At 39.5% G+C, this 144179-nt stretch overlaps 1 protein-coding gene and 2 long non-coding RNA genes across 16 annotated transcripts; 2 read left to right on the plus strand and 1 right to left on the minus strand.

The window, feature by feature from the left end:
* Positions 1 to 1998: 1998 nt before the first annotated feature.
* UNC79 (unc-79 homolog, NALCN channel complex subunit) lies at positions 1999 to 120071 on the minus strand. Of its 8 annotated transcripts, none has more exons than XM_037395496.1 (52): positions 119945 to 120071; positions 114305 to 114425; positions 108327 to 108631; positions 104702 to 104872; positions 101645 to 101737; positions 100284 to 100339; positions 99520 to 99649; positions 97908 to 97972; positions 96019 to 96107; positions 94825 to 94865; positions 93538 to 93566; positions 92253 to 92482; positions 91758 to 91929; positions 89163 to 89393; positions 86975 to 87165; positions 85953 to 86076; positions 84601 to 84741; positions 83069 to 83290; positions 82240 to 82467; positions 80690 to 80831; positions 80201 to 80280; positions 79968 to 80116; positions 78744 to 78901; positions 78221 to 78402; positions 76743 to 76944; positions 74849 to 75028; positions 73721 to 73786; positions 68471 to 68757; positions 64589 to 64771; positions 63615 to 63777; positions 60509 to 60658; positions 57818 to 59035; positions 55524 to 55631; positions 51144 to 51260; positions 49082 to 49165; positions 46599 to 46701; positions 44666 to 44806; positions 39866 to 39904; positions 38814 to 38926; positions 38642 to 38727; positions 37532 to 37705; positions 35664 to 35732; positions 34948 to 35058; positions 27752 to 27856; positions 21916 to 21993; positions 19354 to 19443; positions 14722 to 14897; positions 12893 to 13079; positions 10708 to 10905; positions 8433 to 8510; positions 3791 to 3832; positions 2514 to 3057 (listed from the first exon to the last, which is right to left on the minus strand). In XM_037395496.1, the coding sequence occupies exons 1-52, from the start codon at positions 119964 to 119966 to the stop codon at positions 2857 to 2859; spliced, it is 8121 nt and encodes a 2706-aa protein (XP_037251393.1). In that variant the 5' UTR covers positions 119967 to 120071; the 3' UTR covers positions 2514 to 2856. The 8 variants fall into 8 exon arrangements, with proteins under 8 accessions (XP_037251390.1, XP_037251393.1, XP_037251392.1 ...); XM_037395495.1 differs by having other exon boundaries at positions 60509 to 60661; XM_037395493.1 differs by having other exon boundaries at positions 1999 to 3057; positions 60509 to 60661; positions 79968 to 80280.
* LOC119151503 lies at positions 10914 to 89158 on the plus strand. 7 transcript variants are annotated; one of them, XR_005105439.1, is made up of 5 exons: positions 14821 to 14904; positions 22344 to 22533; positions 84672 to 85733; positions 85917 to 86831; positions 89081 to 89158. It is a non-coding gene; the product is annotated as an uncharacterized LOC119151503 (long non-coding RNA). The 7 variants fall into 7 exon arrangements; XR_005105441.1 differs by lacking the exon at positions 89081 to 89158 and having other exon boundaries at positions 84672 to 84873; positions 85607 to 85733; positions 85917 to 86815; XR_005105443.1 differs by lacking the exon at positions 89081 to 89158 and having other exon boundaries at positions 84672 to 84805; positions 85607 to 85733; positions 85917 to 86815.
* LOC119151504 lies at positions 63768 to 66878 on the plus strand. The gene is made up of 2 exons (XR_005105446.1): positions 63768 to 64408; positions 65252 to 66878. It is a non-coding gene; the product is annotated as an uncharacterized LOC119151504 (long non-coding RNA).
* Positions 120072 to 144179: the final 24108 nt, after the last annotated feature.

Consider the following 144179-nt stretch of genomic DNA (forward strand, 5'->3'; position numbering starts at 1 on the left):
GGCTTTAATGAGATGTTACAGAAATGTTACGTATAAGATAAGGCACGTATGTAGATAGTAACCGACGTGCTGCAAAAGCCTTTTGTCTGTGTGACCCTGAGCGTAGCTGAGGCAGCAGCTTTCTCAGCAGGCAGCGGGCGAGCACTCAGAGGCACCCAGCGTAGATGTTCACCTCGCTCTCGGGACACCACGTTGCGTAACGTAGCGGCAGGACGGCACGGTGGTGCGGGGCTTCAGCCGTCGCTGCAGCCAAAGTGCCCAGCATTGCTGCAAACTTCACAGCTCAGCACACAGTAAATTGATTCTTTTACTGGGTCAGGCCTGGTAACGGGCATTGATTTAAGCAGCTTATTGCAACAGATGACTAAACGCTGTTCCTAAACGGCAGCTCTCTGTGAGCAGAGGATGGATTCTGCTCCCAGTGACATATCCCCAGAGACACAGCTGTGCTGGGAGCGTGGCAGAGCAGGGAGATTGGCCTCTGCTATTTGGTAGCATTTTCGGGGGGCACCAAATGTTGTTTACTTCCTAATCTTCCTACAGAATACAAAGAATTGCTGCTTTGGGCTATTTCAGACAGATAATGAGAATGACTCACTTGAGTTGCGTATTGACCTCAGGCACTGTAAAGATACATTTTACAGTGTTTTTAAAAACAATCAGTGCAGATTTCTGCACTTCTGAAGAGGCCTAGAGTGCACTTAAGAGATTTCCATGAGGTGTTAAACCACGCATATCTGGCCAAGCCCCATTTTACTTGTTATTATTAGTCAACACATCCCTAATTATTGGTCATACCATCTTCCAGGCTGTATTCTCTATGCTAGAGCAGCTTCCCAATTCATTGTTACAGTTTTAATTTGCTTCCATATAACAGCGCTACAAGAACTGTATTAATTATAATCAGTGACTAAACCCTGTCTTCAGACATGGAAGCAGATTATGTCACCAGCTCTTAACCTCTAAACCCTGAACCAAAACCAGATCTAAATTCCCACAAAGTCTTAAAAAGTGTTTAGTTATGGACCTGGATTCAGCAGGTCTGGTTTTGGCTTGTGTTTAATTTTAGTAACTACCCACCACTATATCTGCATTCTTCTTGTGTTTTGCCAGTCTGGACACTAGATACTTTGCAGCAGAGATTTTGCTAGGCAGGGAAAGCGCCTGCGCCACATTGCCCACACTCATTATCTACCGAGTGAGATGCCCAATCATGGCTTCTGCTTTCTGGAAGTGACTTTTAAAGACAAACTTCCTCAGGCTCTGCTCTTTGCTACAAACCGTCTGTCTTCCTCCTTTACGTCTCCACAACCTCCATTATACCCATCAGAGTTCACCCACCCCAAACCAAAGGGCCTCATACTCTCCCTCCCTGCCTTTTGCCCTTCAGCTGTCCTTCAGATTCACCAAGTCACAGCAGATCAAAACATCAAAAATATCTCTCTCCTACATCATTCAGGGGTCCCATAGCACTTTCATTTCACTAGGGTGACCCCAGACCCTACAATAAGTGAACCTGGGCCTTAGGCAGACACAAACACAAAGAAGATGCATCCCAGGAACGGAGGAAGTCGGTTCCACTGAAAACACAGTCCACATCTCCTTTTTGTCCAGAGGCCAAAGTTACAACTGCCAACTGCTCAGCTTTGAACTGCAGCCCTGTGAGGGAGTGACAGACACGTTCAGTGAACAAAGGGCCTGGGGTGACGTGACTGGAAGAGATCACAACTGTGATTGCACAGATTTAAGTATTAATTACAAGACGGTAAATCATGGTGCTCTCAAGATTTCATATAAAATCCACTGAATTAATTGAGTCCCCTTAGAATCCAATGGGCTTTGGTAGAGTCCCTTAATGGTATTAAAATCAATTGTTAATAAACATCACATTTAATACAATAGTATGCAAATGCTGTGATTTTTAAATATCATTATGCAAAAGTTCAGATCCAGTCATGATGCTCTTGAAGTCTGCAACATAAATTCTGTAGACATCAATAAGAATAGGTCTGGCATATCTATTTTTAATTGCACTGTATACAAGTATTGACAGAAGAATACAATACAGTAGTCACAAAATAAAAGGTTTCTATGAAACCTACAAAGAGCAGCACAGAGTCAATGAAGTAAAAGCAAGATTTTAAAAAACAATAAACCAGACTTGGCAGTTTTCGAAAACAGTACTGAAGAAAAAGACAAATGAATTGGCACAGTTTAACAACCTAATTTCTAAGTGCACTTTATAATAACTCTCCTTACAAGCTGCTGTTTTCCCAGAAGATGACAAAAAGCCTCATTAGAACATCACTGTTTTATAGTGACAGGTTTTATTGCATTGCCAGCTGTGAATCTAAAAAAAAAAAAAAAAAAGATACCCCCCCAAAAAAACCTCCTATAAAGGTTCCTAAAAACCCTGTTTTCTTTTGTTATTGTCAAAAATAGCAACATAACACTTCCATATGTTTGTGAATACCCACAATTCTATTTAAAAAATATATAGGTTAAAGAAAATGGATTTTTGTCTTAGCTTCAAAAATAATGTAAAGAAACATTTAAGAACAATGTATTTCAATGACCAGAGAGTTACGTATGATGGGATAGATTCTAGTCCAATCCTGCAAATAGATGTTCACGAACACATACTTGAGAACCTGTGGATCCTGAGTAAGTGTAATTAAAGACTGGCAGGATCAGGCTCTTAGCTTCACCCATTATAAGCTTTTCCACAATCTGTCCTAGGCTAAAAAGTATAGATACAGTATATACTCTGTATACTGATTTATACAAAAGGTCTTTTACAGCTCTAACCCTGTTATTGCTAGGCTAAAAATGAACATTTGGAACAAATTACATGAATCATAAAGGATAAAATTGAGAGGCAGCTTCTGACGACTGAATTTCTACTTGAGCCATTTTAAATTGGGTACACTGTAGCCATTTGCGGAGCACAGATGAGCTATTGTTCATTTGCCCTGACCCCTGTAACATCCTTAGGCTGTGATGGTTGACGTTGCTCTGAATGGCTTGGAGGCGTAGCTGGAGTCCAGCAGATAAATGCTGTTGAAATAATGCAAAACATTCAGTTTCTTTCCTTTAATGCATAGATTAATACAACACTGTGAAAGGTACTGGTTGCTGGCCAGGGAAAGTTCCTCTACAGTGCCAATGTCACATGTCTTTCTTCCACATCCTGCACTGTAGCATTGCCATGAAAGGCAAATGTGCTTACAGAAACAACTCCATACACAGACCAACTCCAACACTTTTATTTTCACCACCAACATTCTCTTGACTGGCAAACCACACTGATCCACCTTGCTCTCTCTTACAAACAGGGCCAGCTGCCACAGTTTTTCCCAAGCAAGCAGGTCTACAGTATCTGCTACAGAACCCAAATCCCACTCCTGAGTCAAGAGTCCCACTCCCGAGTCAAGAGTCCCAATCCTGAGTTCTCAGGGGACTCTCAAGCCTAACACATCAAGAAAACCACAGCTCAGGGAACAACTAATCTCAGTAAACATGGCCCTGCCACAGAACCTGGTTATAGGAAAGCGTTTCAGAAGGGAAAGGGAGAGCAGTACTGATTACAGAACAAGTATCTTAGCTGAAGATGCTCTGTGTACGCTCACATTTGAGACCTTCAGTGCTGAGCCATCCAGTGCATCTGGATACACTACAATGATCTATTTTCAGTGTCTGAAGATCACATCTAGTGATCTTTCTTATTTCTAGAATTTACGGAAATTTATAACATCAAGAATAAAAAGATAAAGTACTGGAAACAACTTACCTTTAGATTTGACTGTATCATTGGCAACCACATTGGTATGAGCTGTAAGAAGAGAGGTATATTTTGTTATTGTAGAAGTGACTGTAAACATGAAACAGTTACTGTGCAATAGAAGGGTGTATCTAACACATTTAGATGTCCAAATGGACATAGCCTGAACCAAAAGTCTGAAAATGTGGTTATTTTTAAATGATGCATATAGTTTGGGACAGATAACTCTCAGAGGTAAAGAAACCAGCTTCCTTTGTTTGTAGCTTGATGAATCACCAATAGCAACTACTGATACTTTGTTTAAGGCAACCATGAGAGTACAAAATAAAAACCTGTTAAAGGAAATAATTCCTTAATTTCCTTGTGAGGGTGTTTCTGTATGTGCAGGTAAGCAATACTGGAATAAATACAGTAAACATTCTGCACAGTGAGGTACACATCAAAAAACGCAAAAAACATGCAGCAGAAGTTCCTAATAATAGGCTGGATATTTAAATGGTAACCAGCATTTTATAAGCCACTAGTCACACCAATGCTTCACTTCAGAACGTGACCTGTAGGCCTGGGAGCACAGGTAAAAACTCTATCTGGAATACCAAGGTGAGGAGGTCTGCGAATCTGTCACCCATGACTGGACTGATACGTATTTCAGTCTCCTGCTCTTTAGAGAACTTTTCTTTCAGAGTAAGTATAACATGACAAGCTATGGAAGACAGAAAGGCATTTCTAGCAAAAGCATTCATGCTCTCCAATATTAATTTAACCACTGGGGTTATTGTTCTAAAATGTTCCTCCAAATGGCATTAAAATTTGCAATTTGTCAATTATGCTACCGGGACCTGCAAGTTAAACCTAATCACTATTGACAACATTAGATAAAGTGCTGTCTCCCTTGCGCAAGGAACGATAATTGTTCCAATTTCAGTGCTGTTTTGCTGGAGAATCATATGCAGCTCTGTCAGGACTGATTACTTAGTCTACCACATGAAGAACCATATTCAAACCTCAGCATTTACAGATAGATGAATGCCAAAACAGCTGGAATGCAGCCAGACGCAGCAGACGTGCGACTTCTGTGCATCCTTCAGTGGGCTCTCACACTAATGAAGTGCTTAGTAAAATCCAGCAACCCCAAGTCCTGATGGGTTTCTTGGAGAGGAGGGCACAGGCAAGCATACTAAGAAGCCATGCTCCATGCCCCACTGCCATCAACAAAATGTCACTGAAAATTTCATCCAGCATTAATGAAGTTCCTACAGAGCTAGCCAGGGGTGATAGGACCAGTGTCAGAAATAAGTCAAGTGAGGAGGGAAGCTAGGCAGAAAACACAGGGTACCCCTCTGCTTCAGAACCAAATCACTTGACATCTTTTACAGTCAGCTGAGGGATTCAACCACTTCTCACATCCAGTTCATCTCGTCCCAAAGCAGGTATCTAAAATAGACCAAGATGAATCATGTCCAAAAATACCTGTTTATCTCCACTGACTATAAAGGGCACTCACAGAAACTAGCTCATATTGATATCTACGCTGTAGGGGTCTAAGGTTAGATACAGATCATTGCCCTCCAGCACTGCTTCTGTCTTCCAGGGTCTGGGCACATTTACGGAAATGAAACATTCTGCTGCAGGCACAAGCAAGCAAACTCTCCACTCCTACAGCTGCCAGTTAGACAAATGAGACAAGAAGACATTTTTATTGAAGCACTTGAGTTTTATTACCTAATCCCTAGCCAGCCTTTTCTTCACAAAGGAAGAATACATAAAGCTAGTTAGAAGGAACAGCTGGAAGAACAGAGTGCTGTCACACACTGTCAATTTTCTGGAGTTTATATTCAACAGAACTATGTTGATTCCAGGGCAAGTTTTGATGGAAGTCGGGCTCGAGAACAGGTTGGTCACTTTGCTTTTCTGACTCCCCAACTCTGCTGCCTGACTAGTTCCTTAGAAGTCTACCCAACAGCTGCTGGAGCTGCCCAGAACCTCTGGGTCTCTGGAAAAGATGCCGCAGTTTGCTGAGCTGCTCCCTTCTCTACTGTAGGCTCCCAAATTCCGCAGACATACATCTGATGGTTAGACAGAGCGCTGTGATCAGCAAGGAGCTGTCTTCAGATGACTATTTTCCCAGTTCCTTTGACATAGAAAACCAGGAGGAAAGCTGAACACTTCATCTCAGCCCTCCTTAATGGGTAAAATGTTTTCACATGAAGGAAACTTGATTTTCTTGCCAGACTGGTAACGATAATCTAACAGCAGATCCAAAAAAATATCCTCTGAGGATACAGGGAATGGCTCAAAGACTACAGGAAGCAATCAAGACATGTCTCAGTGCTATCAACGTGACCTTAATTTAATAGCAAAGGCCAACACAGTACCAGGAGAAGGAAACCTCACAGCACCAACACAAGGAGGAGATGGACTGCTTAACATGCATAAAGCTCTTCTTTCAGTGAAGGAGAGCTGAATTGTTTACATCTTCTCTTTCTCTCTTGTTTTAGGATATATTTTCCTTTTATTTGTCATACAGAAAATGGCCACCTAAAATAGCTATCCTATAAACCACCTGGCATCACATGACATGCACCACCTTCTTGTGGTGCATTAAAAAATGTGTGTTGAATGATGCAATGACTCCATTAACAAAAGAAGGTTTTGGAGCACCAGAATCCTTAGGTGAAATAAAAGACACTGCAGTAAATATAATTATATGAATGATAAATGGTCATGATTTATCAGTGCTACTGTGCTCAGTTCCAAGAGGAAGTAACTGGGTGTTATTAATTTTGTTGAATTTCTGAAAGAGTATTAAGAACATTGTTTAAAAAAAATCTCTCTCACTACAGTATGTCCTTTCCTTCATGGAAAACTAAACTTTGTTTGACAGGCTTGTATCTAAAATATAAAAAAAAAAGCTTTAAAGCACAAGAGAAAATTGTTTCATTATCAAAGGCAGGGCAATAAAAGATTTGTCTAGAATAAAACAAGCTACCAAAAAACTGCCCAGTCAACAAATATTCAAAGACTTGTCATCCTTGCAGATCTTTTTTTAAATTATGGAGATGCCACTCACTTACTGGTTCCTGTGTGAATAACCTCTACACTTCTGCCTCTTTGAAGGACTTCAAACATACAGTAAGTCTTTCCCCAAATCATGACAGTTACTTTTCAGATCTACAATAAATATTTTTACAATTAGTTAATTTTGAAAAAAATTATTAACCTGGGACTATGAATCCTATAATACTGTTATGTATGTACATTGTTCCTGCAGGATTTCACTTCAGGGCTAAGTAAAGAGGATTTGGTCACCTAGATTCTTCTGTTCCATCTCCCACCCACTGAATATGAAAGAAAGCTTAGCAACTTAGCTCTGAACTTCACAGGTTTATGAGCTTGATTTTGTAGTAATAACGTTCTTTTAACCTGACTTAGCGTATTATTGATATATACTCTCAAATATCCTGAAAGCATTCATTTGAATTGGGACAGGAATTTGGCCCTAAAGGCCTCTCTTCACAGCTGTAAAGCTATTCCTAATCCTTGTCACATTCTGGACAACCTGGACTGGCTGAAAAAGAAGCCTGTATGGCTTCCAGGGACAGCCACGATCACTTTAGCATCCCATAGTATCAGAGTTTCTGTAGTGAATCAAGTCATTACTATAAATCTGTATTTTCACAATAGGTGCGAATAGTTTCATGCCAGTTGACATCAAGACCTTCAATATTATCTACTTCAATTTCAATTCCTGCTTGACCATGAAAGACTGGAGTTAAATAACAGTCACAAGTTTCCTTTATGGTAACAGAAGAACTATATAAACCAACATATTTCAGTTAGATTCACAGTGTGTTTCACTACTTGATTTGTTGTTATGTGAGCGTTTAACTACTTGATTTGTTGATATTTTATGTGAAAACTCCCTTCAGAATAATGCAATGGGAAAATATTTGAAAAAGGCTAGTAAAATCAAATTATGCTTGTGATGCTACCCCAATCCTTTGCAAATCTGTTCTGAAAATGCTGTGGTGACCCACAGGAGACTGACCACTGGTTTCCAAAACCAAGAATTTCACATGAATGGAACACGAAGGGTTTGATTCTCTAACCAAAGAATACCCTGTTGCACATTCTAGGGGAAGAAGATTTGCTATCAAATAATATTTGACTAAATCAGACATGTAGGCATATAATAACAAGAAAACCACTGTAGCATGAAGGTTTTGTTGTCAGCCTAAAAGAATGTGAGGATTAGAACAGCGAGGTGATCTGCAAAGGACCTACGATGACGAAAAGTTACAGAATGGCTGAAAATATAGACAGTACCTAAAGGTTCTCAAAGTTAGTGACACCAGTTGAGTCTATTAGAGGAATAAGACCATTACAACAGTGGAAGGAGGAATTAGATCAGAAATACTTTTTAAAACCATCAGGAGAACTTGGATTTGAGATTATGGTCTGGTCTTACTTCTTACCAGACATTTCGTTTTCTCTTATGCTCTGCTAGATTTTATTTCTGCATTAGCATTCAACCTCAGCTTCTTTCACTTTCTTTTTTTGAGTGGGAGGGGAGGCAGAGCACAGTATGTCTAGAAATCTCAACAGACAGGCAGTTATCGGCAACTAAATATTCACAGTGTGGTTTGCCTACCTTTACAAAGATAGTAGAGTTGCATTCCTGTAAAGCCTCCATTAAACTAATCACATGCAGGCACACCATTTCCACCATCTTGGAAAAAAAATAATCAAGCATAAAACCAAATTAGTGTCCAGCATAACAGTGTTGTAAAATAAACCAACAGTCTCTAAAAACAATCTTCCCATATTTGCTTGGCCACTATACTGAATCACTAGATGTGCATTTATTAACAAATTAACAAGATTAAATATTACATGAGCACACAAGGGACTTCTTTCTTTATTTAGTTTTCCCCTGATGTGGCAACACCTATCTGTTAAATATTCCAAAGTGCCTGATGTACTTTAATTTGCATCACACATCAAAACAAGTTCCCTTCAGCTCTGTTCTTTTCAGACATAATAAATCCTTTTACATGCCTTTGCTGTGTAGTTCTCATCAATCAATGTGTCAGAAATTGATATTTTTATTTACTGAATCTTTGAAAATTAACATACCCACAAAACCCATCTTTTTATTTTCCCCTCCATCAAGAGACAATTCATTGTTCTGAACTGGCAGCTAGTCCATAATTCTTCCATTTTGTACCATGAATTATAACAGATGCAAATATCAGTTATTTGGCCACAGACAACATTTTATGTTTTATATTGTGTAAATTCATAGGTACAAGACAAATACCATGAGCCAGCAGTGAGTATTTACTGTGCCTGTCTGAACTATGTGTAAATTCCCCTTGATAATAATAAATTTAGCTTTTATGTGGTGCTTTTCATCTTCAAAGTGCTTTACAAACACTGACTAATTAACCTCACAACACGCCTGTGAGACGGGCAAGTATTATTATCTACATTTCACAGAGCAATAGTTGAGGCAGAGAGTTTGATAACTTGCACTAAAGCCACCTAACGAGATACTTTAAGACTAAGGATTGGAACTTGGGACTTCCAGGTCATATTCTTGTCCTAAGGCCTGACAAGAAGCCTTTGTGTCTGACTAAACAACTGGCTAGTTTGAAGTGTTATGCACATTTCCCATTCACTCAAATGCAGCTTCACTCCCAGCAGTGGCTTGTCAACCACAGAGACGTCACTAGATGTCAGAGGCTAAAATATCATTTAAGACAGCTTTAGGTGGTCCTTGCCTGATACAGACGAGACAGAAGGAAATAGTAACTGGTTCAAAGACATTCAAGTGCAGCCCACACAATTACAATTGAAAGGGCAAAGGTCCATACCTGCCTGGGGTGGAAGATGTTTCACATAGGGAAAGGGGAATTACATAAAATAATTTCCATATAAATAGCAGGTCTCCTTTTAAAAAGAAAAAAAAAGCCAAAAAAACAATGAAAATCCCAAACCTTAAGAGCACCTGACTTGGAGGACTGGGCCACGTGTAAAGAATCTTTCTCTCTCAAAGGTATTATCAGGTTCTGCAGAGCTAGAGCTACTAGTTACAATCTTAGTTAAAGTTTAAAAGTTTTGGCAAGTCATGACAAGCTTGTCATGACTTTCTGGGAAATGGGAAACAACGTCTTGCCCATCAGAAACAAGCTCTCAACCCTAAGCCTGCAGGCACAGAGAATCAATAGTCAATGCAAAGCAAAGGCAGCACCTATGAGAAGGCTGCTGAAACCCCTCTGGATTCTTACTGTACAAAGCTGCTCCAACACCAGTGAGTAGTGAAGATAAATAAGTGCTTAAAAGTTATTTCCAAAAAATGGTCTGGACAATTTCTTGACAGAGGGAACATTTCGCTTTCAAACCTTATCTCTAGAGATACCTTCTTCAAGTCATTCATTACTCAAACATGTTTCCAGAGATATTTATGTAGTTTATTTTTGATAAGCAACCAATGGGTTATGAGTAGTCAAATGTCAGCATTTGTGTATTTTTTCTACACCACATGGTAAAAAACATTTAAATGGATATTCATAGAATTATCCTAAAACACTTAGTTGCTCCTGTACAGCAGAATCAAGTGAAACAACAGGGCCCCTGAGAAGAGCAGGAAGACATATGAAACGCGACCTGATGCAGGGAGCCCTTAATCCAACGAGCAGAAACTCTAGCTCTTGATACTGTTTCAGGCAGATCCTGGCTAGATCCTGTTTCAGGCCCACTGCGAGGTTAAACACTACTAATTAGCTTTCCCTTTAATTTCTCAAAAGCATCAATGCTGCTTTATGACATTATTCATAGTCTGATGTATTTCACTGAAACACCAAAACAAAGCCAAATCCTCTGAGTTTAATCTGTACTAAATCTGTACACAGCACCAGACTCACCACTTTGTTATGTGCCATTAGCTGTAGGATGCTAGGTGTCACTCGGCTCCAGAACTCCAGGGCTGTAAGGATTGCTGTAAAGCTAAATTCATTCTGATTCTGGACTGTTGGAGCTACTGCTGTTTGTTCACAATACACTGTCCAGAGCTGAGCAAATATAAATGCATGGAATAGGGAACACATGTGCAGAACAGATGTCTGTAGAAATAGAAAATAGAGGAAAACGTTTCTTTAAATAAGTGTATTGGGATACAGTGCAGAGGCCTTCATCAAAGCACTTCTCTATGATGCATCCCACTGTGCAGTCTTGCCCCTCACTTTCCCATGTTTCCCTCCATTAGTAAACAGTAAGTAAACACTTGATAACATCATCTTTGTGTTTAAGAACTGTTTTTATATTTACAGACTAAACACTGCATTTGCAAACACATATTCCCATGCAATCTTAGCGTACGTCATTAAGGTCAGTACATTTAAAGAGGTTAGTTTTGCAAACAGCTAGTCAGGACTACTGGGACTTTCTTGATGGAAAACTCCACTGCAATCTGTGAAAGGCCTGGAAGATCTTGCACAAATGACTCCACTTCAAAAATGCTGCTGGGGTAAGTCATTCAAATTCTGATCACCTGAAAGGAAGGCTATTGTACAAAATACATCATCTTACATCTGTTCTCATTATCTGTCATCCATTTCTACCTTGCTGGGACAGAACTGCTCACAGTCAAGGAAAGTAAGCTTTGAAAAGCTAACAGAGAATTCATTGTGCATACTCAAGCATGGCTCTGCTAATACATGTTATTTATCACAGTGTCTGAGCCTCCAGGAGTGCTGGACATTAACTACTTCATGACGATAAAGATGCTTCGGGTCAGAGATGTTTTCTCAATTTACTAGTGCAACAGTGATTCATGCTCTGTGGCAGTATGACTGCACCAAACATTGCAATGGTTGCTTGGCAACCAGAAAGAGGTATTTGAAAGAGCAATTAAAAGGCCCAGGAAATGAATGGGAAGCAGCAGTGTCTTGGCCAGGTGAGAGGACGGGAAGCAGGATTTTATGTACGAGATATATGCACGAACATTCTGCTTCTGTTGCTAATAAACACCTGGTTGGTGTCAAAGAGTGCTGCTATATCTGTGTTAAACTACTGTCACAAATGGCTTATAATTCGCAACAACTCTTCTTGTCCAGAGCACCTTGAGAAAAAAAGTTATGCTTGAACCATCACTGTAATTAACTTTTTATCACAACATTATTTATGATATCCAATTCTACTATATAACTAGAATAAATAACTTTCTCAGGGGATTTGCTATAGAGATGTTCATTGCTAAAGCTTCAGTTTGGAGTTCAGTTTTTCCTTCCTCACTCCTGTGCTGAGATAATTTGAAATAGTTGAATCTCAAACTTAATTGTAGTGATTTCATCACCAGTATTGCATACATCAAGAGACAGCTACGCAAGAAAAACTACAGAGATTTCTCTCCCTAGGTCCCAGGTTTTATTAAGGTGTACTGGTCTGGCTGAGCCCCACAGCAGCCCCCACAGTGCTGTGCTTGTACTGGTAGCTAGAAGGGTGGTGATAACACACCAGAGTTTTGGCCGCTGATGAGCAGTGCTCACATAGCATCAAGGCCATCTCCCCCATCTTCCCCCCCCCCACCAGTAGGCTGGGTCTTAGGAGAGGACACAGCCAGGACAGCTGACCCAAAGGGACCATGGGATATTCCATGCTATATGACATCTGATCAGATATAAAAGCTAAGAGAAAGGAGGAGGAAGGGAGGACAACAGTTATTTATGATGGTTGTCTTCCAGAGCAACCATTATGCATACTGAAGTGCTGCTTCCTGGGAAGTGGCTGAACATCACCTGCTCATGGGAAGTAGAGATTAACTAACGTCTTTTGTTTTCCTTCGCTTCTGTGGGCACAACTTTTGTTATTGCTTCATTAAACTGCCCTTACCTTGACCCACAAGGGTTTTTTTCCATCTTATTTTCTCTCCCTCTGTTCTGTTGAGGAGGGGAGTGATAGAGCAGATTGGTGGGCACCTGGTGTCTGGCCAAGGTCAACCCACCACATAAGGTTTTACCCCTCTTTTTTTCTTACAAAGAAACAGATACATGTTTGCAATAATAAGGCAAATATATAATGCATTTCCACTTAAAACACAGAATCCCTTACCTTTGATTGCTCTGGAAACCCAATCAGAATAACAATAAGGTGGTCAGCAATTTGTGAACCTGCATCCAGTGGAATAGGCATGCAAGATGATGGAGAATTTGGACAGACAGCATTGTGTGTCAGAGACCCCAGAAGTAGCCAGGACAGCAAACGAATGTGTGAGACACATTCTATGAACTCTTTGGGCCTGTCAAGAAAGAGTGGATTTTACAATGATGCTAAGTTTTCTTGTTTTCCCCAAAATATGGCGTCTCCTTATGCACACTAGGCAGATGCAGTCTCAGTGTGCTGGAGGCACAGATCACTGATACAGCTTATGGGAAGACTAGAACCACACAGAACTTATTGGACTTGACATATCATTAATAAGTCCAACAGAACATATTTTGTGGGTCTAAGGAACAGTCTCTATAAAAGGCTAAAACATCCACAGATTCACTGGTTCCATATGCAGTGATTTTTCAACAGAAACCATCAGATGGGAAAGGCTAACCAAGCAGAAATGCTCCTCTCAGCTCCCCCAAGACAGCACACAGCTGACAGGGCAATGGCAGAAGATTCTCCATTCCACAGCAAGCTCCGAGGCAGGTGCCATGCCTTATCTCCACCGTGTTCCACTTCTCCATTGGTAAAGTGGAGTTAGTTTCTCTTTTCCTTAGCCTCTCCTTGGACATTTGGACTTTTGAGGGCAGGGACTATGCTTTTTTGTAACACTTAAGGATTCATCCACTATCTAGATGCAATGTCTGATTGTTAAAAAAAATAATAATAATTTATGTGCTTATATAATCTAAAAAGGAATAACACTTTTCTGCTGTCATCCTATCTGTCCCCTTGCTGCTACCAACTTCATATTACATACTCATTTGAATTCATAGATAGAAGGGGGGGGGGGTATTTGTTTTCAATCAATAATCACTACTTAATAGACCACTCTCACTACTGTTTTTAATTTCTGATTTGACGTCACTGTCAAGGACTCATAGCACCAGAGAGGCATTACATTATTTTTTTAAGTAGATTGCGATATTTTGCTCTTCCTCAAGTACCTATAGGGTCTCAAAGGAATTCACTGCCTTCAATTGAGAACACATAGTCCTTCTTTTACATATAAGAAACTAAAGCGCAAGGAGATGATAATGTCGTATTTCCAAAACTAGATATGTCCTACGTGAAAGTACATGCAGATATATCTACAGGACTGGAGCCTTAGCAGCTTAGAACTTAGCCTAAGAATCCTGGGGCAAAGTCTGGGACAAAGCTGGGACATGAATACAGGTTTCTTGAAACACAGTCCCACAATGCTCTACATTCAAAACATTTTGTTTGCTGTCACTGTAAGACAAGGGACAGTCTCTCCCTTCTTTCTGAAGATAAAACACTGCAGATTAGGATTTCTCACACTGAAAAGGGATAAAAAACATGTCTTGAAGAGCAGGATTTCTCTTATCTAACTTTAAGCATATGAAGCATAGTATAGAGAACCACTGTATTCTCAATTCCCAACATATTTTCTGTAATTCTAGGACTGATCAAGTACCTGTGTGCTTTTCACTGTCTGTATCTAGATCCAGAATCAAGTTAATTTCCAGGGTAACTCCAGTCAAGCCAGTGGAGTTACCTCCACTGTCCCTTTGGCATGTACTTTAAATAACACATTGATGAACTCCTCGGTTAGGGACCAGGAAGCTGCTGACCAGCTGTTTCCATGTCCCACATCCACCATTTCCTACTGCAGGTCTTGTCTATGGAATCTGGCAATAAACACAGAATTTTGTGAAGATTTCTAACTCATTTTAGTATTCCTTTTGGTGGAAAAGTATTCTTACCCTTGTTGCATTGCAGAAGGAGGATGGTAAAGCCAAGGCAAGTATCGGATCACAGCTTTGTTGTCTCTGTGGTTTCCCCGTGTGATTTCCATAGCAGCAATCTGAGCTAAACCAACTTTCAGATGTCCACCAAACGTGTCTTCATGCAGTGGCTGAGAACAAGTCTTCATGTGACTCTGCAAGGTAAAGATCTGATTTCCTACCTGAAAAGAGTACTTCACTGGAACAAGTTCTTGCAAGCAACAGTATATTGTATTTCATTTCCCTTCAATTCCTTTCTCAGGAAGGAAACTGAAGAAGAAATTCTCTTCTCTAACTGTGTCTACAAAACTACAGAACAAAAATCAGAAATAGATTTTTAAAAATTCTCCAGTTCCTATATTAGTAACAGCTTTATGATGTAGATCTTTCCATGGAGAGCCACGTTTTCAAGAGCTCCCACAAAACATGAGTTGTGTAGAATGTATAGGCACCTTTTGTATCAGCCAACTCAACAGCTGATGAATACAAACTAACAATTGCACATCCAGACAGCTTAAGTGAAGATGAAAGAATCTAACATCTTAACAAGACAGCATATGGGCAGGAAATGCCTTCCCTGTGCAATATTCCATTTACATGTACAGAAATAAGCTGTCACTCATTCATTGGCAGCGTGACTATGTTGCACTATTCAACTGCTACAAATGCCTTTAAGCCCTGGAAATAGAAGAGCTAAACCTTTTATCAAGAAACACGCAAATATTTATGCCTGGAAAGATAATTTATCATCCTGCTTTGTCAGCTCTAAGGAATGTTTCATTGGTGCTTCTTAAGACACTTCTGTATTTCTAATTAAGCTAATTTTGCATTACTTTTGTTACTAGACTAACAAAACACATGCCGAGTGTTTTTCCTTGCTTAAAGGACAGCCATATGCTTTGCACAAGAAAATCCAGGTCATCAGTTACTAAATTATTATAACAAGACAAATAATATTTTGTAACAGATAAGTATCTGACCCCAGCAACTTACACTCTCAGAAATTACCTACCTGAAGTCTCTTTCAAGAGGAAAATAAAAACCAGTACCATCATGAATATCTAATAGAGCCAGATAAAAAGGATAGACAGGCATGCAGGCAGATACATTATACTTCTTCAAAAATTTGAATGGAAAATTCAAAAATGGAATTTTCTAAGTAAAATGTTGCTGAGTTTTAACAATTAAAATGTTGTCCCAAAGGAAAAAAGATAATAAACTGGAATGTGATTACCTTGAGAATTAACATTTATATCTTTTTTATAATGCAGTAGTTGCTGATATGCAGGACAAATTAATTAACCTCTTTCAAATAAACTATTCTCAGACATGCAAAATGAGATATTGGAAATGAATAAACAACTAACTATTTCTGTTTACTGAATTTCTACAGAAATTAGAAATTTCAAAATTTAAAAAAAAAGATTACACTTTTGCTGTTGGGATTGTTACTGGTCATATAAATTATATAGTATACTTTGCGTTAGTTTGGTAGTCCAGATGCAGTCAATAATACATACTTGTAGTAAGAAACTGTACAACTCTATATTCTTGGGACTCACTTCTGAGAAACACCTTCATCAATAAAACATAAGTAACATAAGTAAATATATTAAATGAGCTTACAAGAATGTCAATCTAGATGTTGATGATTTCTTTAAAGTTCTGACTGTTGTAAACTTAGAAAGGCTTACAAATATTTTCCCAACTATGTTGGAACTACAGAACAAGTTTATCTGATCTGGTTAAGTAAGATCTGCCTTTTCATTTCCCAAAGACAGCCAAAGCTTATTCTTTACAGTACATAAAATTAGTGTTGTATTTGACTCCCCTGTTATGTTTATCTTGTTCTCAGATTACTGTATTACACGGCTAAATCAAACCAACATGACATTGTAGACCATTTGGTTCTGATTTAGTTTTAAATGGCCAGACTACGCATTTGGGAAGCTTCTTGCCTAATTTCAAAATATAAAGGCGAAGAAATGGGTAAATTTTTAGTTCATGTCCTACTTATATCCATGTATAACATTTTAAAAAAATAAATAGTCCTACTGAGCTTAAGAAATTATCATCTTATCAGACTTCAGCATTGTAAGAGCACTTCTGAAAACCAGATTACAGTTCAAGGGAGAAATGGGGCAGAAAGAAATAGCGCAAATGGCAGACAGCTTTCTACAGAAACATTTTACACAGGAGAAAAGAGACCTGCAAGTATTTATAAATAAATATTCCCCACTCCTGGTTTAAGATAAGTTCATGTTTTCTTGTGGAACTGGCAAACCAGATGTCTCTCTCCCTCATTTATGATTCATTTGCCTACCTATTCTGAACTGTAAAAGAAACAGGTGAATAACTTTAAAGAATAGAGTGTGAAGGCAATCCATTTCATCTGAAATGATTTATTAGTCTGCGCTCTGAAGTAAATTTCTACTCCAGCAAAAAAAGGCTTCTTCCCTTAATAAAGTTTTGGGGTTTTCTTAAACTCAATGGGATTCAGGGCATATGGCCAACATGGTAAGAACTTAATAAAGGGGATATTCTGTCCAGTAAAACAAGGTTACTGCAAGTGTCAAGAGATGAGTTTCAGTTTAGTTGGGAATTCTTCTTCCTCTGTAGTATTATTAACTTACAGTAAAGTATCCCCTCTGGAGCATGAAGTGGGGTGGAAGGAGCAGGGGGACAGTGAGAAAGTCACTGTGTGAGAAACTAGTAGGGTAAAAGTACTCATTTCATTGCTCCATAAATAAACTCCAGTATTGAAATTCATAATTAGAGGTTATCATTGATTCTGTCTTGCCTGCCACAATGCTTGTGTGAACCTGTGGCATGAAACACTGCAGTGCATTTCCAGTAACTTTCAGCTGAGAACTAGTGAAGTAGTAGAGGGGCCCTTTCAGGGAAACACTACACTGATTTATCAGGAAAACAGACCATCAAAAACCTTTAATAGCTGATGCACCCCATGTTATAAAAGCACAGTGACTCTTGAGCTTAGAAACAAATGCAAGACCTTGGTCAGAGAACTTCCCTAGACCACATACACCAAAGACCAGGCATGTAAGTAATGGCAATATGATTCATACTAGCCAGAACAGGACAGCACTGTTTTTCTGTACCTGTCAACTGAGCTCTAGATCACATAAAAGCAGCTTGCCAGCTACTTGACTGTGCCCAGTGATGAAATGACCTCTTTCAGTTGACGAACTCCCCTTGGATCATGAGTTGCTGGTGTACAAGGGTTAAAACTCTACTGCTAGACTTCACAACTGGCTGCATCTTTGACAGCACAGACTCTCCTCCGTATCTGTAACAGTCCCTCTGCTGCACTCCCACAGCATTCATTTGTCTTGCCAGCTTTGCAGAAGTTAGAATCATCAAGGCCTAGTCACACCTCTGCCTCCATTTTACGCGCTGAAGGAAATCCACCCTTGTGCAGAGTACCGGTGTGTAACCCAAAAGGATACGCTCTAACTTCACCTGGCAGTGGCACATGGTTCCACTGTAAGACAGGTGTTTTCCCTCTACAAAAAGGAGGATTTTAACCACCAAACTTTCACCTCCAGCTCAGTGCTCACTTAGTACTCAGCTTCAGATGGTACAATAAAACTACCTAATGGGATAGCGTTACACTAAATAGAACAAATACTGCTCCCTCCACAACATTATGACTACTACTGGTATATTAGTTGAAATATTACATTAATTATTTATCTAAGCTATTAACAATAGATACTACTTTGCTAGCAATTGAAACAGTTAGACTTCTATTATTTCCTATTATATAGCAGCAATGTTAATTAGCCTAGTTCTTTTTTAAAACATCATAAAGAATTTCCATTTTGCAGGAAATTTAATAGATACTGGCTTCCTCTATGACACAGAAATTCCAGGTTTTGATCAGGTAATTATTACCAGGACATTTTCATGAAATTCATTCCTAAATATAATATTTTATGTTGACAGAAATATTTTCCTATTGCTCCTCTTACAATTTGGCTCAAAGTAATGAACAGAAACCAAAAAACAGTTTGGACTACAGAAGTAAGAAGTACTCAGTTTTCCCCACCTCAACATAATATAACCTGACAATGAACTCCGCAGCATCCATAGGAAAAAGGACACACACACACCTTTTTCTTTTTTTTTTAGGTCAATTACTGCATTTTAATAACCTCTGAACTTACAACTAACTTAAGTGTCTGTGTATATAAGAGACATGGAATTCCTCCAGAAGAGTGCAACTAGTTGTACAGGCAAGGACTTTTATGTTTCCATGGATTATATTAAATGCAACTACTTCTCACAGCGATTTTGGTATGACATTAGCTTATCACCAACATTTCAGGAAACAACAAGCCTGCGTTTTTATTGTGTGCTTACTATATCTGAATAAGCCCCCATTCCAACACTGCATAAGCTACTTTTTAGTGATTCCCCAGAAATGTCTAATCTATAACAGTACTAACATTTTTTTAAAAAAGAAAGAAATAAAACCTTCAGTCATCCTCAAAGACTTCCAACCATTTTTTCCAGGCAGGTTCATTAGAGAAAACATATTTTTGTTTAAAAAGTACATGTGTTTTAGATCAATGTAGGTCCAGAACCAACCTTTAATTTGGTTAAGGTATGCATATCTGCAATGAAATCCAGCACTTCCCCAACATATTGCCTCATGCATTCCATTGCTGCTGTTCCACACTAGAACATAAAAAAAATAAGTTTAAGTACCAGGTTTGGAATATTCATGTTTTTGTCTTTGTTTCTTGTTCACCAGAACACAGATTGTCTGCCTCAAATTCTCTATTTCACTTTTTAATTAGATTAATTAGGAATAGGTGGTACTCTTTGAGGGTTTTCTTCTCACTGTAATATGCCCTCTTATCTGATGATAGTATAAAAAGATAGCCCAGTCACTGCAGCTTCTTCGTGCATCATAAAATACTCTTATCTGTGACAGCAAAAAAAGATTAACTGATGAAACTTTCAAGAACATCCTTGTCAGATTATCCTGAACTTTACAGTGGTCCAGAATCAGTCTTAAAAAGTCAAAAAGAGTTTAACTCAGTTCTTCAAGCAGCTGAGCACTACTGCAAGTGGGACCAATCAGCTACAATCCCAGTGAACAAAAATTCAGTCACAGGCACAGATGCCCTTATGTTCACATTAACAATGAGGGAAAAACAGTTTAAATGACTGGCCTCAGGTATTTTATGTATAAACATCAGTAAAATGAAAACCACTGAAATTTAAGAGTTACTTCTTTTTTCCTGAAGCAAAATCATTCAAAATACATGACTCTAATAGCACCTATGCTAGCTTCAATTTTGAAAAGGGGAGGCAAGGACTACAAGGGATAAATAAAATCCTTCATGAACTGCTCCAGATTGATCAAAAAGGTGTACACATTGAGAAGTGATCTGTGCCAGAGCAAGAACAACCTCAAAGGGAAAACAAAAGGATTTAATGTGGTGCTTGTACTCCCACAGTACAAATATTCATAATCCTTTTCCTAAAGCACAGTGAGAAATGAGAATCTGGCCTTCAGCTAGTACATGCGCCCAAGGTGTGCAAAGCAGTCAACTGAACAAAGCTGTCAGATTAAATAAAGGCTTTGACCAGACCAAAGAACCCCGGAGAGAAACTTCTAAAAGGTGATACAACTCACCCACTAGGTATCATATAAACTTCTGTTTACATGTTAATAGTCTGAGGTGAAGATAATGCTAGCTGAATTCAAGAACTATGAATGCTTCATCCTTAGGGGCCAAGTAAAAGCAATGCTTAGCTTTTGAGACTAAGTGATGGAATTATCAAATTAGATATCTTTTTGAAGCTGCCAAAAACTACTGTATCCGAAGCCACAGGCTCAGGGCAAGTCATTACAATGAAGTTTACAGGGGAAAACCACTCTTTGACCTCTGTTTCATTACCTACACTTTGAAGCACGGAAGCCAATTACACTATCTGAGTATACAAATGAACCAGATTTAGTTGTGATCACAAAATTATTAAGCCATAATTGAGTTTTAGTGTCTGAAGTTTGAAAAACTGTTACCATTCTACTTTGAGCAACTGACCTGGGTGCTTCCCATTTTTGTGTATTAATATCAATCTACACGGTGTCGAACTATGCCACCTTCTGGCTTTTCAAATGCTATTTCAAATGCCTGTCAGTTGCCTTGACAGCATAACAACCAGTAAAACAAGGTCACTGGCAGCCCCGTCAGCATATCCTCCATCCAGTTTATGTGGAACTACGGATTCCACATGGGTTCTAAAATATTGAATAACAGAATTATACAAGATACTATACTCAGACCTCTGAAAATAATACTCAGTTGCAGAAGACTTCTCTCCAGCCATCTGTTACGATTCATTCAAGCAGCACGCAGCCTGATTCTCTATGATTTCTTCTGAAATGACCACTTTCCTATCATACCTTGTAACACCAAAGTTACTCTATCTAAAGCAAGTATAAACTAAAATATTCTGTTGGGAGGGAAGGTATTATTGAAGATTTGCTTTTAAAAAAAATCACAAAATTCAGAAGATATATGGGAAAGATCCTATAAGGTCATCCCTAAAGCTGACAGACGCACAAATAAAGGGAAACGAGCCTTCCTCAGCTTGTGGAGCAGACCTGAACTAACCCTCATCTGTTTGGGTACTCAGTCACACGTGTCATGGAACAAGACCTCCAGCTGTGCTACTTCCTCACATATTCACCAGGTGCATATCCAGCACCTGGGCAATTATGAGTACTGGTAATTTAGCTACACTCATCAGCAGGATATAATGAATGTCCAGAAAAATACTGTTAACTCCCTTCATTAACTGGACAATCTTTTGTCAGAATGGAGCCAATAGCTTGTAGCTTTCCTCCCTGTTACCACTTTTTGAGGCATTCAGCTGGTCTGTTCCTCACATGCTGTCTTCTTGAGTACAGGCTCCAACTAAAGATGATCAGTGAAAGAAAGGGAAGATATATCAAATTCAGAACTTTTCCAGCATTAATAAAAAGGAAGAAGAATCTCAACCTCTGCCTGCAATACACCTTGACAACCAGAAAAAAAATGAAAAGAACATTACAATGAAGGAAAACAAGCTGAATAAGATACTTTTTTTAAAAACCAAAACTAAGAGATGGAGTTTGATTCACTCAGTACTTACACCAGGCATAGAGGCAATCATCTGTTTATGCAAGATTGTAGACTCAGCTAGTTTTGTTCCAGCATCTGCACAAACAAACTAAGAAGAAATTAAAGAAAAGTTATTTTTTCATTATTTTTGGAAGAACCTGAAGACATTAATAGTTTATTCATGACTTTATTAAAATCACTTCAGATCTCTTCTTGCTTTTATTCATGGTAATTTGCCTTTAGAGCTCTCTTTCTTTATAAACAACCTACTTAACACACCATTATAAATGAGCTAATTTTAATGAAAAAACATATGACTTTAATGTCCTTAATTAACACATATATGCTGTGCAGAAGCAATTTGAAGAATATTATATAATAAATCAGCCTTTCTTTATGAGTAAAAATATACATCTTTGCTATTCCTTGCATATATCAAATGTTACTCTTTCATTACAGAGTAAATCATGACAGTGGATGGCAAGGCAGCACGCCATTCTTCACTGTGACATTACAATACTGTCACTGAAGTTCTACAATGATGAATTATATGAACAATATTGAAGTTGAGAACATCCTGGTATAGTGTGGTATAACTTCTGCATAACACAGACCACAAGGCTACAAAAATGGAAGCTGTTTCTGAGAGGTCAGTATCATCCTGTTACAGTAGAATCTTTCTAATTGGTTTTCTTATGCTTTTACTTTCCTTGCCTTTTTTTTTTTCTTATCTCCAGATCCCTTGACCCAAAATCTCTGATGTATATATCATTCATATGTTAGACCTGCTAATACTGTTATTTGATTATCATAAGCTTCATTCACGCATTGGACATCTTGGAAATGATTTGCTTGTTCCTAAACTTGTTGTCCTAATACTGTATTTGCACTTGAGAAATTTCTGTCCATAGTGATGCAATGCAACATTCCAAGAAACAGCAGAGAGAAAAGAAGTTAGACTAACATCTGAGCCTTAATCTTCTTTCTTGAAAATTAACATCATGGTACCTTCACAAATTGAGACAGATACTGACTACACAATATATTTTACAGTTGTCTGATGAATGTGTGTTAGCAGTACTCTCAATGACTGACCGCTCTTGAAAATATTTCCAAATATTCTTTACAGACCTAGAATTTACTCTCACACTTCCACACACTTTACCTTCCAATGACAGACTTAATCTGAACTCAGACTGTCTACCAAGACTACTTAACCTATGTTTTGATGAAGAGTGTCTGTTCTCTGGGATAAATACCAGAAAGACATACCTGAGTTTAGATTAGTAATCTAATCAAGTATCCTCAAAAACAGGCCTGGCTTCAGTTGATTCTTCTTCTGGTTAGAATTTATTTTACACCAGAATAAGTCAAATGGAAAGAAAACAGTAATCTAACTCATATTTCAGTTGAGAAGGCCTGGTGCCTGGGTTATGGGCTGTATCAATCCAGTAAAGGCAGTTCAGTCTTACTTCACACAGCAGCCATGACTCCACTTCTCTTTTAAAAGAAAGGCCATCAATGGACTTAGGCAAATAGATGACAGATTTTCTACTACTGCACCCTATCTCAGAAAGAGCAATGTTGACACTGGGTCTGCTGGACAACAGATATGTTGTTTTCCTGTATGAAGGATTTCTCACTCAACCATTTGTGTGTAGTTTAGGGTTCCCTTGTACGACATCAGATGCAAAAAAGGACCATAATACCCTGAAATATCTGGCTCAGTGTATATATAGCATCCAACAGTGAGTTCAGTGCACTGCTACAAACATTGTACAGCACTCAACATATAAGTCAACCAAAAAACCTTGCCAAAGACAAACGTAATTTATTTCAGGCAACATTTTCTCTTAAGAGCAATAATAAGAAGCCGCAGTTCAAGCAAGCTCTACTGGCCTTCCATAAGCTTTCTACATCGGCACAGAGGAGTTTAAAATTAATATCTGTTATATAACCCAATCTGACAAAGTCTAATCCATGTCTAACAAAAAATTAGGCCTTGTTTAGTTTATCTTTCTCATTATCAGACTGCCAGTTCCAAGGATCCTTCCAAAAGTTGCAATGCAGTCAAAAGAGGATGGGGAAACCAAACTCAAAATGAAAAATTTCTTACATTTCCAGTCCAATTCACTGTCACTTATGTTGTCTCCCTCTACAAATACTATAATATATTAAGACATCACTGGCAAGAGATTTAATGCCATATGTAAAGAAGAAAGGAAAGAAAAATACCCCCATCCTGCAATAAGACGAAAAACAGGGCAAATAATTGCCATGCTTTTTATTAGCATTGTCTGTTAAGATACAGCTGCAAAATCATTTCTAAATGGGAGTGTCTGCTGACAGGAGTGAATTACCTATATACCATAATCATCTGTATTACACCTCCATTCATAACCAGATTTTTAAAATCTATCAGATCTGGCCACCATGGAGCTAATTTTCTCCACAGCAGCCCCCACAGTGCCGTGCTTGTACTGGTAGCTAGAAGGGTGGTGATAACACACCAGAGTTTTGGCCACTGCTGAGCAGTGCTTGCATGGCATCAAGGCCATCTCCCCCACCTTCCCCTCCAACCCCCACCAGTAGGCTGGGGGTGGGCAAGATCTTAGGAGAGGACACAGCCAGGACAGCTGACCCAAAGGGACCAGTGGGATAGTCCACACCATATGACGTCTGACCAGCTGTAAAAGCTAAGAGAAAGGAGAAGGAAGGGAGGACATCCATTATTTACAACAGTTGTTTTCCAGAGCAACCATTATGCATACTGAAGCCCTGCTTCCTGGGAAGTGGCTGAACATCATCTGCTGATGGGAAGTAAAGAATAACTTTTGTTTTCCTTGCTTCCGTGTGCAGCTTTGTCATTGCTTTATTAAACTGCCTCCACCTTGATCTATGAGGGGTTTTTTCCATCCTATTTTCTCCCCTCTATGCTCTGCTAAGAAGAGGAGTGATAGAGCGGCTTGGTGGGCACCTGGCACCCAGTCAAGGTCAAACCACCACATTAAAATATATATTCTTATAAATGTATTATATGTAACTTTAAATCCTTCCATTCAGTAATTAGTAGATCAGATCTTCACAGAAACACAAGTGGAACCACTAGACATACACTGATTTACATTAGCTGAAGATCTGGCCTAAAAAAGGAGCCATCTAAACAAAACAGATCAGATATACTGAACCTTAGAGCCTAGCTGAACAAGCAAATCTTAATGAGACACTAATATAATTTTAAGTAATGGAAATCCTGAAGATGTGTGCTGGTGAAATGTGAGCAGGAGAAAAATCCTGGGAAACAAAATGCTGGGTGAAGCAGCAGTTCCTATGGAAACCCATGGAACAGCAGCACGTACTTGATGGCTTTCATGTGCTAGGACAAATCAAGGAGACAGCCTTTCCGTACCCTTTATCATTCAGGACATATGTGCAATAATGGGGGTGATCTGGTTAAAATTCTCATTCTTTGTAAAGTGCGATAAAGTTAAGTCTCATCTTAGCACTGATGTCACCAGTGACACTGACGGCACTATGTAATCTGGATGCATGCGGGTGTCAAATGTACATTCCTAGGAATTCCTTTGTTAGCCAGCCTACGACTGATCTATCATTAAATTAAAGGGCTCCTAGCTCCTTTATTATCTCGAACATTTTGACTGTGTTCTGTGTGCACTGTCTGTATAGAATCTTGTATACAGGCTAACATGTCCGTGGAGACATGACTGTCCTGGAAATTAAAACCATTTCCGTTTAGTGCTGTATTAACCGTGCTATAGCTTCATGGATTCAAAACGATGCAATCTGAATCAATATTGTAGTAGCTTTGTGTGGTAAAGAGGTGAACCAATCCCTTCATTCTATTAATGACAGCAAAGAAAATAAAAATAAGCAGAAAGATATGGGGTTTTTTACTACTAGGTTTCTTAAATTACAATGCTGCTTAAGATGGGCTTAATGGTTATTGCAGTATTTAAATTCAAAAGGCTGTTGAATGATTCAGACCACATACTACCAAGGGCTGCCAATTTACACAATCAATGGGAGAAGTAGTCATCATGCCTCCAGTAGGCATCGATAGCAGATGGTCTGAATACAACCCCTATTCTTTACCATTGACTGCATAAAAACAGAAGCTGGCTGCTTTGGATAGCAGGAAATATGAATCACTTCATCAGCCTCTGAAAGAGAGACATCATAAAAGACATTTATATCCACATTAGGTGCTGTTAAGGTATGAATACATCCCAAAGTGAATACAGCGTATGGGAACAATGCTAGGAGGAAAACCAAGCAATTATCATTTTATCTTTATGAGATGATGTAAGAGAGAATTTTGCTTACTGTGTCTATCAGGCAATTGGCTCAATGTGAAGGACAAGTGTTTACCAGCTAAATCCCACTGCCAAAACTCATCTGGCATGTTCGCATTCTCAAATGAAGAGTTCAGGATTGACTAGACTGTGGGACTGTCACCCTTTGGGGCAGCCATGGGACTAAGTTATACAATGGAGCTAGGCAGAAAAATTGATTTTGTAATAAAAATAAAATTCAGTTCAATTCAACAAACAGTGATGCACATGGTATCAATCTGCATCACCAGCTGTAAGCCAGAAAAGAGGCTGGTGGTTTTTGTCGATGGTCTTGACTGCAACCAAAAAAAGAAGTATTCTGGGCTTTAAAAAAAAAATTTTAAAAAGAATGCTAATTTCAGCTTTTTAGACTAAATTTTTTTTACTATCAAAATAAAGACCCTGAAGTGTTATTCTTCCCCACGCCAACTTCTTCCCCTAACACTGATGGCATTGTAATTGTTTTCAGAGTTATCCTAACTGCTATATAATTTCACCTGTCAGTATTATTTCTCTGTCAACTGGCAACCACTTATTTACTATGAGTAATGTACCAGTGCTCAAAAGAAAGCGAGCCCATAGTAAGCTATATGAACCTTTGACACTTTGACACCATAATGAGAGGGGAAAGAGTGAATGGAGCTGTGATGCTGGGAGCATTATGAATGGTCTACATAACAAACATCTTGCTTGAACCTTATGGAGTGCTGTTGTGCTGGTCCCCTGTCATTTATAGTTACTAAACATATGTAATGGTTAGATCATTGTAAACAATGAAAGCCCGCTACCTGCAATTAAAACTGATGGACTTCAGTAAACTGTTTTTCAAGGACAGGCTTGAAACAGTGCCAGACAGTGCCACACTTGGCATGTTGGAGGCAGAAAGATTTTTCACAAGTTTGTATCTTACTCAGATTCTCCTATGAAAAAGCTAGCTTAACTCCTACCTCAGCAATTCACAGAATGAAAGGAACAGAAATACTGTCTATGTATTCTTTGCTGGAAAATTCCATGTTTAGAGAGAATGGTCTGCAGGGACTGGTGACAGCTTACTGCCTGCCTAAATAGACAGAAACTGAGTTCTGGCCCATGATCAGCTAGCACCTCCTTCCCACACAAACTGCTCACCGGTTTCGGAGCTATGATATGAAGACAAGCACCTGGGGCAGCCTGGGACATGGTATGAAGCTCAATGGACTCGATACTTATGGGTCCCTTCCAACTCAGGATATATTCTATGATCCTCAATACATCAGCAATGATGCACAGGTCATTATCACCTTGGGAAATGTGGATTCCCAGTTTAGTTTCATAAATTTTAGTATGGGAGTCTAAAGGTATGCACCTATGGTTACAAGTGTAACTGGATTTTGATTCAAAAAATTCTTGCTTCCCCTGACATTGCTGGTACTTTCTGCAACCATGTTGGATTCGCCTCCACCCCCCATCCCCACCCCACCCTGAATTTGGGCTGAGACAGGATCGGTATGAAAATTACATAAGAGTCTCCTGTACCTGCACCAACAGCAGCAGATTCATGTCTGGTAAGGGTGACTTTAACTTGAGTGCCTGCAGTAACTCCAATATGACACTGCGCGTCAAGTAGAATTTGTCCCTTTCCTATAACAGGAAAACAGAGAATTATGAATGTCCTGAAATTCACTGACACCCACTAGTAAACCATAAAGATACTTTTTATCTAAGTTTGAGAATAAAAAAGTTACAACAGTGTACTGGTTTCTCCTGTCTTGAAAAAAGTAGACATCATTCGTCATTTATGTAATCCTACAGACTTGATTGAACAGACATTAATGAGGGTGATTCTCTTTTGACTTTGTATCAGGCACTATATCCAATATTTCAATATTATGCCTGTGAAATATAGACAGATGTTATAAAAGAGTTATAAAGTTTAGGCGTGCAGTGTAGTTTTCACTACGTAGGTCCATATAAAGGGAAAAGGGGAAAGCAGTTAAGGATTGACACAGGAGAACAAAACTGGCAATAGTATTTAGCATTATTCTTTCATTAAACCTGTCAGAACAGGTCTACATTTTACCATACTTTTTTTTCTGTTGTCACTCCCCTTAAAATAAGGGTGCTTGCACTAAGACAGCTTGTGCAAGTATTATTAAAGTAGCAGTACTTTTCCACTCACACAATAAAAACCATCTTGGCTACAGCTGCTACAACAGAAACATTTTAAAACACAGGGGAAAACCAGCCAATGGAGATTAGAACACAGAAGCCTAAGAATAGAGCTGTAGAGCTGAGACAGCAAGGAGGTACCAGAGATAAGACGAGCCTGTTACACATCTTACTTTGACATTCTCTGACTTTGGATGATAAGATAAAAATGTGGAACAAAAAGTCAAGAATTTTGATCAGCAGGAAGACGTACACTTTCAAATGACCATTAGAGATGAAATAATGTTGTCTAAATAAGATAGCATATCCAAAGTGTGCTTAAGATTTAAAGCCTAGTATCGTCCATCTTGTAAATCTCAGGCACTTGACTGCTCACTTAACTTAAATGTGTGGAACATTTCACTCAGCCAGGGCCTCTGTTCCTCTATGACATCTATAAAATGGGATAATAAAGTTTGCCTCTTCCTCAGAGAAGTCTTGGGAGGTTTAGTTAGTGAGGGTCAGTTTGAAGGCCACATCCAGCTGAACACAGTAGCAAGTGCAGCTACAAAGGAATGAGTTGGAGGCGATGAATAGCTGGAAGTGAGAGTAAGCTTTGGTTGCAGCAGTCCAAGAAGCCAGTCACCAGCATTCCTCCTCAGAAAGCTAAGGTCACCACGTTGTATCTGCCCAGCATACTGCCGAACAAAGCTTACAGCAACACTGTGTCTCCCACAACACCCACATACCTTTTAATGAAAACAGATTTTAAATATCAGCCCCTGATTTGGGAAAAGGTGCCAAAACAACAGAATGGTATGTCTTTCACGGATGTTATGATGACAGCCTGTGAATCAAGAGAACTTACTTCAAGCTCCTAGTTTGATCTTCAATTACATGGAATGTAAGGACAGATAACACATTTACCTGATGGAATCAGCTCCAAACTGCAGCGGTCCTTGTGTGACTACATTGCTGCAGTCTAGACAGCTAAACTCACAGGAAGCTAACACTTCAAAATTAAACTTAAAACAATAAATAAATCATTCCCTTATGGGAGCAGCAAACATTGGACCAGTTCAGCTGTATTATGAAACCATTATCTGAGGGTAGAAGTGCTCAAAAGTCACACATCCCACATGTGTGAGTGGTGCTCTGGTAAGAATAACACAATATAAGAATATCCAGGAGAGGTCAGACCAGAACAAATGTCCTCAGTAACTTATCTCCAACAAGGCCAGATGCAAAAGGAAGAATAAAAACAAGGCAAGCATGTATAACTCCACTACTGCTCTCCTAGCCACCATTTTCAGCTCAGGCAACTTCTGAGCTCAGAATGGTTTCTGTGTAATTCATATCTCTCAGTGGATTTCTTTTCCATGTATGTGTCCATTGACATCCTGGATGCATGTCAACTTTCAGTACCCATAGTACTTGGCAAGGACTCACACACTGTTGAAGAACCACTCCCCTTTACTTGCTTTGCCACTGGTTCCTACAGTCTCGCTATGTTCTTGTTCTGGAAAGGCAAGAAATTACCCATCCCTGCCTGGGTCACTTGTGACCTCTCTCACATTCCCATCAGTTGTTTCAGACTGAAGAGCCCTAACTTAGTTGCTCTGTATGTGGAACTCATCCCACTATTTGATCATTCTTGTTACCATTATCTGAACTGTCTCCAATTCTACTATATTCTGACTGGGAATGTGGAACCAGAACAGAGCACAATAGTCAAGGTGCAAACAGACCCTGATTACTTGGCTAGAATTCACCCACAAGAGTGAACCTTCCTGTAGAGGAATGAAGGTGGGTCAGTTATCATTGACAACATACAGCTGTGGGCTGGCTTCAGGGGCGGTGGGTTGGCTGATGTAGATAAGGGGCAGCTGTGGCTGGTTCTGTTCAGTGGTGGGGCAGCCAATGGAGAGAGAGCAGCTGAGGAAGAAGCAGAGAGAACATGCACCCTGGGTGAGAAGGCAGCAGAGGGACTGGCATGAAGAGTATGTTGGTATGAGATGGCAAAAGTCCTTGTTGCAGCTTGATAGTTTGGAGAGTGCTGTGACAATTGTTGACCCGTGTGAGGCCCTTCAGATTATGAGACTGAGTGTAATGAGCAGCGACAGCGGTGATGGCTGTGCTGGGGGACATCTGAAGTTTTGAACAGTGACGGCGGTGCCCAATGTAGCAGAGACAGGCAGGGATAGCCTGCGATCCAGATCATGTTGAGATAGGTGGGAAGAGCCTGGGGATCCAGATCAGATACCGGTAGAGGTGAGCCGTTGGGATCAAAGAGAAGGAAGCCTGACTGCCGTGGAGTTAAAGAGACTGAGGGTAACGGGTGATAGCGGTGAAGTACACGGCCAGACGTGGCAGCAGCCTGCAGCAGCAGCAGGTCCAGAGCAGGTCTGGCCAGACAGTGGTGATGGCTGTGCTGGGGGAAGGCGTGGGAGCGGCGTGGTGCCACAAGCGGCTCCTGCCATTGCTGCTGCTGCTCGGCCTGGTGGTATTCTTGCCAGTGTTTATGTGCTCATTGAAGGTGTCTCCAGTCGTAGAAGAAATGAGCGACCACAAGGATGTTGAGAATCTTGTTGGAACACTGAGTAATGTATTAGTGCTGTATTCTAGATCTGCTGCTGTTGAAAGCTCATTCAGGTTACTGTCCAGTGTGACCCAAGAGGTGAAAGGATGAGGTACTATAAGTTCATCAGAACCCCACTCTGAAGAAAACAAAATCCCAGATTTCAAGAAAGCAGATGAGAAGAGAGGTGATCACCTTGCAGAAGCTGAAAAGCTCAATATAAAATTGAAGAAGGGATATGTGTATAAGTTCAGGGACAAGTTGTCTGGACTGTATGAAAAGTTCTTGTGAAAAAGTTGTGATGATTGTTAAATACATAAGGCATGAAATGTTAAGAAGAAAAAAAGAGTTCAAGGACAAGTTATCCAGACTGTAAGAAAAGTTTATTTGTAAAAAGTTTGTGATGATTGGTAAAAACATGAGGTATGAATTGTTAAAAAGGAGAAAGAGAAAAAAAAAGAAAAAAAGATAAAGGGGGGAATTGTAGAGGAATGAAGGTGGGTTAATTATCATTGATAATATACAGCTGGCTTCAGGGGTGGTGGGTTGGCTGATGTAGATAAGGGGCAGCTGTGGCTGGTTCTGTTCAGTGGTGGGGCAGCCAATGGAGAGAGAGCAGCCGAGGAAGAGAGAGGAGGAAGAAGCAGAGAAGAGAGAACACATGCCCTGGGTGAGGAGAGATGAGGAGAAGGCAGCAAAGGGACTGGCATGAAGAGTATGCTGGTATGAGATGGTAAAAGACCTTGTTGCAGCTTGATAGTTTGGAGAGTGCTGCGACACCTTCCAACTGTCATATGCTTTCACAGTCTTAAGACACACATAATGCAGTTCCATGCTCAGACAGCTGACAACCACATCCTGCAAAACACTGGACAGAAGTTCCTATTAGTAACTCACTACAGCAGCCTGCACATACTGGGAAAGAAGAGAGGTAAAATTCTTTCAGAAGCATTCAGCTATTTTACAGATTAACACCTATGCTACCCAGGACGTAATTAGACCATACTGGATTGCTCTGTCAGAACACGGGGAAGGAAACATAACCTTCATGAATCCCAGCTTTCCTTGGCTCTAAGGATAATACAACACTGAGCTACCCTCTTTGTTAAAGAAGTGTCCTGTCTCACAATCTAAACTCTTAATGTTTAAGTACATGCAATGCAGAGGGGAGAAGCAAAATCAAGCAAAATGTTTTTTTGGCATCTGACCTCTTGCTTCCTGCACTGTAAATCAAGAGTGATGGCACTGAAGTCAATAGCCCAGAGTACCCTTCCTCTTGAAGTCTACTTATTCTTGTCATTCTGCTGGTGATAAATATGTATAAACTGTGTTTATACATATTTAAGAACTTTATACTCTGCCACAACACTGTGAATGGGTACTAGTTCCATGAGAATGAAGTCCAGGGGAGTCACATGTGTAAACCTGGCACCAAAGAGTCAAGAATACAACCTCTTTAGCCTCTGTTCAACTAAATTAACCCTCTCAAGTGTCTACATCTCTATAAAAAAATGCCTTGCAACCTCCAAACTGTGACTTGCCAGAGGTCTATGTGTAGAGCGTGAAACTACTAAATAAGTAATTTAGTAATAAGAATAGTATATTTGGTTCTTCAATGCAGTGGTATGTGATCCTGCAAGTAAGCCAGTATAAAGCAAAATTCTTTATTTTATCTCTGCTGCTACTACAGTAGAGTAGTAGCAAATCACAAATACTGAAGAACAGCCACTTCAATATTCTTTAAAGAAATTAAATAGCAAAATCATGTCATGTCCAATGCAGTGGCATTCTGATTTACTTAATAAGGGTCAACAGAATGCTAGTCAAAGGTTAAGTTTAGGTTCAAGCTGTAAGAGACAGCAAAGCCAAAAAGTGTCCATTTCTGACCTTAAGATACTTGAAAGTAAAGATTACTACAATCCACAGAAGAGATGATGCTACTCTCAACTGAGAGTTCTAAAGGTGCTGAGAAAAATCAAATTACTGACCTGGAACAGAAACTCAGACAAGGAAATATCAGACTGATGTGAGTCTTCAGGCTCCAAGACAAGAGAAACTGAGATATTCCTGCCACAGGATATTAGGAAAATTTTGGAGATAAAATAAGATTTGGAGTGGTTGTACAGCATGACCTCTACAAAGTGCATGTCAGAGTAGCTTGGTCTTTGAAAACACAAGGATCCTCCACTGCTTAGCTGAAAGCTGGTGGTTTGTTCCAGCCAGCACATTCAAAGTTGCAAAACAAGTAATTAAATCTGAATAGTTTCAATGGTTACAAATTATTTTCCTTCTGGAGTTCACTTCTATGTGGTATTCTATCACAAACAACGCTCTTACTTGGCTACAGTGATTTCCACTGTAGAGAAACACAGACATCACAATGGATATTCTTTCCTAACAGCAGTCATCAATTTGATATTTCTAATGCAAAACCATTATAAGCTTTCAGAAATAACAAAGATAATGTAGTGTGGAGTTCCACTAAATTAAGCATTTTGTGGCTATGAATTGCAGACCATTCACTAATGATTCCATTTCTGAGTCACCAGGTTGTATTAAACTAAATCAAGTAGGAGATTTTACCAAGCACTATAATCCAAGCTTCCTGTGTGCAATTAAGTATGCAATATATTAACAGAACATTGAACCAGGAAGCAAGCAAGAAACGCATGATACCAGGGGCTTAATAAATTTTTTTTTGAAATAACCAAAACTGTAGAGCATGAGGGAAGTAAAACTGTTTTATTTCTGTATTTCACAATTTGCTTTAGCAGGCATATGTGAAATAGTCTTATCAGACCATGAATGCAAGAGGAGTATTTTTGCTTCAGTTTTAAATGGCACATTTTTTGTTTCAATGAAAAAAAAAAAAAAACATGTTGGACTTTATTTTTCTCACTTTGCCTTGCCCAAAGCCTTAACTATAGATCTGGTAGCATTTGCTTGCTGTAATTAAACATACTGTTAGTTTCTATTTAATGCTTCAAACTATTACATCCAGTAAAAGTTTTACTTATTTTCTTGTGGTGCAGTTTTTGTGCTAGAGTTTCGTTGCTTTTATCATTTCTTCTTCACTGTTTGTCCAGCGATACTTTGTCTTACCAAGACTGAAGCAACACATGTTCCAGTTGTCCATTATCAATATAGAAAATCATGTAGCTACTTATGAGAGAATGTTTCCTGATGATTAATTACTGTTTTGACAATGTACTGAGGATGGAAAACTGTGCACTTTAGCAGTTGAAGCAACATTCTTGTTCAGTACCTTAACAATCTACATAATGGAGCATACAGGGCCTGAGTGAAAGGTCTGATTGGTTTTTGTAGATTTTGTTGTTTAACTTCTCACCAATAGCTACAAAATGAACTTGAGTGTTAACTGAGTGTTATTTGTACACACAGCTTTCACCCAGAAATCTTACACATTTTTTAAAGGTACACACATACTTACTCTCTTTTCTACGCAGCTTACAGCCATGCACACTGAAGTGAGATACCTAATACAGGATGAAAGAGGATCTAATCTGGGAAGCTCCTGACTTGGAGTCTTCCACTTCACTTAGCTATCTGTTGCCCTCCCTAACAGCTGTGCTCTCAAAGGCATTACCAGAAATATTTAAGCTTTTACTGCACAAGTTATGTGGCTAAACTTGTGCACTAGGAAAGATATGACTGTATAGACATTTCAAGTCACGCATGAATACCAGGCATCATCTCTTCAAGAGAAAAAAAATTCCAGGTCATGAAAACACACCAAAATACTTTTCTAAGTAATGTTTTCGGCAGGTTCCCTTTATCTGTGTCTATAGTGTAAATGTGAAACTCAGTAATAATAAAAGGCACTGAATCAAAATCACTTGATTAGCCAAACTACATTAAAACTGTTGACACACCTGAAACCTGACACTGATTTAATCTTAACTTACAAACATATTACTTGAGGGAAGTAGGACTTTGTCTGTCCTATTTCCGTTATCCCTAGAAGTAGACATAGTCTTATTTTTACCTTAGTGAAGGCTCGGTAGCACAAACCACACAGTTCCACCAGGTAGGCCAGAGTGAAGACAGCATTCTGAATTACAAAGCTTAGTAACTTTGAAAAAGGCTCCAGAAGACTCTGCAATGACATGATTTAGAGAAATCAGTAACCTGTCGCTCAGCAAAACAAAATGCATTCGACTCTGAAAGCCTGAAAGGAACAGCTTTATTTTTATCTCAGAGGCTGTCTTGCTGGGATTTACACTGTTGCACTCAATGGCTATTCTATCTAGCATTTGCCTTCATGCTCGTATGAGAAATTAGAAGCAAAACATCAGAAAATAGTTTCCCCTCTGACACAGTGTTTACAAGATATAAGAGATTCTATTGTGTTTATGCAGAAAAACCTCACTGACCTCAGTGGAATTGTACTGCAGAACTTCTAAGGAAGTTCATTACTATTTTTATTATTTTTTCAAAAGAAAAGAGGAGGAAGAAAAAAGGGAAAAAAGAGACTATCAAATCTTTAAGAAGATATAAATTCACACCCACACAGGAACGTAATCTCACCCACACTTTACTGTAACCTAGATTCGTAAGCTCTTTTCATACTCCAAAGGGTGTCGGACTGCACAATTTTATGCTTATATAGAATACTTTCCTAGCTAGGGGATAACACCACATTCATAGAACGGCACAGGCTGGCTAAATCTGAGGCAACAGTTTTCTCTTCTTGGAACTTACCCTGGTGGCACTAGTGGTAGATATCTTCAACAAGCAAATCATGATTCTTAAACTAGAATCTAAAGAACACTGTGAACATATTTCAAGGCAGGAAAGAAAAGAAAAGAAAAAAAGAAAAAAAGAAAAAACCCAGAGTTAGTACCTTTCTGTACATGTCTTGCTTTTAGTGGTAGCAGCTAAGAAGAAGTTATAGGTGACGTCTAAAAAATGATCCCTGATGATTGACCTTTACTTTGCCAAAACTCGCTTATTTCTGAATACACAATCATACTCCTTCAGTGGTAACACACTACAGCATAGGCCTTGAGATCAGAAAATTTCACTAAAGGGCTAGTTTAGAAAAGTCAACTTTATACCTTTTATGACAAAAATTTCCTAGAAATATATTTTCACTGTAATAAAACTGGTTTGGAGGAAAAAAAAAAGAGAGCGGACAAAAAAGAGTGAGTTAGCAGGATGTACACACCATCTACCTCATTTTATATTTCTGTGGTTGCCCTGGGCTATGAAGTTTTCCCTCACAACCCAAGACAGGGCTGCAATGAGTATCCCATAACATCACAAAGCCGCCTGGCAATAGCTGCTCCAGGTGCCCCTCTAAAGTCATTCCTTATGGTATAATTGACTTTTCCCCTGAGTAAATCACACAGGTGGCAGCAGTGAATGGGACTTTTCAAGGTCTATCTGCTGTCTTGCCTCTTCCCTGCTGTAAACATCTAGAACAGCCAAGAGTCATTTATGACCCTAGAGGAAAGAACAGGAGATGGAAAATTCAGGAGCAAGCCTCCCATGAATAAAAGGGAAAAAAGGTAAACACTCCATCTAAACGTTCCGTGAATGGCAGACATGCAGCTGGAACTATTAAGATTCAATGTATTTCTCTATTTATTTCAATTAGATGAGATACAACAGATTGGGGTGGCTAGTACGCAAAGGGAATGGCTATTGCCTGTTTGGCTTAGTAAGTGTTGCAGGATAGTGCCTCAATTTACCAAAGCCTAAAGAGGTTTCAAGATCTGACTATTGCATAGTAGTGCCAAGGAATTTACTATTATTCATGTAATTTGGTGGTGACAGCCAATTTAAAAGACAATGTTATAAGTCACAAAGTTAGATCTTGGATTCCTCAGCTCAGGCTGAGCAACACTGCTTTGCACAGAAGAAATTTCCACTGGGCTCATACAAGCCATAGGAAATAAAGTCAGAATAAAGGCATCAGAATAAGGGCATCAGAATCCCATGTTTACTGGAAAGACTCAGAATAAGTTTTTGCTGTGTTTACTGAAAAGACATCTGGAAATACACACATTAGGAGATAAGATTAGGAGGAGGACTCAGAAATCAGAGCCCAGTTCTTCTAGATTCAGTTTCTGCAACTATATTCTGATTACAGCCAGAACTACAACCTGGTCAGCCAAACAGGCTAGGCTCAGTTCCCAGTAGTCTCAGTTCTCTCTGCCTGTCTGACTATTGTGTACTTTTAGCAAATTAATTAGGTGGTGTTGCTCTCCTCGGGAGTTTTATTTTCTTTTAATAGTTAAAACAAGATGGATTTTCATTGCCAAAATGCTGATTCTCTCAAATGCAGTATTCTAATCCGACAAAGACAGGGCATAGAAAGTACAGATGAAAAAAGCCAACAAAGAGGTGAAGAGTACTCTGGTCAGAGTTTTTATCATTACCCATGGAAAATATAATTAAAGGGATGGATCAGATATACAATAAATCCAGTCCTCTGGAAACATTAGTCAAAACATTAGAAAATATTCATAACAATCCGCTCTGATTTCTCTTTCACAGCTTTCCCACTGTTTGGTATATCCTGACCAATGGCAGTATAGCTCATTTCAGATGTCCATACATCATACCTTAAGCGGCAAAACACAAGGGAGTTTAGTAAGGAAGGTCTGAAACTGATTACTAATTGTGGTCCAGAGGTTGCTGGGTGAATCCATTGGCAAGGCTTCCATAAAGGTAGCAATATTTTCCAAACAGCGTAGCATCGCACCCCCTGCTGGTAAATTCTTTTTGTTGTTTAAACCCTGGGAAACAAAACAAGAACTATAAACAAATGGACATGTGCACAAAAGGGCCCTTAAACAGTATTTGAAATGCTGAGGTTAATTTGTTCAGACAAAATACTACTTACCTCTTCTATAAGGCTACAGATAAAATTTTGTGCCAGCAATTTGAACTGTGTCTGTGACAGTTAAGTCTATTTCAGTTCCTTAAGTATTGACCAAAATATTTCGAGCCAAAAATGTTATAAGTAGAGTCCTAACTCATAACCTCCTTAGACTGGAATAGTAGTAAAAAAAAAAGCTGAACTCATAAAGTATTCATCAGGGGATTGCCCATGTTTTCCTTTGAACAGTTTTCAACAAGATATGTTCATTAATGTTCAGCAGACCATGTATGCTTTTTTGGCTTTTCTACTAGGATCAGGCCTGGAAAGATATAAGCAGTTTTAAAGTGATGTCAGTATCTTTGTATGAAGCAACCACCATGCTCTTGGAAGAGCAGGATACATGCAAGTGACTAGTGCAAGTGGGAGGATAAAAGTTACAGTAGAAACAAGCCAAGAAGGCAGGCAGTGAAAGGCAGGCAATAAATCTTTGGACTATTTAAAGAAAATGCCATCAGATACAGCGGAGAGGGAGAAGCAAAAATGTTCCTGCAAACCGAAAATTGTGCTAGGGGAAGGGATGGCCCACACTACCAATGTGTAGGACAGATCCAGGAGGTGGTCTAAGGAAAAAGAAAAAAAAAAAAAGACACACCAACCTATCAGTGAGAGCAAAACCCACAAGGAAAACTGTGAGGACAGTTTAATCCTGCTTCCAGGAAGGACAAAACAAAACTTTGCATTGCTTTAGGTGACGCAAGTTTGAACTCTTAATGAATGAGGAGAAATTATCTAATATGCTTGATAATGCTAATAAAACTAGCACCATTAACAGACCTGGTAGTCAACATACCTCTAACAGCTGGCTCAGAGCAGCAATGGAGCTCAGCTCACTGAAGTCCATAAGAGACGTGGCCAAGGTCCGTAAAAAGCTTCCATCTGAAATTTGAAAGACATTTTTGCACTGGCTGTCCATACGGAGGTAACTGAAAGGGTCAGAAATGCACTCAGATACCACACATTACCTTTAATATTGCTCTGGAAGAGCTGAGGGAAGATGCCATTGGGAGCCAGCTGATGGAACACACAACGGAGGAACTGCTTGGCCACACCTGCAGCATTTCCAGGGATCATCATACTGAAACGAAGGGAAGGAAAAGGAAGAAGAAAGAAATGCATTCTAGATGAAACACTTCTCGAGGCTGACTACACAGAGAAAATAAAGATGATGCTATTCTTTTTAATTATGGAAGTATTCAATCAAAAGCAGAACTGTCCTGATACCAAAAAAGAGTTCAGCATGTTGATTTTATGACTTCAGCTGGATTACGCAGAGCTGAAAGTTATGTACACATAGCTAAGGTATTTAAGTCCCAATAAATAGCTCACAGTTTTATTTGTGAGTCACCTGAGTCTGAATATAGTCCTGCTCTCTCATCGTGTATTTCAGTGATACCGGATGAGGTTCTTGGCGTTAACATAAAACACATGAAGAACAGGTCAACACACATTATTTATATATTAATTTGCCTCTTGCATTTTCCTTCAAGAGATGAAGTACTTTCTGATCACTCATAAAATGAATGGTTTCATTTAAAAAGCTGAAGTATTACCAATTTACTCATAAACTGCACATGTTAACATGTTCTACAGCTTCGCAAAATGAATTTATCCTATTCAGCATCTGACTTACACAATGAGACATCACTACCAGGGGTTCTCCATGGCCAAGGATGATTCACTTGATTCAGTGTATGGAGACAGTTTATTAAGACAAATACTGAACACAGAACAGGCTAGAAAAAGCTGCACTGAAATTACGGAAACCAGAAGGCATCTTTAAATTATGTCTGAACTTGATTTTTTACAAGTTCAATACATATGAATATGGGTTCCTGTTCACCTTCAGAACACATGAGATATTTGAAACAAGTGGGAAAGGACAGGTTTTTCCTCTTACTGTCACAAACCTTAAATAAATTTTTAAAAAGTTAAATTTAATTGATTTCAGGGCTAGGGAGGATGGTGCTTTAGATTAATTGTTTCATTTTGGCCAAGGTATCTTTTGCTACCATACCTTTCTGCTTGATTAGAAAAACTGGTACTTGATGCCAACCTGGAATAAAAATTAAAAAAATAAGTGAAGCTCTCACGCTTTTTTTTGTGTTTCATTTTAAAGTAAGCCAATACATCATCTTTTTTCTGAAAGAATAAAAAAGAAATTTAAAGAATATTTAAAATAACCCCATAAAGGTCTTCAGAAAAGCACATAAATTCAGTCAAATAATGTTTGCATGACATATAAACTCTGTTCAGGCTTGCAGTCTCACAAATACTTAACAGCTCTAAAGACAAATCTACTTGCTTCCCTATACTAGCACGAAGATAATGAAGTAAAGCTATTGCCTTACATGCACATCATGGATAATTACTAACCTAGAGAGATTTGGAGAAAAAAAAAGTTTGCCAGAAGCTGCCTAATGACTGAATTCTTTCTGATTAACACACGAACATAGACTAAGCCCAAATTCTCTACTTGGCAGTCTGAAGCGAGGCTTCTACTTCCAGATTTTGACACTTAAATAACTGGCCTAATTTCAGAAACACTAAATACCTGTGAGCTCTTATAAAGTCATATAAGAAATACTGGGTTCTCAAAAATCAGGTCATGTATTTTAGTACCTAAATATAGACTTTGAAGGCAAATATGGGCACTCAGTGATGAAAACACTGAACACAATATTAAAGCAAAATCATGCCCTTCAATATCCAGGACATGTAAATAAACAGAATTGGGGCTTATAATACCAAAGCAGCACACCTTTAATACTAAAAAGCAGTTACAAAGATGTACATTGGCAACATCTCTTACACAGAAAATACCATGCAATTTTTACTCTCATCTGCTGCGCATCAGTATTTCAGCTGGTATAAATGGATAGCTACCCAGAGGGACTTTCACAGGCTGGAGAGGTGGGCCTGTGCAAACCTCATGAAATTCAACAAGGCCAAGTGCAAGATCCTACACCTGGGTTGGGGCAACCCCCAGTATCAATGCAGGGTGGGCAGAGATTGGCTTGAGAACAGCCCTGAGGAGAAGGACTTGGTGGAACTGGTGGACCAAAAGCTCAAGGTGGCCCAGAAATGTGCACTTGCAGCCCAGAAAGCCTACTGAATCCTGGGCTGCATCAAAAGAAGCATGAACAGCAGGTCAACAGAGGTGATTCTGCTCCTCTACTCAGCTCCCACGAGACCCAACTAGATTACTGCACTCAGCTCTGGGGCCCCCAACATAACAATGACATGGAGCTGCTGGAGCAAGTCCAGAGGAGGGCCACAAAGATGATCAGAGAGCTGGAGCACCTCTCTTACGAAGACTGGCTGAGAGAGTTGGGGTTGTCCAGCCTGGAGAGGAGAAGGCTCTGGGGAGACCTTCTAACAGCCTCCCAATACCTAAAGGGGGCCTACAAGAAAGCTGAAATAGGACCTTTTAGTAGGGCTTGTAGTGATAGAACAAGGGGGATGACTTTAAGCTGAAAGAGGGTAGATTTAGATTAGATATTAGGAAGAAATACTTTACTGTGAGGGTGGTGAGACACTGGCACAGGTTGCCCAGAGCAGCTGTGGATGCCCCATCCCTGGAAGTGTTCAAGGCCAGGCTGGATGAGGCTTTGAGCAACCTGGTCCAGTGAAAGGTGTCCCTGCCCATGGCAGGCGTTTGTAACTAGATGATCTTAAAGGTCCCTTCTAACACAAACCATTCTACGATTCTACGATATGTCTAAATGGAAAATTCATAGAGCTACACTAATTTGCTCACGATATGGCCTTCAATGTTTATCTTTGATTCATGATCCTTTTAGGGTGGATTTAGCTGTAGCTCAATCCTCAGTCAGCCTCTGTTCTGAAAACAGTGTCCTCTCTAGTCACCACTGCAAAATCCAAAAATTACTCTAAGGCAGCTCAGTCAAATGCGTAAGTGTAAATCAAAATGGATGGTGATTTTCATTAATGATGCATGACATGCTGGGAATACAACATACTTTCAACAGTGCAATACTCTCAGGGGATTGAAGATTATATTCTTTTCAGTTGTCTCAGCTTAAATCAGAAAAACTGCCTGACTCCATTACTGTTAAGACGAGTCCACACTAAAATACAGCATATTAATTCTGGTGTGCAAAGCTAATTCTGGGTGAAAACAGGTCGGAAGCTACCTTCAAGCAATACAGACCTTGATTCTGGAGTAACTGTAGCATCTGCTTACATTAAAGAACATGAGGATTTCTGTAGAATGCAGTGAGAACAATCACATGCCCAATGGACATTACATTTATTTTCAAAAATCTACTGAAGCATTCAAATACAACAGCGTACAATATTTCTTCTAAAATAAATAAAAGTCCGATGCAAAGTTTTTCTCTCCTTTTGAATGCAATAATGCAAGTGTGGTTTTTATGATAAACAGAACTTTTGTTTTCTAACTTCGGGAAAACTTCATGAGACATGAGCTACACTTAACACTTGGGAACATCTGAAACTTTTTGAAATGTACAGCCTGTATGCATTTATCATTACCTCTCTAAATTTGTCACACAAAGGCCATGAAGCCCCATCATTACCTCCACTTTGCAGACCACAAAGCAGAACAGTAAATGGACAGTAGACAGTAAATGGATGCGTTCAAATTTGTAAATGTTAAGAACAGAAATTTTTCAAAGCTCCTCACTAACTCAAGAGCCTAAATGCCATTTTCAAACAGGACTTTGATGCTTGGAAAGCTAAATCTCACTGGATATCAATAAAATACAAATCAACAAGTCAAAAATCTTGATTCAGGAATGAGAGTATAAAGTTAAGGGCATGCCAGAGTCCTATCAATCTCTAATTGTCAGTAACTTGAACCTAGAACTTTTTCTCTTCTGAAAATCCCAATAGATGCCTATGTGTACCTGCAGGTACCCAAATAACTTTTGAAAATCTGTGTATTCTTTAGCTATTCTGAAAGGCCCTGGATTTCCTACTTCCTTGTTTCCTTTTCTAAGCATGAAAATAGTAGTTCTTTTTCTAAGAATAAAAATGCAAGAAGTCCAATTCATTCTCACCTCTGCTGGAGGTAATGACACAGCACTGCTTGCTGAAAGACAGTGACTTAGGTTATACATATGAGGCACCTGAATGCCTCTTTGCTTGTATATGCTACTTATTTTGCATGTATTGAAAGTAATTCCTTTGTGAGAAGCCTCTTACTGGACTTAGAATTTGTCAAAAATGACAGAAAACTCAGGACATTTACCAGGAATATTCATGTTGCATGCCATCTGCTGCTCTAAAACAATCAGCTGTCTCCCTCTAAAGATGCAGCATTTCCTCCTCAAAGCACAGAAAAAAGTAGCCCACTTGGCCCTCATCCCTTGATAATTTATCTTCCAAATGATTTCCCCTCTGTGGCTGTAGTACTGTTGTTTTTACAAGAATCACAGAGAATGGATAGCATCTGTCTAGATTAGAAACTTTGCCTCCATCACAGTTCATTAGCAATGACAGCAGGGAACTGCAGCCTTGAAATTAATGGAAATGGAGGACGTGAATAGCTGCTGTGTTTAAATGGAATTTGGAGGTAGTGGAGAGGCAGGGATGTGAAAAGCTGTACCCCTGCAGAAGTCACAGTCAAGCAATTTTAACTTCAGTCACTGGAAAGAACATGGAAAAGGAAATCTGTGCATCGTTTCTGCAGTTCTCATGCTGCTCAGAAGTTTATTCTGGAACACCCCCAACACATCCCTCCCACCTCTTAGGCAGGAAGTTGTGGAAGTGGCCAAGGCAGCAACAAGAAGAAGAACAATAGTAACGGTGTAATTCCCTTATCCCGTGCACACTGGACAGAAGTAACAAGAGAAAAATAATAGACACCAAATGTTTAAGACATTATCAGAGACAATCTCATGCTGCAGCTAGTTAGAAAGCCTCATAAGGAGATGCAGCTCTTTACTTAATTAGCATACAAAATATGGTCAAAAAGCCTGAAGAGCTTCAGGTATGCTAATGAATAATTATTCCTACGAGTCAACAGTCCTCCAGGAGGAAAAAAAAAATCCAGAAAAACTGACCATATTTGTGCATAACTTATAAAGCAGGAACTACATAAAAGTGTAAAAGTCTTTCAAAGCAGCAAAAAGGGGTAGCCAAGAGAATTCAGTCTTTACAAGAAGCACAGAAGCTCTTTAAGAACATAACACTACAAAGACTGGGCCAAGGTACCCCACTTGTTAAGAAAGCTTTCAAGAGAGCAGAAGAAAGGAAAGGTGAGGGAAGTTATTAGGAAAAAAAGGCAGCTTCTTTCAAGAAGCTGAAGTCATGTCTCAAATAAAAGCAGAAAAGAGCATAAATTCTGACAAATCCAGTGTAAAAACAAAAGGAAGGTGGACCAAAAAATGGTTCAAGGACCAACTAGCAGAAGGAATAAAAACAAACAGTAAATGTTTCTTCAGATAAAATGGGATCAAGAAGCACACCAATTATTGCATCAATTGCTGTTCAGGTAATAAACAGGGTCCTCAAGGAAGATAAAGGTACTGCAGAAAAACTTAGTTCTTCACATCGCTGCTCACAGTGGGACAAGTTGGGGAGATTCCCAAGCTGGAACCTCCATTTGGAGGGTTAAAAGGGAGGACATGAAAGGAGCTGACCAAACCTGAAGCGACAGTGGAAGAAGTTACATAAGAAACTGATAAAATGAGTAACACAGCAGACAGAACCAGGTATCATTCAGTTAAGAGTTCTAAAACACATAACTTTATATAGTGTAATAAATTTACCCAGCTGCAGGCACAAAACTCTTTCAGTCATATCAGAGAGAGGAAAGTCCTGAATTTACCTTCCTACAGACTGCATGATGTCCAACAGCAGAGGAGCAGCCAAGTCTGGACTAAGGTGAATGAAGGTTGAGAGCACAACTATGGCCAGGCCTAGTGTTTCTTCATCATATTCTTCAAGAATAGCCCCACAGTCATGGCATCTGCAAAGAACAGTTTTAAAAACTGACATTAACAAATTTTAAACAAAGTATTACTATATATACACATACTTGTATAATTATGTCTCTTTAAAGTACTATTACTTAGCGCATCCTGTTTAAAATGTATTTAGAAAGGTAACGCAATTGTGATCTTTCTATAATTAATAACAGTCTGTGGCTTTCAAATATTAATCAAGCTTCTCACTAGCTGCACTGGCCGTTTCTTCACTAACAAATGAAAGAGGGCCACAGGGCAGGCCTTCTTTTCGGTCCTGCATTGGCAAGTGTTGGCCAATTCCCTCACTGTATTGGACTTCTTCAGTTTCCACTACCCAAGAGAAATCTGAAGCAGTGAAGACCAGCCCTCAGCAACGTGAACACCAGCCAGTTTATGCAACTCAGGCTCAGGCAAGGGCTCAAATCCCTGGCACTCCTCTATTTAGCAGCATAGACACAAACAATGACACTCATGGATGATCTTAAAGAGATGGAACAATTTCACACTGTCCTTCCTGTCAGTCACAAATTATGAATAACGTATTATACGATTAGGAAACAATGATCTGATTGGTTCCCACAGCAGTTATAGCTATTAAGAAAGAAATGAAAGGACCTCTCAGGGGCACAGAAGCTTAGATTTCAGAAAAGTCTGCTTTCTCAGGGCTGATTTGCTGCTGAGTCACTTACCCTTTCTGAAATGCTCAAAAACAACTGATGTAGTTCTGAAAGGGCTCCATAATGTCTAATTATAAAGGGGATGTCAGATTTAGAAGAGATGAGACAGGCTTTCACAACCCACAAAAAAGGCAAACCAATGTGGGAAACTGGCTTATCTCAGCCCAGTAGGAAGGCTTGCTTAATTGGATCAATCAGTTGCTAATGAGTCCAACAGATTGTGATATTTTAAGTTAATGGAATTGTATAGGCAATTTTCTTACCTTTGAACAGTAAGAAAATATGCCAACAGAATCGTGAAAATCAAGCTCACCCAGTCTATATCTTAATAGGTGGTGCTAGAGCTTTGGTGAAATGGCCAAAGGAGGTGCCAAAAATAAGCCTAACTTTTGGGATGCTTCACTTTGCCACACATTAAGGTCCACTTCCAGTCACAACCTGCACAATGGCCCTGTCTTTCTCCAGTGATCACCCTGGCACATCCGTCTTACTGAACTGAGCACAAAAACACAAGCAAGAACTTCTGGCTTTTCTTCCCAATTTTTGACCAAATCAATGCATGGCTCCCTGCTGACTGCTTTACTTCTTCATTAAATGAGCACACTTAGATTTAACACTTCCTTTTGAGGCATTTAACCAACCAATTTAGGTTTGCAAAAGCTTTTGGGATCAGTGAGTATCAGCATTAAAAATGCCACATTGGTTACATATCAACAGTTACCTATTCCAAAAGAAAAGCCGAAGAAATTTTAAAAAAGAACTTTTATTTTTCTTACGGTGAAATTGGGTTTTGATGGATCACAAGGAACCCTTGATTTAAAATAGAATGGAAAGTGCTTCCCCTGCCCTCCATGCACACACAATAGCCTAAGCCATCATGTCACCTGTGCAAACTCACACAGGTGCTAATTAATTAAAAGCACATCTTGCTAGCAGTGTTTAGAAAATGTTAAACTTGGGGTAAAAAAAAAAAAAAAAAAAAAAAAATCAATCATACAAACTTAGCATACAAATAAATTATATAATGGACTTTATATTTCTATAAAATATATCTACACTTTACTTGACCTATTTGAAGTTCAACTAGTTCTTTGAGAGGAACAGGAAAAGAACTTACTTGTCAGTCATCACAATGGGCTGGTCATCGGCAAATTCTTCTGGTGCTGGTACAAACATACTGACTATACTGGGTGCTGACAGCAAGCTAGATTTTGTGGCACCTTAAGGTAATTAGGAGGAAAAAAAATAAAAAACAAAAAAAAAGGAAAGAAATTCACTAAACAGAAATCCAAACTGCTTGAAGAGCAGACTTCTAAAAAGCAGCCATAATGGTTTTACTGTGCACAGAAATAAGAAATAAAGTGTGTCTACAAAAGGATATAAATCACAGTCCTTGCTTCTCCCAGATTATTCTTATTACTTAGCACTATTATTTAAAAAAATTACCAAAAAAGCAGCCTTGGAAAAAAATTAACAAAGAACAAAAATTCCAGGAAGGTGGATGTAATTGTATTTAGTCATATTTAGGGAGAGAGGATGATTCTACAGTTGCTATGAGACTGGACACGAGATTTGCAGTCTTTCCCTGTACTTCTGGGGAATTACCTTCCCATAGTTCTCCGTGACATGAAGAAGGAAACAAGTTCATATGTCTCAACACCAGGTTATCAATCTATTCCTACCATCCCTAAGAGAAACATAGGAAAGAAATCAGGAAAGGACAGCTAGAAGTAATTCATAAGGAGTTGAGAAACGTTGAGAACACTGGAGGCTTAATGATTAGAAATGTTTTCTGTTGAAAGTCTTCACAAGCATCTTTATTCTCCACAGATGAGCTGTTCAGCTGGGCATAGCCACTGTGATCATGCCAGCTTATGGGGTTCCCTTTGCTTTTGGCTCTTTTTGTGTACCTGATTTCTGATAGATGCTTGTTTCAACAGGAAAAGTTATGGATAATGGAAGATTCAAACTCTTGGCTTCTCCGAGTTCTGCTTTCCTGAACTACAACAATATAGGGTAGTCCAACAGTCTAACATCTCTCTAGTATGGTGGTTTTCCTCCCTTGGTCCCTTTGTTTTCATTAAACAGAAAATAGCAATTGCAGGAAATAAACACAGAAGGAGCAATTCTCCAGCTCATCTGGTTGCTAAGAAAACCTCAAGAAGAATAATCAGACTCATTCATGAGCTATCAGAAACTTGGATCAAAGCTACTATGATGTACAAGCTATGTCATTGATCTGAGATGCTTTGTGATGATCATGCAAACAGTTAGCAGTTTCATTCTCCAGGTCACTAAGACAGAAAGTGATTCAATTCCTTAAGAAAAGTATCTGTTTTGGTGGCCACATGTAGCTGAAACGATTGAGACAACATTACTCTTGTTCCCAGACAGGTCAGCTCCATTAATGACTTCAGGGAATTCAGCCGTTATCATCATCATTAGGTATATAAGATTAGGTATATATGCCCCAAGGGCATCTCATTTTAAAGACCAATCTATGAAAAGTTCATTTTGTGAACCAGTTTTTAGAAGAGTACCAATGCCCTTTTGATGCCAATTCAACCACAGATTAAGTAATCCATTTTATCAACTTTCTTGCTGGATGCTTCAGTCTGCAGATTCGGATTTCATGTTAACATTAGCCTGTTCTGATAACTTTTAACTATGGAAAAAGGAGGAAGGTTCTCCAACTAAGCTAGGTTCAGGTGGAATTTATGATGAGATAATCCCAGTTACTGCAGGAAAAGCAAATTTAATATCAGGTTTCAGGAAAAACAATCTAACAAGCTCCCACAATTTCTGAACTCAAAATATGTGGAGTGATGAGGGCTTGTTTCACAAGAATAAGATAGGTTTTAAACAGTCATTTTACTAGGAAGAAAATGTTTCTTTTACATATAGAGTTTGGTACTTCATAACTGTCCCCTGAGATTTTGGTGGATATGAGCAGACACTTCAGGAAGTCCAGAATACTCTTCAGAAACATAGGACACCATCCAGAACACAAGGAATAGGAGCAAATTTACGCATCTTTCTAGCCAGGTTTTTTTCTTCCCCCCTCACAAATGAATAAAAACCCTCTACCGTGACTTCGGAAGTTTCGCTGTCATGTTCTCTAGATGTAAGTCACATTGCAGCACACAAATACTAAAAGCTGTCATAATGCAGGTTAAAATGTTGGAATAAGACTTAACTACTTAAAATAAAAATGTCCTCTCTTGTGCACTGAACAGTGAGAAAAATCATGATTTAGGCAAAGAAAGTAGGTCACTGCCCCATTGCAAGGCTCTAAGAAAGTCTGGATGTATTTCAGCTGTGAAGGAGGAGAGTTCATAAAGAAATGAAATTTAACCACACTCTACATAGAGTCTTTTATTTCCAGGTTGACAGCCAAAACAAGAACTAGCAGAAAGCCAGTACTTCTTACCAGTTGTCCCTGTCTTGCAGTAAATGTCTTATCTAACAATTTTCAATAACCTACATTCTGCAGGACAGTACAGGCAAACGGAACATACAATTCAGCACCATTTAGTACTAACCAAAATACTTCCTGACAGTCTTAGCAGAAAGATTAGGTCAAATGGACACTGAACTAACCTCTGATTCTTAGTGGTGGTCCCTCCAAGTCAGGGTTTAGGCAAACGGGGACATTGCATAGCCGCTTTCCATGCTGTATCTGCTCTGTGAATAAATACAGAACTTCAGTCTCCAGAAATACGAATCCAGCACCTGCCACCAGCACCGCAAGACTTTTAACAGTTAAAACAAGAGAAAGACAAACAAAACAGATACTGAAAAAAGGAAAGAGTTAATTTTTTAAGCACAGAAAAGGGGGGAGAGGGAGGGGGAGAAAAAGATGAAAGAAGTCCACAAAGGAAAAAGACACAGATAACCTAATACCAAAGAAGGCATTTTAGGGAAGTGTCATTAAACAAGAAAGGAAGTGCTAGCCATAAAGATTCAACAAGATATGGAAGGAGTCACAAAAAGAGAAAGACAGTGTTTAGAAACACCAAGAGACTAGAAGTCAGGTATAGTTTGTGCTGACAGAAGCAAGATACAAAATTATTTCATTGTACAGATAGCAAGCTTGGGGAAAGAGTGGTTTGGAATAAGATATTAAATAGACACAGACACATGCTACCTACCAATGTAAAAAACAAACAAAAAAGCATGCATGAACCAAGCATGCATCATACACTTATGTGGGATAAGACTATTTCCTAGTTGTTATACCTGCAAACAATGAGTACTAAAATTGTGGTGTGACATTGAAATGACAAAGTCACATTGAGCACTTGTCCTGAAAAAAAACCACCTGTTTTCTGTCCAAATATTAATTTTACTTTGAAGCTAATTGTTGAAAGAGAGACTGAGATGCAAAGCTTTCCAGAAAAGAACACTTCATTTTGCATCTCCATGCCTGGAGGCCTTTAGCTGGAATGAATGTTAGAGAGAAAAGTCATAGATGTTGTGAAAAAAGCTGGTGGACTCGGAACAAGATCAACACAACAGGGTTCCTAAGTAGTTTTGAGTACTGACTTGTTCCTCTTGAATACAGGCTAACTACTTTTTGCAGAATGAAAGCGATAACTTTTTCATCTCTAAACCCTTGCCTGAGAAAGTAGGTGATACCAGCTAAGTCTCTTCAATAAATAAACTTACCTGCTGATATGACAAAGAAATCCATTGTTATCATTGAGAAATTCTGACCTTCATGATTTAAAGATCTCATGCTGAGCATGCTACTCAGACTGCAGTAGAAAGGAGAATCCTGAACTATATACGATACCTTTAGCCATTCTTCAGCTACAAGATTTAGTTTGACAGAACTCTATGCTGAAGACTGAATTAAGCAAAACTTTTAATTCAGCTGTCCACAACTGGCAATGAGACATTCATTCAGCATGCTAAGTTCCATATAATGTTTTAACCATTGCTTTCAGTGGATGCATCTGGACCTGCTGATAAATTCCTAAGAGGCATGACTCTATAATGTCACTAATAGTAAAATGGGCATTAAACTATCTAGCATTTATTATAAACTAGAATGAAATCATCATCTAGTGACAACTGCTATAAATTTGGCCATAACAGAACATCTTTCGTAGAAGAAAAAAATCAGAACACTTGAGTAATAAAGAAATTATGTGCTTAATTCAGTTTTCATTGCTTTGCATTCATTCTAAAGGGAGCAAAAGCAGGTCAGTGAGTGAACAGAAACTTCAGGTGTTCAGCATGAGCTGGCAGAAACTTCTCTAAAGAGAAACAAAACGCTGATACGAGGCGTAACTCCTTGGGTACCAAGACCATTGTAAACATACATGCAAATAAAGGATTCCATGCACCAGGGATAAAATCCTATGTCTAATGAAATCAACAGTGATAGTTCCATTTCATTCAGTGAGGCCAGGAAATAATCCAAGTGATATGCAAAATTGCAGGGACATCACTGTACTAGAGAGACTACCTCCCAAATATCCAACTGCTCAAATTCACACCAGGTGAGAATCTGGTACTCACTATAAAGTTTCACTTTAGACTTGAGACTGAATACTTATCTGCAATGGTAGAATAGAAATAGTCACTTTTTAAATGGATTGATAAAGAAAGTAATTGGTTTAGGAAATAGAAATAAAGAACAATAAATGCAGCTCACCAGTATCCCAAGTGCTGATATTGTGGGGAGCACTAGACTGGTGTTCCAGCTGCCTCTTCATTAGCTGGTTCATTGTCAGAGCTCCCAAAGAGCCTCTTTTCATTTGTCTGAACTGAGCTGCAAGTCAGAAATGCAAAAGGATTTCAGGGGCTCAGACAACATGTAAAACTACCCTTATTTCCTGATCTTACAAGCCAGCATGAGATAAATACTGAAAGGGCAATGACTGCTTGCTCTAAGGATCTTGCTCAAGTCAGTATGTACTTTTCACACAACTACACCAGGTACAGTTCTGGCCCCAATGACATTAGTCATAAGTGACTTGGATTCAGGATCTTATCCACTGTGCCAACTGTCAATACTTTTTTGTCTCCAAATATCATAAAAGCTCTTCAAAATACTTGGTATCTATGAAGTGTAAGATAGTACCCCCAAAAAAACATGCTGACAGGTGATAAACGTACACTTGAATCTCACTCACATACAGTGTACCAAGGAAGGAAACTCAGTGTCTTCCCTGCGAAGTTATGGAGGACTGCTCGGTCTGTGCTCACCATGGGAAAACAAATTCACTGACTCTGTAGCACCAGCACCCTTCATGGGTGATGCAGCCTGAACAGGACTCCTAAATACCCACCACTCAGGCATAACACCTGCACATCTCTCTGAAGTGTGACACCAGCATGCCTTTGAAGATGGGTCCCTTTTGTAAATTCTCTGTCATTCTTCTTCTTACACAGAGCTATCAAGCAGCAAGCAATCAATTTTTCCTCATCCAACTATTTACAATACTTCTTTAAATGGATATTACCGTTTGCTTTAAGAGATGTGTCTTCACTGGATAATGCTCACACACACACACACAAAAAAAAAAGAAAGAAAAAACCCAACCACCACCAAAAAAAACCCCACCAAAAAAACAATTGTAGATTTAAAATTTAAGACCTTTTTGGTCATGTATTTTCTCAGTGCTTAAATGGAGGAAGAAACACATCATATATAACTCTTGACTCTCCTTTTTCTCCATTCATAGGAAAATTCAAATTGAATGAAAATAATAGATTCACTTTCACAATTGAGTCTGAGCAATAAACTTCCACCACTAAAACCAAAATCACTGTTTACGGTATGAAGACGGAGTTTTAAGGCCTGCTTGAACAAGGCATGTGAGACTGCTGAGTTGTACCTTCATGCAGGCAAGTTTTTAAAATGTTACCTTAAGCGTATGTTTACCTGCTTTCCTCAACAGGGCCTTAAAGCAAGGGCAAAAAAGCAAAATCTTCTCCTAATGATTATTTTCAGCTGCAACTACAGTCAACATTGTTACAAAGAGTATTAACATAGTATCAGGTAGTTCCATTCTAAAATTCCTAACACCACCCAGCTAAGCTCTGAAAACAATCCACATTTCCCATTATTAAACTTGATGAAGAAGTACAGACAAGGGATAAACTACAGCTTTCAGAAAGCTCTGAGGGGTTGAATGCCTTCTAAACTTGCTCTAGCTAGTTTCTTTCCAAGAGTTTCAAATTCAGAGAAAGCAGAGTACTCCCTAACAAAAGAAATACGGGCCTTCAGTAGTAGTAAACACAATGATAACTTCAGTGGGAATCTGCACACTCCAATTATTTTATTAGGTAAAGTATTTTACATTTTCCCTCTTTATATCCTTTCAATATATCACAGTTCATTTAAACTCTGTTTTTGGTCCAAGTACAAACTTCTCCAGCATTGCTGCAAACCAGACATTGTATAACTGAACTTCTGAGACTGAGCCAGACCAAGAGACCATTCCATGTTTCACTTTTAGAAGTTACACTGCAGCTGCCTTTTACAGCAAATTATGAGAAAAATAAGATTTCCATTGTTTCCAGGGCAAGGATTTTTAAATAGATGCTTTATCACTTTATCAGGCATAGAATTTCCTGATGAAAGAACAGCAATTAATGTTAGAACTGACAAGACTGCTTGGAGTGCAGATGACTGTCAAAATATAGAAAATTATCTCTGAATTTTCTTAACAGCTTTTGCAAATGTAATTAAAAAAATGTCATGCATATTTCACATAATCAGGCTATTATTGAGCAGGTCTGGATTTCCAGGGTTATTTACTTGATTTCTCAAGGACAGCCATGATTTCAAATACTGATAAGAAAAAAAAAAATCTAAAAAACCAAAACCCCAGGTTGCTGCCAGCCCAGTGTTGGAGCCAGGCTGATTTCTGTGGGCCAGTACATGACTTTTCATGCCTATGACTGACTATTGGCATAGGGAGGGAAGTTTTCCTTGATCAGGTTTTCTACAAGAAACCTGAAAATCATGACAAGATCAGTTCATTTAGTAGCTGGTGAGCCTTTCAAATGTTAGCTAGCAATCTGGTCAATCATCCCTCCGTTGCTGTGGAATTCTCTACTCCAGAAGAGAAGTCCAAAGTCAAAATCTTCCTATCACAGTTTGATGAAATATGCCTTCTATGGCCAGCCACTGGCTGTACAAGTAGTGTTATCTGTTTCTGTTACAGAAATGCCTTGTGCTCACAGTCCTGATTAGGGCTTATTATGCAAAGCACTGTAAAAACACATAATAGAAGTCAAAAAATATTTCAGTCTAAATGGATAAGAGACACAATGGAAGCATTCATGTCCCTTTTTGCAGTTGGAAACTGAGGCATACAGAAAGAGGAAAGGCATTTTTACAAAGGAATGTAGGCTCAATGTCATATAGATACTATTCCCAGTTTCATATATGAGAATTTACAGGAACACCTAGCACTCAGTGAAACCAGAGAGAGATTGGTCTCTAACGGGCACCTCTTAAGCTGCTTTAGCAAGTGACATCTGTATCATTAGGTGGCCAACAAATGTACTCAGACTACGAGATGCACACGAGACAAGATTCTTGTGGTAAAACTGGAGAGGCAACTTCTAATTTGGAGTGCTCATCTAGCATGTCTAAAACAACATCTTCCTTTAATAGGCCAGACACCCCTTACAATCAAATCAGCAAATGCTGAATTCCAGAAACTGAAATTCAACATTTCTACAGCAATCTGAAATCACAGCTTAGCAAGACAGTTGAGCTGATCTAGCAGCTCACTGGTATCAAAGCAGGTCATCACGTCCCCTCCCTTTTCTACTAGTCAGTCTTGTCTCACCAACCTTCAGATGTGTTACTTAACTTTACCTAGATTGACACACCATTCTGGATTTTGTCAGAGTTCTAAGATGCCTGCACTTTCCAGTGTTGCCTACATCTGCTCTGTTAAGCCATGTGTCAATATCTCCTTAAACCAACCCAGTTCACTTTCCACTGAAATGGGTATGGGAGTGCATTGGGTCTGGCTGAGCCCCACAGCAGCCCCCACAGTGCTGTGCTTGTACTGGTAGCTAGAAGGGTGGTGATAACACACCAGAGTTTTGGCCGCTGATGAGCAGTGCTCGCACAGCATCAAGGCCATCTCCCCCACCTTCCCCCCCCCTCACCAGTAGGCTGGGGGTGGGCGAGATCTTGGGAGGGAGCACAGCCAGGACAGCTGACCCAAAGGGACCAGTGGGATAGTCCACACCATATGACCAGTAATAAAAGCTAAGAGAAAGGAGAAGGAAGGGAGGACATCCATTATTTACAACGGTTGTTTTCCAGAGCAACCATTATGCATACTGAAGCCCTGCTTCCTGGGAAGTGGCTGAACATCATCTGCTGATGGGAAGTAAAGAATAAGTTTTGTTTTACTTCACTTCTGGGCACACGACTTTTCCTATTGCTTCATTAAACTGACTTTATCATGACCCACATTTTTTTCTCATCTTATTTTCTCCCACCCTGTTCTGCTGAGGAGGGCAGTGATAGAGCGGCTTGGTGGGCACCTGGCATCCAGCCAAGGTCAACCCACCACAGGGAGTCTCAGATAAATAGTTGCTGTATTTCAGTGAGCAGCTGAGGAAGTAGCATTTCAAGGCATTTTAAAAAAAATTACAAGAGCTTTTTTTCCTGAACTACAGCAAGAAATGTACTGAAGACCATGCTAACAGCCCTATGGAACCCTCATCCTCTGCTTCTGTGTACTGACAGTTACCAATGCTTTCGCTCACTGGAAAATAAACATTCAGCTTTAATGAAGTACTGCTTTTAGCAGTTACCTATTCTAACTCAAGAAAACCACATTTGTCAGATTTACCACACCACAACAGAAAATCTTGCAGCCACTAACTGCTAAAATCCTGCTGACCATCAGAGATTTAACAGGTCTAATGATATCCAACACAGCTGTACTTCCAAGAATCAATGAAACTCAAGGGAAGGCATTTACCATACATGATACACATCTGATGTACAAATACAGCAACTTAGATTTAATCCTCAAACCAGAGGTAAACTTACTTGATATGGAAGAGTGACTACTTGTCTCTGGGACACCTGCTTCAAGAGTCGGTGCAGATGATGACTCTCTTGGCATTTCCAGTGTTGAAAGTCCTTTGGTAGCAGGATCTGCGTGTGAAATTTGTGCTTAAACTTTCAGTATTTAGAATCAGTGTGAATGTCATAACAATTTTTATAGAGGCACAGGAATCTACTGGTTAAAAACACTTTTATAAGGAGATTTCTACCTGTGCTTTTTAGAGCTCAGAACTAATAAATGCACAAAGAGTTTGATTTTGATCCCACTCATAGAGCGATTATCAGAACCACCAACACAGAAATAAGAAAGGTACCACTGAGGTAAGTTAAAGTGACAGCTTAGCACCTTTTAAAAGCCTTATCCCCAACATGTTACCAGTTTTTATTCAAAAGGCTGCTGATCAAGCAGTTGATCCTTAAAGAGTCAAAGAGTTTAAGATTCTATCATTAAAAAGAAAAATAAGCCACTAAAGCTAAAGTTTTTATTTTATGATGACTGATACTGTCAATATGTGAAGAATAAAGCAAAAAAATTTTCAAGTGATGGCTGGTTTCAGCATAACCTATAAAAAGTCTGTGCTGTAAAAAGTCTCAGGCAGGAAACTGTGTAGCCCAGCATCACGCACTTGAAGAAACAACCTGTTTGGATATTTAATTCAGAGATCAGTTCTTCTGAAACATATGGAAGTATATTAGCCAGAAAAAGCTTGACTAAGACTGAAATTATCATCAGCCCATTATGATGGTGATATTAAGCCTACTAAAATGAATTACAACACATAAATTTTAAAATAGTAATCAATAAAGCTAAACAAAGCAAAACAGAACATAAGAGATACATTAGACTACCCAATACCTAGTTATCTGAATTGCTAAGTGAGCACTTATTAAGTCATTGTGAATGTTTTATGCTCCCTTTGGATGACATACTTAGATGCATGCAGCCAAATGACCATCATATAATCCTAGGTTCCATGTGCTGTTTCAGAACTGGGACAGGTCTCCCAAGCAGTTTCAAGGATGACAGTCTCAGTTACTGCATGAAAACTGGCCCTTACTAACAGTTAAAAAGGCATTCTAGTTTAACTGCTCAATTATTTTCATGGCCACTCTTCTCTAAGCACCTCTGAACAGTTCAAAATCCCTTGGCTTTTTGTTTTTACAAAGCTCCAGTAGTTCCTCAGCTTACTGGAACCACAACTGGGATGACAGGCCTGAAACATAAAGGGAACAGCATAACTATGATCACACTGAAGGATTTCTCCTTGTAAATGTGGAATATTGCAATAGGAAATTATAATATGGTTCCCTCTGAAGCAATTAAGAAAGAAGTAGTAAGGTCAGGAATGCATAAATACTCCCCCTTACTTCACCAGCAACAAAGAACTGAGGCCTGAAGGACTCTTTCTTTTTTTAATTAGTATGTTAAAAAAAGACTAGTACAATTCTAATAACTGGAAAAAAACCTGAAAAATCCCAGCAATAGAAGTAAAGAGGCAGCAGCATACAGTTCTTGCATCTGTTTGACACATCCAGTTGGAAACAGAGGAAACAGCTAGAACACTTTCTTTCCACCTGAAAAACTTAGTAACAAAACCCTGTATTGAAATGTCCTGAAAAAACTTGGGATACACAGAAATACTGTATGGCTTTCCCCATGCTTGAACTTTAAATCTTTAACAAGCACAAGCCATGTAAACTTTGTGGATACCCAATACAAAGAAGGCTACAAAAAAGTTTTACTGTAGAAAAACAAAATATCTGCGTGTGCCTGATCCTAAATTCAAACTGTGGTTAATTCCAAGAGCTCTTAGTTCTGAAGTCTAAAGCCAGCTCAGCTTTACACTTCGTCATCCAGTCTGCTTTCCACTGCCTTGATGAATCCACTTTGCAGATGAAATGAAAGCCAAAATCACTACACATAGAAGAGAATCAGTGTAGCATGGACTAGATTAGCAGGATAAAAGGCACAGAAGTATGACAATTTTTATGACTCCCCACATAAAGAGGCCATGGAATTTCACTCCCTAACTTGGATATCAGAGCCGATATTTTTGTCACTGAGCTCTACCTCCTTTTCAAGTGTGCCCTCACACATGCACAATACCCATATGGTTAGTACCCTCACTGTGAGAAGCAAACACCTGAGAACATTCAGCTAGCTCAGGCCACATTAGATGCTATAGACACATACAGACATCTCTCCTTACACTGGTCTGTTACTAAAACCTTCATGCAGTAATAAGCCTTTTGACTGAGTCAGTGATTGAGCTCACCTGTCTCCTTCTGCTCTCCCAGCTTGTCAAGGATGTTAAAGGAAATGTCCAGGTATTCTCTCTGAATAGCACTCACAGCAATCTTCCTCTGCTTCCTCTGGCGAGGAACAATCTGAATCTTAAATTCTGACTCCTCAGCCTCCTCTTCTTGTTTCTGCTCCATGGTTTGTTCAGTGTCAGACTCTGCGTTGGTATCAAGTTTATCACTTTCTGTTTGGTTTTCAGAATCCTCGGGGACTTTAATAAGGACTGTCTTCACATTTGGGCTTGGAATTGCTCCACTAGGTCTAATTTCTTCCACACTGAGCTCAGAGTTATCATCAAGGGACATTTCTGGAAGGGCAAATGACTTCTGCAGCAGGTCTCTTTTCTGTTTCAGTGTTAGTGGGTTCCCACAGGACATGTCCTGAAGTTCTGGCTTAACTGACTCTGAAGAGTCCTTTTGATCTTTGGGAGAATTGGAAAGGGTGTCTTCTATTCCTGCTGAAGTACTGTTGCTTGTATCCTTAGAACTAAAGTCTTTGGAGCAATCTTCAATGCTGAACTGGACCAGTGGAGTTGTGCTGAGGCTGAGTGCAGAGACATTGATAGGAGTTGAGGGAGATGACACAGTGGTTTTGCCGGAGACCTCATCAGCCAGCTGGTTTGTTGTTTCTTCTTCATCGCTCTCCACTATTCTAAGGGGAGGAAGTGGTTCAAAGACTAGAGAGTCACTGTCTGAAGTGGAGAGTACTGAATGCTTTTCAGGACCCGATGTTGAGTCAGAGGACAAATCTATCAGATCTAAATCTTCTTTGGGGCCAGCAGGCTTAACTGGAGAGTCCACTTTCACTTCATAGGTTTCCATGCAGTTTAGCCTAACTTCTGGTATGACAGGTCTTCTTGTTTCCTGGAAACTCTCTGTACGAGGAAGATTTTCTTGTGTTTCTGCATTTTCAGCTTTAGTAGAAGAATTCTGCCGAGATCTTCCATAATCACTCTGCCTGTGCATGGCATAAGGAGCAGGGACAGGTGGTTTTTCTAAGTCACACCGGTCTATGCAGGACTTCCTGCGATGTTCATCTAATGAAAACAACAGGGAGTCTGCATTCCCTATATCAAGAGATTTTTGTTTTAGAGAGCGTAGTTTTTTTTTCTGAATGCTTTCTTCTCTCACACAGCGTAGAATACTGTCTTGTAAGGCCCCAGTCTCTCTATATTCAGCCAGCTCTATTTCACCTGATTAAAACAGAAAGAGCTAATACTACCTCAGTTGGAGACTTTTGGCAGATATCTTAAATTTTATCTTACAATTTAACATGACTGGCATTTCAAATACAAACTCAGCATTACTCAAAATTGTCTAGATTTTGTTTTAACCTTTAAGCCACATTACATAGATTTTTACAATGAACAACAAAAAAACTACTGTTTGGATAACAGGGTTTATCTAAATTCCATCCAAATTATAATAATCCTGGACAGATGTATCCTGAAGATAGACTGTTTAACCTTACGCATTGAAAAGAAGATGGCACAGGCAAGCAATTTCTACAAATGCTTGGGGACGGCTGCACGTCACGGTTGAGGCATGAGAGATGATGGAAGAAATGAGCTACACAGAACACCGAAGAGGTTTCAAAATAATTTTGGACTACAGCATTATGGACATCATTTGAACACCAGCATATTTTAGAGTGCACCTGCATGTTATTTACTGCAGCAAAGTGGGCTTGAAATGGATGTTATTAACTCAAGAAACAAGGGTAGCAATAGCAGTGAGGATGTAGCAGCACAAGCCTGAAATCAGACAGGTCTTTAGAGAATTCTTCCCCCAGTGATCCTAGACCTCAGCAGAGTCTAGCAACTGTGACACCAACATAGTCATACCTCCCCATCCAAGGGAGGAGTAAAGTGAGCAGTTATACTTGCTGGTACTACCACTGCATTGGTATTTTGGTAGGTGAATACATTCATTGTGAACATTTTAATAGGCTATCACTGTTGTTGTTACTATGAATAACATATTTTCACATAAAGCTGAATATTCCTGATCATTATTATCCCAGTATTTCAAAACGCTCCACATATGATTTGCCATGCAAAAAAAGCAGTGAGAAAGTTGATGTAGTTGTTTGCTCTAGTCAGAATCATTCCCCACCCTGTACAAAAACCTGGAAGAAAAAAAGGCAGGTGGGTGATGGTGGAAATCTGTCTGACTTTTTTAGGGTATTCATTTCAGAAACCTAAATTTGAAAACAAAATCCCTCCTGTTTTTTGAAGCTACCAAAGGACCCTTATTACCAATGGAAAACTGTAATATTTACAGCAGCAATGACAAATTTGCTTACCCTAGAGTCCCACCTGCTCAAAAAAAAAATTAATTTCTGAGAAAAAATAAATTTGAGGAAAAATCTTCAGCCTAATGGTAGAAGAACAGTGCAACAAATCCTCTTCACATTTTTACATTCAAAAGAGCTTGAATTTTCAGAAAACAACTGCTGATCTTAGCTATTTTTGAGTGCCTACTTTGAGATTCCTGTAAGAAAATTCATTCAGGAAATGAAGACTGCATGCTTTCAGAAATCAAACAGAATACTTGTATTCAATTTAGGCAGTGTAACAAGCTCTACAAAGAAAGATGGTAGCTTGAAACTAAAGAGTAGGAAATTGTATTTCTGCATAAGTTTATACCAACAAAACAATTCATACTTCTCTGAACATTCATCTCAACTGGTTGATATTTCACCATTTTGCTGCCACCAATTCTTTTCAGTCTTGCAAAGAAAGTTTGAGATTCTTTATTGCAAGGTCCAGTTGGTGTATCATGAATATCAGATTCATCGAAAACACTGTCTTCCTCTGCTGGAGAAAAGAAAAAAAACTTTATTACTTTTAAGAGTGTGCACTTCCTGAATGAAAAGCTGTCTATGTAACAAAACCTCAGCTAGTTTCAATTAAACATGAATTGGAAAACAAAGAAGCACCTGAAGTTTGCAAGAAAATTTATATCCCAGGTACAATTTTGCCACTTTTGTTACATCTTGAATTAAGGTCAGAAAGGACAGAGATAAATGAAACATGGGTTACAATGCAACAAAATTATACCAAAACTTTTACCATTCTAAGCTGATTTTTTTTCTACTGGTATAAATACAGATTCTTTAGATGGAAGAAATACAATAGATCTGAATGCTAACTTGAGTAAATAACTTGTATAGTGCTCAGTGAGAAGTGGTAAGTTGAAGAAGATTGAAATTAGTACAAGAACTGCGAGGTCAGTAATAAACCAGCAAAACAGGAAAGTGAAAAAGGAAGAAAGGGATAATCTTGGGAAGCTGGTAATAGTAATAGAGTAAGACCTAAGAGTATCAGTTATGAAATTACTGGTTTAAGTAGTTACAGTAAAACATTATGCTCTAATTTGAGTCCTGCTAGTTAAAAATGGCAGAGAGTAAGAAAGATCCAAGTCTATTATCTATCAAAAAATAACCACATCACCTGTATGAAACTGCTATCAAAAAAAGGAAACAAAAAGAACAAAAAAATCCGTGTCTATCGTGTCTAGTGATTCATATCCAAGGAAATAAGAAACTCTAGTTGGAGGATAAAGAAAAGAGAGCACTCAAGAGAAGAAACAAAAAACTTTGCCTTGTTTATTCTAGTAAGCAAACATGGACAGGAAATGCATTTGGTGTCTAGGAATGAAGAGGCAAGTAAGCCAGAGTTAGAATGGCCAAAACCTGAAGAATTAAACTTTAATATCTTTTAAGAATTTTTAATTTAAGAATTAAACGTTAATATCTTTTGCTTTGAAATTGCTGGAAAGTTTCTACTACACGTGAAACTATGGAACCTAAAAGCATCAGGGATAAGATACCTAACTGATACAAAAAATCCAGAAACATCAATCAAAGCTGAGAGTAAGAATTTCTACAGGGACTGGGTTTAGGAAGTTAGGAGATCACTTTTAATATCATGTCCTATGTGTCTAACTCCTCGCTCTCCTTGGCAACAAATGCGTCTTCTCACAACATTTATCATCAGCTCTACAACACGCTGTACAGTCGCCACGATCCCCACAACAGTTTGACAAAAAAAATTAAGGAAAAGATTCAACAGTGGGAAAATCCATCTTTAGCATAGGGATTCTTGCTGCCTGACAATGAAACCCTCATCTATTCATCATTTAACCACCACCCTTGATGATGACAACAGCACACACACTACCTGAGCAGCACTAAACAAGCCTCCTTAGAAAAGGTGGGAAAGGCTTCAACTTTGCAGCTCCCCATGGAATTATACTGGCTGCTTCTTGCAAGTGAAAGAAAACTTTTCTACATCCTCTTTTTTCTGCAGCACTTCAGCAGAGGAGAATCAGCCCTATGATTAAGTCAGCATTTACAGAGCAAAATTTGCCCATTTATGGTCCTTTACCCCTGAGAAGCCCAAACCCCTTCAACAACAGCTTTGAAAAGTAAGTAAATATTATTCCCCTTACTTTAAACATAGGGAAACAATGATGAAGTGAGACACAAGGCCACCCAGGGAATCAATGTTGGACATGCGATTGGAACAGAGTTTTCTAAATCTAACTTGGCACTTACTGTGAACAGCAAGCTGGGTACTTAGGCACTTCGCTTTGTCTTAGAAAGATCTCAGAATCAATCCAGAAACTGAATGCATTTTATAAATGCATTATTATTACCTTCAGCATTATTAAGTCATTATGAATTAAGTCATTAGCTCAAAACAAATTCATAGTAAGTCTATAGTTATCTGAATTCTCTTAGCCTTCCTCTAGCAATATAAAATGTCCAAGTGAGTGAGTATATGCAACACACCATTTACATCCATTTTAAGGCTGCTTTAATTTGCTAGAGCTGAGTAATAGAGTGTTCACATAAACAAAATTTTGTGTCCTTGTTCTGCTGGATATCTTTTCATGAGCAACAAGCAGGAAAAGAGGAAAAGGTATTGACATGCATAAAAGGGGTGCTTCTTGTGTTCTTTGGAAGAAGAGTTTGCTGCACACTAGGCAGACTGTTAGAGAAGACAGATGTAAATAGCAAATAGCAGCTAAAAGGCAAAATAGTTGAGAGGCAGCTACAGATTAACATCAAAAGAACCTGTTAAACTTTGATCATAAATACTTATCACATAATAAACTTTGCAATTGTAAGGAACTATACTCAGTGACACAATGTTATTTCAAGCCCCAATCTTACACCAGTTCACACCATGACAATACCTCTGCTACAGCTAGCAAGCACATACAGAGTGAACAATTGGACACAGACTCTAAGGGTTGAACCATTCTCTTCTGCCTTTAGACACCCACATCATACACATCTGCATGTAAGCTAGTCAACTTCACCTCCTTTTACAGAGAAAAACAAACTATAGATTGAATTCATAATTTTCTCTTTTCAACATCAAATATTTGCTACTATGCCATGTTATTATAAAGCATAATCAAAATGCGGTGTCAGGCTGGTTGGACAATTAGCGTGAGGGCACGATCAGTTAATATTGTCATAGAAAAGACCAAGGACTATCCAGGCATGGCAACTGAACTACTAAGTCTAAGGTAGTTAGAGAGATGTTAGACTGCTGTGCTATGCTTAGCCTACAGAGAAACTGTGAATTTCTTTTACTCTAGATGGCTACAGCTGGTCGGGTAAGTCACATCTTGGACTAAATTTTTAGTATTACGTTCCAAAATTCAGACCATATTTACCCATCTTTACAACATCTGCAAGACTCAATGAATTAAAACAATGGCTATCATATAAACGAGAGTGTTAAAAGTAAGTACCTTTTTCCTTTTCACTGTATCGGCTTATGTTACTGTTGTCACTATACAAAGGACCAGCAGTTGCATGGGGCTTGCAGCTGTGATATTGAGCATTGAGGGTATTGACTGTGATGTGGATTAGGTGAAGTACAATCTTGCTGATTTCACAGTCTCTGTAGGGGTACTGTTCAGTGAAAAAGAAAAACTTCAGCTTTTCTCCTTAGATAAACATAGGCAGTAAAATAGAAAAATTACAAGAATATTGTCAGCTTGATGCCCTTTGCCTTCCTTTGATCATACATTTCTAAATACATCATGAGAAGCAGGACTGCTTTCAACTTTGTACACAGAATTATTTAAAAATTTAAAAAATATCCCTATTAGTAACATTCAATATATTGTTTTCTTGACTTTTATATGACAAAGCCAAATAACACAAAAGGTCTCTCATCAGAACTGTTCTCCAAATACTCTATTTCAATCAGCATGTTAACATTCATTCCTAGTGTCTCTACTTCCTTGTACACTCTACAGACCTGCTAAAAATTTGTTAAGCTTACCAAAAGTATTCACAGCTCCATCGTAGGGCATAAATACATCATATTTTAACAATACTTCCTAAAAAGCAACACTCAGCTAAATACAAGCTGCTAAGCTGACCCCTCCATTTAAAGCTACTGATTTTTTTGTAAACTAAGTCTAAATTACTCAAAATACTGTTTATTGGAACTTAATATAGCATTTTCCTATTTTCAAATCCATATCTTTCCTTTTCAGGTAACCATGTCAAAGACTATAGGCAGCAGAAGTAATAGGTCAGTAGCACAGATGAAAGCTTAATTACTTCAGACAGTGAAATTAAATGTAATGAGTAATCAACCAAAAGTGTTCTTTACAGTTATTTTCACTTGCAGTACAGTTATGCATTCCCTACAATAAATCTCAAACTGAAGTATAAATTTTAATGTGGACAGCATCTTTTTAAGACCACTTACCTTATAAAGAATGACAAGCAAAGCCTTTAACCACATCTGCCGGATGTGTGGTTTGAGGGACCAGAGGGAGCAGCGAGGAGGCTGCTGAAAATAATGCCTTAGCTGAGGACAAGTGCAATATTTCAACACCTGCACCACCAAGGGAAGAAGGTGTTTTCCCAGGTTGATGTTATAGTCCATCACCTGAAAAGAATATTACCACAGGAGTTAGCTCACCAAAATAAAATCCACTGATGTTGAAAAGAAAAATTATTAATACAGTTGAGGTACTAGTTAAGTGAAAAGAAACAAGATGTTTTTAAGGAAGTCTCACAATCAGTTAGAAACTTTCTGCCAGCTTGGCGTGTTCTCATTTTAGCTAGACAGGTACAATGGAAAAAAAAAAAAAAAAAAAAAGCGCTGACATGTTCTGAAAGCTCTCATCCTGCACAGTCTAAATTTTAACATACATTGGCAAGTTCATAAAACATATTATGCTGGGATAGCCTTGTATTATAGTGTAAGTTGATCATGCTTCAGGAGTCAAAACCATATTAGGTACATCCCCTGTTTAACAGATAGGATGCAATTGTGGGGTTTGCAGCGAGGTGTGTGTGTATATTTTGGTTGTTTGGGTTTCTTGTATTAACAATGCATTTCCAGTTTTCATTATTTTCTCATCAGGCTTGCAACATTAGCTGCTGGGGGGTTTTAAGCCTCACATTTTGGAATCAGGCAATGAGACAAGAATCCCACTCTTCACTATAGCAAAGGTAAAAGTGTGTCTGCAATGTCACACAGAAAGCCTAAGCACGCAAATCCTAAAGGATCCAAGAATAAAGCTAATGAAAACTATCTTGCTTTAAATAAAATGCTCAAAAATTTTAAGTGGTAGTGTTGCTGTAGAAAGATTGCTGTTATTACTACTAGTCATAAGCCTTGCCACCATCATGACCTTTGAAGAGTGTCATGCTATTTGGTGCCTATCCTAGAGGTTTGAATCCCGATGGTTAGGTGCAGTGTGGCCACATACTCCCACTACCGTGACACAGCTGTGGTTTTGATTGAAACCGCATTGCTATTTTTCATTACCTTCTCATCAGTCTTGCAAATCAGCCATTTTTATTTAAAACCATATGTCCTGAAATCAGCAGCTAAACTACATCATAACAAGGATCCACAAAGCCCTTGTCTTACACTAACCTAGACTGGCTGACACCCAGGAAGGTATAACATCGAGCCAAGGAAACTCCAGCACAGCCCCCAAGATCTAACACATCCGTGCAGTTTCAGTGGCCTTAGTGTGCTTTGTCAAGAGCCCTGGACATCTAAACAGACACAAACATCAGTTTCATCCACATCATTCATTTCCTTCAGGTCTGTACTTCTTTTTTTAGTTTTATTTTTATTAGAACAAGGGGAAAATCCTAATTTACAAACACAGAACTCATCTCTCAAGTCCCCTCCTGAACAAGCTGACATTTAAGTTTTTCCCTGAAAAATTCTCTAGTTCGATGTGCAGCTGTCTCAAATTTTTGTGTTGCAGGCATAGAGCTAAACAGATGAATCTCATGTCCATCCATGTAGGGTTAGCTTGTCGAACAGATGATATATAATCACCAAATATGGTCCTCACTGTGATGCCTTCTCCCCTCAGTGTGTGATACAGTTACATAGCATGGTTGGGAAAAACTCCTCTGTACAAGGAAGACAGAACCCTGCCTTAGCACAGTACAGTACTGTAATGCAGACGTGTCTGAAGCTGAGCAGACCCATTTTTGTCTGTTTAGTCACAGTAAGATCTGGAATAAATGATGTTGCAAAAGCTAAGCAGAGCCCAGCCTAGGGTGCTGAGCTGAGCCCGCACCCCGACAAGGCTGGGACAACATTGCCACCATGCGGGGCAGCACCGCAGCGACTGCAAACACCAGAACGTGGCCACTCCTGCTGCGGGGAGAAAAAGGCATTGTATGCTTTCAAGCATTCCAAATACTCAGATTTCATGATGCCAAATACTAAGAATTTTTTTTTCTTGAGCTGACCATTCCAGCCAAGATTGGAATCAAAATCAGCCTAATGAACCAGCCTAGTGAACCAGCAAGTCAGCCTAATCCCAACCTTTATGGAGCTGACTGAGGAAAGCAAATATTTATGACTAGGGGCGGAAGTGTATCCAAAATTGATCCGAGAGCCCATACTGAGTTTTCACTCTGTAAACGCATCTTCAGATTGCAAATAGCATTTTGCTAGCATCAAAGGTGATTCCCAACACAAAGCAGCCCTACACCTAAGGAGAAAAAGAAAAAAAAAACCACAACCCAAAATATAAACTAAAGTTTTGATTTTTGCTACATGGAGAAAAACCCTGGTCTACTGAAGTTTTCAAACTCTATTTGGCATCAGGGGAGTCAGGATTCAACTATGAAACTTTTCAAACAGAAATGGTGAATTTGGCTATCATGAGACGTTTTAAAGGCAGAAGAGGAAAGGCAGGGGGTCGTATTCAGAGTTGCAGTAAGTAGTACTTCCAAAAATCAGGTCAATTATGAACACTAAAGTTTGGGAATCCAAACTTGGAAAACGTAGCCAAATGTGGAAGACACTGCCCTGTGATCTGAACTGCCACTTCCAGACTCTCAATATAATGGTAAGCAGCCTCAAGGTCCTTTTACATGCCTCTGCTTAAAACTGTACAAAGATGATTACTACCATGTAGCAATGGTGTTCGAAGACAAAGGATCACAATGCATTTGCAGCTACCCAGTTTACACTAACACCTATCTGGCCTGCTGAAACATGGATACCTGACTTCTTCACTTCTTCATAACTGTGAAAGTTTATCCAAGAATCTACATTACAACTGACTTTAAAAAAAAAATCACTTATTCCAATGTATAAACCAGAAAATCCTGGTAAGAATTGCAGATACGGAGAGGCCAGGATAGCTTTGAGCAGTGTTTGAAGGTTATAGTGAGTATTTTAAGAGCTGGGGCAGAGGAAGAACTGAAATCACAGCCCTCTCTCTCCCCTGAGTCTCTTTATGAGAGACTGTGTTAAGGAAAAAGTGTGAAAGTGATGATGATGATGGTTCACTGCAAGTAATAAGAACACTTCCCTAAGTGTGAAATGTTTTTCAGCCTAGCATCACCAACTACTCTATTAGTAAAAATTAACTGAGCCTTAGGAAAGCCTTGTGAGGTAAGAAATTACAGTCCTTCTTACAAAATGGAGAAAGAAGGCACAAGGCAAGGATGTGCTCAGCCATTTATCACAGCAATATAGGTAGAAGTTCACCATGGTGGCACCACTCCCCAGGAAAGGGAGAATAGAATGTCCAGTGCACTCTGAGGAAGAAGGAGAATGAGTCTCCTGCAAAATGAACAATTTACAGACCATTCATGCAGCAAAACAAGCAAGAGCACGTGGGTCCCAGGTCTTCCTGAATGGGAAAGGAGGAAATGACACACAAGGTAAGTAAGGCATTCAAAGGCTAGGGCAAGAGGGCAAAGAGGTTGGGAGCAATCTGTAATTCTTCATAGAGTTGTAGTATTTGCATGCCTCCAGGCACACAAAACTGTTTTCTCTAAGCCAATGATGCAGCAAGTTTAGAGTACTAGTAGGAAGATATAGATTAGCATACTTCTACTCAACTGTTTACTTATTAACTGCAAAGCAAAAACCTACAGAAAGCACTTTGTTAGGCTACACAGAGTCTTCTAAGACTGAAGAACAAGCAGTCATCCTTGTTCCCAAATTCTTTCACCAACTGATGAGGTGTTAAGAAGTTTTAAGTAGGATTACCACACTCAGCAATTATTTTGGTACAAAGAAGCCTGTGCTACCACCATTTCAAAATCAAGCAATTTGAAATAGCTGCAAGAAGTAGTAAGTGCCTTCACCTACTTGTGCTATTCCAGCAATAAAGGCATTAAAGCAGGTTGAAACACGCATTTTTTGTGGTGCAATCATGAAGCATCCTTCCTGCTGATCATAACCAAGCAGGACGTACAGATGGCGCTTGACTGTGTTGAAAGCTTTAGCACTGCTGATGTCTGACTCAGCGCTGCTCTCATCCTTTGCCATGAACTTCATTAGCACAGTAATGAGCTGGTGGACAGTCTGATGATCAATCCCAGCATCCTCTGGCAGCAGGTCTTTTATTGTATTATCATTCTCTGGAGACGGTTGTCCTATCAGCACAAGAGAGACAGTGGTATCAGACACTGGATAAGACTGTAAACAGGGTACAGAATACACCAGAATTTTTTTCCACGATTCATTGCTCCATTTCTGCCCAAATACACCTGGTGAAGGCACAGGAGACAGGCATGCATTTCTGAGGATATTGTTTCTCTGTTCCCTCAGGCTCAGCGGCACAGTAACACCTACTGTGTACACTGAATTCCATTCCTCAGCTTTCCCGTGTTTAACGGAGCTGTTCATCTTCCCATCCCAGTGCATTTCTGCCAAAGGGAGTGTTGTTATTCCTTCACATCTATGCACTGAAGAAGAATCAAATCCCACTGCCACCAAATTCTCATCTGGCATAGTTTCCAGTCATTCGTCTGCAAACGTTAGTGGACATTAGCCTTTTTCAGTGGAGGAGGCACAAAATGGTAAACGTAAGAGAGAGAGAAAGTTCTACCAAATAATGATTAAACAAAGAATGAAGACTTCCCCTTTTGACATTGACTCCATATTTCTCTCAAATAACTTGGGCCAAAACATAGGCACTATAAATTATTAGGTTTTGGAATACTATGCATTAATCACAACTTCGATGACTTTTTCCCACAGAACAAGCTTAAGACTTGGTTTATAAACACTGAATCGAAATAATAATCAGCAATACTTTGCGTGGAAATACGATCATGTGAAAGATGAGAGGCTACCTACAAAGCACAAGGAAGCCTGGGTGCTAGCTATTGCAATCCAAGCAAAACAAACACACTGCAAATAACAGTTGCCCACTGGGCAAGTATTTTCATTTTCATACTTCAATATTTTTTAAATTCAATATTTCCAGTTACTTTTAATAGCATTTATCATCACTAGAATTCTCTAGTAATTTCCTTTGGAGTTACCCTCTTCCATTTCACCATGTGTGTAAGGCCTTTTTTTTGTACTTAGCAGTTCCTAAAGACCTACATTAAACTAACAGTAGGAACCGAATTCACAAAAAAGCAGAAGTTATTTCATGTATCAGTATATCAGATTCTTTTTATTAAATAATTCTGGGTAATGCATAGCTAACGCACAGTAAAGTATGTTATTCCAACATGTTCTGCTTCAAAACAGTAATTTAAATTAAATGCTTCTGTATAAATAAAATCCATTCTATATGCATTATATGCAAAATAAATAAAATTTATTTCCACTAGAGAACAGAAAATACTATTTTGACAGCATCAAAATGGAATAATACTTGAAAATTCAGTTTTTATTACACCATTAATTTTAGTTTCTTTATTAAACACTATAACTGTTAACATTAAAATTAATTGTTACTAAAATATATTGTGGTGTATTTTCTGATTTGTGGTTAAAAGTCTAACATTAAATAATTGAGATAAAGCAAGCTGGTATGAGGCAGAATTATGAAACTATCTACTTGTTTTCATTTCAAGGATAAATCCTATCAACTAAACTATTGGACATAGTACTTACTTTTGCAAAAACACTTTATGTTGAACTTTACAGTACAGACTCTACAAGTAAAATTAGCTCAAAGTATAATCTTAAAATTGCTCCTGCATGTCTGTGTTAGGGTTACTAGTCATCAACTAATACCCACTTAGTCTGTCGGAGTTACTTACATGTCTTAGGGTTTATGTAAATTCATACCTACATATTTATAGCAAATACTAAAAATTATTGAAATGCTCTATTTTACCCGTATTTTCAATGTGATTCTGACAAGGGATTCCTTTGCTGGTTCAACTGCATCTGTCTTAGGTTATTCACCAGCAAAACTGCAGTGTATACATTTTTTTTTAAATAATTTCTAAATATTTTATATTTTATTGGTGGCTGCGCAAAGGGTTTTTTTCTGATTGGCTGTTTTGCTGAGCAAGAGAGAAGGCTGCTATTTCTATGATAGGTGAAAAATAAAACAGGGTGGGGAGGGGAGGGAGCAATTTTCAGAATCATTTCTGAAAGTGTGACTTTTGCTTAAGAATAACTTTCCTTTACCGGTCTCATTTTGGTAAAAAGAAATCATGAACTTCATATTATGTAATATTTCTCATTCCAAACAGTTTTCACTGAGATTTTTGATTTACAGAAACCCTTTTCTTCAAAATGAAAATTCTCTCTGGACCAAGATTTGCAGATGCAAAAAGAAAACAATAAATTCTGCATTAATTAGAATCAGAGGTACTGCAAGTACTATTTTCAGAAGCATGTTAAAAATGGATACGGAAAATAACTTCAGCTTTGTGGACATCAACTGAGAAATAATCTTTCCATATATTTCCAGGTTAAAATTTTCCATGAAATGGTATCAAAAAAAAAAAACACCCTTTTCATAAAGATGCTATTAAACTGTTTTCTTTAGCCCTACTTATTTTCATCTCTATTACATGTTGTGAGATTTTCTATGTGAAAAAGAAGATAAGATGAAATGAGACAAAGGATCAGGCTCTAAGCAAATCCTGGTACTCCAAAAAAAAAAATTCAATGAGTAATCAGTCTGAAAAGATTAACTTGTTTTAGTTTCACTTGCTGAACAATATAATTTAAAAACTCAGTGATAAAATGCTCAATTTTGTCAGAATTTCATAACATTAACACTAGTTAAGAAGACACCTCACAGGACTTTTCCTCACATTTTACCTTCAGAAATACTACTACACTTTCTGAAGCCTTAAAATCTTGTTTCTCATACTTTACCCTTGCTGAAAACTATACAGCAGAACAGTGAACAGAGCTTCACCCTGAGCAGTTTGTCATAGGTCTACTAGGAATCAAGTCTAGGGAACGTCAGTCACCTCCTGGTTTTATTTCTAATGCAGAAACCTGCAACAAACCAGCAATGGAAAACTGCTTGTTTAAAACTACAGAACCTCTACAATGCAGTTTAATCGATATACCTTCAGAGTCCAGAAGATCTTCTGCTTTCTGAAATGGGTCTTAAGTTACACCAAGCCTGAACTAAACTTTCACTTCATTAACACATGATACAGGGTATCCTGTACCAAATCAAGCTGTTTAGATTCAACTTAAAAATGCACAACAAAGCAGCTCTGTCTTTACAGTGGCTATGGTAGCTTTTACCCCTCAAAATGTGTGTATGTACCTGTACAATTTCTGTGTATATGTGCCTGTATAGGAGGTGTGTACATACGCACACACATCCCCCCCCAGGAAAACCATCTGACATCACCAAACACGCAACAGCCACCATTCCTGAATTCAGTCTAACTTTACGCCCACAGATTCACCTCTTTATTCACATCCTTTATATCAGACTCCTTCATGTCCCTTATATCAGACCCCTTTACTTGCAAATTACTTTAAGAGATACCAAAATGTAACATAAAGCCTCATATCAAAATTATATTATGCTTCATCTCAATAGTGATCTCTGTGCCTGTCAATGAAACTCTCTGACTGACTGTCCAGGGTACTGTAGATTATATGAGAACAAATACATGATCCTGGTGTTTAATTCATATAGAACGCACGTTGAATTTAGCTTGCATTTGGATGGTGCAAGGATGACAGTTTTAGATCTGGAAAGAACGGATGAACATAAGGACCGGTTCATTCAAGTGGTATGTATAAAAAAAAATGGTTTTCTACAACAGATGTACAGCCTGCGTTTAGGAGTCTGTTAGTTCCTTAGACGAATCAGATATGCTTAGTAATGCCAATGCAAAGTGTTAAAAACTATGCACTAAACCTTGAAAAAAATTACAAAAAAATAAGATTTTAGAAAGAACTAATTAATATGGAAGAAGAGGGACAGTCATTTGTCTCCTAGTTACCAAAGCATCTGTGATAATTTTGGATCATATGAGACTTTTCTTCATATCAGTGGTTACTAGCTACATGCAACTTTTTATATATACATTTTTTAGTGGAAATTTAATTTGAAACTTGGGTGATGAATTAACTAAGCCTGGAAACTGAAGCTTTGAAATACTAAAATACATCTAATAAAACCACAGTGCCTACTGTGACACTGACAACTTCTTGTGTGACAAGTTCCTCTAAGCTCAGTATATACCAGGTGAGTGATGCCATTAAATGAAGAACAATCACTCACTGTCACATCTGTTCATTGCACCATTATTTCACTTGCTCCTTCTATGAGCCTGTGACAACACACATACATTCTGTAAGGAACGGGTTGATTTTGAGCTCTCACTGGGCTAGTATGACAGGGCTATACACTGCTAATTCAGAAGCTCTCCTAGTCCATTTCACATGCTGGCAACGTATTTTCCTTTCAGCTGATCACCCAGTAAGCTGATCTGTTCTGATTTTGAATTTGTATCTGTTGGAAATATTGCAAGTCTTGAAGAAGGAATGTGAAAAGATTTGAATCTGAGATTTTTCACTTCCAGATGGTCAGTCTACACAGGACTCAGAGCAAGAGCTGTCAGTAGGCACAAATATTTAGAGATTACTGGGAGCCTGCTGAGCTAGCTGTTCTACAAATGCCTAACAAAAGGGTGACATCTTCACAAAATATCAGTAAATATAAAGGACTTAAGATGTCTATAAGCACACAGAGGAGACAAGTGCAATTTACAGTACCAACAATCAAAAGCATTCTGTCTGCTGTCTTTAAAACCAAAAAATCAAAGATCAGCCTGAACACAGGTGACCTATGGGGCCAGCCTACTAAAGTTTTACGTATTCCTGTGGGCAACTAAACACATGAGGGTGAGGCACTGCCAGCATAGCTGACTGCCTGTGAATAGCCTCCTGCCAGCCACGAAGTACTATTTACAGCTGGGGGCAGTTTTCAGTACAGATTGAGAGAAAAACTTCAATTTACACCTTTTGGAACCACACTGAGACATGATTCACTGTGTCTTTAGACAGCTTCCATCTTGCGTATATTTATCTCATGAGTCAGCAAGAAAGTCAGCTCTAGTGCCTTCCTTTTCCTGTTCCATCAAAATACCCCTTTGTCAAACCCACCTGGTGTTTGCTCTGGTGTTCCTCCAAGTGCTGGAGCAGACTGCTCATGTCTGGTCAAGCTCACAGCTTAAAAAAAAAACAAACAAACAAAAACAAACAAACAAACAAACAAAAACAAGAGCAACTGTTTAAGAAGGCAGTACTGACATCTTATACTTCAGCATACATTCAGTGCTAGCATATTTATATTCACTTACTCATGCACTGTTGCCAGGCAGTGAGTGTAACCATTTGAAACATGCCACTGTTGTGCCCTACAGTTTTTGTGTACCATGTTCTATAACTCTACTTTTCTCCATTATTTGGTTTTCCTGGTATAAGAGTCACCACACAGGAGCCCTTATGCAGGATCAGAACTTGGTCAAGAAGGATTACCCAAGAGTCCCAAAATACGGTGGTGTTTGTTCTGGAGAAGAAATTACCTTTTAACTTAACAGTTCACCAGCACCTAGGTTTTAACATTTTATCAGTTCCTGTTATATGGATAGGAGCAATGTGAGAGGTCCAATTTGAATATAAAGACTAATCTGTGTTTGTAAAATTCTCCAATGAGAATGAGTAAGCTTTATTTCTGCTTGGAAAGGCATCTGTACAGCACTCCATACAGGCCTACGGTTTTCCAACACCTAGGTCCTCCTATACAAGCTGGCAGGAAGCACGTGTTGCATGGACATTGTTTTCTTAACAAAGAAATTCTGAAGATATCCAGAAGCCCATTTGATACATTAGTTGTTTTTAAGATGTCTAGCATACACTGCATACACTGATTAATAATTACCATTAATAAATAGATTAGTTACAGAGGAATTTTTCTGTAAACACTACCTATTTTAGACAAAACTACTGTGTATTATCCACAAATAAAAGTTAAGATCTACCCATAAACTAGTCTTGGAGCACTTCATTCTGGCCTTTTAAACAAGCACAGCATAGACATAATGTTTGTCTATGTACTTTGTCAAATTCACTAAGCTGTCATTATCTGAATAATGCCTAAATCAGTCAGAAACCTAAATTTGCTATCCCAATTGGATAAATATTGACAATTTCGATGTGTACCCAGCAATAGGATACGACCCTAAGGGATAAGATACAGGTGTGTCACAAAAATATAAATAGATACTCAACGAATTTTGGTGGTTAAGGTTTCTGGAAGGGAGAGCGCTCTCTTTGACTCCACTGGTCCCTTCACACTGTCCCTCAGGGAACGCACACTCTTCTGACGATTACGTGCGAAACGAGCCCTCTTGATCTTCCACATTGCTGCATCACTGAGGTTGGCGACATTTGTCCGGACAGCAGTGATAGCTTTGCAAATGCAATTGACCAAGTTAGGATTCATTCCACAGCATGGCGAGGCCCTAATGCTGCCAAGTGCCAAATGCAACTGGGCCCCAGGTCCCACTCAAGTCAAGAAAGCTCCATATGGGCTCAAAGGGTCCATCTGCAAGGTACTTGTTTGCATGCTCTCATTCTGAAATCCAAAAAAAACCAATGGCATAACTGTGTTCAAAAAATTATGCTGCTACTTCTTTCTTTAGAGACTGGACAAAAACAGATTCTTGAAATCAAACATGAATTTCAGGCTAACGGAATATGAGCTGCCCCCTATTTAAAATGGCAGAAATCTCATGAGTATGGATCACGTTTAGTGCACTCATACCTAAACATGGCCTCTATTTTTGCCTCCCTGACCTCCTGTCCTGCCTATGCCTATCATCCTGGATTTGAACAGCGTCTCCAAAAATCAATGTGATTATGCATTTACAGTGGTGTTACCAACAGTATCACTGCATACCTTAATGGGGTCACCAATACTTCTCTATACTCATGTCTACGTTTTTGTGCATTCAAACCCTTTGAGTATAATAATCTGAGCAACTAAATCCGGTGAACCCACCCTTTGCACCACTTATGTCTTTGAAAAGGCAAAGAGAAAGGTTAAAAAGAAACTTCAAAAATATCTTTTGCATATTTTACACTTTAAATCACTCCCAAATATTTATATTTAAAGATATGACCCTACATTTGCAGCCAGAGGTGCTAGAAAATAGTGCCGAGATTCCCTCCTCAGGCCACGACAGCAGCTCCCAGTTTTGGGTCAAGCTACTCACATATGTAGAAAATATGTTTGCAGTTCCACTCATCTCCCGTCTGGATGCAGCAGCAGCACCTGGGCTTTTTTAGGCATTGGGCTCCGTGCAAATGTAGGAGGAGGCATTAGGCTGCTGAAGGAGCACATGCCACCCAAACAGCTGTCCCCACCTCCTCCAAGGAAATCAGATGGAAATAGATCCACCTCATGGACCACCACTTGGGTAACAAAGTTTTCAATTGCATGTTAAACAACAGCACATTAAACAATCACACACAAATCATTTTTTAGGCCCCTCTGGTGAACAGGAGATGTGGTATCTTACCAAGAAACTAAGTATGAACAGGACAAACATTTACAAACATTTGTCACTGTAGCATACATGGACTCTCAGAGCCAGTGCTCAGTTAACTATTACTATAGTGATTTACTATTACTGTAGTAATAGTTAACTGAGCACTGGCTCTAAGAGTCCATGTACCTCTTGTGCTGTGCCCCATATATTTGTTTTTCAAAGGTCATACAGCTCCTAGGGCTGTCTTTGTACAGACCACTACAGAACAGAGTCAGGCATGACCTAGGCCTTTGAGAATAGCAATGCTGATAGCATAAGAACATCTACAAAAGAACAAGTGGGTTAATGCAGGTTGCAGCTGACCGTATAACCAGACCACATTTCAACCAAGGCTGGCAACCACATCCTATTGAGAGTAAAACATGACACCCAAAGGTGTGACAGAGTATAGCCTAACCTGTGTTCGGGCAGTCAAAAAATGCTCACTCTGAATTATCCTCTTTTGGCCTGAAATATTACTTAATTTCAGGGAATTTATACAGGTGAGACCTGTATCTCTCTCAGACCCTTGCAGGCAGCTGAAATTCCAGAAGCTGATAAAAAGTGATCAGATCAATTTGGACTCTGCTTACTTGTTGGGAAAGGGAATTCTTTGTTGCAGTCCAGATGAAGCTGTGCTTCCAGAGACAGGGTCTCAAAGCGATTCACAAAAAACTCCCAACTCAAAGCTGGAATATCTGCTTTTAGGAAATGAAGTAGCAAAAGCTTACTAAGAATTGTGGGTCTGTCCTTGACAACTGTGTCAAACTGGAAATCAAGGCAGAGGCAGAGACCCTAGAGAGAAAGAAAAAAAAAAAAATAAAAGAAAAAAACCCCCAAACACATAACTGAGATGTGAAAACTTTAAACATTTTTTAAAGCAAAGGGAGCTCAAAGCTCACAACTTCTCCTGTTAATTAGTACAGGATAAAGTTTTCCTACCAAGTCCTTTAAATCAGAACTAATGCTACTTATATCAATGGAAAAGTAAGGTAAGTAAGGAGATACATGAACACCATATTTAGAATGTAGAATTTGCTAAGATTTTGAGGAATACAAAGGTATAGGCAAAGTTCTGTCCTAGTGCACATTTGGTACACAATATCAAAGTATTCTCTTCACACACCCTTGCCTGAGAAAAAGCTTGTATTTAGGCAACTGAACCAAGCCCTTAGTTACAAAAAGAATGAATCACCAAGCCCAAACCAAGGAAGAAAGACTGTGTGGCGAAGTGTATCAGAAGCACTTTGCCTCAAAATGCTTCTGTATTTTATTTGCACTAGATTTTGGTTGTAGTGTCAAGGCTTATGTTTGAGAAGAAACCCACATATTAAATATGAAAGTGCAGTATACTGGTAACAGTCTCAGTGAACTCCATGAATTCAAGTCCTCTGGAAACTGTTTTGAAAAGGCACTACATAGAATAAAACTAGCAAGTATTAACAGCTTTTCATAGGCAGTAACACATATTCATTCTATTATCCAGAGAACTAGAACTGAATTATGTACTATGACATTATTTTTTTTAATCTTGCTTGTATATGTAGGCCCTGATCCACTTTCATATCTGCTTAGTTTTAATCATGAGAATTCTGATTGGCAGGGTCTCTCGCATGCTTAAAATTACATGCCTAAGTGAACCTTGAAAAATGAAGATCATGTTTGGTTTTGCTTGAATATATTTTATCACTGTAAGCTCAGCAGGGTGTCATAAAACTTACAACTTAGTATTTTTTTAAATTGAAAATTGTCAATAAATTTTAAAATCGTAAAAAACATGCACCACTTTCTACAATAGCAGCTCAAATGCAACACTAATCCTTTGCAGTAAGCAAAGTTTTTACGGTTGGACTTGATCTTAAAGGTCTCTTCCAACCTAAATGATTCTATGATAAATTGGGGGTAGGGCAGTATCATTTCACTTGGCTATTTTGTGCCTATGTCAATTACCAAGACCCATAAGGCTTGCTTGAAAAGGTATTAGCAGTGACTGTACACCTGAACGCTTTGAATTTTGCATGAAAACTCAGACTCCTGTTTGAAAGTATTTTTTCCCATATAATAAACCTACCTGTAAAGCTGGCCTCTTTATGGTGTCAAGTAATAGCCCAGCTCTTGTAGCTACTGCTGGGTTGACATCTTCCACAGCAGTCAGGAAACAGCAGAATGCATGAGCCAAAGAGTACTTCAGTAGGTGGTTTTTTGTCACAGAGTGAATATCCAAAAACCTGCACAACACAGCCACCTTCTCCACTGCAGCAGCCATGCCCCCAGAAAAAGAACATGCATATTAATTTAGGCAATGGCTTCTTTATGTCCTGATTAATATATCTCACCTAGAAATATGCACATATGATAAAGTAACAACAAAAAATAGCTGGCAAATGTTTTAATTTTGATTATCAAAAATGTCTCACGTTCTTCTCTATTTTACTGCATCATTGTGCCATAGTTTTGCACCAGACTATCTCCAAAACTCCTGAAAACAGCAAAAACATAATCAACTATTACAGGTCTCCTCAGCTACAGCAGAGGATGCTCTACCTCTTCCATGAAGCAAAAAAGAGAAAATAGTGCACAACACTCAGGCCTACCTGCTTCAAATCTCATCTTCCAATCCTTGCTGTTGAAATTGCTGTTTATGATTGTCCAGAAAATGTCAGCGCCATGGGGAAGCGAAAGTGCATGAAGAAGAAGTGGGACTGCCAGGGAAGAAAGCTGAGAGAACTCAGACTTCACAACTCCCCATAAGCTGGAAAGACCAAGAAAAGCAAGCCCGCTTACAAAACTACTCCCTTGACATCCTCTCTTCTAAATGTCTACACCGTCTTGGTGGTGGGAATGCACTCTTCATAAAAATCTCTATGAGCCATCCTGGGCATTTATGTGAATACTACAGAGCTGCTGCTAGGAGAACAGAGCTACTGGTACATCTTCAACTACAGCAGTTTTTCTTCAAAATCGAGGTTCCACTATTCCTTACATTGAAACACTTCAGATTTGGCAAGAGTTTGCCTAATTCAAGGCACAACTGCCATGGAACATAATCTATGCTATTAATTAGCAGTTTGAGCACAACCAGCTTCAGCACATAAGCCACATGAACTGTCTTGGCACCACGAATCACGTGTATCCATGAATGACTAAGATGTTGGGTGTTTACAATTTGCTGGTATTTAGATTCAGGACAGATTCTCTAGTCTGCTAAAACCATACAGTCTCAGGAGATGCTCAGTGAAATTGATAGAGCAGCTCTAAGCACTGATGAACACACTCTCTTTCAGAACATCATATGCTGGTATTTATTCAGTGAGTTTTCTGCAGAAGTCCCTTTCTTCAAAGAGAATCTTAAAATCCACAGATTTCAATCCAATTCACTCTGACTCTAAATGAAAAAAAAACCTTTACCTCTTAAAAATGAGGTGCAATGCTGTTGTTCTCTCAGCTTTAATGCTAAAGCCTTATGAAGTGTGTGCCTGCCTCTACATCATCCTTTATTTTATTTTGTAAAGTCAGGAAAGATAGCTCAGTCTCATCTCAGACAGTGCCTATTTTTCAGTATGAGAAACTCTGACTCACTGCAAAACCAGTGGTGCATGACAGAGTGGCCATGATGGACCATGCAGGGTATCTCGGTTTCATTTGCAACTTCTTAATTAGCCTGTGCAATGTGCCCTTGTACAGCTGCTTAACCTTTCCACACCTCCCTACCACCCTTTGTTAATTTTCCATACCAAACCTGCAAGTGCTTTGATGCCAACAATGAATGGTTGGAGAACTAATGCAGTATGATAACAAAATGTGCAATAAAAACCTACCTTGCAATCAGCATGTGATCTTGAATATAGGCAAGAAATTGTGGATGGTCCTTTCTTGCTATATACAGGCATTCCCCATGAAGACACAGGATCTTCAGACAGTTCAGCATGTTAAAAAGAATGTCTGGTTCTTCAAACCTTGACATTTCCTGTGTAAGCAGATGTACGACTCTCAACACAATGACACCACTTAACCAAAAATTCACACTAAACAAACAAGTAAACAATATTACCTGCAATATAGTGTATATGAGCTTCAAGGTAACTGGAAGCTGCTGATAACAAAATTTTCTTTCTGTGTCATTCTTTATCGCTGTTAAAAATGTAAGTTACATAAGAAGTTGTTAAAATTCTCATCTGTGGATTCAAAATCAAACTAAAGAATGTCAAAGTAATGAGATATAAATTAATTCTAGCCACAGTAACCCTGAAGTCAGTAAAATTACAACAGCACGGAATTTGGCATCCAATGATTTTGCTACGTTACATGTTCAAAAAGCCAAGATTTCTTCTAACACTTATTTGAGAGACAGTCATGCTGGCTATCAACATAAATATAGCCTTCCTATTCACTTACTATGTTGAAGAATTAAATGCATGAGAAAAAAGTGATTGTGCATTGTTCGACTTGAAAGACTGCTTCAAAACCTTGTATTCTGTATGAGCTGAAGCATTTAATTTAAAGCCTTACTGAAATACTCAGCTTCTCACCCTCTACCTACCAGCATTTTCTGTGGTCTCTGTGTGATTTCCTGGGTTTTCTCCATGTTTTGGTGCCGATTTGTCTTCCTCTTCTCCCTCAGTTCCTATAATAAACTCAGGTCTAGTATACAGAAGACTATCCTCCAGGTTATCTGTGGGCTCCTTGAAGAATATAAGAAGTTAAGTTTATTTCTTGATGTTATACATCAAGAGTATAAATGCATGAGGCCATATCTTGCTGTTTAGTTCACATGTGGTGTGATAAGCTGAGATCAAATGAGGCAGACACTGTGTAATTCCATGTACACTTGTGCATTCAAATCACCTGCATATCTAAAATTCTGCATCAGCAAATGCATACCGACAAGAAGACTATGTTTCTATGTTTCAAACATGGATTTAAGTGATACCACTTAACAGAAACTTATATCCATATTGGAACTGAGATGGAACCGGTCACAGGGCTGTGGTGTCACCAAACTTGCCATCCTCGCCTCAGAGGAGTATCAGAGAGGAGTATCAGAGAGGAGCAGGGGATGTTTCCTACACTACTGTACAGTTACAGGCTTAGAGGCAAGAGCTACCACAACCACCTTTACATTGAAATAAGGGACTGGAGTTACTTCTGCCTGTGGCCAGAAACTCAGGATTACAGGTTGCCATTGTGACCGTTGTGTTATAAATTGCAAGGTGGATCCTAGGAATGGTACCAAGCCCCAGCTCTCAAAAGACTGCATCACTTGCTACTTTTCAGTTGAGGTGAGAATCTGAACAGAAAGGGCATGAGACGATTTTTCTAGCACAAGTTACTGAATACCACATGCACAATACCTACTATTAACATACACATTCAAATGGAATTCTGAAGCTTTTACACATCAAAAGGCATCACTAGGCTCACCACCAAAAAAAATTACTAATAGTGAGCACTCAGAGTAAGGAGAACGATGCTGTCTTCTGAACTATCTGATGGAACAGTTATGTATAACCAACATACAGCTTAAAATAAATTCATCAGGCCACAGGTAATACCTCAATTCTTATGCAAAGCTACAGAGGACTTTAATAATGACTAGTGATTGGAGAGTATGTATGTGTGTCTGATAAAGGTGGATACTCAACCTGAAGTATATTCTGTTTTTCAACAGTGCTCAGCATTTTCAACAATCAAGCATCAACTTGCCCACTTGACAACTGACTCACTCAAAATCATTAATCATTTCAAAATATCCACTCTTAGCTTTTAAAATAAGATAAAGTGTGAGATGTTAATACTTAGTGCTTTTCATTTAAGACACAGTATCATAAGAGTGTCCTTCCAAAGTAAAACAGCACTTCAAGGTTGATGGGGGAAGAGTTCATACTGGTTGATTATTGTCATCTTCCCTGAGTTCTTTCTATCAATTAAAACAGGAAATTTTAGAGTTCAATGGCATTTTGCTTTAACATCCCAAATTCTCCATGCCAAAGGTCAGCACAGCTTTACTCCCTTGTGCCCAGTGTAATGAGAACAATGAAGAACAGAGGTTTCAGCACACCAGTACTATAGGCCCTTTCCTGCTCTACTTACCACAAGCCTGATTTCTTCTTTTGGAGCAAGCTGTTCTAGCAGCTCAAAACCCAGCTGGTAACACAGAATGCTGGACTGACACAGACCACATTCAACTGCTTTTTCATCTTTCTGACAGGTGTGAGAACCACCCCAGGGTGCCTGGAACACATTGTTTATGATGGATATTACATCTTTTGAAATGCTGTTCTCTAAGCCCAAAGTGACACCATCATCCTGGAGTTCCATCTGAAAGAGCGTGAAAAAGAGTAAAGATTTGTTATTTATTGAAAAGCCACAGCACTATTCTGCCTCCTTCTACATTTCTGCTAGTGTTATATTACAGTACTGCAAAGAGCTTGAGGTAAACTGGAGCTCACAATTTCAAATTGCCACTGGTGTTGAGGACCAAGTTCAAATAGCTAGAATAAATAGACAATTTCAAGCACAGGATCCATGAATTTTACCCAGAGACAGTTATGCAAAACACCTGGCCTTGGATTTACAATGTACAAATGTAGCTATCAAAAAGTTATGCATGTAATCTAAGCATATCAATAAGCCTCTGCTTTTAGTCTGCAGAAATAAACATATCTCCAAGGAGAAGACCCTTTCACTCATACAAGCTATCTAACATGAATGCGGAGGTATCTAAGTTCTCTTCATTTAACATGAAGCTGTAAATCCTACAAGGGTAAAGGCAGATGACAGCTGTATTGGGATACAAATGTTGTATACTTCATTCCAGCCCCTTAGCAGAAAGGGATTCAATACAAAATTAAATGAGAGCCAAAAGTGACTACAGAACTTCAGGGTCCCCTCAGTGTGGGTGTTTTTCTTCTGTGAGTACCTGCTTCAAGATGAGATCAAACATCAGAATGAAGCAATTAAGATTCATTTCGTCATCTTCACAGTCAAAATCAATTGTCTTTCCACTGGGGTGTCCAAAGTTCTTGAAAGGACTGTGAAAAGGACTACGTATTGGACTCCGAAATGGGCTCTGGAAGGGGCTTGGGAAAGGACTCAGCATGTTGTGCTGAACTCTGCGCCCAGGGTCAGAAGCAACGCTTACCTGAAAACACAGAGAATCAACATGTCCAAATGACTGTTACACATTTAAGCAATCTCATTTTATATGAAACTGCAGAAAACTGCACGAACTTTGACAGCCTTAGTATCCCCTTCTGTAGCTTCTTTGCAAAGTGGACATATGTCCCTTAATGCCATTAAATGATAAAATACTACAGAAGTAGAGGAATCATATTCTGCATAGATACATGTACACATTCTCTTAAGCGAATTGGCTGACATCCAGAAAATTGGTGCAGGCAGTAAAGTGGCCATCAGGTTACAATGATCTGCTCCATGATCCAGGAACACAAACTGCAATAGCAGGAGGCTAATAAAGCAGGCTATCTCAACAGTGTAACTAAGGTTATACCAAGGATACAGGTAGTAGGAAATGAACTGGACACAACACCAACAAGATGTACATGTCTGCACTGACTTAAGTCCATGCCACAGTAGGGCACTAAGTACTGCAAGGAGAAACAGTTGGATGACACGAGGTCTATTTTGAGGCCAACTATGGTCTGAAAGACCAGACAGTAAGTTTGTCCACTTTTTCTGCATAGTTAAGAAGTGGTCATGGGCTAGGTGTGGGAATGCTCTCTGTAGAGCTACATCAGAAGGCAGGCAGACCACATGTGAAGAATGACCAACTGCCTAGACGCTGTAGTTCCTTAAATCTAAAGATCTGACCTTTCAAGCACTCTGGTTCCTGCTGTCCTTGAAGCACTTTGTCCAAGACTACTGAGAAGTTTGTCACATCAGTCCAAGTATGTAGCACCTACAGATTTTTACACTGTTTTTTCCAGAGCATAAGCCTGTGACAGACAACTTTAGACCAATTTTTGCATCTCTTGGATGGGGAAAAAATGCAGGGAAATGGAAATAAACTCTGCTTTGTCACCCTTCCAAAACATACCTAGGCCCACCAAATTTGTAGTAGAATACAAAGGCTCATTCTGGGTGACCAGTTGTCCATAACAACTTGTTGTTGATGGCTATTAATAGAAGGTGCAGAGAATGAAATGGTTGGAAAAGATACAAGGAACACTAAAAACATACCCCAAACAAACTAGCTGACTAAGGAAAAACTACACAGTTTTTCTGCAGTTTCTAACTGCATTATCATTACACTGACCACGTGATAAAGTGGTACTAACTGAAGAAGTCATGTCAATTTTCTTCCATTTTCAAAATCTATACTGTTTCAAATCAAATGCTGCCATATTGAAAGATAACTTTTTAATTCCTCACATGCATTCTATTAGGAAAACTGTTCTAAACAAAAAAATAAGTAAGATAAATGAGAGTTACCCTCCGAGCTGCAAGATTTCCTGCCAGTTCACTGACTCTCGATTTTCTTTGATTTGCTAACTCTTTTACAGAATTAACTCCATCAGAAAACATGCTGATTAGTAACTGAAGAGGAACGACAATGTCTAGTTCAGATAACACCTGAGGAAAGACAACAAATAAAAAAGCATGAGTTTCAAGCTTGACCAAAAATGCCAGCTACTTTGTAAGCACCTTTATCATATGATCCTCAGTTCAACAAGTTCCATACATTTCATTTTGGGATTCAATAAGGTGAGTTGCAAGCTTAGATTTCTGTTAGAATCAGGGCAAAAGAGAACTGGCAAAAAAAGGCTATTTTAAGAATATTTGTTGGCATCCACTTGGTGCACTTTGAGATTAGTTTTATGCACAAACACACACACAGGAATGTGAAGTTGTTCCACAAAAATATTTCTGTAAACCAAAAGTATTACCAATACTTGGAAGATACATATTTACTGTATTTATTATTACTTAAAACTGAATTCCTCTATTTATTCTAAGAATCTAGTCAGAATGGTAGCCTACAGGTGTCAACATAGTGACAGGATGGTTAACTGCAAATCACTGAGGGAATATTCATGAATTTTGCCACCAACAGTCAGACAAATATAAGCTCTTTCGTACTTGTCATTAATTGTTATTAGGTCAAGATAAGTCTAAAAAATCATACTTTATTTGAAAATTCTGCATACCTGAAAATTGCTACAGTCATCAGATTAACTGGTCTTTGCAGAAGCTTAACCAAAATAACCCTCAGCAGAAAAGAAGCAATAATGAAGAATACAGGTATTATTCTGAGATGCTGTGAAAATTTTATACCCTTTTAAACTCACTGCCCCCAGCTGACAAGATTGTCCCTGTAGCTTTTGAACATAAATATTGGTTGAATGCCAGCTCTGTGGGCAACTATAGCACAAAATAGCTGGGGCAGCAGAAAGCTTGATGGCTACAGAGTTAGTCTAATTCAGTTCTTCATATGCAGGAAAAACTACAGCTACTTCTGGAGTCAGAAATTAATTTTGGAATCCAAAGACCAAATTCTGTGGAGACTGAAAAAAAAAAAAACTCAGACAGCTGAATGGACCTAAAGATACAACTGACATTCAAAGGTAAAAAGAATTTCAAGGCTTCCATTACATTGCCCAGGATAGGCTAGTAACATGAAGCTTCCTGGTTTCTGCCTACCAGTGATCCTTACACTGGGGCTAAGCAAAAGGCAGAAAGGTTCCATGATCCTTGTAAAAGTGGCTTCTTTTTCCCCCCTCTTTTTTTTTCTTTTCCAAAATCATAAGCTGCTTCAACATGACTCATCAAGAGAGGACACTTACATGCAGCCAAAGTAATGCCTGCTCTTGCACAGAGGATGGATACCCTGTGAATCGACAGCTAATGAAGCCAAACATCTCCTCCATGGAGAAAGGGAGAGGGCAAAGTTCAGTGTCAAACATTTTGCTGAAAAGTAGAACAAGAATATAACATCACTGAGTTACCATGGTATACACTGCGTGAGATATAACAGAAAAGTGGTAGGAAGGCAATCTCACTACCAGCACTGATAATGCTTCTGTAATCTTACTTGCATCCTCACCATCCATGGGAGTTGAACTAGGTTGCTGATACCACCTGTCCTGCCTGGACAAGGTCATCTCTGAATTTGGTGATGCACCTTAAGGATTTACATCACATCTTGTATCATGCACAGTTTCATTTGATAGCAATATCTTTTTCAACATCCAGTGTAAAAATTGGAAAATTTCTCTTCTCACCACTGGCCCACTATTTCATTTTTACACTACAAAAGTTTACATCAATACCTATAAATACAAACTTACAGTCAGTTTCAAAGCCTCTTCATCCGTTAAAAGGCAATGTGAAGTTTTATTGTTAAAGGCATACACCAGACATGAAATTATGACTCAGCCATCATTCTTATTCTGGTATTTTCTTTGCTCAGCAGGGGAAGACATCAGCTAATTCGATACAAATCATCACTCTTTCAGTGCCAGCTCTACTAATCCTCACCGTTTCTCATCAACAGCTGGCCAAGAGGATAAAAGTGTTTATTCCACCATGTTGCAGGAAGCCACTAAAAATGTGCCTTGCTCGCAGCAAAGAAACATCCATGTAGTTGGTTCCTGATACAGATTCGAGGATGTGAGGAGCAATAAAAGGGAACTTTCCCAAACCTTAACTGCTTTAGTTTAAACGTAAGTTATAAAAAATTCAGAAGCATTCACTCACTACTGCCTATTGCACACAGGCATTTTTATTTATTGTCACCTTATTGTGCTAAAACCCTCAACAATCAACATATGCAATGATAGAATGGTTTCTACGTGTGTCTACGTACCTCAACACTTCCCGGAACTCTTTCAGTTGATTATCAGGCACTTCTGTCCTTATAGCTTCCAGCCACTCTGGCATGATACATTCCCACACTGACTGGTTTATCACATTGTATGGAATCAAGCAAAGGATTCGATTCAGCCCTTCTTTTAATTGGGTCACAGCACTACACGATTTGTCCCAGTATCCACCAACCTGTGGGTATTTCCAGGAATCATACTGATGAATGATACATCTAGTCTCTGTAACTTGTCCAGCACCATAAATTTGCTCAGTGTGTTACAGCCAGAAAATTCTGGGGGGTGATCATCTGTACCTTCCAGCCTGAATTTAGAATTCAGCCATGGGGATTGCATTGGTTTTTTTCCTCTCTCTCATCTGACCAACAATACACAAAAGCACTGTCCAATATTTAAATGAAGTTTGCTCACTCCCAGGCCATGATGCAGAGTAACCCCTCATTGTTTACAGTTCTCAACACCAGACAGATGTTTTTGGTCAAACTTGCACCTTCAATTATTTGCTCTGAGCAACCTGTTACAGTGCTGGGTCTCTATTGTGAAAAACCTGGTCTGTACCAGGTGTTCCTTTGTGGTTGGTTGGTTGGGGTTTTTTTGAGGGAAGGTTCTAAGTAATGGAAGCCAAAAAAATATACTTCTAAGTAAATAAGTAACTGGCCTACAGAGATTAATTACTCTAACTGACCTCAGATCACATCTGCTGTTCCAGACTAATGGCTCTAGAGATGCCTGCTGTTTTGGCAGCGACTACTGGTGATCTCAGCCAACAAACTATTTTTTCTCCATTCATCACAGCTAATTTCATGGCTGTTTGTTTTCATATTCTCGTGAACCCTTGCAAATCTAGCAAGTTGTCAGTCTAGTCTTAAGTGTTGCAGTGGGTAATAAAACTCAAAAAAGGGGCTGGATCCAAGGCGACAAAAAGATCCGTAACAGATTACAGCATGAGGTTCAGTCCTTCCTTTCCCCTTTAGCCTCAAAGCCCTGACCTCTTTTCTTCAGTCCTAATATTCATTGCATCCATCCACTTCTCAAATTCCCTCAGCTGCCCTCCAGCCCTCCCACAGCCAGGTCTATCTTCAGAGTGATGGTTCGGAGTAAGACGTGTACACATGCTGGTCTGCGCATGTACAGCAAATCCCATATATTACGTCATGAAAAATCCACGGATGCACAGTGGATACACGGATACATTATTGATGGTGTACTGTATTACATTAAGTCTTTACGGCCCTTCCTAGTCTAGTCACTTAATTTTAGGAAACAAAACCAACATGTCCTTTGGACATTTTAAGTAAGAGAGTCACAAAATGAAAGTCTTACAAAAGCACATGTGGTATAGTTGGCAGGGATAAATGAGGGGGAAAAAATCTTAAATCCCTCACAAATATAAAGTTCCTATTTTCATGCTCATGTTTCATTTTCTGTAGAGGAATATTCACATGCCTGACTTTGTTGCCTGCCTTCACTATCCACGTTAAATAGCAAGTTCTGCTTCATAATTAATGGACAGAAAGAAAGAGTCCCTCTAAAAGTGATTCCAACAATGGCCTCACTTAAGCACCCTGAATGACCTTCCAGATAAGTGTCTTTCTCTCCATCAGCAAGAAGGTGAACCATGGCAGACTAGTCACTTAACTGAGTCGCTTAAATTAGGTATCTGTAGCTACAGGGCATCCTTTCAGCCCAGAACTCCTTTCAGTTACAGCTGTGTGATTTCATAAACTTTAATTCATGTTTTTATTATTTTTTTAATTTTATTAATTTATTAATAAATGCAGAGATGAAGCATGCAAAGAACAGAGAAGCATTAGTAAAGCAGACCATAAAGGGCAGGTTTGTATCTGGGAGCAGACTAATGATACCTTTTACTAAAGACAAGCTTGGGTGCTTCAGCAGTGTAATGGAAACGTGCAGCTACCAAAAATGTACACTATCTTTCAATATCTACAATATTCTTCCAGCCTGTCTTCATATTACTGTAGATAATCCCCACTCTCCAACACAGTAAAACTAAAAATGCTATGAAGAGGAAAAATTCCTGAACTCCACTGTTCCTTCAACCACTGACACTTCTTTTGCCTTGACAGAGCTGGGGGAGAGAGAGTCCTTACACTGAAGACCTTAATCTCTATGGCAAATAAAGGAACCTTCAGATTAAATTATTCTTACCCTGGCAAACTCCATTGGTTTAGGAAGGAGGCACATAACCATGACATCAAACCGGACATCACAAACTGTCTTCAGCCACTTAGTAACAAACTGGGGTTTGAGCTTTTCAACTAGGCTACCAACTTCATCATCCATCATGTAAGCTGTGGAGTGAAACCACTGGAACACCATGCTAACCAGCCTTGCTAAACTCTCTGTGGGTGTATTCTCACTGGGGGTGCAAAGGCTCACCTGGAAGACAGAAACACAAACCAAGTTACATTTCTAGAATTAAAGGTGGCAAATTGTTTGTCTACTATCATATTCTCAGACATACGAGGATGCAAACTACATAGAAGACAAGTGAGCTGATCAGTTTTAAGTAGAGTTTGGCACAGGACAATTGACAAAACATTTCCAAACCAGAAAATAATGGTAAGAGGGGAAAAACAAGCACTGAATTTTTTGTTTCTTAGTTTCGACACTGAAAATACCAATACAGAATGCTTTGACAAACATTTTGGTTGGAACTTTAAAATGACTTTTCATTTCAGAAGGTAATATAATGCCTGTTAAAATTTATGACACACATATATAAAAAGTACAAAGTAAAAAGACAAACCAAATTAAGAGTTTCAGAAAATGTGAAAGAATATGTGTACTTAATGAATAACCTTTGCTTTGCAAAAAGATTCTGATTTTTTGTCCTCATTTGGGGTGGGAATATGATTTTTAAGTCCTCAAACATTCTCACATAATAGTTACTATTCTTCCCCCCTTCTCCAATGTCTGCACTGTGAAACTGTCCCAAATTTGAGACCAAGTCTGTACCCCAGTTCACAGAGTGGGCTCACTGCTAAGCCCTTAATTGCCCACTATTTGAGCTCTTGGTAACTTCTGGGGACAGGAGGCATAAGTTTCAAGTCAGGTTGCTGCACTGAATCCAAAGAATGGAAAATAACAAATGACAGGAGATTTAGGAAGCTCCTTTAACCACCTATCAGCTGTTTGTTGCCGCTTCCTAGCGAAAGCTGTACTCTCAGTACTTGGCAACCTGAAAACAGTGGCTGCTGCCTTAAGCAAGCAAATAAAGGAGAAACGTTCATGTCATTTCTGGGGAAACACTGACAATACTGTTTCCCAGAGAAGACCAGAACCCATCTAACAAGTGGTTTTCCTCCACGTTTTTTCTTGGGATGAGGCAGCCAAAGGTCCCCTTGCTAATTCAAAGTACAGTCTTCATTGTTCTGTTTTCATTGCAGGCTGAAGTTAAGGTGTTTGCCTCCTGGTGCTTGTCTCAGTTGAGTGTTAACTCAAAGCCAGTATCAGCTGGCAGCCGTTTTAAGAGGAACTCTTGAGCTCTGTCCCATCTCTAGATGAAAGGTATTCGTTTTATAAAAGAAAACAGCAACCCACTATTTCTCACAATCTGTGCTGTCATCTCTGCCAATACTCACTAGAGAGAGATCAAGAGATTTTATAAGGATAGAATGAAGTCACTGAGCTCCTCCCTACCATAGAAAGACAGACTCTCAATGTCAAGGATAGGGCATGTACAGTGTAACAAAACATTTTCTGTTCTCATTTCAATTCTACTTCTGGAAACGTAGGCCTTCAGTCTTTACAAAACATCATTTGAAACAGAATAGACTAACATGGCACAATTAAAAAATGAAAAAAATAAAAGGCTTTAAGTCAAAAACCACATTAAACAACAAAACCCACGAAATGAGCAGAACATGAAGTTTACTCATGTAGTCACTTGAAACACCAGAGCAGCTTTGTTGGCATTATGGGATTCTAGATCTGCCACCCTGCTGTCCCCATCTCTGTTTAGATGATGGATGAGGGGTCCTACTATTTCCCACTTGCCACTGGGTGACTGAGGTGGAGACAGCTTGAGAGCAAGAGCTCAAGGTGAATTCAAAAGAACCTGAGAAGGAGAATTCTCCTTAAGAAGAACCGCAGAATTCAGTTCCTGCAGATCTATCATACTCCAGTCTGTACTCCTGTCTAGCCTGCTCATGAACTAGTCAGCAACAGCCCTGCTATTTTGGAATAATCTCTGACAGCTACTGTGAGGGCAGAACCAGCAGGTCTTCATTCTGTCAACCCATATTGAGTGAATTAGCGGGAGTACAATGACTGGGACTGATCCAGGTGGACCATCTGAAGGCAGGAAGGAAAAGCAGGCCACTAAGACCTCCTCCAGCCTATTCAGAGGTACGTGAGAAAGCTGATCTTCCAGGCAGTGAGGTTGAAAGGTGGAAGGTGAAAGACAGATCATATCGGGATTGCTTTTAAGGTTAAAAGAATGGCACTTAGCAGGGGGCACTTGGGAGCAGAAGATGATGGCATGTAGAAAGTCAATAAAAAACCTGAGAGAGTAAATTGTTATACACTCTATATACAGTACTCGGAGGCAGCCAGCAGCTCCACACAAACTAGTTCTGAAATCATCAAATCTGACAGCTTCACAGTACTCTTTTTTTGCTTACAAATTGAAAAAGTGTCCAACTAAAGCCAAGAAGTGGAAAAAAGAGATCAAACTGAGGCTTCAGAAAGAAAAGGAGAGGGAAGTGAAAGAAGTGAGAGAAGACAGCAAGAATTTCTCACCAAGAACCAAATTCCAAACTGGCTCAGAAGGCGTTGGTCATGCTTGTCATCGTCTTTATTATCAAAGTCTGTGTTGTCCAGGGAGTGATGAGAAGAAGAGAGGCCCATCTGCCTCCTGCGGTTGAGTTCATACTCCCTCTGCTCAGCATGAAACTCTGCTTCCTTCAGCAAGCTACAAAACAAGCTTGTGGTCAGCGAATGCAGCTTTCACCCACTGGATAGGCATCTGATCAGAGTAACTAGAGGTTAAGGCATCTGATGCCATCATTTTCCTGATAACAGCAATAAAATAACATCAAATTCTAGGACTCAAGGCTGATTTCTTCCATGAGGACACAACTCACAGCTGATGAATACTCTGCTAAAGCAGCAGGAGTTCAGCGCCCCTGCTCTGAACTTACCCTGATGAAACTAAAGCTAACTTGCACAAGGCAATATTTACATGAAAACCTGATCCTGCTTTACATATTGATGCCTCATAAGCTGTCATATTACCTGATCACAGCTTCCACAGTACACACAAGTTCCTCTGCCCCACACTCCCGGGTATTGATAGGAGGTGGCGAGGTCTGATAAAGATGGGTTTCTGCAGCTGCCCCAACTTCACTGCTGTGATGATTCGAATGGCATCTTTTGCAATAGCGTACTGGCCTGTTGCCATGGCGGCCACAGCAGCCCGCTGAGAAGCACGTGACAACAGCTCTTCTGACATGTGAACTGCAGTTCTGGAAAATAAAAAAGATTTTCTCAGGCCAGAAGTAACAGGAAGTGGAACTAAAAACAGGGATGAAAGTCAGCACCGGTGAACTGGCTCAAGTGTCGGTCATTTCCAAAATCACTATATATAAGTAGAACTATGTGCAAACTCCTGATGCCATGTGTCACTGAACTTCCAGAAAGATGAGCTGAGGGCTAAATGCTGGGCCTAGAATGAAACGTCATGGTTGCTCTTCTTTTGGAGCAGGCCAAACCAACATTTAAGTTATCAACCTCAACTTTCTGGTTTGGAGCAATCTCTAAAATTTACAGTCGTTCTCTTAATCCCTGATTATACTTCAGAAATGTCTTTTAATTTACGTGTAGCAACAGGCAGATCCTTAGGAGTGTAATCAATGCTGCTACATCAGTTTATGCTATGTAAGGATCTGCCTTATCATAGGTAACTGTACAAGCCTCTGAAATATGTGCTACCTTTATATTTGCCACCTGGTAATCCAGCCCAAATAAAAGCTTTCTTTACCACATAAAATCTAGATTATGTTATACACTGTATTCCTCATTATTGAAATGTTATTAAAACACACTAGCTGGTATGTGTTGCAAGCAGATTCTTTTTGTCAGCAATCTTTTTAGAGCCAAGCACTGAAGATTTTCAGTCCATACTTTTTTAAAAATATACAGGTTTTAGTAGGATTTTGTCCAATTTAGCATTAATCCAAGACTTCAAGGAGATGAAAAGATACAAAAACTTAGATGTAAAATTAATCTCTTGCTCTATCCTCTTCATAAGAAGAGTTATAGAATAAAAGCTGAACTCAACTGCATAATTGAATTGCTTTACTAATTGCCCCTTCAACAAAAAACTACAAGTCAAATCAAACATCAGCAGTTTGAACAAAAAGAAACCTTGTTGCCGAATCATTCCCATTCACCAACAAATGCATTCATGGATACATTGTGAAAATTCAGAATGATACCAAAAAAACGCACCACAGAGTAATGGAATGACACTACACACAACATCAAATCATGCCCCGTCACACAAATGACTGAATCTTACCTTCTTCTGACATATAGCAGAAATTTCAGCTGTAAGGGGAAGGCATACAAAACATCAACACAGCATGACGATCCATCTGTTTTACTATGGCAGCCATGGGAAAATGGACTTGTTACAACGAAGTCTCTACATTTCCAAATATTATTGAAACCTCTAAGCCTATTGGACTGCATGAGGTAGTACACTGTATACTTAGGCCTACTGGCTATTTCTACACTGAAATAAAAGAACAGCCTTGGTGCATTGCGTGGTGTGCTCTGCATCCCAGCCACCTTCACCTGTGCTTCTGTCTCTTGGATGGACTTGTAAAAGTACGCCTGTAGGCACACTACCGCAGCACGCTGTAGGAAACATGGCACAGATGTGCCCACACTGCCTGTGAAAGCTCACAGGATGAAAGATTAGTGAATACGAATGAACAGTGTAGAAGCAGTCGCTATGTCCGTGGACCACAACTCCATAGAGAAATGTTTGCAGATTCAACCTGTAAACATTCGTTGTTTTCAATCTTGTCCTGGCAACATCTGGTTCAGTAAATACAGGTGGCCAATTAAAAATAAGTACTTCCCTTATGTAAACAAAACATTTTTAATCTGGATTAGATTTCAACTAAAAGGAGACAGCAAAAAAAAATGTCCACTGCCTACGAATTTTCAGCTTGCAGAAGAAAGAGAGAGGGAGTGTCTTTGTCCTGTCCTTGAAAACATTATTTTAGAGAATATGTGACTGTCTTTCTAAACCCAGGAAATTCTGATGAGTCTGTCAACAAGCTTCATCTGCATTCTGGTAGATAATAAAATACCAGGCTCTCTCACTGGCCAAAGGACATTGATTGGATCAATGATCGGATCACTGAAAAATATTTTATGTCTTTTTCTGATATCCTTTACAGCCTATTCATAGAATAGTTTTTCAGCTTTCAGAGCTTTCAAATCAGACCCAGGTTACCAGAAGAATTAGCCCCTTTTTTTGGACACTGCTATGGCACACAAGTACTTTTTAAAAACTTGGCCCCAACTGTGGATTCTTCAAAATCTGAAAATCTTTTCAATTGCCTGTTTCCTCACACATAAAGAATTGCATACTATTTCAGACAGAGGATTAGTCAATTTTCCAGAGTACTTTGAGGACATTAAGCAGTATTAAGTACAAGCTACTTTAAAATTCTAAAAAAAATTCTTTAGAATAGAATGCAGCATTTCAAATAATACAGTATGCAGAAGTATCAGCAAGCATAGGGTTGTACAATTATGATTAGTTTGTACCTACCCTTAAAATACCTCTTACCTTGTGGTAGAAGAACATCAATCAACCATTCACTGTGATCCCTATAAAAATTGTATATCTAATTAGCTTTCCATTTTTTATTTATATATGCATTTGTTTTTGCACAGAGGAAATTTATATAAATTAACGTGGTAGGACTAACATTATTCTGAAGCTGCTTTTTTTACAAATGTAGTTTTATAAACTGCAGGCTGCCTTACATTATCATGCCTGTCATTTATTGCAAATTACCACTTTACTGATGCTGGTCCACCATGTTCAAGACTTTCAAAAAATTAATTTTAAGGAATAAATTTATCAAATTAAAATAGTGTGTGCTTTTAAATTTTGATGGCTAAGAAATGATAGTGAAGAATAACAGGTGAACAGAGGGGAAAAAATGTCCTACTACCATTTTCTGTGAGTCTCCTTAGAAGATGTGCTTCTGCCAAATTCAATTACCTTTTCCTGCAGCTTTAAATCAATGATGACTTAAAAATCTAAGGTAAGGTGTAACGGCTTTTCCTACAGCTGGTGTGATATAAAAGTGTCTTAAACTGGGGACAAAAAACCCCATGTAGCTTCTGAACTACATATAACCTCAACCATTTGAATTAATGATTGGAACTCCCCGTAAGTATTAGCAGATCTTGTAAAGTAACGCAAACCAAATTAGCAATCAAAAAAAAAAAAAAATAAAAGCAAGGTTAATCAGTCATCTCAGGCTATATTCCTTCCAGGTACTGGACAAGCCTGGACCAATTTCAATTCTTCACTCTGATGCTTCACAGTATACCTTAGAGAATAATCTGAAATGTATGTTACAGAAAAGTAATAAAGTCTCTGTGAAAGAGCATTCATTGTAATATCCTGCTTTTAATGACAACTAAAAGATGAGGACAAAAAATATTTCATAAGCAAAAGCTTGTACATTAATGAGGCGCCCCTGTTATAGTCAAGGCATCCCACAGTGTCTACTCATTCAGTGATTTTAACTTTAAAACTCACTACTGTTTAAGCTAGATGCAAATGCTGATCATGTGGGGTAAATTTCTGTAATCATTTTTCACACTGAGTGGCAGTGTGCTCCCAATATTTCAACAGGGTTATCTATATAAATTATATGCTAATCATAACAAAATAAAGCATAACTCCAGAGTTCTGAACTCTGGAGTCTGACTCTACCCGATCATTTTCCAGCTTTAGTTTACCTACCCTGCAATTCTCTGGCTACATTCTTCACAAAGGTACAGGGGAGGTGGCTTATCACCCAAAGCTACAGACAAGGATGGGTCAATGCACATCTGAAACACAGAGAAAAAGAATTAACACATCTGTTCATTAAAGCTCACTGAAAAAGTTCAACACATTAATGCCAGTACATACAATGTAACACAACTTTGGTATGTGTTGAAAGCATTTAGAATTCTGAAAGATGGTACTCAGCATCTGGCAGTACAGGATCTCAAATTATTTCTAGCAAAGAGAGGGTTATAACTGAAAATGAGAGCCTTCCTAAGTGGGAAAACAACAGGACATATTTCAATATCAGTACTATCACTCTCTGAAAGACAAGTATATTTTGTGTTACACATTTACATTGCATAATCATGACAGACTTTTTTCCTTTTTTTTTTTTTTTTTTTCCCCCCCCCCCCAAAGGGTCACTTAGAAGATCCATTGCTTAGGACAAGGTAATGTAAAAGTCTAGATTTTTCTCTCAGTACAATTTCTTCCAGCAAAATCTAATTTTCAGTCATCACAGTTGTTAACTATACAGCACAATTCCAGCAACAGAACAAAGACCATGGACCCACAGTTCCCTTGGCAGCACAGGTCCAGACTTTGCCTTGCATTAGCTTCCACATTAGCCAGTTACAGAAAACAGTTACAGTTGACAGCCAGTTACACACACATTTGTTTACGTGTTTTGTACTATTTAACAAAAAGCTGAACAGTAGTACACATACATAATATCTTAAAAACTTAAATCAATATGATTCTTACTCTACTCAAGTGAAAGCTTATTTATAAAGATAAATGCCTCTTTGAATGTTTCTCATCTTCATTAACCAAATTTACATTCATCTATCCAAGAGACAACAGGCTGCATTTTCTGAGTGATGATTAATCAAGACTGGTTCTGTCAAAGCTAAGACATTCAAAAATATTCAGGTATTTCATGTGCAAAGTTTAGAACTGTAAATTTCATTGATATTTTGCTCTACTCAGTGCATCACTATATCTAGTGATGATCATAACATGAAGCAACACCTTCCAACTTTTTTTCCCTATGAAAACCTGCATCATGGAGAATGATTGGAGGGGACAGGAAAGTGGTCCCTTGCAGGACTTGTGAGATACGTGTCACCATTATGCCCTGTCAGTCCCCTAGCCTGTGGAAAAGGCTCACTGAAGAACTGTTTGACTCATGCAGTTATGTTAGTATATGAACAGATACCAGGAAAATTGGTTCTACCTATATATTTAACCAGATACAAATGTAATTAATTAGTACACCTAACTGTAGCATACTCTGAACTTGGGATGTTCTTGCCTCTACCATCAAACTGTGCTATCATCCCAGTCAAGCTGTTTTACTTTGGTACCTTGTGCGTAAACAGGAAAGATACTATTTCTCTCTCTCTCTGAGGGACATAGAAGTAAGTAAAGCTTTGTTGCTATTTGCTTTAGGACACATTCCAAGCAAAGGATCACAATCAGAGTAGATGCATTGTGTGACCTCAATCAAGATACCAAGGTAAGCATGTACCTATGTAACTGACATACTGTTTCCTGTACATAGAAATATTTGTGCAGATATTGACATACATATATCTGTTGAGGAAAATATTTACACGGATTAGCCAGGAGCCAACTTGGAATTTTATAAAGTGCTCTGCAACCCTCCTCATGTTTAATATCAAGACTTGGCCCACAGTAGCTGGAGGAAATATTCCATCTTGCTTTAAGCAACCAAAGAACATATTCACTAAGCTCCTGCTCTTGGTCACCTGCACACAACCAGAGCATATGCCTGGGGTGAAAGTGCAACTTCCTATCCCCCAGATAGTTGGGTTTAACCCCTGAAGAAATAGCAGTACCTTCACAGCTGGTTTGTTAATTGCATTATGGCATTCAATGTGCTGGCAATGAATAGGATTCCAGGCTGCAAAACCAAAACACAGCTGATTAACAAATGGAGAAAACATGTTTATATTCTTTGTCTCTATCAAAGAGATCGTGGCATCAACTGAGAACAAGATCCTCTTGTACCGAGTACTATACAAACATGAAAGAAGACCTAGCCATTCCTCAGGAAGTCTAATAATTACAATAAACATTATTATCCATATAATAAACATACTACAATAAACAGTAGAATATACATGCCAACTGACTTGTTTGGGATGTAGTTATGAAATGAACCATGAACTCAGCAAAGAAATGGAAAAAGTAAGATGCAGACATCTGTTATAGACCCTCCCTGATCTCACCAACACCTTAAATTAATTATCCTTCTACTCTAGGAGCAGGATGATAGGAGTAGCTGAGTAAATTCATTGACATTCCCAGGCAAAATGAAAACACAGCTATGATAAAGGAAAACTAGTCCAGCCACAGAAGGAACCTTAGCTTTGTAAAAGCTAAACAAAGGTGTGTTCAAGTGGCATCACTTGGCTGCTATACAGGATGCCCCCAGGTCAAAATGCCATGCAACTGCAGATAATACTCAACCCATTCTGGGATATATTAACAGATAAGTTATATATAGGAAAATTATTCCAGTCTACCCAGTGCTAGTAATGGTTGAGATGGAATATCACGCTTAGTTTGCGGACCTGCTTGCATGAAAGAAGTGATGTAGAAGCAGTACAAGAAGAATGATTTTTTTAAAGTCAAGAAAATCTATAAACCCTTCAAGGGAAGGCTTTAGAACAGATCAGACAAACATGTATCAGGAACATTCAGGATGTGCTTCAGTTGGTCTAGGGGGTCTTCCAAGGACTCTTCCAATCCTTTATTTTTATTATTTAAAATGTTGCATTCTGGTCTGGGAAATTTTAAAAGTGAACAAAACATATCCCATATGACAGAGATTATTTAAAGCAGGTTGAGACAGGCAAGCAGGAAAAGCAAGTCATGAATTGCTGCTAGACAGTCCCATCGGTAGCACTGGGGAGTATGGTGGGCAGAGGACTTTGTACCATCCACCTACTCAGCTCCAGCTGTATTGCTGACTTTGTTTCTCATTTTCACATTTCAGTCAACCTTGATAACTTACCATTATACTGACTGCAGCCAACATCACCTGACTTTATGACAGTAACAGCCAGATAAAGAGTCTTAGCAACAGCAGTAGTAATAGCAGCTGGCTCAACAAAAGCAACCAAAGCTATAATTGAAAGGGACATAAGCCAGAACACTTGTGAGGCCTAGAAGGCAGTTTCACAGACCATTTGGAACACTATTTATTTCTTCTCCTGTTCTGATTTAGTTAATATCAAGAGTAACAAAAAATATTTACTAGCCACCATCACAGTTTTTATTTTTCATAACATCTTTTGAAAATAATTGTACATACTTATGAAAGTACAAACTTATCAAACAAAAGATTTTAAAATACACTGTAGAACTGTAAACATGTGACATTAACACACCTCTAATTATTTCATTTATATTTATTTTGGCCTATACAAAACCAGCTGTACTGACCTGTGTACTGCAGTCCTCTGTACTCACTGATTGCCCCAGGGGGTTTTAAATTGGGCCAATAGTGAAATAACATTTGCACTGCTGGAGGTTTAACTTGAGATGGTCCATAGGCTATCACATATAGCAAATCCTAAGGAAAGACACACACAAAATGTTTATTTTGCAAGGTAACAAAACACAGTTCAATACATATTACTTGTGTTCCGAGATACCTGAACATACAAAATATATACATTTCATCCCTACCAAACATCCTTTGTACACTCTTACAAGTAGATTAGATGACTAACTTCAACACCACATTCATAACTGGCTTCTGAGTTCGATCGGAGGATCCAACAGCTAACACCCACCCCACATAACGTACTAACATAAAGCAAATGAAGCATCTAGCTATGGAGCAAAGAGATGTGATAAATAACTGGATCCAGATCAGACTCAGGCTAAGACAATACTCACAAAAAGTCCTCATAAAAGTTCAGTCCCACATGAACTAAGAACACTGGTCATTACTAAAAGTTCTGCTAATTGGAGCCACAACCACATATTATTTAGGAAACAGAGCTCTGTTCTACAAAACACGGAGCTGCTTCTGTGAACTAAAAATCAGAGGGACCTTCCCCTCCATAATCCAGAAGGAGGATTTGACATAAAGATAATTTATAACTTCTTGGCACACAGTCAGTTCAATTTTCAAGCCATCTGGTTTTCGTTACTATCCAAATACAATCATTTCCACAAAGTATATATGATCATAAACTTACTTTCCACACTTCTTGCTTATATTTCATTAGGCATTCCAATAACTGGCAGTGATACACTGAGAGAGAAAAGACAGTATAGACATAATGCTGAAATGGAAACTCAAATTACAGAAGTGACATAATTAGCTGACTGCTTTGCTTTGTCTATCCAAAACTCTATAGCTCATTTTATTACTTTTTATTTTAAAGAGTTTGCTGGAGAATCATTGCCCTGAAAGTCATCACAAAAGATTAGAAATTGAATATTAGTAACTTGTTCCTGTCAAGGAACGCAGTAAAATAATGAGTATTATGAGTGCACACCTTTTTGCACAGCAATGAAGATCTTTTTCAAACACATCTAGTTTAAGAACACCTGCTAATTCACTTAAACTTTGTCCCTCTGGCACAATATAAAGCTGTAAATGGGTATCTTGTCATTCATCTTGAGGGGCAGTGGTGAAAGTTACATTATTCCCATGTATACCAAAGGCTATAGGAGCCACTCTGCATTAAACAAACATAAGAGCCAAACGACCTACTTTACACGTTTGACTTCCCAAAAACCACAGGACAACATTTTCCTCAGATGGCTGTAACATAGAATTCACAAACACAAATAGAACATGTCATGAAAAAAACTAACTTGTGCAAGTAGCTTTAAAAAATGCTGTGCTGTTTTTATTTACCACTGTTGATTACATTAGCATGATGTGATACTCTTCACATGCATAATGCAGCGTACGGTTCCTCCTCACACACACCATCTACCCACGTACATAAAACAGGAGATGGTTGACTATAGTACAATGTAACAGCTCCCCCAGGTTAAATTTTGTTTCGATTTGGTTGTATGATCCCACTGATTTACAGGGACTGTGCCACAGTGAGAGAGAGAATGGCCTTGTGTTTAGATACTTGTAACTACATTTAAATTCATTATAGTTCGGTTGAGCCTGCAGCCGGCATTACCTGTCTTTTTAAAAGAACAGCTATCAGTTGTGAACTTTGTGGGATACAAATCACAGTATAAGACAAACTGTTACTATGAACTTCTATAATCAAAGTCAGCGGTGACTGCTCTCCAACACTGACGTTATATACCAATGCTATTTTCTGATGTCAAGCAAGAGTAGATCAAAGTCTCCAGTCCTTGGTCAAAACCTATTTCTTCATCACAACGGGCTCTCTTATCTACATAATGATTACTTCAACCATGATGCTCAGAAATTCTGGTTTTTAACTAAAATCACTTATTTTTCATCCTGTGTTGGATGGTGAGACAGATTTTTCCCATCGTCTGAACTTTTTTGATTGCGTTTGACAGTACTTCATGACTCAGTTTTAGAGAGAATGATACCATGTTGCATGTTTACACATACCCGGGTTTGATGTGTACTGCATTGCAATCATTAGCATTGATGATGCAGATAGATTGACATGTGCTGGAACACCTTCTCTTTTTGAGGATCCCACTTAAAAGAAAGGAAACAAAACAAAACATTTTCTATTATATAAAAAGGAAAATTAGGCAAGAATAGCATATAATTTATTCCAATTGATGCAAATAAAATTCCTAAGGTACCATCTCATATTAAAAAAAAAAACCACAAAACAAAAACCCTAAAAAACTAAAAATAATCTGTATTGGAGGGGTGAAACTCCTTTTCAACTGGAAGAGAAAGATGACTAAGAATATGGTATTGCTTCACATAGCGCACACCTGGTTTTCCAGATCAATTAAGATTTCATTCTCAGAGCTGCATTAACCAAAGACAGTGATCTTTTCAGGCAATCTCCTTAATCTCCTTCAGAACCCATGGAATAGCCAAAATAACGTCACTTGCATAGTTAGGTGCACCTAGGCTTGGACTGCAGGAAAGAATAGGAAGAAGTGGAGGGTAAAGAAAGAAGAAAAACTGTAAAGCCTGTTGTTGAGGTATACTGATGAATGGTTAGGGTAGTGGTAGCTGCTGGCTGTTGGTGTATGGCATAGATTACTTCTCAGGGTATGAGTTCAAGTTATAGCTACATACCACAAAAATTAGTCCCCCTTGTTACGTGAACTGTGCTAAGATAATGATAAACGATAGCACTGAAGTGTAGCTAAGCTGTTGTAACTTTGACCAACCTCATACATAAAGTGGCTACAGTTCCTTCTGGTCTCCTATAAAGTGGTTACTATTCAGTGGTATACTTGGAAAAACCTTGCAGAGTGTAGGTGTTTATTTGCTGAACAATAACATGGCAATATGGCTTTGAAGGCAACCTCCTACACAGAGACGTGGCATGTTTCTTCCCATCCTCACTCACAGCACTTTTCCCAAGCCTCGCTGCCAGGACCCAAATACCAAGCATTTGGGATAGAAGCACAAAACTGTAGCTACCGGTTCAGTGAGATGCTTTCAACCCCCTCATCTTGCTCTCCAGCTGCATACACAGTTACTTGCATCCTCCTTTTCAGTTTGATTCAGAACTGAACACAAGGAAAAGGAAAGGTTCTGCACTTGCCTTGTAAAGGGGGCATTATCATTCCTGGTGGGGAAAGCCTAGGTCACTAATTATAAGAGCACTTGACTGGAAAATAAGAACGGAAAGGAAAATGAAGAATTTCTCTTCTATCTGGTACTTCTCCACATGACTCAACACCACTATGGCTCTCTTCATAGCACTTCATAACATTCTTTTTCGAATGTTATCCACAGACACACATAAGAGCCACCAAATTATTGCAGCAAGGTCTGTTTGTATGGATTTAAGTTGCAAAATACCCAGCAGCTCTAACCTGTCAACTAAAACATGGTCATCAGCAGAAAAGTTGTACACAGTACTAGAAGCCAAATTTAAAGAGCAGCAGACTGATTTCGTACAGATTTCTAGCCAAAACTGTTTGAGGAAAAAGGCAGCATGAATAAGGTTGCTCCCATGTTCTACATGGATGCAATCTCTGTCAAGGGCAGTTGGGAAATAGCATCTACTTAGGCAAACCAAGGCTTTGGCTCAACCAGTTGTTCTGGAGAACAGTTTTACAGATCTGAAGACAAACAGGACAGCATAAGTCACCTACATCAGCTGCTCATTAACAGGTAAAAGTAAGAGAGAAAAAAGGAGATTAATGCAACATTCTGTTCGTTGCCCAAAGACCTGTTGCACAGATTTATGAACTATATCTTAGTAATTTTTGTTTGCCTACTGTTATTAAACCTGTCAAAGGTAACAGAGAAAACATCATTACAATGTCTTACAAGGGGCTATTCTACATGGGGAAACTACGGTACAGACGAGTTAAGGGATTTGTCCAAGATCACTGACTGGTAGAGCCAGAAAACGTAGGTGACAAATTTCCATAAAATCTTAATATCAAAACACTGAACTATGCTTCTGTCCATGTTCTAACAGCATCTTCTACATGCTTAAATGACAACAGTGTTGATTTCTGTACAAAAGTTGTTCATGTTTTTTCCATAAAGGTCTGCAATATAGATAAGGGCAAGAATTCTCATAGAATCATGGGATGGTTGATGTTAGAAGGGACATCTGGAGATCATCTTGTCCAACCCCTCTGCTCGAAGAAAGGTACTCAGGACCAATTGTGTCTTGAGCATCTGCTAGGATAGAAAATCTGCAACCTCTCTGGCAAGCTGCTCCAGTGTCTGATCACCCACACAGTAAAAGGTTTGTTGGTTAAAACTGACTTTTAATATTGATCCTACTGCTTCCATCTGCAGAACATGGTTAAATTTCTCACTACTACTGAAAGCCCATCAAGCTTTTTATCAGGCACATAGACAAGCACTCAGAACACACCTCAGGATTCACATTGTACAGGGATTATGAAATGCAATCATGTCACACACTCGAGGAGTGGAAAAAAAAAGAAGGAAATAGGGGTAAAAAGGCACACAGTCAGATTCAGTCTTAACACAGATAGAAGACATTACAGGCACAGCTATTTAGTACAGAACTTAAAAGAGAAAATGCTAAGAAAAGAGGGAGAAAAATCAGAAATTCATCACATCATTACACTGAGGAAAGTCACATTCTTGTACACCCAGATATAGTCCTGATGTAAAAAATGTGCATGTAACTATTGCATATGTCATTTCAGGAGGAATTTGTCCATTGAATCTGTATTCAAAACTCCCATTGCTGGCACTGAAAGTTCTATGAGTCTGAAAACAGTGTATGTCTTAAATAAACTAAACTTCACCCTTTAAATGAAGGAAGAAGTCTAACACAGCATAATAAATAAATAAAAATTATAGAACTATTTCCCTTCAAAAAAGTCATACGGAATTATTTTACATATATACATACAGTAGATTGATGTCCAATTATAATTCTGTAACATATCAAACTTCAACTCCTGCAGTCTGATACTATTGTAGCAGTACACTATGTTTCTGAGACACAATAATACTCAAATGAGTTTTACTTACATATAGCCATAGGCAGAAAAGATGTGCTGAGATACTCTATAATATCCTTGTGCAGAAATGGAGGAAAGGTAGCTAGTGTTGAAATCATTGTATAGGGTAAAGTACTCAAAATATCATCATTGAGAAAAGGAAGTAAGCATGTAGTAGTATAAAAAATTGATTGCCCCAGATCTGTTGAATAAAATGAAATAAATACAGAATCATTACAACGGAAAAATAATTATGACTATGTACTTTTTAGTTTATAAAACTATTTAAAAAGTTACACTGATACTCAAGTTTTCCCCTCAAAGTAATTTGGGAAGTTAATCACTACAGATAAGAGACTTCACACATCATTTTTAAGCTCCTCCTAAGATAGAGGGAAACAGCTCTTCAACAGTATCTAAGAGCTTGAAGGGAATACGACTACTACAGCCATTAAAGTAATTGATTAAAATCAGTGTTGATTTTAATCATACAGCTATTAACATACATTGGCCTGCATTTAAGAACAGATTAGTATCAGAATTTGATGTGTGCTTTGGTATTGAAAGGCTTGCTATTGCAAAAAAGCATTCTAGTCTTTATCAGTCATAGAAAAATAAGATTTGGATCTTAATTACCCTCAAGAGAGCTGCAAAGTACTTCACAGACAGAGATTACCAGAAGCATCACTGTATTTTTCAAACATGTGATTAAACTATGGATCTTGTTTTCCTGGGAAGCCATTGAGGGCAAAAATGGCCAAGGCTTAAAAGGAAAGGAATATTTATCAAGAATTTCCATACTTCTATTTAATTATACTATAACTTTTTGGAAGGGATACTTAAGAAATGTGCAACTTTTCAAGATCTAAAGGGAAGGGGTTAGGTTATTGTGTATCTGGGCACTGTAGAATCTTTACACCCTCTTCCAAATAAGTAATTGAGCTGGGGCCAATAACCCTCCAAGAAAGGTTACAACATTCAATAATCCCCAAATCTGAGCCTGTGTGATGACTCCAGTATATCAGCAGGCCTTTCCCATGCATGACAGAGATTTCTTTTCTTACTCACTCCATAATCTTAAGTGTGTAACACAGGCCTTCAGTCTCACCCGTACAACTAGCATGATTTAAAACTGCCCCTGTGAAGTGCTCAGAGTTCTGTAGCTGTAAACATCATGAGTCACAGTAAGAATTAAAATTAGCACTCTATTTCAGTGGTTCTGGCAAGTTTTCTATGCAAGGGTCTAACCAGACCCTAATGCCACAGAATGCTTCTCTCCTGCAAAACATATTCACCACCTAAGCACTGAGACTTTTGTATAATCTGACTGGACCAAAGCTCAAGACTGCCTAGTGCACCACGTTGTACTTACCCAAACAACTTTAACTGTTCTGATAAAAGAAATTTTTTCTTTTAGTCAAATGCTAAGCTGAGGGAGAAATAAAGAACAAGTTGTATTGCAAAACTTAATTCTCCATACACAGAACCATAAAAATAGCAAGTGACCTCCCCTTGCCCCAAGCATGAGTCAACCAAATTATTCCTGGCAGATACATACCTACACTGTTCTTAAAAATCTGCAAGACAGTTCACTCCTCCTCCTGGCAATTCACCCTAGTGTTCAACCATCTTTATCATAAAAAGGACTTTTTTTTTTTTTTTAATTTCCATTGCTGCAGTTTAAGCCTATAACTTCTTATCCTGATCAACTGTAACCACAAAGAGTTTGGTTTAGTTTATTTCTCCTCGCAACAACCTTTACATATTTGTATATGATAAACACGTCTCCCTTCAGTTTTTCTCTAAGCTAGACAAACCAAGTTCTTTCCATTTTCCCTCACTGTTTACATTTTCTAGACCTGAAATTATTCTTGTTGCTTTTTCCTGGACTTCTCCCAAATGGTCTATGTCTTTCTTGAAGGCAGATGGACAAATCTGAAACTTTGACTCCAGCTGACGCCTTGCTAAGGTTGTTAGAATGATAAACAAAATGCTTTGGGTGTCTCATACACAAAATACCTGTTTACATATTGCTAGAATAATATTAATATAATAGTGACTTACGGTCTGTCCCAATCTACTGTAACACCCAGATCTCTCTGAATTATGGCTTTCAAGCTAGTACTTCTCCCATTTCATTTCTGCCTTTGACTTCTCCTGCTTAAACATAGTATTTTAGATTTCTCCTTTTAAGATGTTTCAAAATAGAATGCAATTTGCCAAGACTGTTTTGAATCAGGTATATTTCACACAAAGGACATGCTATTCACCATCTTCATAACCCCTGCAAATCAAAGTGCTCTCTCATTTCTACCAGCCAAGTAAAAAATATTTAAATATTTAATAACACTAGACTCAGCATAGACTCCTGTAATATTCCTGCTTGGTATACCCTTCCAGTAGACAAGAGCCACAGGTAATTACTCCTGCAGTGTATAGTCCTCACTCAAGTGGGGACTATATGTCCCAGATTGCCTATTAGGATGTCAAGCCACACAGAAATAAAAGCCTGACTAAGGGGTGGGGAAAACCCCACCAAGAGAACCATTGTGCTGCCACAAAAAGAAATCATCTTTGCTCATTGTTATTTGTTCTTTACAGGTCTCCATTGGTTGATAAATATCACCACGTTATCTATTTAGTAAAAGATTGTTTTCTTAATTAACTCCACTATTTCTAGAAATTGAAGTTAAGCAAACAAGTCTGTAATTTGCCAGGACCCCTCCTTTTTACAAAGTGGTATGCAAGATCATACCACTTCCTAGTGCAGTAGTAGCCTCATTCAAAATATGCTGCTGCCAACACAAAAGGAATTCAGCATTTAACAGAATTAACTTCCCTCCTAAAGAATTTCAACAGTGTATCAGATTGATAACAATATTCCTGTACTGAACTATGTAAGTAATACCCCCTGATACCACAGTGAAAATTAATATTTGGCTTATCTAACATAGGGAGAACACTGGGCTCCTGAATCCCAGTATGAAAAGCCACAGACTAACAAGACAGACATATGCAGAACTTAAGGGAAAACAATATATATACCGACACACCCACAAAAAAATCTTGTGATTAATCCACAACATAAGAAAATACAGCTTTTCTGTAAGTCAGACAGAGATATTGCTGTCTTTTTACTCAGGAATATTTTAGAGTGATCACAATCACCATTACCACCATCATTTCTTGAATTAAAAGTATATTAAGTTCTATTTAGAGATGGACCTTCACCAAAACTCTCAATCTGCATATTTGTTATAGGCCAGGTACACATTTGCAAGGACTCTGTGCCTTTTTAAGAAGCCACCCCAAGAAGACCAGTCTGAGGATATCACAGCAAATTCCAATTGAAAATCCAGACTTTTTTAGACCCATCTGTATTTTTTTTTTACACACCATCAGATTTTAGTTACATACCACCAGCATATCACTAAAAATCAGACAACCTCAGAATTCAAACCCAAACCCACAGCTAGCAAAAATAATCTTTTATTTAAGAAAGTCAAACCAAACACTTGGATATAAACGCATCCTAGGACATTTGAATTCCAGATCCAGGTCAGTTTAGGCCCACCTCTTTTACTGCATTTACGCATCTTTCATGGATTCACAGCACTGAAGTTAAGCGTACTGGAAGGGTTCAAGGGCCTGCTTACCATGCTGACCATGTTGTAGCAAGGGAACTAGATCCAGCAGTGTCACCAGTGTCACGTAAAGTCCTTGATAGTCCAAAGATGGGTAGTCTGATAACTGAGCATCACGACTTTGCTGGCCACGTTCAGATGGAGCATCTCGCAGGACGCTGTAAAGGAGGGAGCGAGTAACAGTAGGGTTGATGGAACTGACCTGTGGTCTTAGAGATGGGGTGAGTGGGAATGGCACAGGAAAAAGACACATGGTCATGGGCACTGTCAAATTGGAGGCATCTTGATTCTCCTTCTTCCCTGTGCGGGACAAAATGCTGTTGGGGGGACAAAGAAAAAAAAGAGACAACAAAGACACAAAGAACAGCACATTACATTGAAATGACACTATAAAACAAATAATAAAAGACCAGATACATCCCACATAAGATGCAATCACTACCAAAACCAGCGTGTCTACAGATCTAGCAGCTATTCACTTTCATGCTTCAAGATAGGAGAATTAAAAATTGACATCTAGGAATATTTCATTGCATCTCATGTGTTATCTGGTTCATAAGGAGCAAAAATATAAAAATGCATGTTTCAGTGCCCTACCCATGTTTCACAGTTAAGAATAATTCTGAGAATTATAAGTGTTTGCTATGGAAAAATAGTTGTGTCACAATAGGCTGATATTTTGCTCTGAGATTTTGAGGATTTTGAGAGATTCCCCCCCCCCTCTGTAATCTTTTGAACCAACTGACTGAAAACATGCAAAATATAGGTGTGGCACTTGCAGAAACATGTTTTAGCAAAGAATAAACATGTGTGTTTGTTAAGATAGTCTTAAAAATCACATGTTTATTGCATTAAAATAATGTCTGTATGTATTTTATGATACTGTTTCATGACCACTCACTCAGTATCATTTGAGATAATGAAGTTTAAACAGGCACATGGATTTAGAAATAATATAATATTTCTAAAATGTTAACTAAACTACATTTGGAAAAGTTGTAAAATAATATATAGTAGATGGTCTTTAGCATATGTTTGTGAGCTAATGATAATGGTTGTTTATGTGTGTTTTTAATTTGCCCATGTTTAGGGAGAAAACATTTTACTTTATGAATACAAACACTTCTTGTGTAAATAGTTACCTTCAAAAATCTAAGGGCTAAGCAAGCAAGACCAATTATGTAACTGCAGATCAGACAGTATGTTACCATACATTCCTGCTGTTACTTACGTTATTATTCAACAAAACTCACTACAAACTAAAGGAGAGATAATTTAAAAAAATAAAAAGGATTTAGTGGGAATCAAAATAAGAGGCTATACGTCAACCAGCTTGTTATGTCGTTTTAAGGATGTTGTAAACGTGGTTGTAAACATGTTAATCTGATTTATTTTTTAAAAAAACACTAATTTAAATAGAAATAAATTGTCACTTAAGCAGTGTTGTATTTTAGTTATCAGGCAATTAGAGGGTTAGTTCATAGTCTTCGTATGTGCCTATAAATATAATACAACTTTTAAATATATTAAACCACACACAATGTTTTTCTTTTTTTTTAAAGCACATTTTGCACCTCTCAGTGGTTGGGATTTCCAAAAGCAGTTGCTGTTGGTTTAACTCTGCTCCCAAAGTCAGTGTTACAATTTATAAAAGACAAGTCAGTGGCATTAAAATTTCCACCGAGTAATGAACAGCAGAGTTATGACAAGAGGGAGCACTTCTGGAAACCTCTGTCCTCTTCAACATTGCAGAAGTCCGTATCATATAATCACCTTAGCAAAGACATATCTTACCTCACACGTTAATTCAAGAATTTATACAACTAAGCTAAACTCTTGCTAAGGTGCTTATAAGAGGTGTCATTCTTTTGCCATATATATAAAACATTTTTACAAGTACAGTTCTATGCCAGGTGACTACTATCACATCACACTTGCAGTCAGAGATGACAGACAATCTATTTTAAGAAACTACATACTTCATTTTTTCCCTTTTTTATTGTGCCTTTATGTATTTGGCAGATTATTTTGGTTTCTGTTACCCAATGTCCAGTACAAGAAATGTGGTGACTGTTATGACAGTATTTATGAAATTCTATCAGAAAAATCACCTAAGATCTAGTATGACTTTAAAAACAAATGATCAGAGTGCTGATTCCTTTTAATTTGCTTGATGTTCATTTGCCATACTTTGCAGCTCATGTTTAGAGATATGAGGATAAAAAATTATATTCCTTCTGTGTCTACCAACAGACAACACCAATTGCCCATCCCTTTACTTGCCAACACATCACTCCAATTGCACCTATTTCCAAAAAGGATATTATGTATTAATTGATCCTTGCTTTGGGAAGTATAAGGCAGCGATGGAGACCTTACTCTATAGGCTTCTCTTCCTTTTAACACGGAGCTATGGCTCTTCTATGAATTAGAGGCCAAAGCACAGTCTTGTATAGACTTTCAGACCAAGACTTTTGCCTGACCCATATGTTTTAAAAGCAATAAACAGAAGAGTCAAAACTGAAAATTTAGGAAGTCCCCTAAGATCAAGATATAATAATTGCAGCTTGCTCCTGGTTTTGTTCAAACCAAGTACTGACAACTTGGAGGGCCTGCAGGTCATAACTCCATACTGAACTTGCTCCATAGCAAGTGACAAAGCTACCAGGGCTTGTTTCAAAATTTGAACATCTCTGCTACAATTCCATCAAAAAATTACTGCCTTCCAGGAAAGGTTTCCTAAAACGCCTACAAGAGAATTGCATCTCACCAAGGCTGCAAAACAAGCTTGACCATTAATTAGCCACTGGGTATTTATAACTATTCCTTACGTAAAACATTTTACTTTGAAATACATATGGAGAATTTTCTCCAAGAAAATGTGAAAGAATGAGCTGTTCTGAAAGATGTTTATTAAGCTTTAGATCATTCCTCAAAGGAGGGAGAAAACACGGAAAATGAGCAGGGCATGAAACAAATTCATGCTGTAATGTAAAGAAATGCTTTTCTCAAAGAGAAAAACAAAGAATTAAATGAATCAATGTGCTATGCATTGTGTATGGTGACTTTATGTGATGTTTGTTCATAGAAATAAGGAATTTAATTTTTTCAGCCATTCCACATCTGTCCCCCCCATCCTGAGCTTGTGATTTATTGAGGCTATGTACAGAGCAAAGGAGCAAATTAATCTCTTGTGCGTGCAATCCAACTATAGCTAGCAGAATGACACCAGATATGAATGTGATCCAAACCAGTGGGCATGCCCCACTGAAAAGAACACAGTCAATGTGTCCATAACATGGAAAGGTAAAAAGTATAATAAACAGTAAAAGCTACACCTGTAAAACCCTATCACGATATGGAATTTCTGACTAATCACTATTCCTATAACTACATAAACTCATCAATAAATGTTTGTCCTAAAACTTCAGCTGCAAAGAGAGTACACATCAAACTGGGAAATACTTTTAAAGTTATTTTAAAATAGTAGATGATTACAAGCAACCTATTCTGAAGATCAGATCCAAAATTTCCAGAAATCAATGGGCATTTTTGCTACTGTTTGATCAGTATTCTCTTAGCAGCCCAAATTCATTGCATATGCTCTTGTCTCAAGCTAGAAAGATTATTCTCCACCATGTACTTCTATCACTGATGTGAACCCTTGCACAATGGAGTCTCAGTGTAGGAGGCAGAAAGAAGACTCAGCGTGCAGAATGTTCAAAGAGATTCCTGAACATGCTCTTAAGAAAGGTTCTTACCCAGTCTGGTTTGAGGGTAAATCTTGCAGAGATCTGCACACAGTGGGTGGGAGTTTCCTTCTTTCCATCTGCCACACTAAAGACAGAGTATGTTTTGGTTTGCTTTTTAATCAAGCTTCTTTCTTAGTATCAGCAAGTGTATAAACAACCATAGCACTCAGGCTTTGACCCACAGTTCAAATTCCCCAGTTACAGGGATTCAGAACATGGATTTGACCTTTCTGAGTATCAGAACTCAGTCCACTTAAATTTAGATTCAAGTCCTGGTTTCAGTTTCTAGTGCCCTTTTAGCTCTGAGGCTCATCAGATCCCGGATCATGAAAGACAAAGCCATTTGCTTAGACCTGCGTATCAGATAAGAGTATCACTTCTGCCCCATGAGGTTCAGCATTATCAACAACAGGATTTTGGTTCAGTCCCATTCTGAGCATGAAATAAAGAAATGGAGCTGCTCAACTGTGCAATTGCTGTCCTGATTTCTGATTTGCTCTCATAGTCACCAAGTACAAAGCTTTCTCAGTCAAGTCTAGAAATATCACTGCTCATGGAGCATGAAGAATTTGTCACACTGGACATCAGCTGTACTGCTTAGGAAGATGAAGACAACAGAGTGGTATAAAGACACTTCATTTAAGCAGCAGACTCTAAATCCATCCTGTCCCAATGAACTTCTGCCCAAAAAGAAACTGATCTTATTATAGCACTTGTTAGTTACAGCTAAGAGAGAAAATGATCAGAATCAAGTCCAATTTTCTTGCTTAAAGGCCCACGGCATTTAAACACGGGCTGTTTTGTCATATAGAACCTTACTTGAATGTGATTTAAGTATGTGTGTTGTGCAAATAATCCATCAAAACAGCCTGATGCAGTAACAGAGCCACATTTCAGAGGTATCTTTAGTGACTTTTTGAACATTTTTTTCCATGCTGCTGCAATATAATAGACAAAATTTAATTTATTAATCTCAAAAAGCCCTACTGGTTGCCATAAGCTTCTTCAACACTCTAAATTATGAAGGAAACAAATTTCACAGTGGTTAAACAATTCTGCTCTTGCAAATTCAAAAGTAAACAGGTTTTTAAGTTTTCAGTGAACAGGTTTCCTACTGTATACATATGTATACACTGATAATGAATGTTGCTGTCAATGTATCTTTTTTTTTGTATAAACAGGGTCAAGGATTTTGATACATCCCATGCACTCGAAATGAATGTTAGAATGAATTACTCTCATTCTTTCAAGTTTCAATGCTCGCTTCTCAACTTGTATACACCATAGGGGTATGTGTACAAATACATCGGTTAATTGTATTTTGTTTATGTTTCCTCATCAAATAAAGCAAATAGTTGTATTTCCAAACCAGCTTCTGACAGCAAGGACAGTATTTCCAGGTATAAATCAGGAAGCTATGCATAGAAATGCAGCTTTAACTGCATTTTTCTAGATGTGAAAACTAGTGTCTGACAAAACTGAACAGGCAAAAATCACCTCTTCACTGCCAAAAGCCATTTTAAAAACAATTTGGAAATATGAATCCATCCACGTGGAATGTATGCCATTCTTAATTAAAGTCTCACAATATTTCATATCTTTTTAGCAGACAAGAAGTAGTATTTCCTATTCAAAATGTATTCTGTAATCATATGGTATTTAGTACCATATCTTATTACCAAATATTGGACTAAATCAAAATGCAGGGTCGGAATAATCCTGACCTGTTGTTACCATCCAAGTCCAGATGTGTATACAAACTCTGTGTCTACTCGAACTGTTACAAGGGACTGAACCAGAACCCAAACCTGAAAGCCAGCTGAACTATGGCACAGTAAGAACGTCCTTCTGCTCATCTGCCTCATCATTCTAGGATTCTGAGGCACCAGGACTGTCAAGGAGATCATGAGTACATACATCTAAAACTCTGTAGGTCACACACTCCTTTCTTCACAAGTTCAGCATGCTTGTGCATTCAGTTTAGTCTGAGGAAGGCCAAGCAAATGTGTAATCAACCAAGTTTATTTTAGAATCAGCCACTCAATAAGCAGCTCAACTGGGCAAATTGGGCAACAGCCACTGAAGAGATTAACTCATACCATTCTTTCCTTAAATTATGCTCTGACTCTTTTTGACTGAGCAATGACCCATGAAATCTTGTAACCAATTCAAAGTCAATCAATACCCCCTACAATTCTTTAGCTCTTTTTTTCTTCAAGAGCATTAGTTAAAACTTACCTCAATAACGTCTGAGAAAAGTATTTCAGAGTATTTGCAATGTCAGTTCCAGAGGGCACAGGGTAAATGTTGTGGAGAACCCGGTTGTGATATTCCTGAAGGTAACGGATTTTGGAAGAAACTATACAAAAGACAAAGAACAAACACAGAAACTTTCATTTAGGTTTTTTGCAGACTTAACAGAATCACATCTGATCCCACTATTTCTGATTATTTTTTTTTAAATTTAAGAATTAAACTGTAAAATCCAGAAAGTCTCTCCATTCCTTCTATTTTGACTGAATAAATGAATGCTCCAGTGCAAGTGCCAAGGAGAAAGCACAGAAGTGAATGCCTTCATCTATATTAGACCAACTCAGTGCTAGCAAATGGGGAAAAAAACCCCAAAACAACAAACCACCAGTAAAACAACAACAAAAAAAAAAAAACCCCTGCATTTCTTCTGTGTCTCCAGGCATCTCAAGATTCATTTATAATGAATGAGTCATTGGATCACAGGAGGTTCATGTGAGATGGGTAAATATTTCTACAGCCAAAGCAGAGATATAAGCTAAGACAGAAAGAGCTTATGTGATTTACTGTAGGCCATACATTTACCTTATGCAATGTACTAAAGATATTAAAAGACCTGTGCTGTTTATTTTAAGTGTCTTAGGATATCTGGTCAAGTAGGTGAGGGGATTTCCAAAAGCAGTAGGAGCTCTCCATCTTTACTGAAACCATTTTTTTTGCTGTTTTAGAAATAATAAGCCATTTATTTTCTAATAGAGATCCTTGTTTAGTATTGAAAAAAAGTGATTACCCACCATAGCTGCAATGACTTACACTGCCCATATGGTGCACGACAGTCTCATGCAGACACTTGAGCACACACAACTCTTTTCGTTCTGCTCGGACTAATCAACTCTGCTGGGAAACAGAGCACATTGGCTGTGGCAGAGGGCCGCACCAGCAAAACTGCACTGCCAGCTACACTGCCCAGCAGTTGTTCATAGCATCACTCTGTACAGACACAGCCTCAATGAAAGCAGAGCTGGCTGGGAACTCTTAATCATGTTAAAAATGCACCAAGACTGTGTAATAGGCAGTTAAAAGGGGAGATGCTTCTGAATGACTTCAGCCCTTGAGCGTATGGATTATGACAGTATTTCACTACACCAAGATATACCTTGTTCCCCTACAGGGCTCTTTCAGTGTGGAAGATAAATCATGCTTCCTAAACAAGCAATTAGTCAATACTTTGTTTTATTCTCATTATCAAATGGCATTTATTAAAGAATTAATACCATTGAGTTCTCTGCTTGAACAGAAGGGCACTAACCTCCTGAGAGACATCGCTATGCCTCTCACTGCTTATGTATCTGAACATTTCAAGACCATTCCAATTTTTTTCTGTACCGTTGACAAGCTGAATAAGAAGGGGTGACATTGTATCTGTATTACAGAAAAAGACTGAAGGACAGACACCAAAAGCAAAGCGTCTGCAGCTGCTGTTGGAGGCTCAGCTTGAGATACTAAGAGCCATTTTACTATAGACAGCAGTATGTACTGGACTTTCACATCCAGTGAACAAAGCACTGTGAGTACTCAGTCACACAACAAATGAGGTTTTACAATTTCAAGTCAGTTATCCATAAAATGAGGAACACTTAAATAATCATCAAACGAATACTGTTTGCTTGAATTGCACAACAAGAAGCCCAGCCTTTCAGCAGCCAACTGCCCTCATCGTGATCACCCTTTCTCCCATTTCCTGCTGTACTGACCATACCCTCCCAATTTCCACAGCTGGTGAGCTAATGAAGCTTTTGCAGGCAAGTCTCCCTCACAGTATTACCCTGCTTCATCACAGAGAGAAAGGTCATCATGTGACTGAATAGGGCTGGGGTCTATGGGAAAACAGCTAGTAAAAATCAATTAGGGACACTGTCATAATGCATATGCAAAAATAATAAACTAAGGATGCATAAGCAAATTCAATTATATTTCCTCACTTTCAAGTGTTTATTTATTTTATTTGGGGTTTTTTTTGTTTATTTATTTATTGATTTATTTCAAGGTGACATTAAATCACTACTTTTTTCCCCCCAAACAACCAGAAACTTAAGTTTGTCACATGGACTCAGATTGCTTCAGTATAGCTAGGAGCAAGATCAGAGCCTTTCTGTCCACCACAGAGACCTGTGGCATATGAACTGTACTTTGCAGGGGGGTATCCCTGTCTCTGTGAAACCAGCCATAACTAGCTTCCTACACACCCTCAAAACCACATTTGGTCATGATGTGTTTCACTCCAGGTTACAGAAGTTTATTTGAGCAGTCTAAGACCTGTTTTCCTCTCCTCATCTCACATCTCATTCTTTCTGCCCACTATCTCAGTTTTAGTCCCAGATTTGCACACCAGTTTACCAGATTATTTAAAAGATAGACACTTTTTTTTTTTTTAACTACCATGAAGACCCCCCATAAAAACTAATCCAGATTAGGCTATCTTAAGAAAGAAATTATTTCATAAATGCATTTTGTGACACTACTTTCTCTTGCCAGGGAAGGAAAAAAAAAAAGAAGAAAAAAAAAAAAAGAAAAAGAGTATGAAAGCAGGCATATTTGCAAAGAACAGAGACCACATTTCACAGTACCCAACAAAGAACAATTCACAGCAAGATGCACAGTTTACTGTGGCTGCCATGGTTTGCTGTCAGATATCTGTAAGTGAATTGGATTAACAAAATGCCAAAGATGATGTCAGAATTCAGGTCTAGATGTATTTCAGAGAACTGTCTGCCTCTCTAGTTACTTACTTTCAATAAAGGGTATAGGGTACCTAGAATCGCTTTTTTAAATAAATACATTATTTATTTCTGTTAATCAGCATTGTCACACAACTGTATCAGGCAAATACCAAAACAAAAAACTTATTTATAAAGCCTAAATATTAACATTAGCTTTAGGCTAAATATTTTTACCTCAGGTCTCAGTTCTGTTTCTCAGAACACTGAGAATTTCAGCACAGCCTCCCAGAACACAAAGAACCTTCTGAAGGCAAGCCCCAGAGCAAACTTTTGCCAGCTTTTAAGATACAGAAGTGTGTGAATGACCCAGTTTTCTGAGTTTCTGAGCACCTAGAGAGCCACAGAGTGACATCACTTTTTGAAATATAAGTACTTAGCCATTGTCATAGGGTCATCACATAAAAAAAAAGGGAAAAGAAAAAAGTTATTTCAGGATACTTTGCTGGGTACCTCTCTAGGATCTATGCAAGCGTAACTAAACTCCCTAGCACCCTTGTTACGCACTGACTGAACCAAGAGTGAAACCATTAGGGGTCTTTAAAGATGACCTTTGTTGCCTCACTGTCCTGAAGAAGAACAGAGAGGGCATCTGGCATTCCCAGGGCATTACAACAACTAAACACCAGTTACTGCCATTTAAGGTGAAGAAGAACTAATTTTCTTCGAATACAATAAAACACCTCAGGCATGTCATGGTGAGTGAAATGATGAAAGTCACTGTCAATACCACTGGTATGAGATATGAGATGCACGTGGTTACAAGTAAGGAGACTTCTCAAGATGATTTCCCAGATTGCCACCATTTTACCTGTTGTTCATACAACCTGCCAAAGAGCTGTGGGGTGGCCACAGATTCATGTTTAGACCAGTGCCTCTTCTGTTCTGATCAGTCTGTCCCCTCATTCGTAGTGTTTTGCTGCTGTTCTTGGTAAATTGAGATTCATTATTACTTGTGACTTTACTCCTTTCTGAGACATTCTGGTTCTTGCCTGTTAGTCAATGAGGGCAGAAGCAACAACAGCAACAGTCGGGGTTTGAAGGTTTGCCCGGTAGTGTTGTATGCATTTCAATATAATCCTTGTTGAAGTCCATCAACATTTGTCAAAAATTGCAGGTGAGGGAATCTTGACGTTATATAGAGACAAAGACATTTGGTAACACCGTAAGAACTAGTCAGGGGAGCAATCTTGATAAACAAAACACATTCTGTAGGTTAGAGGCACAGGATATGTCCATCAACTAAATACTCTACCTGGAGCACCATAAAAAAGATTGTTAAGAGGCAGAAAGATGTGAAACCTGGACCCCAAGTAAATCTGAAAATAGAGAGAAACAGGGACATGGCAGACCAAGATGCAGTGTCTTAAACAGTACATGGGGATGAAAAGAAACGAGCCAAAGATAAAACATGAAAGAGAAGCTCAAACAGAGCGGACCAGAAACATAAGGAATGGAGGAACAGACAAGGCAGAATAGAAAAGGGAAGAAAATGCCAAAGGCACTGTTGGGACAAAAGGCGCCAGAAATTCTTCTGTGTGCAAGTGTGAAAGAAGCATTGTTAATGTATAAGTATCACAAGAAAGAAGAAACAATTACAGAACTCAGGTAGGGGGTGGGGAATGCAGAAAGAACAGAACAGTACAGATCTGAACACGGCACACTTCAGGGCTGCTGCACAGTCAGAACATTGTCTCTCCATTTATGAGGCCAGAAACGCATCCCTACAGCAATAAATTAGCATTCACGTAATATTTTACTAGCAACATCATCCATCACTGTAAATAGGCAGTAAACCCTAAACGAAAAATATACAAGTATTCTTTCCCTTGGATCAGTTCAGCACAGGCATATATAAAAACAAGGATCCTTCCCAGTGACCTGGAGGAAGGAGACAGCAAGTCTCAGATCGCATCATGTCATCGTGGCAAACATCAGTCCAACCGCTCACAACCGTGACACTATCAGGAGAGAAAGTAGCGACAAGCTCAAATGCCCTGGTGTTTTTCTTTACACCTCCCGCCAGGGCTCTTGCAGAAGCGCCAGTTATCAGCACTAACAATAGCGGGAACACTCGCATGGCCCAGCTGCGGAGGTCCCAGCCACCAGGGCATCTGATCCTGCTCTGACGGGACCGGCCAACAGGGTGGTTAACACATCTGCGGCTGTGAGGAGGCACCTGGGCCCTGGGCAGGGGGGCGGCAGCACCCAGGGGGCTCCTGCTGGGAGACGCGGGGGGCTGTGGCAGGCAGCATGTAGGCAAGGCAGGAGCACCCGGTCTACACTGACCCAAAAGGTGACCAGCACGGGCAAGGACGAGAGCGCACCTCCCTTCTCGAGCTGTCTCACAGCACCGCCGCCTCCGAGATGCCACCGTGCGGGTCGCCTCCGGCCCCTACAGCCAGATCCCCGGTTTCTCAGGCAGCCACACCGCGGGGCCGGGGCACAGCCCCGCAGACGAGGCAGGCTGGACCCCTCCCGCTGCGGGGCCAAGGGCCGTGCCGCCGGTCTCAGCCCTCACTCACCCGCCGGTCCCTCGTTGCCTCACCTCAGGTGCCCGGCGCTGCCTCCGCACAAACACGCCGCCCGCCCAGCGGGGCCGCCCGCCCAGCGCGGCGCGGGAGGCGAGATGCTCCCGGGGCTGACGGAGAAAGAGCCAGAACGAAGGCAGCCCCCCCTCCCCTGCTCGAGCTGCTACGCCGGCGCCACATAAGGCGGCCGGGCAGCGCTGCCCCGCCGGGGCGGCTGCCAGCCGGCAGCAAGGCACCGCCATCCCCGGGAAGGCGCCCCCGGCCGCCCCCTGCTCCCCTCGGACAGGCCCCGGCCCGCGCCGCCCGGCCCCGCCACTCACACTGCTCCGCCTTAGTGGACATGCTGCCGCCCCGCTCTGCCCCTCGGCCGCCGAGGAGCGCCTGCCCCCGGCCGCGGTGGAGCTGGCGGTAACCGCTCCGCCTCAGCAGCGGTGCGGCTGCCGCAGGGCTGCGGGCCGGGGAGCGGCGAGCAGGCGGGGCTGGGAGCGAACGCACTCTTAAAGGGAAAGCGCGGCTGGCGGCCGGCTGCGGCTGCGGGGCGGGGGCGGCCCGGCAGGGGATGGGGCGCGGGGAGCCCTGTCCGCCCCGGGGCAGCCCTGGAGCGGCGACGGCGCCCCGCCGAGGCGCCGGGCTTGCCGCAAGCGCTGGGCCGGGAGCTGCCGGGCCGCGAGGGTTCGGTGAGCTCCCCCCGGGCCTCGGCCGTGCCCCCCGGGGCTTCGAGGGTGTGTGGGACTGCGGAGCGGCGGCGGCGCGCACCGCCCGGGCCGGGCCGGGGCCCCGTTCGGCGGGCAGCGGCGAGAGGGGGAGCACGGAGCTAGGCCAGGGCCGGCCGTGCTGCCGGGGGTTGTTCGCAGGGCTGCAGCCCTGTCCTCCGTTTTATTCTTTGCTTGAAACGGGACCGTTGTTCTCTTGGGAACTTACCCTCCCCTCGGCCCCCCGGGCTCCAGCCGCGTACCCCAGAGGGCACGAAGTCAGGTGCCCTGGGCGGGTTTCCCCACGTTTCCGTAAGGCACCGGGTATCTCAGCAGGGCCATGCCTCACCCAGGAGGCAAGGGCTGAGCTCAGCCCCAACTGTGACCCCACTCCATTACCAGATCCCAGCTACGGTTATGGCCCCAGGCACCGTCAGAGCAGGGCCAAGGTGGGATGAAAAGACCGGTTGTGGTGGGAGCACAGTAGCAATGGTATAATTCATTTGCTCCAGGAGAAACCAGTGCGTGTCCTGCCAGCTTCCCCAGCGTCCTGACTTGGCCTTACCAGGACTCAGAAATGAACGGCTAGCTGTGCATTTCTTCTCTGAAACTTTTTGAAACATTTTTTTCAGATCCTCACACCTCTGGGAAAGGTGTGTGGAAGCAGTAGTATTTCATCAGCCAGGGCATGGGAGTCTTGATGTTTATAGATAAAAAAACAGTTGCAACATACTCTCCTCAAAGCATTGGGCTGCATAAGATGAGTATGCCAGCAGCAGCCAAAGAGAACTGTGCTCTGGGGGTGGAGGAAAATAGGTATCTTTTATTATTCATCATGCAAGGCAGTGCCTCCAAATTACTGCTGCCTTCATTTGGGGATGATGCACATTCTGTGCCGGGAAATGCAGTGAAGGGGCAGGTGCTGTTCAGTGGCATTTAACAGGGTGGCTTTTTTTACAGGAGCAATCTTCTAAAGATACTGCATGTGCAATGTTTTTTCAACCACTTAATTAAGTTCAGAATAGAGCTTTCATGGCATTTCCTTGACACCACCGTTCTTTCCACACTCCCTGCTGCTTGTGAGCCCCAAAGAGAGAGCCAAGCCAACATAAACCGCTGCCACTGGCTGGTATGAACAAGCTGCCATGACTACAGTGGGACTGATCAGCAACTGAAAGGCATGAATTAACGGGGAGAGGACTTGCTTCCATTTCCCTGAGCAGTACTTCACAAAAGCAAAGAGCACTGGCCCATTCCCACATGTGGTTTGCTCCTTCCTGTTGAGTTTGCTGCAAGATCATTTAGGTTGATACCTGAACATTTAAATTTTCTCTTTTACATTTAAACCTTTAAGAGTAAACATTTAAGTTTATTCTTTTATTAGAAACTGGCATGTTATATCAGATCCTATTAAAGTCATTGAGAGTTTTTCTATTTATTTTTATTTAATGAAGTGCCTAGGGAGGCCATGTGGTGCTACAAGTCCTGCTTCCCCCAACCCTAGGTCTCACAACATAGAACATAAGTGATGAAAATACAGACAAATGGCTTTCAGATTTCATTGAAATAGGCTGCTGAAGGCAGGTTTCATCTTTAGCTTGAATGTCTTTCTATCGATGCAACAAATCAATCTGAACTGCTTTATTGCTCATTATGGAACAACAGGGAACCTTTTGCACTGAGAGGAACTGAGCTCCCATAGGTATCCTTTAAAATATACCAAGTGTTCACATACCGCAGTGGTGAGCCTACTAAAAACATTCAGGTTGATAAAGCAAGAGTATGCTGAGAAAATATGAATTCCATTTCTCATGTAAAATTTCTTTTTTTGTTTTTAAGTGCCTGAAAATTGCAGCTATGCCTGCATTTGCTAAACAAGGTTCTATACAATTCAGCATGTCATTCAGATGTATGGAAACCATTTTATTGCTTATGAGTCCTCCTGCATGCCTAAAAAATACCTAAGCCCCAAATAAAGCCTGATACAAGTCATCTGTTGTTTGGTCAAACAATTTGATAAATTTGCCTAGTTTGTGCTTTAAATTGTGAAAAGGAGCAAATACAGGAACATGGCACTCGGAATTAATTTCTCAGGTCTCCGTCCTGAATAGAAATCACGATTTCTCAGCAAGATCCTCATGGATTTACCTAATAAAATGGGTACTGTGCTCCATTGGAAACAATTTTAAGCAGCTAAAGTTTATGTCCATATGCTTTTTACCTCTGCATGCATACAGTTAAGAGAACACATAAAAGCTGCAGGCATCTGAAAGTCCACAAGTCATTAATGCAAGAACATATTTTTAACAATAAATGAATGGGGAATGGAAATCTTACCAACTGATGAGAACCAAAAAAAATCAAATGTACTTTTCTGAGTTCATGAGTGGAGATTCTCAGAATCACAGAATCCCCGAGGCTGCAAGGAACTTCTGGAGTACATCTACTCCAACTTCCCTGCTCAAAGCAAGGTCAAATAGAGCAGATTGCTTGGGGCCATGTCCAGTCAGGTTTTGATTATCTGCAAGGATGCAGACCCACAACCTCTTTAAGCAACCTGTTCAAAGGTTTGACCATCCTCACAGCTGAGAAGTTTTTTCTTACATTTAGGTGGAATCTCAGTTTGTACCCATTGCCTTTGGTCCTGCCACTGAGCACCACTGAGGAAAATCTGGCTCCATCTTCTTACTCCCTCCCCTCAGGCATTTATACACATTGATAAGACCACCCCAAAACTTTTCTCATAGAGACTAAACAATCCCAGCTCTCTCAGCCTCTCATATGACAGGTGCTTGAGCCTCTTCATCATCTAGCTCTTCCCGCACTCCAGTGTGTCTGTCTCTGTCTTGTACTGGTGAGCCCAGAACAAGACACAGCACTCCAGACAAGGTCTCACCAATACTGGGTACTTGAAGGAGATGACCCTTGAAAATCAGTCAGCTGCATGTCTGGATATTAAGTTGAAAAAAACTTATTCAAGAGAGCTAAAAAATATACCTGCCTCTTACAGAGGAATTTGTTATAAACCACGTTCTTTGTTTAACTGACTGAGGAGACTTAATTCTCATATTTTCTTCTACTTTGGCTTTTGCAGGATAAGGTTTGGAAGGGATGGGAAGCATACTGGTTCCGTGTTTGTGATGGCTTTTAACTAAACTTTGTCTGCCATAACAGTGTGCATTGCAGTTACAGCATAATGCAAGAATAAATTAATGAAATATACTATAAGAAGAAAAGTTGTCCAGAGCTGAACTCACTATTTATGTGACTGCTGTCACTTTGAATTACATTTTCAAGTATTCATGTCTGAACATGGAACACAAAATCTAATATTGTTCATTTGTTTTTAATCTCCAAGCATTAACAAATCTACTTTTACAAAGGTAATCCTTTCTGAAAAATGCAAAATCCTAAACTCCTCTACCTTGAATCATGTTCAGAACATTTCTTAAATTGTTCATAAACTAAAATGAATGTATGCATATATAAAAATAAAACTGTCTATGTATCTGTTTACAGGTATATATGTATGCATTTGTATACAGGGATGTTCGTCATTAGCAACTGTTAAGACATTCTCATGGTGTTTTCCTTAAAGGCTCAGCTTCCAGAGTCAGGTAATTACATGAATCTGTATTTGAATTTTAAATAAAACTTAGATTTTGCCGTCACATTCAGAGACTCAAGCACAATATAAACAATGGTTGAAACAAATGAGGATTTCAATGCCTAAATGAGAGGCAAGGACCTAAATGCTTTCTAAGTTTTATCAAACAACAAAAAACAAGACCAGATTTAATTTATTTAAAGCCTATGTCTTGATTTTTTGAAATTTGCTCACAATTTGTGGCAGGAGGTTATCATTAACTGCATTGTGATAGAGATGTTAAAACCCACAGTAGAGGTGGGGAAATGTTTGGAATGTCTCAGATTCTTGCTTTAATCACTACAGCCCTGTCTGGATGGAAGAATTTGCCATGAAATGAAGGAGATAAGGGAGAGTCTGCCTGGTGAACAAGTGGTAATCTTGATAAGAAAAGCCAAACATAACAGTCAAATGGAGCAGGAGAGGGTGAGCTTTTCCAGCACTCAGGACTTTCCAAGCCACATGGTGCTCTCTGGGTATTTACCCAGCAAACCTAACACAGCTGCAAGGTGCTTGGTACAGGTCCAAGGGCCCTGGACAGCTCCTGTGTAGGCACTGACCTCCTCCCTGCCAGATTCAATCAGCAGATGGAGACCCTCAGGTTCAGACATGGGCACTTGACAGCAATAGTTAGACGCCCATTAAATTTAATTTGTCCCTAAACCTTTGCTCTCTGTAAGCATTAATCCTTGTGAATGATGGTAAAATAGATAATCGCTTGAGAAAAATGTCTATCTGGGATTAAACTGAACCATTAGGCTCAACTCAGATAGGCTACAGCATATATCCTGGTTGACACAGGATGATGAGTTCGAGCTGTTCCTCAAGGGCTCAGACACCTGGCATAACCAGGATCAGCAAAGAGACAGTGAACAGCAAAGGCACCTCTTCTTGCTCACAGAAAATCGTGTCTGTGTATGAAAGTAACATGATATTACTGACAGCATAGTCTTGTGCAGGAAAAGAATTTCTTCTGAGGAGATACCCAGTCTTAGCCTCTGTGCTGAGACTTAAAAATGCCAGGAAAACTTCCTCTCTTTCCTTTGGTGTTACTATCACACAGCAATATGTACAGAAAGAAAATCAACCAGACCTGCTGTGGGAGGAATGGAATGCAGCTATTCTGAGGAGGAAGGTGTAGAGTATAGTAGGATAGAAATTAGGGTAAAACAGGAATTAGGATAAAGAACAGAACAGAATAGAACAGAATAATAGAAGTTGGCAGTCGTAGCAGAAGTGATTGTGATGTGATGAGAAGTTTGGCTGAAGCCACCAACCCATATCAGTTATGCCACCTGGCATGTGGCAAATGCATTTCAGTCATTACTGGCTTGGGTTGACTTAAAGTGAGAGACTGAGCAATAAAGAGCTCTGGGTCTCGTTGCTAGTACTGTGATCCCAACAGAGTTAATATTTGTTAATATTTGTTCTTTCTCTCCCCAGAATAATTGATACTTCAGTAAAAAAAGAACATCATTAGGAAATACAGTTTAGGAAATACAGTGGTTATTTGGTTGTATTTACAAATCCTTAATTTTCTTCTTATTCTGACAATTACTTCAACTAACTCTGTGGATGTTAGCTTTATTATTACATTTGTCAGTATCCGTCACTGTAAAAAAAAGTCTGATAAATGCCCTCAATTTCTCTTTTAGAGTAATCTCATTAGCCTCTAAGTGAACAAAATACTTCATTTGTTGCCATAGCAGTGGAGTTTTGAGAAATAAATGGTGACCTGCATTAAGAACTAGCACAAACCTGATGAGCATGTACTAGGATTGTTATAAAATCAGAGACTGGTTTTATGAGCCCTAAGAAGCACAGTGTTTGTGACAGCTACCATGACGTGTTTGTGAAAATTAGCATCACCCTGGCTAAATTAGATCTCCTCCCAATAAGTTGAATTTTTTGTCTGACCTTTAATCTCAGGCTTGTGCAGAATTGACTGTACCACCTACCTACATGGCTAAAGTAAAAGCACACTGCAGTTTTAGTAATGCTTTAGGAATTAGATTGCAAGTGTCAAAAAACTGTCTTTCTGAACCTATCACAGCACCGTGGCCCAAAGGCTTAGACATGAACATGGAAAACAAGAAACCCAGAGCATAATTTTCATTGTGCTTTAGTATTGCTACATTGAAGTAAAAGTGTTTGGGAATGGCCTCTGCTGGGCAAAACCAGTGACAGAGCAAAAGAAAGCATGAGATTTTCCATGAAGGAGGTGAGGAGAAAGAATGCGACAGTCAGCGCTGATAAGGTCCTCGGCATTTTGCTGCGTGTACCATGTTTTTGACCCATGCCAGGGTGCAGGCCCTGGCTCAGTACCAACTAAAGCTGACTGACCTTGCTGATATGCTTGAAGGCTACCTTTCTAGCAGCCAGTAAGCTAACTAGTCTCTCCTCCAAATTGGTTTGCTCCACATAGGAGTGCAGGAGTTACGTAAAATGAACTTTAAGGGTGGATTATCAGACTAGAGCCTTAGTGTGAAACACAAAGTGAACTAAATTGACAGAACTGGGGCGCATTCAGAGCAGCCTGTAGGAAAGCTGCTGCACTTCACACAGGAATGTGGATATTTTTCTCATCTGCAGACCCTTACAAATTGTCAAGTGGATGTGTTGCTCTATCTATAGCGAATTTAAGCCTACTGACAATTGGTTAGTATTCTCCAGCTACTTTTTTCAGACCCAGTGTGTGTATGGACTATAAGCGGAATACTACTGGGTCTCATTAATTCAGTGAGAGCTCCATTTTTGAGAAGAGGTGATATAGTGGCTGAAAGGCACCATGACCACTTTCTGTCAACTTACTCAGAGCTATAACGAGTATTTTAGCATAAATATGTACTGAAGGAAGTAACTATAATCACAAACCACATAAATATTCTGAAGTTTAATACAATACAAGACCTTTTGTCTTAGCTGGAATGGCCTTTACTTATGTTCCTATGGAAGGACAGGTTTCAGCCACTTACCCTTAGGCATATACATCTTACCTGTGCTACTACCTGTAGGCAGCTTAAAGCCAGCTTTGGAACATTTGCAAGAAATGCAAACCATTGGTGTAGATACATGATGAGAAGCACAGCAGGGAACCTTCCTCCAGCAGTCTTGTTTCCATCTCCTCCTGCTTGAAGTTGGACAGGCACTTCATGTTTGGTACTCCGCATCTGTAGAATTACCAGAGAGTGGCTCTTGACTCTCTTTGCAAAGGGCTCAGCTGATGTCCACACATAAAGCTCAGCACTGTTTGGGGAGCTCTGAGCCAGCAGGAAGCCCTGGCACTGTAGTACCCACCAGGCTGCAGGTAGGGTTGTTGCTGCTGAAATGCAAACTCATTAACCATTTTGACCAAACAACTCTGGGAGCTGCAGGAAGGCTGAGGAAAAAACAGCTGGTAGAGCTGGAGCCCCAGGCACCGATGGCTGCATTTATCAGCCCAGCCCTGGCTGAACTCTGGCTGGTTTAGGCTAGAAATTAAAATCAAAATAAAACCTTTTGCACTTGGTAAAGCTTATTAGCTCACTCATACCACACTAACAGCAATAAATGTGCCTGCAGTGACCCGGCTTCCCTCTTCATCTCGGTTTTCAGTACACCACATTACCCAGAGCTTTCAGTCTCAGGATTAATGATTCATTTGAGATCCATCAGTAAAGAGGGCTACATTAAAAAAACACTATTTTAAAATACCTGTAACATTCTAGGAAGAAATGCTTGAAGTAGATTGGAAATGTGAAAAAAAAAATCTGAAAAAATACTTACATTTTAGATAGCTCTTTAAGTAGTTTCTAAAAATTATCCTTGCTTCAATGTAAACATCCCTATACATCTATATTGCCAGATATTAAACACCAAATTACTTTTTTATCACATTTTATTTAATGCAGTTCTCAGTGCTTCACTCACATACCCCAAGCACACATTATAAGCAGGCAATCTTACTATTCATTGCCACAATTTAAGAACACAAGTACAATGACTGAAATGTCATATCTTAATAATTAATTTAGTTATTACTAGGTGAGAGAAGGATGACAAAATCAGATGCAGAACAAGAAGGCACACCGAAATGTTCAAAACCATTTTCTACAAAAGATTCTGCAAAATAGCCTTACTGGTTTCAGCAGATGTGCTCACAGTGTGCAGGAGCAGCATTTCAGAGTACTTGCCCAGCTGCATTTCAGTTACTGGCATGTTTTTTTCTCTGAATACCAGGAATGTATATGCCTATCCAAAACTCATCAAAATCTGTGGGAAACTTTCCACATACATAACTGGGATTTCACATCAGGCTATTCATTTCAATGATAAAGTTATAGGTTTTTGGAAAAAATAAACCAGTACCACTTTCTTTAAACAGTCAGGATGCCTCCATTCTCACTCTGAAAACTTCAGTCATGGTTATAAAACTGAGGGAAACTCAGACAATTTATTAAAATATCATACTTCAGAAATGCAGCAAGAATGTACTTTTACACATTCACAGCCCTGCTTTCAGGATCTGTTTTGATATTAGCCATTACAAATGACTTAATGAAATTATAAATCATGTTCTACTATTACTTAAGCCTCACAACTAATACTTAAGCATCACAGAAGGTTAATATTCTGTATTTTTTTGCAAGACAGACATGAAAGAATTAGAAGGCATTCCTTTATAACACATGTAACATGGTATAACAAGTATTATTCATTGTACTTATGTCAAATATATTCTGGACTTCAAAGTATTTATCTTAACATTCATTATAAAGAGCAACCATGGAAAAATGTCACAAATGTAACAAATTTTAATCTAAAAATTGAAAATAAATTGAAGTATCTGACAATCATGACCTGCTGAAAAACATTTATTCTAGTGGAAGAATAGATTGGGTGAGGGAACACACCAGAAGAACACATGTAAAGATTAATCTTTCAAGAAAATCATCTTAAACTCTCAGAGTTTTTGTCTGAGAGGAATATAAATTTTCTCCCATTTTTTTAGTTTAAAGCTTTAATGGTACACAGGAACAACCACAAAACCACAGATGAACTGCAAAAAGTGAATTTATTTCTGTTACATTGCCAATCAGGGAAACCCTGAAGCAGCACCCAAGCAGGAGCACACAAGCGTGAACACAGGCGTTGCAGAGCTTGGCCCATGCTAGAGGATCGCTGAACCTGCTGTTTTCACCTGTATTTCAGGGATTCACACAGACGTCATTTACCACTGTGCTTTGATCTTTCCCACAGCAGGGCAGGAGTCTCATTCAGTAGAGTGCCTCTGTCACAGGCCTATGTTATCTAAACACAGATGGTCTACTTGTCCAACACATGAGGCCAAAAAACAATTAGTATGATATACATGTTTTTTGACACTCCAGCCGCAAGTCACTTGCGTGTATTTACAGCCCTCCTCACCAACCTTCCATTAGTTTCCCACAGTACCTGATGACTGATTCAGACTGGTCCATGCAGGCTGGTCCAACTGCAAAGATGATGGAAGAGTAGACTTAGCACTATTTTGCATCACTATGCTATTTTATAACTGGGTCCAGTTCTGCAGTATCTGCAAAACCTTTCTGACCTGGGACCTGTCCCACAGGACTGATGATAGTATGTGAACCGGGACTTAAGTTAGCCATATTCTCTATCAGGAATTTTAGGGTTTTTTCATATGTAAGCAATTTGACATTCATAAAACCTAAACTAATTTTTCAGTCATCTTGTTTTAAACTGGTCTTCAAGCCACTGTGTTCTCCTTTTCAAGAGAGCCCAAGTTACGAGTGTTACAGTATATTGGAGCCTTTAGATCTTAATTTTGAAAGGATGTTTTCTATTTCTTTTTATAGCTTGGAAGGTGGCACAGGAACCATCCAGCTGATCCAAGAACTGTCAGTGAAAGTGCTGAGAATCCAATGATTGTCTCCTAAATGAAAGGAAATACCATTAAAGCTAAAAAAACTGGAATGCTCCCAGGGAATCAGTCTATTGCCAACCAAGTTATGTGTTATTATTAAACTTCTGCAGCTATAATCCCAGAAACATGACAGATTCTAAAGGAAAAATAATCTACAGGGGATTATTTTGCATGTTTGGACTAGAAGCAGTAGCAACTCATAGCAGCTGGAAAAAAACTACCTTAGTCCATACCATGCACAAACATGCTTATACAAGACATTTAAAAGCATAAAAGACATCAAAAGAGACAGAAATTTTCTTATTTTCCTACAGATTCAGCACATTTTCTGCCTATTTCTTGAGTTTTTTATTAATAAAATCTTTATAGAAACATTATTTGCTTAATAGTAACATTAGTGCAGCTCACCGCTAATCATATATGAGCTCTGAGTATCTACTAACAACTGGGAGTTGATATAATAGGGGAGAGAGCTGCTGCTAAAATTTGTTTGTAAGTCTTCTATAATCACATATTAGAGTACTTGTGCTGGGGACTATAATGAAACCTCATAAAAGAGCACCCCACAGAAATGGGATTTTGCGATGACACACATCTCTGTAGGATGCTGTGACAGCATTCCCTTCCTCTCCGGAACAAGCTTGCCATCTAGGAGGCTGGAGGAGAGGTACTTCTGCAAGACTGGAGGGGAGTTCATGGGGAGATCTGGCTTCTAGCTGGGATGAAGAAAACCTATATTGTCACATGGAAGAGAATAGCGAGAGTAAGCTCTTCTGAGAAGACTGGGACTCACACCAAAGCTCTGGGTGAGGAAAGGAAAAGTGAGGGCACAAAGACTGAACTCACCACCAGTCCCACTTTTTCCTCAGATGGGGAGCTGTGGATGCAGTGGTTGCTCCAACTGACAGACCTGAAGCGGAAGAGTCGGGATCCATGGTGCATTATAGGGCCCATCGTTTCATTCCAGTGAGGGGAGAGCACAGCTGGGGTATCCTGACCAGCCAGTAACTACTGCTGCCAGGAGTTTCCCACTCCTTTGCTATTTTCTATTGCTCAAAGCCTGTAGGATGCTGAATTCTTTTCAATGAAGGCAAGGAGTCCTTCTGCTTGACAGTCAAGTGCCTTCTATTTTTAAGGTGGGTGCAAGAAGCATCAACACAAACCAAAATATACTGGGAAGCTGCTGTCCTTGAGGCAGCACAGCAGGAGCATGTGTATGTGCCTACTCTCTGGGAAAGGAGCACCTCGGGATGATGCAGCCACCTCCCACAGGCTCACAGAGTTACGGAGTTACACTGCTGAGTTCAACAGATGGGAGGAGTCTGCCTCTGATGATGATGCTGTATGGCAAAATGGAGAAAACTGTCTGTCTTCCCATCTATTAGAGCCTTAACAGTCTTTGTCTGCCTATATTCACATGCATGTGCCTCTCCACACAAATTATTTGCACCCCCAGTCACACACTGTCTGAAATTGCCATTTGCTCACACTTGCAGTTCACTTACCACCTCCATCCAAAAAATGATCTGACCCATAAATGACCAGTACCTCAAATAAAATACTTCCCTGCACCCCACTTCAGAGAATATCTCCTTCCTCCACATCCTACCCAAAACATCGCTAATCCAGGTGTACAAAGAAGCTGTGAAGCAGCCTGCCGGGAGAGCAGCCATCCACAGCAGGGAAATGTCAAGCCACCTGCCCGGTCCAGCATCAAAGCAGAATGTGTGCCAGAGTAACAGACAAAGGCAGAAAAATGTTATTAGCATTACTGTTGGAGATTATATAAGAACAGAAGTAGCAGGCAGGCAGAGAGGGGTATGTCCCCTCCTCTGCATGCAGAGCTGGATGGATGCTGGAGATCTACGGTGCCGTGGCACTAAACCCCAGCTTAGGAGCTCTCAGCCCAGGACCAGTACTGTGCTAATTAAGCAACTCAACTTGCAAACTGGAGCTGGATTATAGCTAGTCAGCTTTCACAAATAGCAATCAGACGTCTGAGGTCTGTGCACATCTGTGTAAAATGCGTTACTTCTGCACTCAGAGGTTAAGAGGCAGGGAAGTAAATAATTGTCCCCCCAGGTACAGACTGTGCCATTTCCAGTATGAACATTTTTGATAAGACAAAATCTGTGTTTGTTACATGCAGACATGAAGATTTTCACTCAGCTGCAGTAAATGTGCAATTTATCAGATTCCCTACTCATTTCTAGGCTTCTCAAGAGTGCACATCCTTGAAGCTCACTTCCAAGACAGCCTGCAGCGTGGTGGTGGTGAGAGCCTCAGCTTGGGGATTTTTGACAATGTGCAGAATATGTTAGCAACGTGTGAAGAGCAAAGAGTTAGCAGTCTACACAAACAAACAACAGCGGATCAGTGATTAAACAGACACATCTGGCATGTATTTTACCACTGCTGTGGTTTTGTTATCTCAGTAAATTTACTTGCTCAATTTCATGAAGGAAGAGACAAGTTTTTTGCCTGTAAATCCTCCATGAACACTAACTATCCTACCTGTCTGTAACAAATTGAGAATTTGTCCAAAATAAATATGTCTGAGAGGTGTGCCTGAAGCAATGAAAGAACAAAAGACTGATTTGCATTCATCAGCTGGGCAGGAGCAGCTAAGCACAGTACATAACCCTAAGCAACCAAACTTCCTGAGACAAGCCCTCTAACACCAAGAAATTGTCCTAAATATGTATTATATTTTCAAATAACAGTTTTCAAGTTCTGCTACTTGTTTTCTGGTATTTAGCTTTTGGGTTTCATGCTTTCTACATGAACTTGATTTTTCTCTACAGCTGTGAGGATTGGAAACTTCATAAAATTATACTGAGATTCTCCTTTCATCTCCCAGCTGTCTCCTGCAGAGACCTCACTAGCATTAATTCCTGTATTGAGATGAAATCACTGTCCTACAATAGCAGCAGTGTCTCTCATTAATCTTACCAGGCTTGGCAGTTATTTCTGCAAATTACCATAGCGCTCTGCTCACAACAGTGCTGTGCCCTGGCCTTTGCAGCTAGTCTATGTATTTTCACATAGCAGTGAACGCTATTTGTCAAAGTCACCCCAAAAGGCTCAGCTGTTCTCAGCTCAGCACTGGCCCTTTTGCTCCTCTTTCAGTCTGCATCTCATTTAGTGCCTAGGGATGCTCAGCCAGCTCCAGCCTCACCTATACTTGCATTGTTGTCCCTCTAGGCACTACTTGTACACCACTTGTGAACACTAGGAGTTTTCTCACATTGAATTTAGATTTTAAAAGCCTTCTGCTGTTCTTGGGTTTCTTATTGGTCCCTTCAGGGTGGCAGGAGGACTTCAAAGCTCTCCTGGCACAGTTTATCCAGCAGCTTTCCTCTTTGCTACCTTAAAAATGCATTCTGTGTTTTCCCCAACATACTGGTCCCACAGGATGGTCCCTTGCTCTTTCTCTCTTTCAGAGCCCTGCTTTTAAGAGTATTTGCTCTTTAGACTGCTGCCACTGGAATAATTTAATTCTGAGTTGCTGAGGTCCCTTCTTATATGTTCATTAGCCAGTACCACTTCCTCACATCTTAACTGAGAGGGCAGAATCTCTCTCTAGCCAGTAACCAGTGGTACAGGTTATAACAACCCCATCAGTGCCAGAGCAAAGCACCTTCAATGAATGTACTCAGAGACGGCACCAACCCTCTGATGTTGTCTTTCATTTTCTTCCTCATCTGCTCCTGGGGGAAGATTGTACCTAACAGTGTAAGGCTGTTTCAGCAGTTTTGTTTCAGCATGAGACCACTTGTTTAATTTATGTGAAAGGCTGAAGTGTAGGAAGTTAATGCTGGGCCATATTTTCCATGGTATGCAGTTTCAGAATATCACCTGAGGAAACCAAGCCTGCTGCACAGAAAATCATTAACCCTCCCTAGACACAGATATTAACATCCTTATTTTAAAGAGAATGGAACATACAGAACTATGGCACATGTTGAAACTTCTGTGAAAATTATCACTAATCTACAGATCTGCAGTTTTTTCAGTCCTGATAAAATGTCTCTAATGGCATCACTGGAAAGAGATTATTTTTTTTTCCTGGTCTATCTATAATATTATTCCCACAAATAAAACCCTTGATATTATCTTTGAAGAACTATTTCTGATTGTCTTTGCTTTTTCACAGAGGAAAACATTTCAGTCAGAGTGAACTAGTTTCTGAACTATCACTGTCATAAACTATTAAAGATGCATCAAGATACAGAGGAACTCAAAACAGGAGTCTTACAGACGGCAATGTAAATTTAGGACAGTTGTACTGAAGGTGGTATTTAACAAGTAGAACTACAGTGAAATTTAATTATCTAATCTGAAAAAGAAATAACCACAATTACCTTGGTTTTTGGAAGGTTTGGTTGGTTTTTTTCTTTTAATAAGAAAAATTAGAGCAGGGACAGTTTCTAATGTAACTTTCTCACCATAGGTTTTATATTTGGAAGAAAATCAATCCTGTTTCTACTGCTTGGACACATTAAAAAAACTGCCTTCAATAAAATTAAATACACTTGATATTTATAAATGTGCCTGATTCCAAGAATATTCTATTTTCCATAAATTGCAGATCAATAATAAGTATAGTAGAATGTAGAGGATTCAGGGGTGATTCTCCTCGTAGCTGCTTCTTCAGATACAGAACAACACACTTTGCAAATAGAAACTATTCTAACGTCTATTTCTAGGATAAGACACAATCTAGGTGTGTTTTAACATGAATTCATGACCTTTCCATTCTGAACCTTACTGGAACACTTGTTTAAGCTGCACAGGCTCTTAGAAGCACTTCTGGGGAAAAAAAGCTGGAAGTGCTTTTTCTGAATGCAGCAATGGGACTTGGCCAAACTGACTCCCAGATAACCCTAAAATGAGCACAGCACGCCCACACACAGGATAACCTGGCTCTGCAAACCACGACCTGGGCTTCTGTGTCTCCAGTGCAAGCACTGCCACCTGGGGACCGCAGAGCTGAGCCTCACTGCGGCTGTAGCATGGGAAAGCTCATCAACTTCAGTGAAGTTGCTCCTGATTTACATGAGTGTATCAGAGAAAGGAGCCAAATGCTGGAATCAGGTGCTGCATTGTTTATCATCCAGAATACATGTTGCTCAAGAGCACTGCCATTGCAAGCTTAATGACACCCAAGTCATCATTGCATTTGAATAAACAAACCATTTACAAGCTAATTATAGATACCATTTTGCCTTGAGCATTTACTCAGTATTTGATATTCTACAGGTTGTTTATGTGCAGAACAAAAATTGAAGGCAGGTATTTCTTTAACGTAATCCTTCTTTTAAGAAAAGCAGCTGAATAATTCTTGTGTCCTTGAACACAGACAGAACGCATTTCTTGTTCATAATACCAAAGACACCTTGGTTAATTACTGATGTTCAATGGGATGACTGTTGCCAGGCTCAGAAAATCAATGAGGCTTTCATGATTGGTGTGGGTTCTCTGCATAGACCTAGCAATGTCCCTACTAATACATTAAAAGTGTTATTTCTAATTATTTATGAGTTTACCAGAAAGAAAGGCTGGTGCATTATATTACTGCAAGTATTGTTTCAACATTTAATAAACCTGCACCACATAGTGTGTATACACAAGGAGAAAACACATTTTGTCAGTGTATTACCCAAAGAACAACAAATATAATAACACTGACATAAGAAAACAATGGATCTAATTGCAAAGACATAAATATTGAGGAGGAATACAAGCAAAGCAGAGGGAAGGAGAAAGAGGAGAGCAAGTGAGGAAGGTTGTGAGGGATCTTGAGATCAGAGCCTGCTGCTTCAGTTCCTATTTCAAATCCATTTAATTTTAGAAATAACATTCATGGCAAATGAAGAAGTCATTCTCTATCAGTGTCTCCCAGAGATCACTGTTAGAGGCTCCACTTGGGCACTCAGGTACTGTAGAAATTGGGAAGCTGCCCTTGCAATCATTCAGAGCCCACCTGCCAGTTTGTGTAGGAGTTTAGGGTAAGTCCACATCCAATTATCAGAAACTCATTCTCCTTCCCAAATTCTCTTTATGACATATAAAGGCTGAAGAGCAACTAGGCTTAGCCTTCTTAATGTGAGACCAGCCGGGGAGAAAGAAGTGAATGATTCAGTTTACCATCATGTGGGGGAAAAAAAAACCAAACCACCAGCCTTTTGATTTACTGCCTGAACAGAGCACAATAAGAGAAGAGATAATGGAGAGAACTTCCTAGGTGGACAAGTTAAGGGCAATAAAATGTTCATGTGCTTTGGTCAAGAACACAGCACTTCAAAAAGGACAACATGCTCCTAGGTTTTGAATGACTGCGCCAACAAGGAAAACTCCACCAAATGGAATTTACTTAGCAGAGGCCTGACTTTCTCTTCCTGAAGTCTAGGTGAGTCGTACTGCTGACACCAGAGGACCCAGAGAAAGTTTGGTATGCTGTTGTGTAAACCTTATTAAGAAGGGCACCAGGTTACTTTTAAATTTGTCATTTACTTCAAGCTCAGTTTGATCAACGATAGCAAAAATAAATGAGCTGAGGAAAAAAATCCCATAATATATGAATACATCAGTCTATGTCAGAAGCAAGCATATTCAAAAACATAAATCTTACTAAACAACATGAAATATTCTGTTGCTATTTTAATACATACAAAGCTTTTAATTTAATTTCTTCTGGCTTTTTATCATGTCTTTTTTTTTGTTTAAAAATCATAAGGTAACTTTTTGTGCATGCTGTTTTGCTTTGCATGTCATTTAAACCTCTGACAGCTTTTGGTCTTCGAGACCCACTTCACACTGTAGATGGCACTAAATCATTGCGCAACACAGCAGACTCAGTTACCTAAACCTGGTTGGGTATACAGTGACTTTGCTCTGGTTTTATTCTCCTGAAGGATGAGATTTTTATCCATTTAAGTAATTAGCATGAAAGTTTGTAACCTGGGGCAAAAGATACTCTCTGCTTTGCTTTTGACTGACATATACAGTATACAACATTTTTGTTCTGTAATCTTGAATGATACCATCAACTGGTGGAAGAGCGGGAATACAGTGATTATTTGATGTGACTCTAGGCTAGGATTCCTGCTGTCCTGGCACAGCTAAATGCCAGCAAAGTCCCAGTTCAAAGTCTGAGCCTCTGTACAGTGCTGTAAGACTGCTCTTGGATGTGCTGGGGTCCCAGCAGGCAGTCTAACCAGCCAGAGACTGAATGTGGCTTCCTGGGTAGTGCGGGAGCAACAGCAGAGGATGCTGCTTTCTGTTTCTGGCCACAGCTGTTCCAGTACAAAGCAAATGCTTTTGAGAAAGGCTGAGCATTTTGCAAGTTCTTTCAACAGGTATTTCTGATATGGTCAGGACCCAAACTGTCTGATGCCTTTATTTACAATCACAAAAATAAGCAACATATTGCTAACACTGGTAGAAGCAATGAAATGCTGAATTCTTCTGAAAACTATTCTACTTTAATAAAGAGCCTTTATTTCAATTTGGGGATTCATCCTACATCCACCAGTCAGTGATAAAGTTCCTATCTTGCTGAACAGATAGCTTTGGCTGGAGCTCAGGGGGAAAAGGAGAGTTTACCAACTTCAGAAGAAGGGGCAGGCAACTCAGGAGAACTATAAGGATGTCATGAGGTTATGCAGGGTGAAGATTAGAGAGGTGAAAGCCCAGCTAGAACTCAGGCTGGCCACTGTGTAAAAGATTAAAAAAACATATTTTTACAAATACATTACGAAAAAAAAAGAGGGACAAGGATAATCTGCATCCTTTAATGGATGCGGGCAGGGGTAACATTGCCACAAAGGATAAAGAAAAGGCTGAGGTACTTCATGCTTTTTTTTCCTCAGTCTTTAATAGTAAGACCAGTTACCCTCTGGGTACTCAGACCCCTGAGTTGGAAGATGAGGATGAGGAGGAGCAGAATGAAGTACCCACAGTCCAGGAGGAAACAGTCAGTGACCTGCTGCTCCACTTGGACATGCACAAGTCTATGGGGCCAGATAGGATCCACCAGAGGAGCTGGTGGAGGAGCTCAACAAGCTGCTCTCCATCATGTATTAGCTCCTGGCTAACCGGGGAGGTCCCAGTTGACTGACTGGAGGTTAGCCAATGGGATACCCATCTACAAGAAGGGCAGGAAGGAGGATCCGGGGAACTACAGGCCTGTCAGCCTGACCTCGGTGCCAGGGAAGGTTATGGAGCAGATCAGCCTGAGTGCCATCAAGCAGCACATGCAGGAGACAACCAGGTGATCAGACCCAGCCAGCATGGGGTTATGAAAGGCAGGTTCTGCTTGATGAACCTAATCTCTTTCTATGACACAAGGTGGCCCATCTAGTGGACTGGGGAAAGGCTGTGGATGTTGCCTACCTGGACCTTAGGAAAGCCTTGACACGGTCTCCTACAGCATTCTCCTGGGGAAATTGGCTGCTCATGGCTTGGACGGATGTACTCTTCGCTGAGTTAAAAGCTGGCTGGACGACAGACCCCAAGGGATGGTAGCAAATGGAGTTACATCTGGCTGGTGGCTGGTCACAAGCGGTGTTCCCCAGGGTTCAGTGTTGGGGCCAGTGCTGGTTAGTATCTTTATCGACAATCTGGATGAGCGGATCAAGTGCACCCTCAGTCAGCTTGCAAATGACACCAAGTTGCCAGGGAGGGGGAGTGTTGGTCTGCTGGAGGGCAGGAAGGCTCTGCAGAGGGATCTGGACCCATGGGCCAAGGCCAGTTGTGTGAGGTTCAAAAGGGCTCAGTGCTGGGTCCTGCAGGTGGGTCACACCAGCCCCACGCAGCACTATGGGCTTGGGACAGAGCGGCTGGAGAGCTGCCTGGTGGAAGGGGCCTGGGGGTGCTGGTTGATGGGTGGCTGAACATGAGCCAGCAGTGTGTCCAGGTGGCCAAGGAGGCCAACGGCATCCTGGCTTGTATCAGAAACAGTGTGGCCAGCAGAACTAGGACAGTGGTCGTCCCTCTGTGCTCAGCACTGGTGAGGCCGCACCTCAAATCCTGTGTTCAGGTTTGGGCCCCTCACTATAAGACAGACCCTGAGGTGCTGGAGCGTGTCCAGGGAAGGGCAATGAGGCTGGTGAAGGGTCTGGAGCACAAGTCCCATGAGGAGCAGCTGAGGGAATTAGGGATGTTTTAGCCTTGAGAAAAGGAGATTCAAGGGAGATATTGTCACTCTCTACAACTCCCTGAAAGGAGGTTGTAGGCGGGTGGGTCTCTGCCTCTTCTCCCAGATAACAAGCAACAGGACAAAAGGCAATGGCCTCAAGTTACACCAGAGTAGGTTTAGATTGGGTATTAGGAAAAATTTCTTCATTGAAAGGGTGCTCAAGCATTGGAACAGGCTGTCTGGGGAGGTGATGGAATCACCATCCCTGGAGGTACTTAAAAAACAGGTAGATGAGGTGCTTAGGGACATGGTTTAGTGATGGACTTGGAAGTCCTGGGTTAACGTTTGGACTTGATGATCTCAGAAGTCTTTTCCAACCTAAATGATTCTATGATTCTATCAATTATAGTGGGACAATAGCAGCTTTTTGCCATCTTACTTGAGACACCAAAATTTCAAGCATTTACCTTTAACAATATTTGACTTTTCCCTTCTGTTTAAATGAAGATGAGGCTCCTTAGTTTTTCTGTAGCGAGTAGTAGGAGAGCTAAGTACTATTTATATTTTCCCCTTGGAATCTGATGAATAGGCAAATGATAGTCTAGAGTGCCAGCTGGTATGAGCTGGCACTGTTCAACTGAAGACAGTGGCACTGGACCAACCCACACAGAGGGAGGAGACGTCCCACAGTATGATTGTTCAACACATTGTATTTTGGACAAGACACAGAACTGATCCAAATGGCTGGTAATCATTAGCTGGAGGCACTCTTGCAAAAGCAAGCAAGTCTCAGTACCCTAATTCGTCCAGTTTGGATAAATGCGCTGTGCCCACTTTTAAAGTCACTGTGCTTATTGTTTCTTTTTTCATCAGAACCTAAGAACATATAACCTTTTGGCTTTGTCTTCTGTTGTGGGTAGGCATCACAAAGTAATTGCCATGTTCAGCTCTGGAGCGTGATGTAATCCTGGGGCTCAGCCCAGAGCCAGGTCATTCATTTCAGTGAGTGATCTTTGACATCTTTGCCTTCTTCCTGCAACACCCATTTTTATGTCCAAAGTTTGCTCACAGAGAATCACAGACTGAAAGTAAATTCTGCCCATAGGAATCTAAGGGCACATCTCTGGTGTGCAGCAAAGAAACGCCCAACACCTTGCTAAATATCTGTACTACTCTTGGAGTCAGGTTAGTAATCCCAAGCAGTGACGTGTGGATGTAACGGCTCAGCTGCACTAGCTCCACTGCTCTGAGAAAAGACTTTTGCTCACAGTGTCCAATCCCGGATTGGTCTCTCCAGAGCACAGGTTTAATTCAGCAGGTATGGACATCCAATAGATGTTATAACACAAGACTACATGCTAGCCATATATCTACATACAAACTACTGCATGAGCTATGATATAGCCTAAACAGGCCAAATAAACCAGCTCTTCTTTAGAAAGTGAAGTACAGAGACAATCAGACACCAAGGGGGGAAATTATCAGGATCTGATATCAATTAATTTTTATTCTCCAATATCATAAAAGGAATTAGTGGAGTCACTATCCCAACAAAGTCTCAAAGGCTTATCTTCACCCTGAGATACCACTTTCACAAGCAGCTTCTGCTTTGACATCCCCAGGCAGCTGCAAAGGTCCATAGAAGCAATGCTGGTCTCACCAAGGTAACACCTTCTGGCATATCAGGCTCATACATTTTCAAAGGGCAGAGCTTGAGCCAAAAATAAATTTACATGTGGTGGGAAAAGTGAGGAGTAACAAGGTGAATGCCATATGCAGCCCAACAAGTGGTAGCAGCATATCATTGCTTATAAGATTCATAACAGAAGTTAATTTTCAGGAGGAGATCTGGAAAAAGCCTTTTGCATAGATCTGCCATGTTCACAGGATGGCCTGAAGCAGAGGATGAAAGTGCTTGGGAGAAAACAAAGATCAGTGTATAATGAATGTTAACTTCAAAGACAGAAAGGGAGGCAGAGTCAAAAGCTTGAAACATAAGCAAAACCAGACTTCCAACAAATTATTAATTCAAACAACTGTGTTGTTCTATTTCAGTTTGCTGCATTCAGGACTGACTTTATCTATTAAGATCTGCACCTATACTCTGCATCCAAAGACCCTGAACTGTTAGTCAACATAGAACTACATCTGACACAAGCTTAAAACTACTTCTGCTTAAAAGGGGCTTCCAAGATACTCATTCAGGTAATTGCTAACTCCTTCTGTTAGCTTGAATGCTTTGTATAGGATATATGCATACTACACCCTCTATATATGTGGCGGGCCAGTGCAGTAAATTCTAACCCTTGGTTGTGATGACCTGGGGATACAGTCCCTCATCCGCAGCAGTTATCCCATGAAAACAATAGGACCCCACTACAGTGTATAAAAGGTCATACATGATCTCCTCAGATCTTACCTTCATATTTAAAAGACTCATCAGAGTCTGAGTGTCAGTATTTGTGTGATTTTCCATCTACTTTTCCTCCTTTATCTCTCCTAAAAGGAAACTTTCTAACACTCTTAACATCATCCCGGATCTCACAGTAGGAGTCATAGGCTTTTATTAACTGATACTTATTAACCAAAACCTGTTAAAAACATTTCATTTATCCCTGAAATACCTTGTGGGCTTAGTGTAGAATTGCAGATCTTCCTGGCACGGTCAGCACTACTACTGTCAGGAAGCAAAACATGAGGCAGTCCCAGCTGTGGTACTGCCAGCACTGGTCTCTCGTGCACCTCAGTCAGATGCCTTCTAAGACAAAAATTCCTCGGTCAATGCTTCATAGCTTCCTCCTTTCCAGGACTTGGGTCTTCAAGCATAGACTGAACGTACCTCAGGACAGGAGGTTATAATTTATTTATTTATCTTCACAAACTCTTTATTAAGGTCAGCATGCAGAGAAGGAAGGCTGGTCAGCCAGAGTACTCTACAGAAGCATCAGCAGCTGGGGGTGAGTAAGCTGCTCTTCCAACAAGTCAGCTGCTTTTGAAGTCAAAGAGCCAGGGTCCAGGCAGCAAGCAAGGATTTAGCACTGAGGGTAAAGGCAGGAAAGCCACATTCCCCAAAAGACCTAAGACACGCAGTCTCCATGGAGGAAACAAAAAGTGGCATTAGCCTCTCCTGAACTAGGCAGAGCCATACAATACTCTGTCCTGTCCTAAGAAAAGTGCATTCAAACTCCCGGAAAGAAATGAGGAGGCCTCACCAGTTCACTGATTATTTCCTCATGCTGTTCATCCGTGTGAGTGCCAAGGAGAGAGCCTGAAGGGATCAGAAGTAACTGCAAGGTGCAGAGAACAAGGCTAAGGTAGGAAGGGATTCAGCTTACACTTTTTTCTTCTTCCAGTTATGAATTAAGAGCAAGAAAGTGAGACACATCTTGGAAATGAGCATCTGTCTGCATAAATGGTAGCAGCCGCAGGACCTGGGGTCTCTGAAATCTTGTTCTAGGAATTACTGGGTAGATGTTCAGACTGCCTTGTTAAGAAGGGGGGGCAGTATCTTTGCTTTGTGTTCATAAGGGTCATAAAGAGGTTGTGAAGGACAGTGAGTCAATTCCCTGAACATCTCAGATATCTGTATATTTAATGCAAGGGAATAAACAAGAAATGCTGGGAATCTTAAATACAATAACCCAGTTGCAACTGAATTTGCACAACCAAGAGTAGGATAATCCATGTTACTGTAATATTAACATATGGATAATGATAAAGAAGGAAATGCACAAAGGTGGTGTCACAGGGACATTAAATGGCAGATCATGCAGACTAGGCTTTTTGAGAGCAGCAGCATCCAGATTTGGAAATAATGGAGACTTTGCCATCTGCACATATATTCAGCAAAAAAAAGGTACAGAACAGATTGTCCAGCAAATTCTTGGAAGATGTTGGTGATATGTTTATTCAGAATGCGGGTAAAAGGGAAGTCACTTTCCCTTTGACTACAAGCAGTAGGGAGGAACTGGCTGAGAATGTAGAGAGGAAAGGTAGCTGAGAGTACAAAATAACAGAGTTCCTCATTTTCATGAAGGGAGTGAGGAAGAATAGTAAAATAAAGATCATTAACTCTGCTTTCTATGAAACTCAGTAAACTCACAGATCCTAAGGAAAATACCCCCAAGGGGAAAAGGAGCCCCAGAAAATTGGTACCTCCTTACAAAAACATGAATGGCACAGCTGCAGGGTAACCCAAAGTGAGGACAGAACAGGAGATGTGTGTAACAAGAAGCCAGCTTGTCTCAGTCATAGGCAATTCAGCATAAACAAGGAGAACTTCAGAAAAATAAGAAAGGACAGAATATTCTGCACCCAGAATAACTGATAGCACAAAACACAAGAACATAAAAAATTGGCTTAGTCAATCATTTCACAGAAGACTGTGAGATGTGCTAAATGACAAATTAAACGTGGGTCAGCATTACACTGCTGAAGAAAAAGGTGCTTGTATTGAGAAATACATGCAAAAGCATAATTTGTGAAGTATTTGAAAGAGTCCCCTACAGCATATGGGTCAAACCTGTGCTGCAATTTGGCTTCTAGTTTGAGACCTGTACTTCAAGAAAGATGTGAACTAACCACAAAGACAACAAAGAAGTGTGAGGAGAATGATCAAGAACTACAAAATACATCCACAGGGAAACACTGAAGAAATTGGAACTGTTTAGTCTAAAAAGAGAAGTGAGGGAGAAGGTGACTGTCTTCCAGATTTGTCCTATAAAAGTAGTTGCAAAGACTAAGAATAATCTCTTCCCTGTGTCTGCTGTTGACAAGACGAAAAGTAGGGAACATAAATTGCAGTAAGGGAGACTTAGATTTGACACTAGGAAAATTTTGCTGATTGAGAGAAATCTTTCACAGTGCTCAGCTTTCTCCAGGGAGGTTAGGAGATCTTCATCATGTTGACTGCTTCTTTCCGGGTGGCCTCTCCCTCCGACTGCTTGCTACTCTGCCTGTTGCTCTCACTTGGCACTCCAAAAACATTGGAAGGTGTTGTCAGCATTGCTCTTTCACTGACAATAATTTATTGCTTCAATTTGTTTATAACCTTACCTCTTCCAGAAACCAGACTCATTTAGTATTGTCCAGACACTACTCAGCTTGACAACAGCTTCATCATCCAGGTTTCTTTATTAAGGCAGTAGAGCAAATTGCAGTAATAACATTC

Source organism: Falco rusticolus, chromosome 7, assembly GCF_015220075.1.
Source record: "Falco rusticolus isolate bFalRus1 chromosome 7, bFalRus1.pri, whole genome shotgun sequence".
Classification (NCBI taxonomy): domain Eukaryota; kingdom Metazoa; phylum Chordata; class Aves; order Falconiformes; family Falconidae; genus Falco; species Falco rusticolus.

Excerpts from the sequence above, each read along its gene's own strand:
- UNC79 (XM_037395493.1), bottom strand. The coding sequence starts at position 119,966 with ATGTCCACTAAGGCGGAGCAGT. Across the intron at positions 93,567-94,824 it reads TGATGTTCTTCTACCACAAG|CTGAAATTTCTGCTATATGT; the intron begins GTAAGAGGTATT and ends TTCCCCTTACAG. Across the intron at positions 73,787-74,848 it reads AACCTTAACCACCAAAATTC|CTGTGAGCTTGACCAGACAT; the intron begins GTTGAGTATCTA and ends TTTTTTTTTAAG.